At 39.2% G+C, this 130,243-nt stretch overlaps 6 protein-coding genes across 14 annotated transcripts; 5 read left to right on the forward strand and 1 right to left on the reverse strand.

Annotated features, from left to right (window-relative positions):
- Nucleotides 1-20,131: 20,131 nt before the first annotated feature.
- On the forward strand, nucleotides 20,132-40,327 carry fbxo32 (F-box protein 32). Of its 2 annotated transcripts, none has more exons than XM_088326536.1 (9): nucleotides 20,132-20,506; nucleotides 23,679-23,797; nucleotides 24,067-24,116; nucleotides 24,228-24,320; nucleotides 31,407-31,500; nucleotides 32,554-32,738; nucleotides 32,836-33,018; nucleotides 34,826-34,969; nucleotides 38,119-40,327. In XM_088326536.1, exons 1-9 carry the CDS (start codon nucleotides 20,400-20,402, stop codon nucleotides 38,206-38,208), a joined length of 1,065 nt encoding a protein of 354 aa, XP_088182662.1. In that variant the 5' UTR covers nucleotides 20,132-20,399; the 3' UTR covers nucleotides 38,209-40,327. The 2 variants fall into 2 exon arrangements, with proteins under 2 accessions (XP_088182662.1, XP_088182663.1); XM_088326537.1 differs by lacking the exon at nucleotides 20,132-20,506 and adding an exon at nucleotides 20,628-20,689.
- Nucleotides 40,328-41,819: 1,492 nt separating this feature from the next.
- On the reverse strand, nucleotides 41,820-59,784 carry prelid3a (PRELI domain containing 3A). Of its 2 annotated transcripts, XR_015849499.1 has the most exons (10): nucleotides 59,488-59,784; nucleotides 57,299-57,467; nucleotides 57,130-57,219; nucleotides 53,571-53,641; nucleotides 53,385-53,487; nucleotides 51,480-51,554; nucleotides 51,228-51,385; nucleotides 45,793-45,823; nucleotides 45,548-45,714; nucleotides 41,820-42,039 (listed from the first exon to the last, which is right to left on the reverse strand). XR_015849499.1 is itself a non-coding variant. In XM_088326539.1 (7 exons), exons 1-6 carry the CDS (start codon nucleotides 59,517-59,519, stop codon nucleotides 51,495-51,497), a joined length of 525 nt encoding a protein of 174 aa, XP_088182665.1. In that variant the 5' UTR covers nucleotides 59,520-59,784; the 3' UTR covers nucleotides 50,508-51,385; nucleotides 51,480-51,494. The 2 variants fall into 2 exon arrangements, 1 of the variants encoding a protein (XP_088182665.1); XM_088326539.1 differs by lacking the exons at nucleotides 41,820-42,039; nucleotides 45,548-45,714; nucleotides 45,793-45,823 and having other exon boundaries at nucleotides 50,508-51,385.
- A 1,491-nt stretch (nucleotides 59,785-61,275) lies between these two features.
- Nucleotides 61,276-77,991, forward strand: LOC148371920 (very long chain fatty acid elongase 4-like). Its single transcript, XM_088326538.1, has 8 exons — nucleotides 61,276-61,526; nucleotides 62,943-63,015; nucleotides 63,801-63,988; nucleotides 65,032-65,112; nucleotides 67,104-67,275; nucleotides 70,806-70,933; nucleotides 71,733-72,053; nucleotides 74,630-77,991. The coding sequence occupies exons 2-7, from the start codon at nucleotides 62,949-62,951 to the stop codon at nucleotides 72,051-72,053; spliced, it is 957 nt and encodes a 318-aa protein (XP_088182664.1). The 5' UTR covers nucleotides 61,276-61,526; nucleotides 62,943-62,948; the 3' UTR covers nucleotides 74,630-77,991.
- A 1,573-nt stretch (nucleotides 77,992-79,564) lies between these two features.
- Nucleotides 79,565-96,611, forward strand: mtcl3 (MTCL family member 3). 3 transcript variants are annotated; one of them, XM_088326547.1, is made up of 11 exons: nucleotides 79,565-79,633; nucleotides 82,529-83,259; nucleotides 84,550-84,774; nucleotides 84,855-85,013; nucleotides 86,655-86,723; nucleotides 87,992-88,311; nucleotides 90,330-90,489; nucleotides 91,727-91,796; nucleotides 93,783-94,329; nucleotides 95,366-95,495; nucleotides 96,469-96,611. In XM_088326547.1, exons 2-11 carry the CDS (start codon nucleotides 82,558-82,560, stop codon nucleotides 96,577-96,579), a joined length of 2,493 nt encoding a protein of 830 aa, XP_088182673.1. In that variant the 5' UTR covers nucleotides 79,565-79,633; nucleotides 82,529-82,557; the 3' UTR covers nucleotides 96,580-96,611. The 3 variants fall into 3 exon arrangements, 2 of the variants coding, with proteins under 2 accessions (XP_088182673.1, XP_088182672.1); XR_015849500.1 differs by lacking the exons at nucleotides 79,565-79,633; nucleotides 96,469-96,611 and having other exon boundaries at nucleotides 82,429-83,259; nucleotides 93,783-94,087; nucleotides 94,159-94,329; XM_088326546.1 differs by lacking the exon at nucleotides 79,565-79,633 and having other exon boundaries at nucleotides 82,429-83,259.
- On the forward strand, nucleotides 96,595-117,133 carry LOC148371922 (uncharacterized protein KIAA0408-like). 5 transcript variants are annotated; one of them, XM_088326542.1, is made up of 9 exons: nucleotides 96,595-96,782; nucleotides 98,614-98,649; nucleotides 101,006-101,173; nucleotides 109,039-109,353; nucleotides 111,045-111,548; nucleotides 112,124-112,200; nucleotides 112,394-113,979; nucleotides 114,102-114,147; nucleotides 116,071-117,133. In XM_088326542.1, the coding sequence occupies exons 2-9, from the start codon at nucleotides 98,617-98,619 to the stop codon at nucleotides 116,144-116,146; spliced, it is 2,805 nt and encodes a 934-aa protein (XP_088182668.1). In that variant the 5' UTR covers nucleotides 96,595-96,782; nucleotides 98,614-98,616; the 3' UTR covers nucleotides 116,147-117,133. The 5 variants fall into 5 exon arrangements, with proteins under 5 accessions (XP_088182668.1, XP_088182671.1, XP_088182670.1 ...); XM_088326544.1 differs by having other exon boundaries at nucleotides 96,596-96,782; nucleotides 112,394-112,610; nucleotides 113,805-114,147; XM_088326545.1 differs by lacking the exons at nucleotides 114,102-114,147; nucleotides 116,071-117,133 and having other exon boundaries at nucleotides 112,394-112,780; nucleotides 113,805-113,991.
- A 2,403-nt stretch (nucleotides 117,134-119,536) lies between these two features.
- Nucleotides 119,537-126,740, forward strand: echdc1 (enoyl CoA hydratase domain containing 1). Its single transcript, XM_088327955.1, has 7 exons — nucleotides 119,537-119,646; nucleotides 120,344-120,430; nucleotides 121,297-121,472; nucleotides 121,816-121,958; nucleotides 124,480-124,532; nucleotides 124,623-124,703; nucleotides 126,029-126,740. Exons 2-7 carry the CDS (start codon nucleotides 120,366-120,368, stop codon nucleotides 126,444-126,446), a joined length of 936 nt encoding a protein of 311 aa, XP_088184081.1. The 5' UTR covers nucleotides 119,537-119,646; nucleotides 120,344-120,365; the 3' UTR covers nucleotides 126,447-126,740.
- Nucleotides 126,741-130,243: the final 3,503 nt, after the last annotated feature.

Here is a 130,243-nt window from a genome sequence, read left to right on the forward strand (position 1 = left end):
GGCATTTTTGTAGTATTTCTATAGTACTGTAAACATTTGTAGCATTGCTGCAGTTGCATGACTGTAATTACATTGTTGTAATATTTCTGTCATAATATTTGTGTAGTAGCATTTTTGTATAATAGTAATCAATTCAAGTTGTTTATTTGTATAGCCTTTAATCACAAGAAGTTTCAAAGTGCTGCATACTGTATTTTTGTAGAAGTATTTCCATAGTAATATAATATCTCGGTAGTGTTTTTGTAGTTTTTAAATATTAGTATTTGTGTTGTATTTCTTATCTTTTTTGTAATATTACAGTAAATGTATTTGTGTAGTTTTTTGGAATATTTCTTTAGTAGTGTTTTTGTGTAATAGTATTGCTGTACTATTACCTTTTGTAGATTTCTTAAAGTATTTCTTTTAAGAATAGAAGAAAAATAATATTTTAGGTCTCTCTTTTAAATAACTCAATTTGATATTTAGTTCTGTCATAATTTTCTGGTAATTTTGTAGTATTTCTGTAGTAGTATTTTTATTGTACACACAAAGGGACTATGGAGACAAAGTTGGCACCAAAAGGTTTTTTTTATTAGGAGTACTTTATTTACTATTATATATCACAGCTCACAGATCCCTTAACGACCTGTCATCAGGCACCAATGAGGATGAAACTCTGGACAGTGTTTATGGTTCCTGACTTGTTCTTGGGTCGTGGCAAAGTTGGCACCAGTACAGTCTTTGATGTTGTCGGCCCAGTTCTTTTTCGGTTTTCCTCTCCTGCCCCGTTGCACTGTGCCCTGGAAAATAATTTTGTCCAGTCCTGATGATCTTGTGACGTGACATAACAACTGTAGTTTTCATCTGCGCACAACAGTTTTTCGTAGGGTCCAATTTGCCCTTTGATAGTGTTGCGCACTGTTTCGTTCGTCACATAGTCTATGTGTAACCGCGGTGTACTTGTCCCACCAAAGATCCACATTCACGCTGGACTGGATGATGAGGTTTTTATTACAGTTACTACAGATGAAATGAGTCACTTTAGCTTTTCTGCTGTCTTTGATCTCTTTGATCTCGTTAGCAGCTCTCTCTTTAGACTGCCCAACAAAGCATATCAAAAAGCTTTCGTTTCAATTTACTTAAAATACATTTTAGAATATCACAATAAATTTTTACATCCATTTTAACAAGATACTTTTAACAAGAGATCGTATAGGGGATTTTTAACGTTTACAATGAATTCAACATATTTTCCTTTAGTCTGAATTTTAACCAACATCGTCCTTTTTAATATATATGAGAAAATAGAAATAAGAACAATAATGAGTATAAAAACAGGTACAATTTACCTGCAGATGAAATGAGTCACAACATTAGCTTTTCTGCGGGCTTTGATCTCTTTGATCTCTACAAAGGAATTAACATTTTAGTAAAACAGAAACAAAACGAAAATGAATCCAAACAGCTTGACAACATCAATCACATGACTGTGCATGTTGAGAGATTTGTCAGCTGTGGTTATAATGTTTAAAATTAACTTCTTTTGTGGAGCACCAAAAGATGTGTCTTACCGTTAGCAGCTCTCTCTGTAGACTGCCAACAAACCCCGCCTCCCGGTCATATGTCAGAAGCCAAAACCAAACCCCACCCCATACCAGCAGGTGGCACTGTTGGACCCATCACTGCAGGACACTTACCAAAAACTATACACATATTTCAGCAGGAATTTCAATAAAACAAAAGTTATTATTACACCCGTTACATATGTACTGTAGCTGATTCGCTAGAAGTTTCCTGCAGCATCACATCTCAATTGCCTGAATTCTCATTTTGAGCTTTGCTGTGAGAGTCCATGTCTTGAAAGTGTAGAGGAAGATGGAGGTAACCAGGCTTGCATGAGTCTATTCTCTGATTCAATGTAATTTTCTTGTCCATACAGATGTTGAAGTCAGTTAAGTGCAGTTGTTACTTCAACGATCCTTGCCATAATTCCTGGTACTGACCCCTCTACAGCTTCAAGATATTTAAATTTGGTTACAGGTTTTAACTATATTGGTGGTCGATGGTTAAGTTTGTTGTGGTACTGTACTTTGGGGTTGTTGGTCATTACTTTCGTTTTTCTCTGTTGACTAACCCGGTCCTGGAGAGCCGCACGTCCTGCATGTTTTGGAGGTTTCTCTGCCCCGACACAGGTGACGCCGATTTTCAGCTTGTTAGCAGGCGTTGTGAGAGCTTGATAACAATCCAGGTGATTGGAATCGCCCTCATTGGAGCAGAGAAACCTCCAAAACATGCTGGACATGCGGCTCTTCAGGACCGGGTTAGCCACCCCTGGTCCAGATGATTGACCTCCCCGAGTCCCTGTTCTTCTGCTGCCAGTCCGGCAATATTATCAGCAAGAGGTTAGTGACGTTCATGGCCTTCATGTTGGTCCTGGGCTTCGGTCATGATCCTCTCCAGAAAGATATGGAATTAGTTGGAGGGATGATTCAGTCCTGTCTCACATCGACTAGGTTTGAAACAACATTCCAATGGCACCATTGATCAGTACTGCGCTGTAATTCTAACTACAGTACTGTACTCAAATCTAGATCTGCAAGACCTTTTACACATGTAACGGGTGTAATAATAACTTTTGTTTTATTGAAATTCCTGCTGAAATATGTGTATAGTTTTTGGTAAATGCCCTGCAATGATGAGTCCAACAGTGCCATCTGCTGGTATGGGGTGGGGTTTGGTTTTGGCTTCTAACATGTGACCAGGAGGCGGGGTTTGTTGTTAGTCTTACCAGAGAGAACTACAAAGGTAAGACATATCTTTTGGTGCTCCACAAAAGAAGTTAATTTTAAAAATTATAACCCCAGCTGACAAATCTCTCACCATGCATAGTAATGTGATTGATATTGTCAAGCTGTTTAGGTTTATTTTCGTTTTGTTTCTGTTTTACTAAATTATGAATTCCCCTTGTAGAGATCAAAGAGATCAAAGCCAGCAGAAAAAGCTAATGTTGTGACTCATCCATTTGCAGGTAAATTGTACCCATTTTTATACTCATTATTGTTTTATTCCTATTTTCTCATATACATTAAAAAAGGATGATGTTGGTTAAAATTCAGACTAAAGAAAAACATGTTGAATTCATTGTAAACGTTAAAAATCCACTATACGATCTCTCGTTAAAAGTATCTTGTTAAAATGTAAAGATGTAAAAATGTATTGTGATTTTCTAAAATGTATTTTCTGTAAAGTGAAAAGAAAGCTCTTTGATATGCTTTGTTGTTAGTCTTACCAGAGAGAACTACAAAGAGATCAAAGAGATCAAAGCCAGCAGAAAAAGCTAATGTTGTGACTCATCCATTTGCAGAAACTGTAATAATAAAAACCACATCATCCAGTCCAGTGTGAATGTGGATCTTTGGTGGGACACGTACACCGCGGTAACACACAGAATGTCCACAAGGACGTGCTAAATACTTAGAAATCCAAAGCGGCGTAGCAAACTAAGCAAATGCTGAATCATTATTTTTTTTCTCCAAGAAAAGGATTTACACACAAGAATGGGATACAGAATGAACGTACTTTTAAATAAAAATATTATTAATTCTGTTTGTATTGAAACATTTTTAGCAATTAAAACAGAATGAAATACGACAAAACCTTGGTTAGAGTGCAGCAACAAAGGGATTCAAGGGGGAGCTAAGTAAATTAATGAAGTTAAAGCACAAGTCTGTTAAGTGTAACAGAACTAATGGTTAAATTATGAAATAATTGCGGAACAATTTGCAAAAATCTCTTTTGAAAAAATGTTAATCTTATGTTATCCAGTTATGGTGGCATGTCGTCAGGTGATTTTTAATTTCATTTCCAACGCCGCGCCAGAGCACCCCTGTGCCCCAGTTCCTGCCTTTCCCTATATGGGCCCATCCTCAAAACTATAACAGAATAACCTGACCACCAAAGGACCACGGGAAAGGCTCCCGCACTCCTGTCCTGGTGGCGGCTTTTGGTTTTTATCTCGGCGGCGAGGAGAAGGCTCCTTTGCCACGCCCTAACGCCATCCCGTTCCCATTGCTGCAGCCTCCTCCTTTGTTGTTTTGGGACCATTTGGTAGCTGGCCCATGACTGGGCGGTTATTATAGGGTCTGATATGCCTCTTACTGCCCAGGGCCCCAACTGGGGTTTGAACTGGGCACAAGTGTGTCCAATTACCTGACACCTTCGCCCAATTATTCTGAACCCTTTATAAGGACGGTTTGAACATCACCTGTCATTTTCATTTTATTTCCATCGCTATACCAGAGCACTCCTTTGTCCCAGTTCCTGCTTTTCCCCATATGGGTCCATATTTAAAGCCATAACTAACTGATTCTCATTTGTAATACCGATCTGGGAGTTGACAGGACAGAAAAATTAAAAAATAAAGCATTATTGCATACATTAAGAAAACTGTGGAGTATTATTTTGTAAACCATATCACTGCGGCACTTTGGTTGAGTTAGCGTTTTCGCAGTACAGGTTTGAGGTCATGGGTTCAAATCCAGCCACCTGCTTTCCTGTGCAGAGTTTGCATGTTCTTCTTCTGCCAATGCAGGTTTCCTCCGGGCACTATGGCCTCCGCCCACTTTCAAAAAAACATGCATGGAAGGTGAATTGGTGACTAGGTATAAGTGAGCGTATGAATGGTTGTCTGTCTCTATGTGCCCTGCGACGGACTGGCAACCAGCCCACTGCCCAAAAATAGCTGGGATGGGCTCCAGCACCCCCAAATCATGCAGATAAGGTGCAGATAATGGGTGGATGGACATTATATCACATTAAAATTGTGAGTCAAAGTTTCAAGCCTCAAATCATTTTTATTATTATATTAAGACGGGTACCTGTGTCATGGTTGCCGTGGCGCCCAATTGGGCACGCCCGTGTGTGTCACAGTTGCCGTGGTACCTAATTGGCCCCGCCCGTGTGTGTCACGCTTGCCATGGTGCCCAATTGGCCCCGCCCCTGTGGTGCCAGATCCGGCTCGTTGAGAGATTGACTTTCTGTTTATATAAAGCTCAGCGCTCTCTTGCTTCAGGGTCAGCCCATCAAATGAACTTCTGCCCCACAAGACGTGGGTTCTGACTCGGTCCTGTTTTCCTGTGATACCTTCAGTCGAGTATTGTTCCCGTTTATTTTTGTCCTGTTTAATTTCGAGTTCCAGTTTTGTTTCCGTGTATTTTGGTCCTGTTTGTTATTTTCTATAGTTCCCATCTTGTTTCTCCTGGTCTTTATCGATATCCTGATTTGTTTTCAATCCTGTCTGTCCCTTCCTGTCCGGTAGCGACCCCATCTGTCTGATATCAACTCAGGATATGGAATCGGTCTCTTTGGTCTCTGGCTTCCTGTCCTTCCACGCCAGACCGGCTTCCTGACGTAAATGACTCCCCATTTCCCATCAAATAAAAGGCTTGTGTGAGAACGTCACGCGATTGGGTCCTGTATCTGTTTTGGTTCTGACAACCTGTTGTTTTAAAGGGTTCCATTTTCTTTACTGTTGCTTTGCCATGGCCAACATAAAAAATGCTCTCATTGAAAATAAAACGTTTAAATATAATTTAAAAAGATCCTGGCTAATTGTAATCATTAAATCCTGGCTAATTGTAATCATTAAATGTAGTATTTTAATTGACTTGTGTAGTCAAAGCTAGCTTGGAATGTTTTTTTACATCCCTCTGTCTTTATATTTTACTGGTGAAAACATGAACATAATCCAATTTAGAATAGAATAGAAACAAATAGAATCGTCTTTTTGCCATACATATCAACCTTGTGAAACATTGTGTGCAATGAGATTAGACATGGCGCTCCGGGTTGCACATGTAAAAAAGACTTTAAAGAGAAAAATAACGTAGAAGATTGTCGGAATAAATAGGCATAATAAAAGGTAGCGCTCAAAGACTGGCCCAAGTTATAGTGCAATGAATGAATAGTGCATCATAACAATACTGCAATGAATAGTAGTAGAATGAGATTATCAGCTACAAAAATTCCCAAATAAATCACAAGATATATATTTTCACAGTCTTGCGCGCTTACTTGAAGGGGGTGGTCCCCAAACCTCTTCGCCCTTCTTTTAAGGCAGTGGTCGGTAACCACATTGGGGCATGGACCATTACCGTTACCAGGCCGTAGCCTGTGTGCGCATTTTTTGCTTAGATGTTTGTGAATACTCACATTATTTTCATCCCAAAAAAATCCAAAGATTGGGTGCACGTTCTACCAAACGTTTTACGGTATTAAACAATGATTAATCAGTCAACAACTATTGGGAATCGAACCTGGATCTTGTCAGTGAGAGCGCAAAATCCTATTCGCATGCCACTGGGATTGTAAATGCCAAAGGAAAAGGATTCACATTTTTCTCATCATCACACTATTTTTACAGTGTCATGTTGTTCAATGTTGTAATGTAGCATCATGGGAAAGAGTTGAGTCAAAACAATGTGAGAAAACATGGTGTGATGATGCGATAAAATCTAATGCCTTTACCTATGGCATCTGTTTTGAGGGACCTTTAGCGCCTACCAGAGAGCAACAGGTCCAAGAAGTGGTGGCTGTGTGAGAAAGGTCCCTTATACCAACCCAGCAAATTCGTCTGGACTGGGCAGAGAGCAGCCAATGGTTTTCTGAGCTGTGTTGATTAATCTGTGTAATTTAGCAATGGTCATTGCCAACTCCCATGTCAATAAGACGCCTATCTCTCAGGTCACATGTGAGTTAGTGCCAGTGTGGCCAAACTGGCACTATATTTAGTGCAGGAATGTACACAGAGGCCTCATGGAAGGGGATCGTGACAACAAGCAGCATGTGGCACGCTCCTACTAACAGACCGCCCCTTTGGATCGGTCCCACAGCAGCAACACGACAGTCAAGCGGGAGAAAGTTCAAGAAAATATCACGGAGTCTGTTTTTCTGTTGAGGCTTGCTGCAAATTCATCGAAGCACGCTGCAGGAATATGATATAGGAGCAAAAAGGTAAGCCTTGTCATTGAATACATGCAATACTACCTTACAAGGGGTTTGGGAACAAGACACTATCACTACTGTGATACCTCGTTTTACGAGCCTAATTCGTTCCAGGAAAATTTACTGATATAAAATGATTCAAACCAATTGGTTAGTAAAAGAAAAAAAAACATCTACCTGATTCTTAAGAATGCAATAACAAATAGATGCCCCATAAAAATGTAATGATGACCATACGGTACAGTTCAGTATGTCAATTGGTCCCACAATTAAGGTGTTACATTCATATTTATTTAGATCATATTTTAAATTTTAGACCATTTACCACATGGCGGCGCAGTGGTTAGCGCGGGTGTGGCACAGTTCTGAGGTCATGAGATCAAACCTGTGTGGAGTTTGCATGTTCTCCCCGTGCTTGCGTGGGTTTCCTCCGGGGACTTCGGTCTCCTCCCACATTCCAAAAACATGCATGTCAGGTTAATTGGCCGGTCCAAATTGTCCCTAGGTGTGAGTTAGCGAGCAAGTTGTCTGTCCCTGTGTGCCCTGCGACTGGCTGGCAACCAGTTCATGGTGTCCCCTGCCCACTGCCTGAAGATAGCTGTGATGGGCTCTAGCACCCCCACGACCCTAATGAGGATGAGCGGTGCAGATAATTGATGGATGGATGGACCATTTACCATACCTATATTCTTGTTGGAAGCAGTTGTCCGAAAAAACTTCTTGAATTGAATAACAAAATGGAGTGTTTCAACAGTTTTGATGTCATACAATATTCAGACCCTTGTCTTACATGAATGTCTTCCCTGTCCCAGGATACATCAGGAGGTTGATTCCATTTGACACTAAGGCCAGCCAGCTTCTCAAGTGTGCCATTCAAAAAAAGGGAAAGATTCACCGTTCAGAAACTGCTCAATGACACCCTGTACATCACTGGCAGACAATACGTTAACTGCCATAACTTTATGGAAAACTCGGACAATTTTGAGTGCTATAACCCAAAGGCAGAAACTTGGACAGCCAAAGGGAGGCTACCATATAAACTGTTCGACCTTGGCTTACTTGCCCTGACTCAGAGTATTTCACCAAGCTGAGCAAGTAAATTATTACTGTTTTTTATTATTATTGTCCTTTTTTCCTTCTGTTTTGTCATTTATTTATAAAACTTGTTGATTTTGAATTCATTGTAACCTTGTATTTAACAATCAGTGGAAAAAATGTGTAGTAAATTGATTGTATGATTTGATTAATGTGAAAAGTGTTTGGACTGTCAAGAAGACCGGATCAAGATAAGCTCTGGCTTTTTTCCGTCATTCCTTTTTTACCTTCCGTTTTCCCAATTGTTTATCAAAGATATTGACAGGCTTGAGGCATCATGTCTGTCATGCACTTTCTGGACAAATTTAACCATATTACCCTTTATTTATTGTATTAATGTTCACTCTGTTTTGTGCATTCTTACCCAATGCTAAATGTATTGCACCCTAGTCATCCTGAAAGGGGGATTGCCACTTGTGAGGCTCCTTCTCAAGGTATCTTATTTTCCTCGTGCGGAGATTTTGAGTTTTTCCTTGCCCGCATGTCTGTTTAAGATCAGGGGATGGTGTAATTATAACCTGTGCAGTCCTTTGAGACATCTTTTAATTAAGGGCTATACAAATAAATGTGACTTGTGACTTGACTTGATTTTAAATTCGTCATAAACTTTTATTTGATGATTAGTAGAAAATAAATAAAAAACAGATATAACAGGATAACTCATATCATTCTGACTCTATATGCAGGGAAATTTTCAAACAATATTTTCAAAATGTTGCATACACTTCATAAAAAGTGGGAGGTGTAGTGGGAAGGGAGCAGTTTTTATTGTGTAATGTGGCCTATGGGCTGCTTGAAAATGATTGGGAAGCTGAAAATAGCCCCGGGATATAGTCTGGACACCCCTTATCTACATAGTGGCAAATTTGATACCATTAAATTCAACGTGAGTTGATTGAGTGATGCATGTTGAAACATGTCTGATGTTGTTCACAAGCCACATCCTTATTTAGACTGGACATGTTCTTGTAAAAATAAATGCATCCAATTATTTACTGCGGGAAATGTATAATTTTACAACACCAAATTATTTCCTGCAATAAACTTAATCCCTCAATGAAACTAGAGCTTGGGTTTGAGATAGCAAATTTATGTTGTTTTTTGTGCATATTCAAAAAGACATGGGATTTACCTGACTGGGAATTGAATTGAAAGAAAAAAACACAAGTAAGCAAATTTTTAAAGTAGAGGCCCGCTTTTTGATCTAACCATTAGGGGTGGGCAGGTTGATCCAAATATTGATTTTATTGATACCATGCAAGTACTTGGATTGAACTGATACTATGTCCTGGGATTAATACATAGCTACTCCACTAATTTCCTCAAAGCACCACTTCTCTATGCAGAGAGCTCAGCCCTTATCTTTTTTACCCAGCACCCTTTTCCACTCTCCAAGTTTCTGCTTGAGTGCGTGACTGACAGGCACATTTTTGGCAACCCTCCCTACCTGGCCTGCTGCTACATCCTGCCTGCCAGGCAGAAGAGAGGACCAAAACTACGTGACCACCCATATCAAAAGCTAAAAATGACAGAGACAAATATTAATTGCAGCGCAGTGTGGTTTTATCTACAAGTACAGTACAGCACAATGCCACTTGTCATTTGTGTGGTACTGTGGTCTACTACTGTGGCAACACAAAAAATGGACATACATGAAAGCTCACCCTGCAAAAAGCAAGGAGCTGCAATCAAAAATGTACACATTTACTGTTCCTGAACAAAAACGTGTACATCCGTGGTCACTATGCAGACATAGCCAGTGAGAGGCAACGTCCTTTTTTTGCACTGCTGACCTAATTTCAAAATATTTTGCAATGGACGGGACTTCAGTTGTTTTGTTGACTTTGATATACAATATTTGTATTTTTTGTTACATTGCTGCTTTTTCGGTTTGACTCTCTTGGCTTTTGTTCTCACACTTGTAATAGAAATATTTCTATTTTTTTTTATTTTTAAAGTTTGCAATGTAATTAATTAATAAGAATGAAATATTTTTTGTGCCTACAATCTTTATGCTTTGTATATCAAAATTATAAACTAACTCCAGTGGCAAGTGTTCAATTATTCAATGATCATGAAATTTCCAAGCTAAATGAATCAGCTCCTTGTCAAGTTGGTATGCTATTGATAGTACCGTGTATTTACTTTGATTGTATTGATACCAAAATTTCCAGTCTCACTCACCCTTTCTAATTATCACAGGACTTAAATTGACTTCCGACATCAAAATTAAAAATGTATAAATACACAAACGTACTTAGTTATTTTTGCAGAGTCAACGTAAGTGAATCAGATAACATTATAGAAAACAATGTTAGCTGTTCAGTGAATGCAATGTGACTAGCAGTAATTACGTTGGTGTGTAGTTCATTGAAAGTCATAGCGGCAGGTGGTGCATTTGAAGGCCGGTAAGAAATTAAGTGCAGGGGGCAGTGGGAGGAGAGAAAGTGTGTGGGTGCGTCAGGGTTGTCGGAAAACCAAGGTGCGTCGGGGCTATTTTGAGGCACAAACAAGAGGACAACTGTGACACCATGTGAGTCACGAGGGGCTGATGCATCTGAGGAGGGGGAAAACCAGCGTTTGAGGTTTCGCAACAAAGAATTTAAGAGAATGACGAAACTCATCCCAGAGCAGGTGGTGTTGCTTGTGAACAGGGATGGTCACCATGGAGCAGATGTCTCCTCAGCTCACAACATAAAAACAAAAACGAAAACGATAGAATGAATTGAATGAGGGGAGGTCAACTATTGAGCTATCCAAACATCTCGGGCAATCAGACACCTCCATCAACTTAGCACGTGTTTGTTACAGTTTGTGTTTCAGTGGTGTAACCTGCCTTGCTCCAAAATGACCAGATATTGGCTCAACTCAAATCCCAATACAGTATTTCACTTGTGGTTGCGTTCTTTAAAGGACACCCTATAGTCAAAATCCACATAGCAGAAACCTTTTTTAATTAATTAAATACTTTAGTGGGCAGCAGGGCGGCACAGTGGTTAGCGCGTGTGCGGCACTGTTCTGTGGTCATGAGATCTAACCTCCTGTGAGGAGTTTGCATGTTCTCTCCGTGTTTGCGGGGGTTTCCTTTGGGCACTCCGGTTTCCTCCCACATCCCAAAAACATGCATGTCAGGTTAATTGACCGGGTAAATTTGTCCCTAGGTGTGAATGAGCGAGCGAATTGTCTGTCTTTGTGTCCCCTGCCCACTGCCCGAAGATAGCTGGGATGGGCTCAAGCACCCCCGCGACCCTACTGAGGATAAGTGGAGCAGATAATGAATGGATGGATGTATGGCTAAATACTCTAGTACTGATTGAAACTAAGAAGAAACCCCATTTACAGGCTAAGCATTTGTTTAAGTTCACAGTTCATGGTAGCCATGTCTCCTAACCACTTGGGTTGTCGGGGCACTGCTTCTTTTGGTCTGTCTTGGGGAATCAGACAGCCTGGTGGCACCTGTTGATCTCCAGGTTGGGATTTTTTTGGGGTAGGGGTTTGCTGCCCAACATGTAACAGATAGTACTCTGGTTTCCATGGTTACTAGTAGCAGGAGAAGCCTCACAATCTGACTCAGAAACAGCACCCTACATAGAGCAACAAGATGCAACCAAAAAACATGTTCCATGTCGCGATTTGCGGTAAACTGAAGTGCCAGCAAGCAGGAAAAATGGCAAAGTGCTCAAAACTGTTGAAATCTAATCATAAAATCTTCAACAAAGTGACAAACAAATGGTCAAAAATAACAATAAAACTGTCTGAACCAGAAAACAAAAACCAAACCTCACAAAAAGTTCAGAATTATTAAGGACAGGTGTGTGGTGATTGGACACACCTGTCCAAATTCGGAACCCATTACGCACCCTCTAAGGATAGGTCCTTAATCATTCTTATCCATGAATAAAATTATGACTCACAACACGTGCTAAGCTTTCTCTCCTGGCTTTGATCTGTTTGATCTCCGGCAAAACTAACATAAAATGCGACAGAAACAAAATGAAAATAAATCCAAACAGCTTGCCAACATCATTTTTGCCGTTCCATGTATTCCGTTACTCCCCAAGCCTGCACAAAATTTTGTAATTTTATTCATATTTAGTTTCTTTTGTCTTTTATTAGCATATTTGGTATTGGAGTAATCCAAAAGTAATTGAAAGTAATCCAGTTAAAGTAACCCTACCCAACCCTGTTCTCATCAGATAGGAGGCAGACCAGACCCCAACATTACTGTTGCTGAACACATTTTTTGAAATACGTTTACACTGACAAGAGCGCCAAAAGGTCTTGTTCGTTGGAGCAGAGACAAAGGCTGGCAATATGAGACAATCGAGGGCGTAGGTTTGGTCTTAACATTGGTGAGGACGCAGCACATTTTTTTAAATGATCACAAAATATTGGTGGGAACAAAACAATGATTGAAGTTATTGGTGGGGACACGTCCCCTGTGTCCATGCAAAAACTATGCCCTTGGAGACAAAAGACAGTTTAAAATCATTACTGAATTTATTTTCAAAATATTTTGCAATGGAAGGTATTTTAGCTTAATTCTACTTACAAATGATTCAGACATGAAACCGAGTGTCCATCAGTGCCTCAGAGCCTCTTCGCATGGTAATCTGTGCCTTTCCATGATCCTTCATCACGATGTTTGTGTATTGCAGTCTTGCATCTTAGTTGAAGGGATGGGCTTTTGCTTTATCATATGTTTTTACAGCACTTCCATTTCATTATGTAAAAAATAATTTTCAAATAAACTTGATTTGTTTTTAAGTAATGTTGTTCAAACACTGCTATTTCTTTGTCACAATTGCCAAAAGTCAGTGCTCAATACTCAATAGATTTTAGTCTCTACATCGTTTTGAAGAAAATACAAAATAATAAAGCATGTTTGTGACCTTATGCCCACATAATTGCATCATTACCACAAATACTTAGCTTAGATGCAACAGTTCCCCCCCAAAAAGCATTTCAGAGAGTATCTAATCATCAATTGCCACATAATCATAATTTTCCGCAAGACATTGTTTTGGGGCCTGATTGCAGATCGGTAGAAAAAGCCAAGGCATCAAGCCCTTAGAAAGTTGCGACTACAAATTTGAGATGACCGTCTTCCAAGAAAAGTATTTTGCACAGCATGTTCTGCCTGTTGCCTGCTGGTCACGTGTATGTTTTGACAGATTGTATGGTGTTATAAATTATTAAGCTGTTGCAAATACCGTATATGAAATGTCAGACAACACTCTTGTGCCTTCTAGGACTTGAACTCACTCACACGATTCGTGTCTCTGTGTACCGGTATATGTGGCTTTGCCCTTATATCACTGATTTTCCCTTGCATATCATGCCTGTAATTAAGGAAGTGAAATTTACTTAGGCAGACGGACACATGCTTTCATTAATCATTTTGTGGACTAAGGTTCGAGGACCAACTGAGTACAGAATATTCCAAATGTAAAAATAAATGAACTTAATCTGCTGGTACTGCTTTGATGAATTAAAACAGAAACCGGACGGCCCCAAACTGCCTCCAAGATAAATAAACCCACACAATAAACACGGTGTAACTCAATATCCCATGCCCAATAAGACGAACAACTAATGTCTTTTTAAAATCAGGAGTGACTAAGGATCATGGGGCTACACTGCCATGCTTCTTCATGGACTTTTATATCTTATATTCAGAAAAACACAAATACATAGAATATGTAATTTCACAAATGTCATACCACAAATTACACTAAACTACCAAATATAATCAGGTGTAATCAAGTCTTTTTTCATGAATCACTTTGTACAATTTTAAAGAAATGGAATGTACAAGTCACACTAAAGACTACAATGGTTTGGTTTTAATGAAGCATCCTGGAGGAAAGGATCTCCTACCTTTTCTTGGACCGGTTTTATGTCTGACAATATTTTAACGGCCTGGCCGAAGGTTGCTTCTAAACATGGTTGTACTTTTTAAATAATGATAATGATAATTATAATGATTATTACAATGATAATGATAATGATGATGATAATCGTTATTATAACAATACAAATATTCCATGGCTGCTAGTTTGGATACTCATTTATAGGATTATTTTGTAACAGTTGACCATTTTTTCAGAAATTTGGTTTGGGTCATTCCTACTTGCATCTTCTACAGATGGAGATTCTCACTTCCAACAGAACACCTTCACTACGTGACAGACAAGAGACCCTGCCCTTGCGAATTATAAACTTAACTGTATGGGTCTTTGTGAAACTTGGTTACGCCCGGATGAGTATTTAGCGCTAAATTATGCTTCTCCCCCAGACTACGAGAGTAGCCATATAGCACGCACGTTGAAAAGGGGTGGTGGTGTTGCGCTAATTTCTGAAAAATCGCTCAAATTTAATAATAATAATAATTTCCTTGTATTGTCATTCTGTGTAACAATGTACACAGAACGAAATGTCGATTGCATCTGACCCGATGCAGCCGCAGCCAAGAGAGGGCGCCGCCGACCACTTTTTAAGTCTTAGGAATGACTCGGCCGGGGCGCGAACCCGAACCTCCCAGTCTCAAAGCGGGCGCCTTACCATCTAATTACAAGGCGTTTGAGGCTCTTGTGATGCGGCCCTCTCTATTGTCAATTTATGTAATAACTATCTATCGCGCACCTGGGCCATACACAACTTTCTTAGACGAATTTGCTGAACTTTTGTCTGAACTAGTAACCTATGCAGACAAAATTATAATTATGGGGGACTTTAACATTCATATGAACTCCCCACTCAGTTCACTTACTATTGCGTTTAAGTCTCTAATTGATGCATTTGGTTTTAATCAACTGGTTGATTTGCCAACCCATAAAGATGGGAACACGCTAGACTTGATTCTGACTCGAGGAGTTTTAACCTCAAACATTATGGTGTTACCGTGTAGTACCGTTATCTCGGATCATTATTTAGTTACATTTGAGGTGCTAGCTAAATGTAGTGTTAAAAAAGCTGAAGGATTTAGCGGACGCTATATAAGCACTGGCTCAGTTTCTGAGCTCTTTGAACTCCTTCCTGGAGCAGTTGCGTCCTTTCCTTCATACAATGGCTCGATTGACTCACTCATGAATGAGTTCAATACCACCCTGACTAGTGTCCTGGATTCAATAGCACCCATGAAGCTAAAATCACGTCCTAAAAGACACACGCCTTGGTTTACTGATGAAACTAGAACCCTTAAACAAGAATGCAGGAAATTGGAAAGAAAATGGCGCGCTACCAAGCTTGAGGTTTTCCATCAAACATGGTGTGACAGCTTGTTAAAGTATAAAGCGGCCCTTGCCTCTGCAAAATCGGCCTATCTTTCGAAGGTGATTGCGTCTCAAAAGAACAATCCCAAAGCCCTTTTTGACACTGTAGCATCGCTTACAAGGCAACAGACTACTGCAGATAGTTCGACGCACTCTGCTCATGACTTAATGGTCTTCTTTACTAAGAAGATTCAATGCATACAGGAAGAAATTGCTAAAGAAATTATTAATACCACACATACTAAAGGGCTGAAATCTACAGATGCACGACAGGGTGGCTGTCCTGGGAAATTGTCCGGTTTTAGTGAACTGTCACTTGATGATCTCAAACAGGTGGTGAATGCGGCCAAACCGACAACTTGCCAGTTCGACCCGCTCCCAGGTTCACTTATTAAAAGTCTTTTTGGCGTCCTTGGACCTTCAGTTCTAAATATTATGAACATATCACTCTCCTCAGGTGTAGTTCCAGCAGCTTTTAAGTCCGCCGTTATTAAACCCACACTGAAACGACCCAACCTTGATCCAGAAATCTTAAGTAATTATAGACCTGTGTCAAACCAACCTTTCCTCTCTAAAGTACTTGAAAAAGTAGTGGCACAGCAGCTAAATGTTTTCATATCCGAGAATAACCTTTTTGAATCCATGCAATCAGGATTCAGGGCTAACCACTCTACTGAGACAGCTCTGATCAAGGTAACAAATGATCTCCTACTGGCAATGGATTCTGGCGCTTCATCACTTTTGCTGCTGCTGGATCTTAGTGCTGCTTTTGACACAGTGCACCACAATTTCCTACTAGAACGGTTGGAAAAATGGATTGGTCTCTCAGGAACCGTCCTCTCGTGGTTCAGATCCTACCTCTCAGATAGGACGCACTGTGTTAAATATGGTGAAATGACATCTGAGCCCTTCAATGTTACCTGCGGTGTTCCGCAGGGTTCAGTGCTTGGCCCTCTTCTTTTCAGCATTTACATGCTTCCATTAGGTGATATTATTCGCAAGTACAATATCAGCTTCCACTGCTACGCAGACGACACTCAACTATATCTTCCGTTGGAGGAATCTCCCACACTAAACTGTGGAAATTTGGAGGCCTGCCTCATTGAGATAAAAGAGTGGATGTCACTCAATTTCTTGCGTCTTAACTCTGAAAAGACCGAAATGTTAGTCATTGGTCCATCTAAATGCCGTGATATATTCTCAAAAACTGCTGTGAACATTGACAAATGTCACATCACACAGAGTGACTCAGTTAAAAATTTAGGTGTCATATTTGACCCTGATCTATCCTTTGAAATGCATGTAAAGAAAATAACTAGAACCGCTTTCTTCCATCTTCGTAACATTGCTAAAATCCGTTCAATACTGTCTCAGTCTGATGCGGAAATTATAATTCATGCGTTTGTTACCTCCCGTCTCGATTACTGTAATGCACTACTCTCTGTTCTCCCGAAGTCTAGAATCAAGTCACTTCAGCTGGTACAAAATGCCGCAGCGAGGCTTTTAACTAGGACAAAAAAGTACGATCACATAACGGCGATTTTGGCTAACCTGCATTGGCTCCCAGTTAGCCATAGATGTGATTTCAAGGTTCTCTTAGTATTGTACAAAATCATACATGGACTTGCACCCTCTTATCTTTCAGATCTGATTTGCCCCTACGTCCCGGTCCGAAGCCTACGATCTGAGAGTGCCGGTCTTCTGGTGATCCCAAGAGCAAAGAAGTGTTCTGCTGGTTCGAGAGCGTTCTCCATCCGGGCACCGGTGCTGTGGAATGCTCTTCCCCCTGAGATCCGATCTGCAACCTCAGTGGAAATGTTTAAATCTAAACTTAAAACTCACTTCTACTCCATAGCATATGAATAACCTACTCTTCTCGTCGGCTGAAAAATAGTCCGTGTAATATAAGTGTAATAATCTGTGAAGCCCTTTGAGACTCTTCGTGATTTAGGGCTATACAAATAAAAATGACTTGACTTGACTTGACTTGACTTTAATTCATTTGCACCGTCTCAAACTCATGTTCGGTGTGGCTTTTACAGTACGTTGACAATGAAACAATAGTATGCAGAAAAAAAGGGAACTTATTTTTTCTTTCTGTGTGCCCCAGCAACAATTGACTCTTGGCTAGTGTTGGGACTAAAAGTGTTCCCTTTTTCTGGTAACAAGTACTGTAACATGTTATCAATAACATTTTGTGACTTAGCTGTTGTTAGTACTCTTTGCATTACTGCGTTACCTTATAAATGCTGATCATTAATCATGGTTTCGTCTCATTGTTAAGTTGTCATCAGTGTTGGGCGCGTTACTGAAAGAAAGTAATTAGTTACCGTTACTGGTTACTTCATTAACAAAGTAATTCTGTTATTCCCCAGTTTACTGACATCCAAAAGTAGCTGTTACCCTGAAAGTATCTAGCTAGTAACATATTACTGTGAATACTCGCATTGAAGCCATCCATCTAAAACAGCTTCAAAATAGCCACATAAAAAAAGAAATACAAGAAAACTTTTACACAAACCAATGGAAACGGTATAGCTTCCATATTTTTTATCTTGTATAATCTTGAGAGCTTACAAACGAACACTTAGCCAAGACACTCAATATCCATTTTGTCCATGGGCTTCAAACGGCTCGAAGATTTCCTTCTCCATTGTTGAGTACTGTTCAAGACGTTTTCTTTTTTTCTGGCATGTTGTGTTGCAAAAATTACTTTACACCAAAATTCTAAATACGTTTTCCATAAATAATGTGCTTATGTTTGCCCCATTGATTTCCCGTTGATGTCATGGTTGCCATGGCGCCCAATTGGCCGCACCCGTGTGTGTCACGGTTGCCGTGGTGCCCAATTGGCCCCGCCCGTGTGGTGCCAGCTGCAGCTCGTTGAGAGATTTACTTTCTGTTTGTATAAAGCTCAGCGCTCTCTTGCTTCAGGGTCACCCCGTCAAACGAACTTCTGCCCCACAAGACGTGGGTTCTGACTTGGTCCTGTTATCTTGTGATATCTCCAGTCCGGTATTCTTCCTGTTTATTGCTGTCCTGTTTAATTTCGGGTTCCAGTTTAGTTTCCGTCTGTTTTTGTCCTGTTTATTATTTTCTCCAGTTTTCGTTCCCATCTAGTTTCTACTGTTAATTTTCGATATCCTGATCCGTTATCTATCCTGTCTGTCACTTCATGTCCGGTATCGACCCCAATTGTCCGATATCAACTCGGGCAATTGGAATCGGTCTCGTCGGTCTCTGGCTTCCGGTCTTTCCACGCCAGACCGGCCACCTAACGTGCATGACTCCCCATTTCCTGTAAAAAAAGAGGTCACGCAATTGGGTCCTGTATCTGTTCTGGTTCTGACAGTTGATTTGTTGTTTTTGTATTAGTCACGCCCTCTCCCCATGCGCCGCCAACAACTTGCTACTGGCGACACACCGCCAAATTTGTGCATATAAGCTGAACCCCATATTTTATTATGTAATTTTATAGTTGTAAATACAACTTAGATGTCATGTATACATGAAAGGGAGAATATTAGTTGGGAGAAATTCTTGAACTCAGCTAGAGACGGATGGTGCCACCATAGCTGAGTTGTACTTTGTTGGGCCATATAAACCATCCACCTCCACTTTGATGATGAAAATAGCAGTGTGATACTGGTGAACTAAGGGTTAATTTAGCCATACTGAGCGAAGGGGTGACATTTACCAATTAGATAGCGTTGAAATACATGAACTTTTTTAGAATAAGCAGAGAAGTAACGCACCATGTTGTAACAATGTTTGAGTTACGACATTTTATTTATAACACGTTTCAGTACTTGTTACCGAGAAAAGTAATTGCGTTCCTGGGACACATTATTTTAAGATATGTTACTCCAAACTCTGGGTGTCACAAAGTAGGTTCAAATACAACTAGTACAGTTATGGTGGTGCCGTCTCAACAACAGAGTTGGAGAACGCTGAATCCTTCCTCATGTAGATATTCTCCCTACCATATATATTTACATCGAACACAAATTCACAACTATAAATAAAATACTAAAATCAGGGAGTCAACTTATATGCACATATTTGGTTGTGCGTCACCAGTAGCAAATGATAGGCAGCGTGTGGGGAGGGGGACATAGATTATAAAGGAACAACTAATTAATGAGAAATCAATGAGGCAAACTTGAGCACAGAATTCACGGCAAAGAGTGTGCTGAATTGTGGTATTTTTATTCGAAAAATTGTTTTTGCAATACTCAATGCTTGGAGGAAAAACATAACGTCTTGAGCAGTACCTAATAACGGAGAAAGATATTTACGAGTGGTTTGAAGCCCAGAGACAAAATGGATATGAGGTGTCTTGACAAAGTGTTCAATTGCAAGCTCTTAGGAATACACAAGACACATGTATAAAGGTTTAATTTCTTCTACATGTTGGTGTAAATGTTTTCTTCTTTTTCTTTTATTATGCGGCCATTTCGAGGTAGTTCAAGGGGGTCAGCTTTTATGCGATTATATGCAGTAATTTCTTTCTAGTTGGTTTCAGGGTAATATGCTAATTTGGGAGTTAATGTCATTATTTTTTAAATGAAGTCAGTAGTGACTGTAACTATTCTTTTCAGAAACGTTCCCAAACACAACCCGGTGATTGGGTATCCCTGCTTTAAGTTGAACAGTCAGTATTGTTCATCTCACGATCTGAGCGTGCCTAAGACTGTTACGTAAGGTTGTTCAAATCAGGGCTAGCAAAAGACAATCCAGTGTCTATCCATGTCGTGTCACCCGGCCCTGTGCAACGTTGTCTTGTCACGCGTGTTTCTTTTCCGCAATGTTTTGCAAGGCTGGAGAAGATAAACAAAGCCACGTGCTCCGGGGAAGTTTTTGAAGTGGGCGGGGCCATCATGCTTCCGGGAACATATAAGAAGCTGCGCAACGATAACACTGCAAGAGCAACAACACGTCGCGGAACAACGGATTCAGCTAAAGAGATATATTAACCCCTTTGGCGTTTCATTTGCTGTTTATTTGTTTTGTTTTTAGAATATTTACTAAATACCAAACAAGATAAGGATGCCTTTCCTCGGACAGGACTGGCGATCACCGGGACAATCTTGGGTTAAAACCGAGGAGGGATGGAAAAAGACAACAACAGAGGACAGAAATATCAACGTCGAGAGGTTTGTTCATCCAGCTGTATAAACAAAACGTCAGCGTGATTGTCAAACGTGACAGGAAAAAGGGGGACGTTTTGAAGATACTAAAAACGCGTTTGTTCGTTTTCTCTTTTCCTTTAGTCTTGTACCTATTCCAGTTTGTCACGCACATCGCTCACCGAGTAAAAACCTTACAAATCAAGCGCCGTAAGTTGTCTAAAGGAACGTTGTCTTTATTTTACCACGAACATTTGATCATCATAACAAAAGCCAGAATGCGATTCTGCCAATCCAATTGCTCTGCTTTTACAATTTCGTGTATACAACCTATGTTTGGTCTTGTAGTTGGCAGAGCGAACAGATATAAGATTCTTCTGTAGTTTTACTACGCCAGTTTTTGGCAATTTCACTCAAACATATGCAACCAGTTCAGGGTGTCCCCTGCCCACTGCCCGATGATTCCTGGGATGGCCTCCAGACCCCCGCAACCCCACTGAGGATAAGCGGTGCAGCTAATGAGATGAGATGAGATATGTTTTTCAGTGTTTAGCACTTTCTGTGTCTGCAACATGAACAATGAGTCAGGGGGCATATATTTTGCTCTCTTCTATTTCTTGGAAAACATTGATGGTTAGGCTTTTTATTACTGTAGTTTACAGATTATACGGCGCACCTAAAAACTCCAAATTGGCCAGAAATTTAAAAGTGTGTATTTTATATCCTGGAAAATGCTGTGGCTAAAATTAGAAATGCATGGTTACAATTAAATGATAATGCACATAGTAACTGTTCCGGCTTTGAGAAACATATGTAGTAGTCATAAAGTGCCCTCTTGTGGTTAACATGTTAACTATTGATAAAAGCAACAAAGAAAAGTCCAGATATTCAACGGCAGCTTAGACGCCAACTTTCGAACGTACATTGAAAATCCCCCTGTGTTGTTGCTTTGGACATTAATTGTCTGGAAGTGAAACATTTTAGAATTACTTGAATGAATATTTTGTTTGTAGTTATGTTCCCTACAAAATGGCCACTTATAAGTGTAAAGGTTGAGGCCATTGTCCGATAAACTGCAACTAAAGCAAGAAGTCTGGCTTTTTGGGACGTCGTTTACTAGCGTTCTAACTGGGAAAAAAAAGGGATATTTCAGAGCTTGGACAGCACAGTAACCATTTACGAAGGAATTGATTAATTTTAGTGGTAAAACCAAGGTCATAATGTTAATTGAAGTTCTATGAAATAAATTATTTCAATATAAATTTATTTATTTTCATGCAACCCTAGCTCTTACTGTAGTTTTGATTCCATGCGCCTAATAGTCCAGAGCGCCTAACATAAGAAAATCATATCTCAAAATTTTTGGGGGTGCATAGACTTAAAAGTGAAATGCAGCAATCTCTTGATTTTCCCGGTGGTTGTGTTCCCAAAAAGTCTGGAGATAGACAAAACCCATGAAGTTGAAAAATGTATTTATTCATTTATTTGATGTCAGTAACATAAAATATATACGACTATAACAAAATAACACCCATAGATCGACAGTTAAAACCACAGAATTGCAGTAAAATGAATGGTTATTGTCATCATACAATAGTAAAACATATTTCAGTGTAAGAAAGCGATGTAGAGAGCGGCTGGCTAGCATTTGGGATCCCCGGGTTCAGCCAGGTCTCCGTGATCATTATACGACAACAGCCAAGAATGTAGCCGTTTCCCACGAGTTGTAGCTCGAGGTCGTCCGTTTTATGGGTAATGAATCTGGCGTTTGGGAGACACAGGCTTGGAATAGGGTGCTTCTACAAGTTGTTACGTGGACTCGCCTTAACAGTAGGCCAGGCCTGCGGCACCGCTATTGCTTTCTCTCCTGACACTGCCTCAGTCTCTTCCCAGACCCAATAACAATCCATGGAACACCCAGTGGTGATTAGCCTTTCTTTGCACTCTTCTGACTTTTCTTAGAGTCTGATCATAATTGATGAATTCATTTAATAGCTGTTGTCGGGCTTCGCAGTATGTTTTGGTGGACACAATGACTTGTGTGACCGCCCCACTGTACACCAGCTTTCAACAGTCTTACACACACACAGAAAGCCCTCCCCCCAAATTCCCCCAGTGATAGCATTTTCTGTGCGCTGTCTGCTGCAGAACACAATGGATGATAAAATGATAAGGATGGAATTCAAAATCAGCAAAGTATCGAAACCGTAAAAAGTAAACTGTGATACAGCGAGGGATTACTGTAACTCTCTAGACCAGGGGTCGGGAACCTATGGCTCGCGAGCCATATATGGCTCTTTCTATGAGTACCTGTGGCTCGGAGACAAATTTGATTGCATGCTAATTTTCTCCATCTCGTCCAAAACGTAAGCTACTAATCCTGTTCAGGTACACACAAAGCCACACCAAAGCTAATTTTGGAGTAGTGCTTGGCAGAATATATAGGGCACGTTTTTCACTACAATTTACAGTCAAGGTGTCACACGAAAAAAAAAAAAAAAAAAACTCGTTCTGGCTGTACATCGCTAAAGAATCCGTTATATAAAACCTCACTATATTATCTGTCTTCAGTGTTCAGATACCTTATGATGAATCCACAGAACACACTGTAAATACGCCAAAACACCGGAAGAGAATTTAAAGTTTTTTGATCGGGTGAGTGGAAGGGATGGGTGGAGCTATGCAAAAAGTGCAAGCACTCCCTCCCATCTCTCGCCCTACGCCGTCTGCACCATAGATAAGCACATCAGGCTCCCTTTTTGCAGAATGTTGTGACGTTTTTACAAAATAACTGCTTACATCTGGTTTTGAAACCAATATGTATGAAAAAAAAGGGTCAAAGTGAGTTTAACCGATCTTCAGTAATTGCAAGAAAGACACAAGTTTAAATTGGTATGTTTGTTGATTTTGGGACACGGGCTCTGGCATTATTCTCTTTTTATAATTTTTATCAAATCATCAAAAATAAATGTGCTGAAGACTAAGTTTTTGTCTGGGGCGCGTGTTTAGCATTATAGTAAATTTGTCTCATAATATATGTCTCTTTCCCAAAATAAAATTAATATATTTTGCTTTTATGGCTCTTTGAGTCAAAAAGGTTCCCGACCCCTGCTCTAGACCAAACCATATCATCATGACAACTTGGGTTGTATTTGGTGTTCATCAGGTGTGTAATTAATAAACATGCACTTTTTTGTAGCTTCACCAAAGCCCAACAGGATTGTTTCAACCAGGAGAACCTGCTGCTTTCTCTCAGCTATGACATGGCTGCCAAGAAGAGGAAAAAAGACCTCATAAATAACAATACCAAGGTCCCATGTGAGTCAGTAGAGTCTCTCCGTCTTGTTTGTGTCACGGTGTAGTGTCTGTTATATTGGATTTTGGATTTACTGTATTAACAATGACATCGAGTACCCCAAGGTAGATCAAAGTGGGAGATTGGTATTTGGTCTATCAAATGTTTGGAAAATGTATTGATGATGATGTTTATTGCAAAATGATTAGAAATAAAAAATAAACCAGAAAAAACTACTAAAGAATTGGCCTTCATAGGCTGTTGATACAAACATTGTTTTGTCCCCCCACAGATTTCCACAAAGAAAAATGGATTTATGTTCATAAAGGAAGCACCAAGGAGGTAATGCATAATAAGCTTAGCTACCAAAATATATTGTCATTGCCCAATTGTCAACATTTTGAAAACTCGTTCCGCAGTGCTTTGTGAAAATTGTTATTTAATTTCTCACAGCGTCATGGATATTGTACGCTGGGCGAAGCCTTCAACCGCTTGGATTTCTGCAGCGCCATCAAGGACTCCAGGAGGTTCAACTATGTCGTCAGAGTGAGTCTGTAGCTTATCTCCCAGTCTTCTTATTATGAGTTGACGCGATTGGATTAGCTAAACTGAACGGGCTCAAGCTTTAGGGTTGTGTCAGGGTTATCAATGCTAGGCAGACAGTGCTGATGATTTTGACCAATACAGTGCATGTTTGTCTGTGTGAGTCATTGCAGTTCATAAAAATGTAAAGTAGGGGGCGGTGTTAAAATATTACATTTTCAAAACTTGATAAATTGCAGTGTTTCCCATTGACTATTGTGAGACCCTGGTGGGTGGACAGTTTTTGGGAGTTTGTGGGCCTGAAGAAAATGTAGATACTAGATTCAAACACTTTGATCAGATGCATTTTTATAGCAAAATAGAGAAGGTAGATCTATCATGAATGTGTGTCCTTTTAAACTATTGAATCATAAATACACTAGTTATTGAAGGCAATGACACAGCAAACAAGTCATGCCTACAAATCATGATAAACGAGACAGGAGTTAAATGCAAAAAATTCTGCTCATCTTCTAAATAGACTAAAAATAACTGGTGATTTTCTGACGGCGCACTAATTTAAGGTATTGTATCAACAAGTTAACAGACCAAATCACTGATATGAGTTTAAAATTTAATTAAATGTAATACTCATATCATTGATTTGGAAAATTACAGTATTAAATATCAGTACCGCTGCTTTTGTGATATTTTGCTTGGACAGTATGCCAGTTCCTCTTTCGTGGTTTACGCTTTACAGGAGGTTATTTTACCACGCAAGAGCCGTAGTATAAATGTTTCCTATTTGGCTCTTCAGATTTGTTTTCTTATTGTATACTATCAATAATATTGTAACATTATGAACCAAATTAATTCATAACTAATTTTGAAAAATGTACTATGCTACAATAGCCTTTGTTTCAATCTACAGAAAACCTTTACCCAATTAAAATTGTTAAGTTGTTTGTACTAAGCAAAACAGAACCGCTAAAAAACATATGACACAACAAAGTGTAAAAAAAAAATCAATTTTCAGAGTTCTAACAACTGAAGTATGAAATACAAAAATGAATAAGCTTTTATCTTCTTCTGCCACTGTTTGACAATGCACTCTGATTTGGAGCCATCAATATCATTAAACTAAATCCAGATTTGGCTCATTTATCTGCTTTTATTCCTTTTTTTACAGCTGATTTATTTATTTAGCCCTTCTGTCTGTTTGACATTGACACCCTTAGCTTGTAACATTACTTCATTTTTATGTAATAAATACCCTTATTAAAAGCTTAAGTTCGAACTACTGCCTTACGTATACTTCATTTCCCCATCAGTTTTTAATTATGTGAACCACAAACTGCTAACTGTATGCAATGGCTCGTAAGAGTAATACATTCTTAAAACCTAAATCACAAAAATAACAAAGATATACCCAAATTAAATAATTGTAATGTATGGCTGACTCTCCTTACGACTGTGAAACTTTTCCACATGTGAAGGCATGTGAGCTGCACGTGGTCTGATGTGGGAAGGTTTAACCCTTCTAAAAAAGGCTGATTATGAATGTCTCTTAAAACACATGCAACTAGTGAAAACAGCATGCGCTTAATTTGACTTATATATATAAATTTCTGTTTAAAACCATGTCATGCTTCATAACTACTTCCTGTTTGATTTGGATTCAGAATGGAATGACTCTTTAGAGTAGCCTAGCAGCTAATGTTTTTTTAGCAAATCACAACAGTACCTCTGTGTAACACGATCCTCTTGTCTGGACACAGCATTCTGGTTTGCTGCTTACCTTAGTCTACGTCTGGTTACTGCATTCTATGAGAGGCAGTTTGAGAAAATCATACTTGCTCTCACATTGAGCACCATACTCCCACACATGCACTACTATACTCTCATGCAGACACAGTTATACCTATATAAACACGTTACTAGACTCTCTCAAGCGCACTACTATACTTCCTCACTCTTGCTTTTTTACTCTTATACACACACTACTCCACTCTCACACTTACTACTATATTTTCACACACATAGTAGCAAACACCCACATACACACTATTATAGACTCTCACACACGCCATTCTCCTTCCACAAACCATTAAAAAAAATCATTATAGGGTTTTTTTCACACCTAGTGTAACTATCACCTCACCTCTTAGTTTTTACTTTGTGTACTTTTGATAACCAAGGCACTGCACAGTGATCTGTGTGTATAGTTGTACAGTTTGACGTAAAATTGGGGTTGCTCCCGGTATAGTATTATGTGTAAGAGCATATAGTAGTATATGTAAGAGAATAGTAGTATGTGTGTGACAGCATAGTAGTGTGTGAATGAAAGTATGTGTGAGAGTATCGTAGTATGTGTAAAAGAGAACAGTCGTGTGTATTAGAGTATAGTAGTATGTGTGAGGGTATAGTAGTGTTTGTGCATGGATATGACTGTATTCGTATGAGAGTTTAGTTGTCCATGTGTGTGAGAGAGTATACGAGTGTGTTAAGAGAGTATAGGAATATGTGTAAAAGAGTATAGTAGTGTGTGTATGAGGGTATAGTAATATGTGTATGAGAGTATTGTAATCTGCGTCTCAGAGTATAGTCGTGTGTGTATATGAAAGAATTTGTGAGAGAGTATTGTGTTTGTCCATGGGTATGGGTGTATCTGTATGAAACTATAGTGGTGCATGTGTGTGAGTATAGTAATATATGTGACAGAGTATAGTAGTGAGTGTATGAGTATAATAATGGGGTTTGCGAGAGTATAGTAGTGTGTGTGTATAACATATAGTAAAATGTGTATGAGATTATACCAATCTGTGTCTGAGTATAGTACAGGGGTGGTGAACAAGTTCGAAACAAAGAGCCGAAGTTTTTAACTGTGAGAGTCAAAGAGCCACACCAAGCACTGACCTGCCATGACAGACAGACACAAAAACACACACAATTAAAAACACAATATTTCCCATAACACACTCCTTTCCGTACAATACAACAAGTATTGTTCTTGTGCTGATTTCAAGTTAAATGTCCACCCTCAATACACACAAAAAAACTAAATATGAAACAAGGCAAAGAGCCACAGTATATAGAAAATATGATGAGGCAAAGAGCCGCATTCTTATTGGCCAAGAGCCGCGTGTTTGCCACCCCTGGTATAGTAGTAGGTGTGAGAGAGTAGTGGTGTGTATTAGAGTACAGTAGTATGTATGAGGGGGCATAGTAGAGTTTGTTTATTAGTATGACTGTCTGACCGAGATCATAGTTGTGCATGTTTGGGGGTATGATGTTAATTGTGAGAGCAAGTATGATTTACTTCTCAAACGGCCTCTCATATCACTTTGACTCACTTTCGCAAATCAAATTATTTGTTGAGGGTCTTTCAAAAGGTCGATAAATACATTATGCTCTATATCCTGTCATGACTACGTAGTAGTAAGCAGCCTTTCTTACACAATCTTCTGTCGGTTAGTGGAAAAATGTGAGAGGAGTGACGGGCTGCGAAGTGCTAAAAGTAGATTCGGAAACACGCATTGTTGGGTGTTCTGGACGGCTGCTGTTCAAAAGGCAGTGCACTTGATGAGCTGCTAAAGGACGAAGGTCATAGGATTAGGCTGAAGGAATTCAGCAGGAAGGAATGGGAACATTAATAAGGTACAAGGCAAGCTCATGAGTGGGCAAAAGGATTGATCTCAACTAACTTCAACTCAATTTTAGAAATGAAAAACAAGTAACAACCACTACAAATCACTCATGCTAAAACTAATAAAACAAGAACAGAATTATCTAATATACATATATATATATATATACCCAGGGTTGGGTAGGGTTACTTTAACTGGATTACTTTCAATTCCTTTTGGATTACTCCAATACTAAATATGCTAATAAAAGACAAAAGAAACTAAATATGAATAAAATTACTAAATTTTGTGCCGGCTTGGGGAGTAACGGAATACATGGAACGGCAAAAATGATGTTGGCAAGCTGTTTGGATTTATTTTCATTTTGTTTCTGTTGCATTTTATGTTAGTTTTGCCGGAGATCAAATAGATCAAAGCCAGGAGAGGAAGCTTACCACGTGTTGTGAGTCATCATTTTATTCATATTTAGTTTTTTTTGTCTTTTATTAGTATATTTGGTATTGGAGTAATCCAAAAGTAATTGAAAATAATCCAGTTAAAGTAACCCTACCCAACCCTGTATACCAGCTCAGTAGCCTAGATGGTAAGGCGCCCGCTTTGAGACTGGGAGGTTCGGGTTCGCGCCCCGGCCGAGTCATTCCTAAGACTTAAAAAGTGGTCGGCGGCGCCCTCTGTTGGCTGCGGCTGCATCGGCTCGCTACAACGGGTCAGGTGCAATCGACATTTCGTTCTGTGTACATTGTTACACAGAATGACAATACAAGGAAATTATTATTATTATTATTATTATATACCGTATTTTCACGACCATAGGTAGCACAGAGCTGGTTCTATTCTGGATTTGACATATACAAATTGTGACATATGAAGTGAAAAGACTATCTATAAGAATGCACTTTGCAAATCTTTACCAATGTATGTTGGAGAATAGTGGAAACAAAAAGCCTTTTAACAAAATGCTACACAAGCTCTTTTGCGCATGCATACATATTAAACCGATAGGTTAGTGACAAACAGGTTAGGAATCGGAGGGACTGTTTAACTCGGAATGCACTATGCAAATGAGTGCTGTTGCACCGTGAGTAAAAATAGTCTGATGTCATGAGTCATTTGTACCACTGATAATGTGTTGGCGCTTTTATTGTCACTACTGTTCCTGTTGCATTCAATCTTTTTTGACGCAGACGTTGATTTGACAAATTATTGCTCAACTACGGTATTACCGTAAAACCTAGTATGCTAAGACTTACCAATAATTATTAACTACTGTATGCATTTTCAATCTTGTCTGCTGTATTCTGCAGTATACAAGGCGCTCTGGTTTATAAGGTGCACTTTTTCAAATTTGAGGCCAAATTGGGGTTTTTAGGTGCGCCCTATATTCTGGAAAATACGGTACATGCTGTGCAAATACATGTGACTTGACTTATCTCTTATTTAAAAAAAAAAAAAGAACTAAAAAAGTTAGACACAGTAAAACATTATTTGTTTCTCCAGCAGATAACTTTCCTCATTTTCAGTCGTTTTTGTTATTCTTCAAAAAAAATACACAAAACATGAAAAATCCTGAATGACAGCAAAACTGTTAAGCAAAATGATTAACCTTTACTACCTCCTAGGCAAGGTGACGACAATATTTTTATACGGTCAATTGAATTAACATGATAACTTAAAGGGACATGGTGTATTCTTGGTTAAAAAAAAAAAAAAAACTTCATCCTTAAAAAAAGTTACAATTAGAATGATAAGCAAAAATACACAAATTTGTATATAAAAATGCATTTTTAAAAATACCCATAGAGCAATAAATTTGAATTCATTTTGCATAACATAAGGCTTACCTGAAGGGTGCTGACTCAAAAGTCTGCCATCATATTTCATAGTAATAAATATTAGGGAATCTTGTTTCACAACTAAAATGAATCAATACTTCATATGTAGTTACTGTATGATGAAGCATTTGTTATAATCATGCCTTGCCAAATTTATTTACCCTATTTTGGGGTATATAAAGGTGCACTGGATAATAAAGCATACTTTAAATATTTTCTCAAATTTGGGGGTTTTAAGTGTGCCCTACAGACCGAAAACTATGGTATTTAATTTGTCTTGTTAACGTAGTATTTTTTTTTTTTTTACATTGCTGCTTTTAGGTTTGACTCTCTTGTATTTTGTTCTGAAACCGTTGTTGACACTTCTGTGTTTTAATTTTTATTCTGCTAAAGATTTTAACATCATAAGCGGTACGGCTGATGAGATGAGATTGTTTACATTTTTAGCTCTTTGACTTAATTTTCAAAATATTGTACAGGTGTTATATTTTTCACGTTATTATATTTGTTTTTCGTTACATTACTGTGACGGTTGCCATGGTGCCCAATTGGCCACGCCTGTGTGGCGCCAGCTGCGGCTCGTTGGCAGATTGGCATCCCTTCTATTTAAGCTTAGTGCTTTCACTCTCCCTTTGTCAGTCCGTCAACGAACCTCTGCCCCGCAAGACGTGGGTTTTGACTACCTGCGTTTCCCGTCCGGTATCGTTCGTATGTTTTATCCTGTTTATTATCATCTCCAGTTATCGTTCCCATCTATTTTTGTCCTGTTTAATTTCGATATCCTGTTTTGATATCTGTCCCGTCCTGTCCGATATCTACCCCATCTGTCCGATATCTGATCGGGCAATTGGTATCAATCTTGCCGGCCTCTGGCTTCCTAACGTGCATGACTCCCCATTTCCTGTAAAATAAAAGGCTTGTGTGAGAAACGTCACATATTTGGGTCCTGATCCTGTTCCTGTTCATGACAAATACTGCTTTTATTAGTTTGACTCTCTTGACTTGTTATATAGATTCTTATATTTATACTTTTCAAACTGTTATGGTTTGGATTGTTCTCATCTCATCTCATTAGCCGTACCGCTTATCCTCATTAGGGTCGCGGGGGGGCTGGAGCCCATCCCAGCCATCTCCGGGCAGTGGGCAGGGGACACCCTGAACTGGTTGCCAGCCAATCGCAGGGCACACAGGGACAGACAACTCATTCGCTCATTCACACCTATGGACAATTTGGACCGGCCAATTCACCTGAAATGCATGTTTTTGGATTGTGGGAGGAAACCGGAGTGCCCGGAGGAAACCCACGCAAGCACGGGGAGAACATACAAACTCCGCACAGGAAGTCTGGAGCTGGATTTGAACCCACGACAGGTTCCCATGACATGAACTGTGCCGCACAAGCGCTAACCACTGCGCCGCCGTGCTGCGGTTTGGATTGTTGTTATTTAATAAAAAAATAGAAGATTTTAAAGCCGTTTTTTATCGTAATTATAAACTAACAACAGGGGGAAGGTTTCAATATTCAATGATCATACGATTTCCAAGCAAAAAGTATCAGATCGAAATCAATCGATACTACCCTGTATTTACTTGGATTGGGTTGAATCTCTCCCTTTCTTTTTGTCTTTAAGCTGCTGGAGCTTATCGCCAAGTCGCAGCTCCCCTCACTCAGCGGCGTTGCCCAGAAAAACTACATGAACATTCTAGAGAGAGTGGTTCAGAAAGGTAACTCTACACTACATAAAGAACAATAACTGAGAAATTAATTTAGATTAAGGAGGAAGTTGGATGGAAATGAAGACACGAATCTCCGGTGGCCCCTTTCTTTGTATTAAATCTCCTAAGAAGATCCGCCCTAAAGGGTGTATTTATCAAAGAACAGCAACATGATTGGCCGATAGTGACAATGATGTAAACCAGTAGTCTGCAACCACTGGGCTGTGGACCCGTACCAGGAGTCGTTTGGTACCGGGTAGCACAGAAAGATATAAATATTTGCCCTAGTTTTTGTCAATACTGTATTTACTCATGTTTACACAAAAACAAATTGAACCAAAATAAACTCAAAGTTTGGGTGCGCGTTACCTCACGGCTTTACGGTAGTATATCAACATAATTGAGTAATGATTCATGAGACTATTCATATTGCTGACCTTATTTTCTCAGCATTGGATGCAATGAAAATCTGACCCAGACCGTGAGAGCGCCGAATCCTAGCAACAGGCCCACGAGGATGGTTGTTGACATTTAATTTTCTTACCATCACACTATTTTTACTCTTGGTGCCACTTTGTACAATGCTGCATTAGAGCCTTATGGGAAGGAGTTCAGCTAAAACAACGTTGTACAATGTGGTACCGTGGCTAAAAATAGTTTGATGACATAGAAAATCCAATTCCTTATCCTTTTAACATCCAGATTTCTTGCAGTCTAGTAATTACACAGTGGATTTAGGCTTCTTCTTCCTGTTCTTGTTCTCCTTCTTACATATGTTTATTGGACCGGTCTGCTAGAATAAAGGCTATTTTAAACCAGTTCAAGGTACAGAAAAGGTTGCTGACCACTGATGTAGACAGTTTTTATGACAAAATAACAAACTGGCATTCTATGCAATCTTTTTTTGCAGGTGTTCAATCTAAAAAACAGAAAAATTTAATCAGGAGCCAAAACAAAATTAATAGTCAGCTCTGTCAAGTGGTACTTTAGCAACAAGTCTTTGCTTATGGTATGGTAATTTGCTGTATTCAATATTTATAATAGCTCTTATTCTTGCCGCAGTGCTTGACGACCAGCAGAACGTGCGCTCCATCAAGGAACTGCTCCAAACGCTGTATATCTCGCTGTGCAGTCTGGTTCAGGACATGGGCAAGTCTGTGCTGGTGGGAAACATAAACATGTGGGTGCACCGCATGGACAACATCCTGCAGTGGCAGCAGCAGCTGAACAACATCCAGATCAATAGGGTGAGGCAAAAAACAAAGCAGAGGGTAAAAATCACGGTACTGCTTATGCAAGTCACCAAAGAATGAGGCACTAATATTTTCTTTGTGGCCCCTTCAGCCAACTTCAACAGGCCTGACGCTAACTGAGCTGCCTGCCAGCCTCCAGCTCAACATAATGCGCCGTCTGTCGGATGGCAGGGACTTGGTCTGCCTGGGCCAAGTTTGTCCAAAGCTAGGAGGTCTTGCTGAGGACCGCTTGCTGTGGAAGAAACTTTGCCATTATCACTTTACGGACAGACAGGCACGTGGCCGTTCCGCACATATGTAAAACATCCATCCATCCATTTTCTGCTCATCCACACTAGGATCGGGGGGGCGGGGATGCCGGAGCCCATCCCAGCTGTCTTCGGCCATTGGACAGGGGACACTCTCAATTGGTTGATCTGTAAACATAAACATGCATAATATAATATGCACATATGGGTGTGTTTACCTTAGTTTATTTTTCATTTCGTAGAGAATTTGTACATTTCATTGCATGTTCAATTTTACATGTCTGAGGGAAATGGCCTTTCTTCTCCATGAGTCAGTCATCTACTTCCGTGTTGAGATCTTTTATGACAATAAAACAAATACAAGAAATAAAACAAAAAAGACAGACTATATTCTGGACTAGTTCAGGAGTGCATGTCCACCCAAAAAAAGCATCGGGAAACACGTGGGCGGGTACTTTATAAGACATGGGTGAGGTTTAAAAGAACAGTCTCTGAGTGCAGTGGAATTTTACAAAATGACTTTGAATTAAACTATGGGCAAGATAAGCTGATTCATTGAATTTTGAGTGGGTTCTAGGAAGGGTCCATACACAAACTATAGGCAAAAGCTTCAGGCAATTACATAGATAATAATGATTGTTAATTACAACCAAAGGAATATGATGATTAAAATATTTAAAAGGAAAACTCGTATAATTGTCCACTCATATTGTTATGATTATATGCAGTGACATTTTACAGTATTGTAACTATTTTAAAAATACAAATGCAAAATACAGGCATAGTTTTAAAGTTTTGATATATTAATGTATTTATTTGTATTACTACATCTGTACACTTGGGTCAAAATGAGACAAGTCCACTACTTAGGTCAATTTAACCCAATAATCTGAATTGTTTTGCAAAAGCAAGCATCCCGAAAAGTATTTTTGGGAGTAATAACTTTAAAACAATTTTTTTTTCAGGTCAAAAAATACGATGATTTTTAACTTTTAATAACCCAAACCCTAATAACTTGTGGAAATAGGTCAATCCGTCTAAATTGGGTCTTTTTCGTCATTTTGTTGAAGGGATATCGTGTCTTATTTAGCGCCTCTTAGGGGTGAAAAAAAACTTTATTCATTACAAAAAACAATATTGCTTTCAATAATAGTCAAAATAACATGAACTGTCTTAGAAATGTGCATTTTTTCAAACGCTTGTAGGTCGATAAACATGTATTTATTTTACATGATATCAGCTAAAGGTAGGACTGTGAGTTAGCGGCTCCGCAGTGAGCATGAGATAAGACACTGAGGCACCTCCTAAATTGGTTCACTGTGTTTTTTCGAAAAGTATAAATCTCATCTCATCTCATCTCATTAGCTGCACCGCTTATCCTCAGTAGAGTCGCGGGGGTGCTGGAGCCCATCCCAGCAATCATCCGGCAGTGGGCAGGGGACACCCTGAACTGGTTGCCAGCCAATCGCAGGGCACACACGGGGACAGACTACTCACTCGCTCATTCACACCTCGGGACAATTTGGACCGGCCAATTCACCTGAAATGCATGTTTTTGGAATGTGGGAGGAAACCGGAGTGCCCGGAGGAAACCCACGCAAGCACGGGGAGAACATACAAACTCCGCACAGCAACTCTGGAGCTGGATTTGAACCCACGCAAGAGGTTCCCATGACTTGAACTGTGCCGCACATGCGCTAACCACTGCGCTGCTGTGCTGCCAAAAGTATAAATCAAAACAACTTTTTGATCGGGGCAAAATAACAAAACTAAAGTGCCGCTTTTATGTTTAAAAAAAAATCTAATCTTCAAAAACTCTTGTTTTTCTCTTAGATCCGAAAGCGTCTAATAACGTCAGACAAAGGCAACTTGGAATGGAAGAAGATGTACTTTAAACTGTGCCGCTGTTATCCTCGCCGAGAGCAGTACAGTGACACTCTTCACTTCTGCTCACACTGTCAAATTCTTTTCTGGAAGGTACGTAGCTTTATTTGCGGTTGTATTATACCAGTGTTGGGCGCATTACTGAGAAACCGTAATTAGTTTCTAGTTACTTCATTTAAAAAGTAATTCTACCCCCTATATTACTGACACCGACACTGCATTCTAATTAGCTAAAGGATCGCCTGCCCCTTCTCTGCCTGTGTCTGCCTTCTAATTGTCACAGTGACATCGCGTTCTGAGCTGTACACGTACGTAAAACAGCTTGACGAACTTACATTATGTATGCACAAATCTTTTTCTATTTCAAGTTCCTCTAAAAGCCATCAAGGGAGAGGATTATACTTTCAATCGCTAACAAAGTTGGACTTCTCGACTTGATAAACTTGCTCTGGAGCCGCATGTTGGTGTTTGCCGCTCCATAGTGGCTCCCTGGCCCTTTTCAAAATGGTTTGATAATGGAAAAATATATGGTTTTTGTGGGACAAACAGGACACATTCTTAACATTTTCCAAAGAATATAGATGGATACAGATGTGTTTCTTTTCATATAAGGCTTTTGATTTCTTGCTGCCCCAAGGGGTGTTTTTCGTGGTCGATAATGGCTCTTTCAACATTTTGGGTTGCCGACCCCTGCCTCAAGCATTAGGAATGTGAAAGCAGTTTTCCATAACATTGGCATGATAGCAACAAAGTATTATGGGAAGTAACAAAGTAGTGTCTCAGAATAATCTGTGTTATCGTTATTATAATTTGACAGGACGGAAGTTTTTTGTTGAAAAAAGTTTTTAAAGTACAGTGTTTTTATTTGTTAAATGTTCGAGCCAGTAATTGTCATGATTCGTTGGTTTTAATGAATAATTGAGTATTTCATAGATAAATAAACCTCTCTACTATGTGGGTTTTGATTATCGCGGTACATTGTTGGAATGCAACCCGTGCGAAAAACGAAGGATTGTTGTATCTAGTTAAAAATTACCGTGCATATTCTCGTAAAGCCGACTACCTAAAAACTGCAATAAAATAGCCACACAATAGAATAATCATAAGAAAATGCACACCAACCATTTATTTATATAGCCCTTAATCACAAAAATGTCTCAAAGGACTGCACAGGATTACAATTACACCATCCCTTGATCTTAAACCAACATGCGGGCAAGGAAAAACTCAAAACTTCAGCGTGAGAAATAAAGAAACCTTGAGAAGGGGCCTCACAAGTGGTAATTCCCCTTCCAGAATGACCAGAAGCGGTGAACCCTTCATATTTCTTGGCTTGTGCAAGCTTGAGAGTTTGCAAACAAACACTTAGCAGAGACAATCTATATCCATTTTTTCTCTGGGCTTCAAACCACTCAAAAATCTTTGCCATTTCTGAGTACTGTTCAAGACCTGTCTTTTTTTTCCCCCAGGCATTGTGTATTGCAAAAATAAGTTTACAAATAAAAACACCCAAATTCATCTCACCTTTACTGTAACGTTTGACTTGTTGTTTTCCTGATGGTTTGTTGGTCCTGTATAAGCCACGACCGCTCCTCCTAGCGCTTCCTACCATTTGCTATTGGCGACACACAACGAAGTATGGGAATATAAGCTGACCCCCTGATTTCAGTATTTTATTTTATAGATAAATGCGAGTGTACGCGGTAGGGAGAATATCTCCACGAGGAGAATTTCAGAGCCCTTGTACTCTGTGCTTGAGATGGCGCCACCATAATGTATTTAGGTGCATTTTGTAGCTAATTATAAACACGCTCACATTTTAAGACACATTGCTAAATTGAGGGTTGTATGACAAGGTGAACGATCTAGGAGCGTCCAGCAGTCAGAGAATATTAGAATTTGTGATATGCATATAATGAGTAGCGAAATAATGCAATCGTGCACCATGTAAGAACAGTAGCGTCACTTAATTTTCTCCATAACGCGTTACAGTACTTGTTAACGTGAAAAGTACTATATTTTCAGCTGTATAAGGCTCGCTGGATTTTAAGGCACAGCCCCCGAAAAACCATAATATATTATTCATACATAAGGACTATAATGAATTTTAGACTACTGTAAGAGCTACCGTGTTTATTCGTGTATAACCATTGAGCCTTTTATACTTAATAATTGTCACTTATTAGAAAAGAAAACATCATTTTAGAACGGGGATAGAACACGGGTCACGACGGTGAGGCCCTTAACATTTTACCATTAGGCCAGCTGTGATACAGATGACATATGAAAAGGCATTAGACCTTGCTTCATTTTCACAGTATTTTTACTCACGGTGCCACAAACACTGATTTGCATAGTGCATTTTGTTCTGAATTCTGATAGCTTAAACACACTCTCACTTCTTAACCTGCACATCAATAACGTTGCGGTTTAATATGTACAGTATACGTACGTAAAAGAGCTTGTATAGTATTTTGTTAAAAGACTCCTCCATTCTCTTAACATTTGTTGGTAAAGGAGTGTAGAGTCTGTTCAATCTTCTAGAACGCACGATGCAAAACAGTGTTTCAGGCACAGTGAGTAAGTAGTTTGATAATTAGAAAACCTGTAATGCCATTTCATATGTCATCTGAACCATTGGTAGAATAGAATAGAATAGAATATACCTTTATTGTCATTGTTACAAAATGGGTTAACATATTGTGACAACGAAATTGGGCGGTGGTCTAGTGTGTAAGTTTCGGGGACCTCACTGCCTCGGGTTTGAATTAAAAGTATGCTACCATCTCTATCAGTGTGGATGAACCTCCCTAAGGTCCCTTTCCTCACAGTGCCTTCTAATAATTGTTTTGATTTAATCATGTTGCTTCTATTATTAAAGTGCCGAGCAAAAGTATTAGCGCCCCAAGAACTTTTCGTCATATTGCCACGACCCAGGTTTCAATCCCATTGCATACAATGTATTGCGATTTGAGCCCGCGATGACTATAGTTGCTCAAATACGATAATATACTGTAAACATTTGTGTAGCAATGCTAATTTCCAATCGTATCCACCATATTTTGTGGTATATAAGGCGCACTTTCAAATTTCCGGCCCATTTGGAGTTTTAGGGTGCGCCTTATAGTCCAGAATATACGGCAATTGCGTCCCTTTGTATTGCAATAGTCCCAACATTTTATATTGCATCAAAAATGTGAATATCTTGGAGAACATTTCAAATATTGTTTTTTTGCCACCAGGACACAAATCATCCGTGTACTGCCAACAATCCAGAAAGCTGCACCATGGCCCTGTCCCCTCAAGACTTCATCGACCTTTTTAATTTCTGAAGGTTCCTTGAAAAACACATGACCAGAGAGTACATACTGTACATAAACATATTTTATGTCATGTGTTTATTAACATGTATATTTCATTTCACAAATGGATGACTCGGTGGTTATTGAGTAGTGGGACAAAAATGCAATTCACATTTTGATTGTTTACTTTATAAAGGTATGAGAATGGCACTGATAAAGGGACAATGTGTATTATTTAGCGTCTACTAGTGGTAAAAAAACGGAGTTTCAACATGTTAAAACAAGTCACATTTGTTTACATTGATCAAGTTTTTTTAATTTTGTTTTACTACATTATAACTTGTTTTTAAACTTTTTTTTCAGTAAAATAAAACTTAAAAGGAGCTAACTTATCTAAAAATAAATCAAATGTTGCAATTTGGTCAGTTTGGGTCTTCGTAGTTTGTAATTTCCTTGGAATTTTTATTACTTGCGGTGTTTCCAAAAGAGTTTTGTGAGACCCTTGTGGCTGTACAGTCTAGGGCGTTCTGGGGGCATACTCCCCATGTGGGAAAATTGTAATTTTAGAGGAAAATCAAGAAGCTACTAGATCTATGAAGAATATCTGCCCGTTATAAACTACTGAATCATAAATAAACTAGTTAGACAATGACATTATAAAGCATGGTAGACAAGACAACGGTTGGATTAAAAATATCTGCCAGTCATCTAATTAGACTAAACATAACTATGTTGTTCCAATTCAGATGCCGTCCTATTTCAAGGTATTTAATCAGCGAGTAAACCGACCAAATCGCCAATATGATTTTTAAGTTTAATTAAACGTATTATTCATGTAAGCAATTTAGTAAATTGCAGTATTAAATAACAGTACTACTGCTTTGGGTATTGCTGTTATGACAGGATGCTGGTTTTTTAATCGTTTACAGAAGGTTATTGCATACTTATCAACTTCAGGCAATTGCTCCCCTTATTAATGATTGTAATTCCCCCTTATTAGGCGATAATAAACCTTACAAACACAACGCGGCACCTATTTACCCACAGCAAGACACACTAAATAATTGTGTAAAGTTTTAAAGTAACAGCGTGGATTTTTCATTCATAAACAGCAAGATTGATTTATGGGGCAGTGGTTAACGCGTGTGCGGCGCAGTTCTGAGGTCATGAGATCAAACCTCCTGTGTGGAGTTTGCATGTTCTTTCCGTGCTTGCATGGGTTTCCCCCAGGCACTCCGGTTCCCTCCCACATTCTAAAAACATGCATGTCAGGTTAATTGGCTGGTCCAAATTGTCCCTAGGTAAGAGTGGGCATGTGAGTTGTATGTCCATGCGCCCTGCAACCAGTTCAGGGTGTCCCCTGACCACTCCCTAAAGATAGCTGGGATGGGCTCCAGCACCCTCGCGACCCTACTGAGGATAAGCGGTGCAGATAACGGATGGATGGATATTGATTTTAGATAATAGGCAAAAATAGATTAAATACATAAACATGCATTTTAAAAGAACTCGTTGGTAGAGAAATTATTTTACATAACAAATTCACCTGAAGGGAGCTGGCATATTTGTTGGCCATCTTGCTGCTACGGGAACTGAAAGCCATAAAAAAGGCTGGGTAAAAATTGAGATTAAAAATGTTGAGGTTTGGTCACTTTGAGTTGCCATAGCTTAAAATTTCCTTGTATTTTTTAACACTTGTTTTTGGTTGAAATGCACAATACAGCGACATTTGCTGGTCAAATATTACACACTGTCCCTTAAGTGTGAAAAGGACATCCAATCCATGCTGGTTCAGGAGTAGTAAAGTGAAGAAATGCAAAAGTTGGGATTAGTCCATTTCAAAATATACATTTGTTTTTTTTTTGTTTTTTTTCTGTGAATTTGTAAAATTCCATGTTTGTGATTGCTGACCACATTGAGGCTAATTTATTCAAAACACTTTGTATTTGGTTTGGTACTTGACTTGAGATTTTGGTACTGAAACAAAAGTCAGTTGTAAGCAACCTGGTGTCATTGCATCGTTGTGTGTGTGTGTTATTTAGTTTTTTACTTTTTCACTTTTATAAGAATTTGATACCTTTTGAATGTATTGTTTCTTTTGATGTGGCTGTTATTGCATTTGAGTGCCTTATTACAAAGCTTAAAACTGTTCGTCTCGAAAGTGATTTTTTTTCCAGACTGTGAAGCTGATTTGACACCACATACAGTATGGGTTTTTTAGAGAGTGTTTGCAGTAATTTTTTTTTCTAAAGCATCCTGGATGATTAAAAACAACAAGAAAAACATACTGTTTATTAAAAGTGTGCAGACCAGCCTGTTTAAACAAAGCGTAGAAAAATATCCAATGGTGTCCATACTGCAGTCTATAAATGCTCTGTGGTGTAAATAAAGGTTATTGAACTATCAGAAGCACGTTCTTATTCAGCAGGAAAACGGTTAACATGTACTGTAGTACTTCTCAACGGAGGGTCTTTGGTACACTACTTTACCGTGAGTAGAACACTGTATGGCAGAGGTCTCCAATGTGGTGCCTGCGGACACCAGGGGGCCCCCTATGAACACTTAAGTAGCCTGCTGACTGGTTCTGAAAGTTGCTCACCAATGCTGGGTCATTTCAATTTTCTAGGAAAATTATTTATCTAATATTGATTCTATTTAACCCTACCTCCTTTAAGAAACCTGGTAATAACATAAGGTCAAAAAGTCCCTCTCACGGCCCTTCTGGACATATACAACTCCTGCCTTACTCGCAAAGCCTCCAGGATTGCGGATGACCCCACCCGCCCATCTCACAGCTTCTTCAACCTGCTGCCGTCAGGGAAAAGACTGCAGAGTGTCAGAGCTAGAACCAGCAAGCTCAAGGACAGTTTCTTCCATCAGGCAGTCAGGACTCTGAACTCTCTCCCTGCCCTACCCCATAGCACCCCACTGCCATCTTCCAAATTAATGCAAAACTATTCAATTTAGATTCCTACTATACTTTGCACATTTCTTATTCTAAACCATTGTCCTTGCTACTATTTGTTATTTGTATTGTGTCTTATTTATTGCATGCGGGGAAGAGGAAGTAGTTGTGAATATTTGACAAACTTGAAAGTTCAAATAACATAGTAGAATATGATATTGTTATTTTAGAAATACATAGCGATCTGGTAGCCGTCTGCGTTAATTAAGTAACAAAAAGTACCTCTCTGCTTCAAAAAGGTTGGAGACCCTTGCTGTATGGTGTTCTACTAGAAATTGCAGTTACCTACAATCAGTGTTGGGCATGTTACTGGAAAAAAATGAATTAGTTACCATATATTGGTAAGAAATAAAGTGTGTGAGAATGTCAAGATCTTTAATAATAATAATAATACATCATATTTCGATGCGCCTTTCAGGACACCCAAGGTTGCAGCACATATAGTAGGACACAACAATAAAACAAGAGTAAAACAATTACAAATAAATAGCAAATAAAACACATTACAGTTAAAAGGGGCGGTATGTAAGGCAGATGGTCAAGAAAAGGCAAGTCTGAAGAGGTGAGATTTAAGTCCGCATTTGAAGGTGGACAGGGTCGCAGAATTTTCGGAAGTCAGGCGGCAATGAGTTCCAGAGCGAGGGGCAGAGCAGCTGAGAGCTCTGCTCCCCATGGAGCTGACGCGGGCGGGGGTTATAATGAAATGGAGGGGGGAAGATCATCTGAGGGTGCGGGATGGCGTGGCATTGTGAAGTAGGTCGGAGAGGTAGGGAAGGGAAAAGTTCTGAATGGCCATGTAGGTGTAGAGCAGGATTTTCTATGGTAGATTGGCAGCCAGTGGAGTTGCTGAAGGACACAGGTGATGCGATAGCGAGAGGGGTCTTTGGTGATGATGCCTGCAGCAGAGTTATGGAGGGACTTTTGAGGTAAACCGTAGAGGGAATTGCAGTAATCGAGGCATGAGGTGACAAGGCTATGGACGAGGATGGCTGTTGTGTGCGGGGTGAGCGAGGGGCGGGTGAAAGTAGGCTGACCAAGTGATGTTATGAGAGTTAAAGGATAGTGTGCTGTCTTTCAATTTGAACTTTTTCTTTGAGGTTCACCAACCTTTTACAGACTCTTTAGCCACAACTATATCATCGACCCACACCAACAAGATAACGCCCTCGTTATTGGACAGTTTGCTGTGATTACATTGGTCAGCCTGACTTAGTACAAACTTGTTTTCAATCAAAATGATCATGAAGCATCATATTCCAATTCCTGCCTGATTGTTTAAGATTGATTGATTTAATTTAATACACAAGTTGTTCGCCACTCTTTATTTTGACTTGAAAACCCATGTAAATTTCGTAGTCGATATGCGCATGCAAATACACTGACTTAACATCCATCTGAAGTAGTATTAAGTAACTGCATCAATGTGCCTAAAGAGGTCAAGTTCGCAGTCGGAAAAAAAAGAATCGAGTCCCTTTACCTTACTGTAACCCTTTGCTACATACCTTGCCTTTTATGTCTCATGCCCTTTTCCGTCCTCTTTTACAGGAAAGACCCACCTTCCCCCTACTGTCTGTCTAGCCTCCGGTAACTGTACTAAGGTGTTATTCTCTTTAAGTGAATTGATTTTGCCTTTCATAGCATGGTGATGCCATCGCCTCCTCATAGGTCTGTGGCAGCCCAACTATAACCATGTGTGTAATAGCCCGTTTTAGGAGTGCTCAAGCACCTCCAAATTCAACCCAAGCACCCCCAAAATTTGCAGTATTTTTAAAACTTTTGTTTTTTAAAGGGAAAAAAGACAAAAATGTTAACAACGCAGCGTCGGAAATACTTCTATGCCTTGAAATGGTTCAGTCCAATGTATTCTTGGCACCACATGATGGTATTCCTGCAATTGTATTTTTGTAGCATTTATGTAGTCAAATTTTTAAATATATCTGTAGTATTATTGTTGTTGTATCGTTGTAGTATTTTTGCAACTGTATTTTTGTGGTACTTCCTTAGTAGAATCTTTGTTGTATATCCGTAGTATTTTTGTAGATATACTTTTGCTGAATTTTTATGGTCTTTAGTATTTTTATGGTATTACTGTAATTTTATCTTGAAGTATTTTGTAGTATTTCTACAGTGGTATTTCTGTAGTATTTTCCATTCTACAATTTTAGTAGTATATTTGTAGGATTTATGTAGTATAACTGCAGGCCGTAAATTTATTTTTGTAGCATTTCTGTCGGCAGTAGCTCTGGAGGTAGAGCGATCGTTTTAGGATTAAGGGATCCCAGTTCGAATCCCGGCTTGTCCGTGTTACTTGTCGAAGTGTCCTTGGGTAAGACACTGAACCCCCAATTACTCCCAATAAGCAGGTTAGCGCCTTACATGGCTGCACAGATCACGGCCGCTATTGGGAAATGTGAAGCACAATGTAAAGCACTTTGGGAAGTCATTGACTTGAAAAGCGCTATATAAATGCAGATCATTTCATTTCAGATCATTTCATTTCATTTCATAACATTTCTGTAAAAGTAATTTTGTAATACTATCGAATGTCAGGGGGCAGAGCATTCCACAGCACCGGGGCCCGAATGGAGAACGCTCTTGAACCTGCGGATCTCTTCTTGGCTCTTGGGATCACGAGTAGACCAGCATTTTGAAAGCGAAGGCTCCGTACCAAAACGTAGGTGAAATTACATCTGAAAGGTATGAGGAAGCAAGTCCATGCATGATTTTGTATACTACCAACAGAACCTTGCTGTCTTGCACCCTGTTGTGAAAGGATAGTGGGATGTTTGGACGCGTTCTAAGGGATGGGCAGGGCACCCGTATGATGCGGCAGGGGTAAACCAGTGAAAGCTGTCGGGCCCTGCTGTTGAACAGAAGAGTGTGTTGTGTCACCCAGACCCGAGTGACATGGTCGCTTTCTTGTGTCCTGTTTCATCTGGAGGGACGAAAGCATGACCAACTTGGATGCCGAGTTGCTTAACTTGTTTGGGTGTTGAAATGAAATGAAATGATCTGCATTTATATAGCGCTTTTCAAGTCAATGAAGACTTCCCAAAGCGCTTTACAATGTGCTTCACATTTACCCATTCAAACACACACATTCACACCAATAGCGACCGTGCAGCCATGCAAGGCGCCAACCTGCTTATTGGAGGCATTAGGGGTTCAGTGTCTTACCCGAGGACACTTCGACTTGTAACACGGAGGAACCAGGATTCGAACTGCGATCTCTTGATCCCAAGAAGAGTGCTCTACCTCGGTCCAAAAATTTTTGTGTGTATTTTTTTGGGCTACTTTTTCCCTTTTTATCTTTCTATTTTTTTTATTTTATTTTATTTTATTTATTTTTGTATGTGTTGTCTTGCTGTTGGTCACCCCTCTCAAGGGATATGACCAAGGTAGATAGATAGAACCAACAGAACCGTGAAATCACATCTTAAGATAACAGGGAGCCAACGCAGGTTAGCTAGGGGTGATGTGATCAAACTTTCTTGTCTTAGTTAAAAGCCTTGCTGGAGCATTTTGTGCCAGCTGACGGCTCTTGATTTTGGACTTCGGGAGACCAGAGAGGAGTGCATTACGGTAATCGAGACGGAAGGTAACAAACGCACGAATTATAATCTACGCATCCGACTGAGACAGCATAGGGCGAATTTTAGCAATGTTCCAAAGATGGGAAAAAAGCTGTTCTATTCATTTTTGAGTCCTTTCAGCACCATTGCCACTAATAATGCAGCACTGAGAGCTTCCTTCGCTATTTTCTCAATGCGGCCACTATCTTTTCAACATGTGCTCAGTTGTCCACGTGCTGCTCCCATCATCCATTTGCACATTAGTCAACTATGTGTACATTGCAACAATTCGCAGCTTCTCTTGACTCAAAATTTTGACTTAAAATTGGACTTTTCTGTTTATTTATTTGTTTTCTACAAGGATTAACATTAGCATTTTGTCATCCAAACAGCCACACTGTTTGTTTCTCCGACTGATCAGCCATCCCTCACAACTTATTTCCAAGGATGGCCTTTTTTAGTAGGCCAGAAACATTGCTTCCCAGATATGGATGTGGAAATCTTTGTCCATGCATCTCCAAAATGAAAATTGACCTGGGCTCATAACTTGGTCTTTCTTCAGCGACGCTAGTTCCCTCTCTCAAGGGATCCATATCGTAAGACCTTTTCTCTAGACACGTGTTTTACTTGCAAAATGAAAACAAACGGCCCCACAACGCTTATGATCACCAGCTCATGTTGTCACTGACTGTTTTCTGGGGAGGTCCTGTTTTTTGTCCTTTATCAATAGAAACTCCGCCCAAATGTTACAGTGTGTTTTACACTACGTTCTTGTGCATTGTCCGTTATCCGTTGTGTGTTGTGCTACGTGATAGCAAGACATAGCAGTTACCTGCTTTGGCGAGTCGGTCCTATCAGTCAAATAAGCACATACTGCCAGAAAGAGAGATGCTTGGGCGTCTTATACAGAAGTAGGCAGCTTCCAAGCCAGCTAACTCTCTCATTTGCCTCTCTGGGGATTGAATAGGCATTCAGCAGTACCAAGATGCATATCCAACCCTGCACAGATACACAATACATCACTGCATCATTGTTGTGTCTTCAGCTCCATGTGAACGTTTTTTCCCCAATATTCACCTGCATTCTTTCTCCTCTCAGAAGAACAATGCTGCATTCACAAAAGAGAGGTTTAGTTATTTTGGCTCATGAGAAAGAAACTACAAGGAATCTTGACATGAATAGGTTTGTGACAGAATCCGCAAAGAGCAGCAGTAGATTTGTCCTGTGGATGGTGTCGGGAAGAACCAGGATATACCTTTAACCTAACCTGTACCTTATTACCCGCACATCTTATTGTGTTCTAAGTTAACCTTTTTCACTTCTAAGTCAACTGACAATTTAGCTGGTGATAGGAATGAGTGGAGAGGTGTTGTGAAGGGATAGTGGGATGTTGAACGTGTTCTAAGGGATGGGCAGGGCACCTGTATGATGCAGCAGGGGTAAAGCAGTGAATGCCCACCCACACCTCGCAACCTGATAACAACATTGCGAACAAAACTGGAGCCGCAAATGACTATTTTGACAAATGATTTTAGGACTCAACAGTTCTTATGATAATCGGGTTTCAAGTACAGTACACAAGCAAAGGCAAACAGCGCTTCCTACTGGCTAACAAGAGAACTGAGAACTCAGATAACCCCCAGTTTATCTCTCAAATCTGTTGACTTTGAATTTACTGTATTTTACAAATAGAAGGGAAAAATTAACAAATAAAAATGGTCAGTGTTAAATCTTACTAAGAGCTCCCGTTTAGTATGTCAGCATTACATTTTCCTTTGACGAAAAAAAATTATTAAAAAGACATTAAATGGTAAACAGACTGCATTTACATAGAGCTTTTCAAGTCATTGAAGAAGAAAGCGCTTTTCACTGTATTCCACACTTACCCATTTACACACACTCACATACCAGTAGGGAGCTAGCCACGCAAGGCGCCTACCTTCAAAAATACTTTTTCATAATACTATCATAATACCATCACTACCAGAAAAATATTACTGCAGGAATACTACTACAGAAATACTGCAAAAATACAACTAGGAATAAACTAGAAAAATTCTACTATGGAAATACAACAAAAATAAAACTACAGTAATACTTGACTGCAGAAATAGCACAAAAAATTCTGCAAAAAAAACACCTACAAAATAGAACAGAAATGGTACCAAAAACCCCCCCAAAATAATGAGTATTCCTACAAAAACACCAAAATCATCAAAGTACTGTAGTACTACAAAAATACTACAGATGTTCAAGAAAAAAAAATCTACTTACGTAATACAACAAAAACACTACAGAAATACTAAGAATGTACTACTATGAAATAACTACCAAGAGAACTACTGCAGAAATAGTACAAAAATAAAACTACAGTAATACTAGAAGATCAACTACTGAACTTCAACAAAAATCTGACTATAGAAATACTAAAAAAATACTTTTGTCAGAACCAGAACGGATGGTAGACTCAAACGCGTAATGTTTCACAACAAACTTTATTGCGGAAGCGGAGAAGTCAGGTATGGGAAAGCAAGCGCCAGCAATCTGGCGATCGCTGGGCAGGAGGAGCAGGAAGCTCACGGGATCGGAGCGCAGTCGGAAGGCGGGAACGAGTAGAGTAGCCGCAACAGGCGATCGCAGCGTGGTCGATGGGCAGAAACGAGATGAGTAGCCGGGACGGGCGATCGGAGCGTGGTCGTTGGGCAGAAATAGGTCAGGGAGCTGGAGACCATCGGGAAGCCCGGGCCAGACGAGCAGGATACAGGTAATGGCGGGACAGACGGGAGCTAGAGTCAAATAGTGTTTGCCTTGCGTGTGCGGAGGTTGGCTGATTGACTGACAAGGAGTGAATGGAGTACTGAGTTTAAATAGGAGAGGAACCAATCAGGCAACAGCTGGCGCCAAACAAGCAGGCAAAGGTGAGGGCAATGGGTAATCGTGACAACTTTAAAAAAAGTACAACTACTGTAACGCTTGAAAAATATATATCAAATTAATTGCTTAAAATAGGCACCTTGTATATCATTATCCTTTAATTGTGATCGTTTCAAAACCAATATGATACTAATTTTGTTGAAAAGAACAATACTGTGTAAATGTGAGCATGTATATTTATTCACAAATAAAAAAATTGCAATTAAAAAGGTGAATTGCATCGACCATCTGATGTTCAGGGTTAGTGAGCGCATCCCCGGAGTGTCTTTCGGCAACTACCACCTGACTGACCTGGAGTATGCTGACGACACCATCATGCTCAGCACTTCCTACAGCCAGCTGAGAGACGCTCTGGGCATTTACAGCGAAGAGGCAGCGCGGCTTGGCCTCCAAGTGAGTTGGACGAAAACCAAGTTCATGTATGTCGGTGATGGACCAGATCCACCTCCAATCCAAATTGGTAGCGACATCGTAGAGCCTGTCAAGAGCTTTGTGTATCTGGGGTCCATGGTGACACACAATGGGGACCTAAAACCAGAGATTCTCCGCAGAAGAGCCCTGGCAGCATCTGCTCTGCAGTCTCTCTGGAAACCACTCTGGCGGCACCAGACCATCGCACGCAAGACGAAGCTCCGCATTTACAACCTCGCCGTATTCTCTATCCTGCTTTATGGCTCAGAAACATGGCCCCTGAACGACACCCTGGCCACAAGAATCGACGGTTTTGATAGCAGGGCTCTCAGAACCATCGAGAACATCAGGTGGCCCCAGCGAGTCTCCAATAAAGAGCTCAGAGCCCGCACGTGCCAGCCCCGAGCATCTTCCTTGGTCGCACAACGCCGCACCCGCTGGTTTGGCCATGTCCTTCGTCTACCACCAGACCATCCGACACGAGCCATTCTCCAGTTTGACCCAAAGGCAGCAGGCTGGAGACGACCACGAGGGAAACCCCGCACTCGATGGCTCGACGTCGTTGCGGGCGACCTCCAACAACACGGAGTTGCTGTAGAGGATGCAGAACAGCTGGCACAAGACCGCCAGCATTGGAAAAACCTTGTTCATCTGGTCGGCTCAACGCACAGGGACGGGACCCCCCGACCTTCGCTGGAGCAATAATCAATCAATCAATCAAAAAAATTGCATTGTCTTTCCAAGATCGACCCATTGGCTCAAAATTTTGGAACCAATGTGGCTCCCGACTCCCAAAAGTTGCCTGTCCCCGGATTAGAAAATTTAATGAGTTATAGTAGGTTGGAAACTATCAAGTAATAATGGGCCCCAAATCTAATTTTGCTTAGGTCCCCATAAAGGCTCAGGCCACCTGATCGGTGGCATTAAAAGATTAAACAATGACTGCTATAGAAAACTGATGTCAACTGTTCTTGCGATAAAGATGGCAAATGCTATACTAAACACTTTGCTTATTTATTTTCATCCATACATACAAATTCAACTTATAACCACATACATGCATAATTCATTGCTTCTACTCATCAAAATCTCCAAGTATTATTACAAGGCATGTTTAATTCTATAGACTGTAACACTGTGTCTTATGTTCCCAACAATTATTTTGTTGTGCAACTGTGTAAATCTTTGTACCTACAAAGGCAAATAATAATTGGTGCAGTGGGCATACTCAGGCATCATTATGAGGCCAAATTATTTTCAAAACACTCCGTCCCCATCACAGATAATTACTTAGCCAAAATCTGAGTTGCTAACAGTTTGAGATCATGCATGACAAATTGTTTGGCTTCTGTTGCAAACAAAATCGTCTTAGGACACAAAGCAGAAACAAAAGCCTAGTTAATGTACTACTTATGATCTTTTCTTATAGTTTCAAAGTAGTACAAAAAATTGACTCAACTGATGTCGCACTTTCGGCACCATTTGCTGCTGTTCATGCATAAGTCAAAAACACTTTTTGAATGAGTTGGAATGAAAAGAATTGTTACCATAGTTCATGATTGGATCTACACATCTGTATATCTTAACCGTTCAAGTTTGGGGTTGCTTAGAAATGTCCTTCTTTTTGAAAGAAAAATACTGTTTTTCTCAATAAAAATAACATTTAACTAATCAAAAATATACCCCATGCATTGTTAACATGGTAAAAGACTATTTTAACTGCAAATGTTGGGTTTTAAGTTACATAGGTGTAAAGAGGCCCATTTTCAGCAATCAGCACTCCAGTGTATTAATACTACATTGTATTTTGTAGTTGCTTTAAAAGGCTAATGGATGGTTAGAAAAACCCTTATGCAATTATGGCAGCACAACTGAAAGCTCAGGGTTCGGAAACCTATGACTCACGAGCCATATATGGATCTTTTCATGAGTACGTTTGGCTCAGGGATAAAAAGCACACATTTTTATCAAATTGCTACACATGGGGCCAATCATGTCACGTGCAATCTCTGATTGGGTTCGGTTCAGTGTATATATAGGGCCCAGTCTTGACTACTATTTACAGTCAAAGTGTGAAGACCACAGACCCTGTTTTGGCTGGAAATCGCTAAATAATCCTTTATAGAGAACCTCATTAAACAATCTACATAATGAGTTGAGACACTTTATGTTGAAAAGCCACAAAACCAAGTGTAAACACCCAGAAGCCTGAACAAAGCGCCCAGGGCAATATGATATGATGAGTGGTAGGAAAAGGCAGAGCTATACATGCAGCGAGCACATTCCTTTTCCTTTCCCAGCTCCATCTGCACGGAAGATAATTACATTAATATCCTCGTTTGCAGTATTTTGTGACATTTTTACAAAATAACTTTGCTTGCACTATATTTTTTAAATCGTTATTTAGAAAAAAAAGACAGAGGAAATAATCCTCTACACTCTCTAACTGCGGGAGGGAGACAAATGTTTAGTGGTATATTTATATTGATATGGGATACAGGCTCTGGTATTATTATTTCATACAGTTCATCAAATTATCAAACGTCACACAGTTAAATACAATGTGCTGAAGAAAGAGCTTTTGTCTGAAGAGCGTTTGGCGGTTTTGTGGAGTATATGGTATGCATCGCTGAGAAACAAATCCAAATATATTTGCTTTTATGGCTCATTGGGTCAAAAAGGTTTCCGACCCCTGGTTTAGCTGGTTAGAGAAGCTATAAACTTTCGGAATGGCCAGAAAATAGTGAACTTTCTTTCGAAACTCAACAGTCTATTCTAATTCTAAGAAATAAAGGCCATTTGAGAAATTGCTAAGAAACTGAGGATCTCCTACAACGGTGTGTAATACTTCTTTTAGATAACAGTCCAAACAGTGTAGAAAAAGAAGTGGCAGGCACAAGTACATCTTCATTATATAGTACCCAGAAATCATCAGTGTAAAAATCTTCAGTGAAAAGGCGACTAAAAGATGCTTGCATTCAGGGCAAAGAAAATGCCATATCTGAGAATGGGCAACTGAAAAAAGCGATTCATATGGGTAAAAGACCACAAACATTAAACAACTTATTTGATAAATGAAAGATTAGCTTTTGAATGGTAATGTCCTAAACTTTAAAAAGCACCCTAAAGAATGGTGAAAATCTCAATTGCGCTGTTCCATCACATACATGTCTTTTCCGTTGGAGAGAAAGTTGCTCGTTGCAGTTTTTCCATTTGTGACCACAATACTTGTGTCACACAGAAAATCCAAATGCGCACTGTGACATGCACAAAGATTCCTCCTGGAATTCATCTGAAGCACTACTTCAAGTCATGGTAGAGTGTCCTGCAAGTGGTAAGTTTTGAGAATGAGGTGAGCAACCACAAAATACAACTATTGAAACCATTTATCAAAAAATATGGAAGTTGCTCAAGGTTACCATGGGTAGTAAATGTCAAAGAGTAATATTTTCTCTTTCAGAGTTCTGAATAATCCACTCGATAGCATCCCAACCCTAAAGTGTCAAAAAGAGAAAAGGAAAATTAAAGCATCTGATGAGGGAAAGCTGAAAGCAAATTACATTTGATAGAACCTAACAAAATAATTTGCTACAGCGGTAAGATCGGGCCTAAAAAAATCGAACACGACCCAGTTAGCACCCGACCAATTAACGTGATTTGCAGGACTTAGTCTGAAGCAAACCTGAAATTCAAAATTTTATTTGTAAGGAGTCGGGAGGATGAGAGGTGATTTATGATAAGAAATTAAAGCCTGTCTTTTGTAATGAAATCTAGGTTAAAAAAAGACTGTATAAACATTAAGTGTACATAGTTTATACTTCTGTATCTGCAGAGGTTACATTTACCTACAATTTTCCATTATTGATTTTTTTTTTTTAAGATAAAGGGAAAATTTTAAGGCTGTCCGTCATTTTGACAGGTTGAAAATTGGACCATAAACCACAGCAGCAGTCTGTCCTTAATAATCTAGCACTACATTTTAAGAGTGAGGCAGAGGGACACAGAAGAACAATGACAGGTGGATATATTTTTTTAATCAGCGAAAGAGAAATAGGCCGACCCCAACGTTTTTTTTGGCCCAACCCAGGCCGAAATTCTGGTCAGGTGAGGCTCAGGCTTAAGATCTTACTTCTGATTTTTTTCTATGTAGTCATGAATGTGTGCAGTTGCAGTTTTAGGCGCGGGCGAGGCGGGCAGCCGCTTGGGGATGTCATGGTTGCCATGGCGCCCAATTGGCCCCGCCCGTGTGGAGCCAGCTGCAGCTCGTTGACAGATTGGCTTTCCTTTTATTCAAGCTCAGTGCTCTCACGCACCCTTAGTCAGTCCGTCAACTAACCTCTGCACCCGCAAGACGTGGGTTTTGACTCTGTCCAGTTTCCTGTCCGGTATTGTTCCCGTCTATTTTACCCTGTTTAATATCGATTTTCAGTTTCGTTCCCGTCTAGTTGGTCCTGTTTAATTTCGATATCCAGTTTTGATATCAATCCTGTCTGTCCCGATCTGTTGGGTATTGACCCCCATCTGTCCGATATCTTCTCGTGCAATTGGTATCGATCTCGTCGGCCTCTGGCTTCGTGTCATTCTACGCCAGACTGCTGCCTAACGTCTTCTGCCCAACGATCGCCGAATCACTGGCGTTTGGGTTAAGGTGCATGACTGCGCCCATTTCCCGTAAAATAAAAGCTTGTGTGAGAAATCTCATGCATTTGGGTTCCCCTTCTGTTCCGGTTCTTGACAGGGGAGGCATTTTTACCACGACACATGGACACGAGAACTTCCCCAAAAATAAAAAGATTAAATGTGCGCCGCAGAGTGGTTTTGTATTATCTAACACTTTGAAAATGGACGCTCCTTCATTGCAGCTTTGATGCCCTTGCTTGCTGCAAAGGTGTGTAGAAATACTGATAGGCTGTACTGGATGAGGACAATTGTAGGTGGGAGGCGGCCCGGGGGACAGTTCACCTCGGACTGCGAGAGGAAGGATTCCCTGTCTTACTATACATAAAATAATTAGTTGGCGCCTCTTGTCTTCCAAATAATGCACATTATTCATAACTTTAAAAATACAGGCTGCGCACTTTTCTTTTATGTATATAGTGTATTTGCATTTATTATCTGAGGATTTTTTTTAATATATATATATATTTGCTATTTTTATGTATATTGAATCAACATTATTTTTTATTAAAGCATTCGTCCAATTGACAATTAAGGTATCTCCCCCTCTTTATTTGTGTTTAATATGTGTCTTGGCAATTCTTTGGTGAGGATTGGCCGCTTGGAGGGAATAATTTAGTGTAGAACTGCCACCGGATGTGTGTTACCTTTCTAGCATTAGCCGTCATTCTCCTAGCCATCATGCCTTCCAGATAGCTACTCAAGCTCACTCCCTTCACTGTAATGATGGCCTCTTGTGTCAGGATGGTGCTGTGGACAACAAGAAATATAGAGCGAAACATAAAATGAGAGCGCCAAGTACCAAAAGATGGCTTTGGAAATAATGAACGTACACCTCAGGGTTGTCCGGGTGAGGTGTGTAAAGTAACCTCTCATCCACTGAAATAAGGTTGGTAAGAGTAATCTGTCGGACAAAGCAACACACACAAATTTAGGGGGAAAAGATCATTTAGAATGTCACTGTTGGTGTCAGGCTTGGTGCCTTGTCGAGTTGAGTAAGTAAGAGCAGGTAACAAACACAGGTGAGATTCTCTTAGTAAAGGTAATACAGTTATTGTTTTTAATATAAGGCAATTGCAGAGGAGACTGCATAGAATGCCAGATCGTTACTTTGACCATTATTGCGCCCCTGTTGTATGTGTTTTGACTATTATGAACCGTTTATGTCATTGTCATTTTTGGCCAATCATGTTGCTGTTTTTTGATTCCACACCATCTAGGGCGGATCTGCTTCTGTATTCTAAGGTCATTTAAGGAAAAGAAAAAGCTTCATAAGAGGCCTTTAGAAAAGGTTGGAATTTCTTATCTAAGGTTATGGCTCTCTCACCTGTTCTCCTTGCAAGTTCAAAATCAATTGATAGATTTCATCCTTATTTTGAGTGTCTACTAAACTACAAATTTATCAACAGGTGGAGTACTGAATACAGTAAGACGCAATTTTGCTGTTTGGACAGACGGGAAAAAAGCAGCTCCATAAATTCCAAATAACATTGTCAAAGATAGCAGTTTCTTTCGTTGCTCTATGTGGGGGAAGCAATTAACACTTTTACAAAACAGCTCCAGACTTAAAGAATTTAGACTTTTTCTCAACAAATTTGAGTTGGATTAGCTTTAAGAATTTAAGTGAAATTCAGAATAGCAATAATTTGGGTTGGAGCCCTTAAGGTTCAGGGGAAATGTGTTCTTGTACTATTGTGTTTTTAGCGTTTTCAGCTCAAGGGAAGTTCATTTTTGAGTTTTGGCGTCCGGATTACACTTTTGCAAAAGAGCTCAAAACTAAACACTTTATTTAACATCTTCCTGGAGAGGATCATAATGGAAGCCCTGTACCAATATGAAGGTATGGTCTTCATTGGGGGCGAATCTCTGTTTTTATGATGATATTGGTGGACTGGCAGAAGAAGAACAAGAACTCAGGGATCTGGTCAATCGCCTGGACAAAGCATCAACCCAATATGTAATGACCAGGAACCCAAAAGTATCACCACAAACATAAGCATTAACTGCCAAGAGCTAGAACATTTCACAAAACATGTATTTTGGAGCTGTCATTTCAGAAGAAGAGGGGATCAGGACCATAAATCATTGCCAGAATAGTTAAAACCACAACTGCACTTGCCAGACTAAAACCCATCTAGAGAGACAAGTATGTTGAAGTAAAATGAGAAATAAGACTCACACAAGCGTTGGTTTCCTCAATTTTCCTCTACACTTGAAATTCATGCACTCTCACAGCAGATCTGGAAAGGAAAATCCAGGCTATACAGAAATAGTCTAGGCATCAGCTACAAAGCCCATCAGACCAATGAAACAGTGTGCAACACCATCAGCGGGCACAGTAGACCCTACAAAGAACAGATCACATTTGAAGAGAGCAGCAGGAGAAGAAGACAGAAAAAGAACTTGGCCGACAACTTAAAGGAATGGACTTCGCCACGACCCAAACTCAGGCCAGGAACCTTTTGCAGTGGAGAGAACTGTCCAGAGTTGCGTCCTCAGTGGTGTCCTGACAACCCAGTTAGTTAAGGGAACAGTGTATCTTAATCAACACTAGAGCAGAAAGGCGCACAAACAAAATCATTAGCGTAAAAAAGAAGGAAGTAGCTTTCATTAGGGCTTAATACCAAACAAAATAAGGTCCCTAATGGAAAACAGTGACAGTGTTATCTGCATATTGTATTTTTACTAAACAAAGGAGCGCTTGTTGAAAAAAAATAAACGATTTGGATAAAACCGAGAAGGCGCTGTATGCTAATTGCTATTTAGCTACATATCAGGAGCAGGCGGCGCAGCACAGAGTGACACATTGTGCAGTGATGAAGACACTGCGGACCGTGTCTGCAGCAGTCAATATTAAATTGGCATTAAAATATAAACAGGAATGGGACAAAAACGTTCTCAAAAAGAAACTCAAAGCACTGTACCGACTCAAACTCAGAAGCCCGTACAATCACAACACATGGTGAGCCATGAGATTGATCTTAAGCTCTCCCACCCCATGCGCACATGAAACAATGATAGAGAGATCTGGTATTTTTACAACTACGTAAAAAAATCATTATAGCTGCCGACACTAGTCACTTACTAAGTAAGGGTACCTGATAATTAACGGGCTGACAGTTATCAGACTGATAGTAATTTGACGACACTGTTTAGGCCCGATAGTAAAAATATACCCAATAGTCACTTGCTGCCACACTAAAATATCAATTCAGTCAACACTACTTGTTTGAAAGATGCTAAGCACTTATGTATGATTCTTTTTCTATGTAGTAGTAGCAATATTTGGTATCCTCTCTATTTTGGTCTACTAGTGATCCCAAGAGCCAAAAAGAGAACCGCAGGTTTGAGAGCGTTCTCCATTCGAGCCCCGGTGTTGTGGAATGCTCTGCCCACTGAGATTTGATCTGCAACCTCAGTGGAAATGTGTAAATCTAAGTTTAAAATAAACTTCTATTCTATAGAATATTAATAACCTATTTTTTATGTTGACAATATCTGTTTATTATTTGTTATTGCGACAGCCATTGCACCCTGGTCATCCTGGAAGGGGGATTACCTCATGTGCATTTCATTTTGCTCATGTTGAGGTATTTGAGTTTTTCCTTGCCCTCATGTAGGTTTTAGATCAGGGGATGGTAAAAAAATAGTCTGTGGTCTGTGCAGCCCTTTGAGACTCTTAGTGATTAAGGGCTATACAAATAAACATGACTTGACTCTATCAGTTTGTCCTATGCACAAGGAATGGGAAAGCTTAAAATCAGTCTCCTGTGTACAGGCTGTTGTAATTGTACAGCCCTCTGAATTGCACTCAGTACAGTACAACAATTTTGTTTGGAAAATGTTTTTGGTAGCACTCCTGAGTATATGTTAATGGCTTGTTAATTCATATTGCACTAGTTGATTAAGATTGACCTCGCAGACACAGTGCGCAAACATGTCTTAATCATGGCACAATGTGTTACTTTTCTGCACTAGACATTTCCCAGTGGATTTTTTTTTTTCAAAACATAAGGAAAGGACAGTAAATCAGTTTATTTGAATGGTTGTTAAAGCCTGCGTCTTTACAATTTGGTGCGGCATGTACACAAACAAAGTTTAGTTTCTTCCTTAAATTTGCTCACCAGAGCTTTTAATCAGGTGCACTTTGTAGCCGAGGATTTACGGTACTTCTTTTCAATTATGAGTTTTGAATGAGCTTCACTCATTGTACCTAGTATTTTCACGAGATATAAGGGGTGCACTGGTTGGAGTGTAAGTATGAGCTGGAATTTTCACAGATGGGTGATTGGAGCGTAACACCCGCTGTTCTGTGTTCGTAGTGAGAAAATTATTTTCTTAAATGGCCAAAAACGTCAAGATCTTCATTCAACGAATTCTGTCTCATCTTACATTTGTCGAGCAAAGCTCCATCTTTTTTTCCTCGGGGTCCACTATGGAGTGCTCTTTTACGTATGTTTGCAGGTGGCTGGTTCCCAGGATCTGAAATAGCAATGACAAAAAAACAGCGATAGGCACATGTCTCTAAACATCGGTACTAGAGGTAACAGAGAGCACTGACCGCTCGCACAATTGCAGGCAAGCCCCATTCCGTGCTGAGTAACCGGTGGCTGTGCAGACGTCCTTCTGCATCCATTTGGCGATCCAAAACGTCCACGCCAACTACGTGGGGATTCATGGGGTTAGGGTATTTCCTCATGGCGGCTTTGATCACTGTCTCCCATGGGTAACTTCACAAAAACAAGTAAGCAAAAACACCCAGGCTCATCAATAGACGATGGATACACATGATCTATGGAATGATTAAGATTCAAGTCAAGTCATGTTTATTTGTGACGCCCTGAATCACAAGGAGTCTCAAAGAGCTGCCGGATCACAGACTATTGTAAACTACAGACTATTATTACACCTTCCCCTGATCCAAAACCTACATGAGGGCAAGGAAGAACTCAAAAACCTTAACATGGGAAAAACAAATCCTTAAAAAGGGACCACACATGAGGTATTCCCACTAACTAAGTAAGGGTACCGGATAATGGAAAATGAGAAAAACAAATCCTTAAAAAGGGACCACACATGAGGTATTCCCCCTTCCATGATGACAATGGATGTTGCAATTACAATTAATACACAGATATTGTCAACGTGAAATATAGGTCATTCATAATCTATGGGATAGAAGTGTTTTAAGCCTAGATTTAAACAGTTCCACCGAGGTTGCATATCGAAGCTCAGGGGGAAGATCAGGGGTGGGCAAACTTTTGGAGTAACGGGCCACATTGGGTCAAAAAATTTGGCCAAGGGGCCGATCTTGGAGACCTAGCCAATTTTTCGTTTTAAGAAATATACATGCAGACATGTACATGTTTTATTTCTTTTCATAATTGTTTTTAACAAGATTATTCTCTTCTAATTAGTTTTGAAACACTCAGAATTAAAGCAAAATAATATATCCCGTATCAAGTTTTAAGCGCTTCATTTGATATTTAGCTTTGTAGTACAGTATTTCTGTAGCATTTCTGTAGTATTTTTGTGGTATTAACGGTAGCTGTATTTCTGCACTATTTTTGTAGTATTTCCATAATAATATTTTAGTATTTCTGTAGTTTTACTTAAATTTTGTTGTTTAATTGCTTTAGATCTATTTCTGTATATGTTCACTGATTTCCACACCCCCTAAACTTCTTTCATAACCTAGATTATTTAATAAAAAGAAAGGGCTCAGAGGAGGGCTTTTAGAACAGGTTGGAATTTCTTATCTGAGGTTTGTGTTCTCTCCTGTTCTTCTTGCAATTTATAAATTGATGGATGTCTTCTCACCCTGTTTTGAGTGTTTGCAACACTTTAAACCTATGAGATAGGTAAATCAGTTATCCAGTTTTTACTATTTAACACCTGCAAAAAAAGTTTGAACAGGACGCCAGGCTTGTCAGTTATTATAACCATTATTATTGTGCTCAGTTGTTTGTTGTTTTCGCTGTTATTTCACACTGTAATTGTTATTTTACTAGTATGCATACCTGTCAACCTGTACGTTTTTGCTGTACAAAGTACGTTTATTATGCATTTTAAGACGTGTACGACGTACAAGAAAATATGTATGGAAAAACGCAAATTTGTCAATTATGGGTACCATCCTGTATATACCGACTATCACGAAACGGCAAATCAATCAAGTCTAACGAGTTCGCCGCGGTAGCCTCTATCTCTGTATCGTTTTTTTTTGTTGCAAACGAAGCGAGCGGTTTGATGCTACTGTGCGCATGCGTCTGCCGCCTGGGGATTTCCAATCATGCATCATTCCGCAAAAAATATGGTGTAAGATTATTTAGTATTTTGTAAGGGAAAATACGACAGTTTGTAAGGGCATGGAGTCGTGGAGGTTGAAAGGTATGAGTATGCGCTGTTTACATCATTGTCACCACGTTGATGTTCTTTGAATCTTACATCCCTAAGCGCTGATCTGCTTTTTGGGACTGATACATTAATTTATTTTTAATACCGAAAGTTCATTACTTTGACTATAAAACCTCTGTATTACTCGAATACCTCCCTGTTGTTAGTTTTTTGGACTATTATGCACTGTTTACATCGTTGTCATTGTCAGTCAATCAACACGATTGACCAATAACGGTAAGGGTTATGATTTAGAAACACTGAATGTTTTTACCCTTGAACGTTATCAACTATCAAAGGTCTTATCAGTGAGATTTCTGTTTTATGTGGAATTGCTTATAATAATCGAAGTACCTGAAAGAATGCTCTGTGCTCCAAATCTTCATTTTTAAACGAGAGTAGTGACCTTTTATCTCGAGAATCCCCCTCAATGGCCTGGCGTGTTTCAGCAGACCAGAACCCGCAAAATGGGCCTTGAGTACCCCACCATGAGTTCACTTTGTTGAGATCCACGTTTGCCTCCAAACATTATGGGAGAAAGAGAAACACAAGCGAAAAAAACATCTGGTTATTCGAGGAATCAGGAGGTAGAGAACGGGTTTCAAAAAGTAGGAGCGAACCAGGCGCAAACCGGCGACCCGGTTTATCGTATACTTTGTGAAGCCACTTGGGGTAGATAGCCGAGTCCCTTATAGATTTTCAAAATAAGATGAATCCCTTAAATTTGATCACGATAAACTAAGGATAATATAATCTATGTAAATCTAATTGTAGAAAAAAAAACATCTTTAGATTCAAAAGTATAGGCACACGTAAACCCCAGGAGAGTTTTAACTAGCTAGCATGGCTGCAAAATACCAGTTTGTCATCAATTACATTGCAATCAAAATCTGTCTTAAGTAGTACTCCGTTAAAAAGAACATATTCCATGTCATGCACATAGTGATGGGAATTTTGGCTCATTAGAGAGAACCGGCTTTTTCAGCTCAGCTCACTAAAATGAGCCACCAAATGGCTCTTCAGATTTTTTGTTGCTTTAAAATAACCAACTATTTAATACTATTATTCTCAAAATTACTTTAAAGGGGAGGGGTTTGGGTAGAAACAAAGAAAAAAGAAAAAGGGCAAACATGAAAAAGGAAACAAATGAAGAAAAAGGGAGAAAGAACATGAAAACGCAAGAAAAACGACAAAAAGTAGGAAAAACGACACACAAAAAGAAAAAACGAAGAGAAAAAGAAAAAACAAGAGCGAGAAAAAAGCAAGAGAAAAAAAGAAATAAATGCTAGGAAAAAAAGAAAAAGAAGAAAAAAGACAAGAAAACAAGGGGGGGAAAGAAAATAAGGGAGAAAGCAAGAAAAAAGGCTATGAAAAAAACAGGAACATCAGCAATATTAATGTAACATGCACATAATGAAGTAATCATTTTTCAAAATAAAAATTTCCACCAAAAATTACAATAGCATTTATTTTAACCCATTTCCAGTTAAGCAACTAAAATGCCCTTTAAAATAATTTACTAGTCAGTCCAACAACAAATAAACTATGAAATACAAGAATTATCTTTATATAATTGATGTAAAAAACATCTCTTTGAAAATAAACAGGAAGGAAACAAATTAAAATACATCCCCAACAAAGTTAAAGTAAACAACACGGAACAATTAAAAAACATATGCATATTGACTAATCACAAGAGAATAAGAGTCCCCGAAGGGACACGGCTCTTGATTGATGGGGAGCAGGCTAATAGAGTTGTTTCGTTTGCGAACAACAAATCACTAAGGCACTATACACTTACATTGTATTCCCAAAATATCATTTTATTGGAGATTATGCAGTCTATTATGGATACATTTATACTTTTATTTTGGTAGTACACTCGTTGTACATCCCGCTGTAGCTCGCGTGCTTGATGATGTCACTGGGACACTTGTACTGCATCCTACTCTGTGTGCGCATGCTCAAAGCATCCCTCTACCATCCTCGCACCCAGCACGAGAAAAATAAACGGAAACGGAAAATCAGGTGAGATTTGCAAAAATAAAACCAGACGTTTAAAGATATATAACCAACATCGTTTTCCATTCGGAACACATTTTATTTTGAAATATGCGAGTGTAGGCAGCAACGTGTATTGCCTGTATAGAGGTAACCTGACGGAATTAATGTGATGCCTCAGAAGAATTGTTAGGAAAAGCAACGACCGAGGGAGATTTCTGAACGCCACGTTCAAGAAATTGCCATAGATTCCACCAAGAAAATTGATGTAAAAAAGGAGAAAGGGAGAAATACCTACTCCAGCTGATTTAGAGGAATATTTACGAGCGACTTGACCTTGCATTGAATGTCACCATTAACGGATTAAATATAAAAAAGCAAACATCTGCACGGTGAGTTATGCTTTCTAATTAGTGTGGAATGCGAAATACATTTTTGATATGAGGAATGCCTCGTGCTTATGCTAACGAAGACACCCTCTTAGAATTTTTAGCCGGGAATATGTTAAAGGATGAAACATCCCTTCATTACTCTAAGGTGAAGGCCTGGGTGCGTGCTGCAGAATGCATGCTACTGAATGACACTACCTCTGCGGCTTATCAAACATCAAAGCCTCACGATGCGTTTTTTAATCGTTTTTTTTTTTATCGTTTTTTTTCGTGATTGGAAGACTATAGTTATTGAGGGTATTTAAAGCTATATATTGTATGTGGGCAATGGCGTAAGATGGAGCGGGCTTGGGTGAATTGGGTGTGCGCGATGGCCGGGTTAGATGTTTCCCCCCTTTTATTTAAAGATCATAAAATGAAGCACAGTTTAGATGTAATGATAATTATTTTTCCTCTCTTTATCTAGTATTCATTTTTTTCCCTTTTCCTTGCCCCCGATGCTTCAGATCTGTTCTGACCGAATAAAATGTTCTGACACATGCGCTGTCCCGAACACATTTCCTGCCTTTCTACGCTACTAAGCCTATGGACAAGAAATTTAGACCATAGAACATCCGTCGTGGTTGGCCCATAACGTGCTTGTGGCTAGATCCACTCACTCTAATACATTAACAAACAGTGTTGGGCGTGTTTCTGTGAAAAAAGAAAAAGTAATTAGTAACCGTTTCTAGTTACTTCATTTATAAAGTAATTCCTCTACTCAACTATACCCCCGCCACCCGATTATTGACACCCCCAAATTAGCACCATCCATCCATTATCTGCACCGCTCATCCTCAGTAGGGTCGCGGGAGTGCTGGAGCCCATCCCAGCTATCTCCGGGCATCTTGGTTGCCAGCCAGTTGCAGGGCACACAGGGACAGACAATTCGCCCGCTCATTCACACCTAGGGACAATTTGGACTGGCCAATTAACCTGACATGCATGATTTTGAAATGGGGGAGGAAACCAGAGTTCCCGGAGGAAACCCACGCAAGCACGGGCAGAACATGCAAACTCCACACAGGAGGTTCGATCTCATGACCTCAGAAATGTGCCGCAGACGCGCTAACCACTTATCCACTGTGCCGTCCACTGAATCAATAGATACAAAAAAAATAAAATAGATATTTTTTGCCTTGCCCCTTTTGCCAAATTTTTGAACCCAATGCAACCCAATGCAGATCATAGCATCCATTCTGGTTAGCCCATAGCATGCTTGTGGCTATATCCACTCACCAATTTACTACATTAACAAGCAGACACATGACTTATAAAGCATTTGTAATTTTCCAGACTAATGTCTATCCCATCATGACAAATAGGTTTCATATTGATTGTTTGAATGTCCATTCAAAACTGTTTTTCTGTTCATTTTAGGTCATCATGGAGATTGTCTCTCATCTAATAAATGAGTCTATAGAATTCTACAAATGGACCTTAACTATAGCAGGTAATCAAAATGGATTTTTTTTCATACAGTCACTCAGTAATCCTCAAACAGGAGTATCTTCTAAATATAAAGAACCCACCAACGCATTATTTATTAAATCAAACATTTTTAAGCTTTATGACCAAAAAATAGTACAGGTAATGTATAGGGCATAAAATCACCTGTATTGCAACAGCATCCATTGGTTCTTCAAGATCAGAGACTTACGGTTATACGTTAAAGGGACAGTGTATGATACAGTGCAACTGAAAATGTGTGCCTCAAAGCACAATTTTAAAGATATCTCAGGAACAATATGCAATTTGGTGAAAGGCAGTATGGTCACACATAGATGATAGGGACAGAAATATCCAAATATCACCATACAATATTATCACAATATGAACCTTACGATGGAAGGCTACCAATAAAAAAATGTCACATTAGCCATGATAACTTCATCAAATACACACTTATGTAAAATGAAAATAGGCTGTATTTTTAAAATAACATAAAGTTTAGATTTAATGGAGTTTGGATAACGTCAACACACTCAAAAAGACATTGATGCGAAGGAAAATTATTATTTTTAGTGGTTGACTGAGTGTATCTCACCCTACTTTAAATATTTAATTCGCTAATAACATAGTAACAACATAGTAATTACTTCATATGTTTTATTTGGTTCGGTCGGTCTTTTTGAATAAGGGTTGGAGAACGTACACACACCAATATGAATGGTCTCAGAAAAGATATCAACTCCGTGTGTACCACATTTAATGTTCTCAATTTTTTTTTTCTTCCAGACAAGCGCGTGGAGAAATGGCCCCTAATGGACAACCCCTTGCCCACGTTAGCCATAAGTGCATCTTACCTGCTGTTCCTCTGGCTGGGGCCCAAATACATGAAGAACAGGGAGCCCTTCCAGCTTCGCAAAACACTCATAGTCTACAACTTCAGTATGGTCTTCCTTAACTTCTTCATCTTCAAAGAGGTACAGGATTGAAGTACGGTTTCATATTGTGTTTTTTGTCAGCCACTTCCATCCCAATGAAGTTTTCCTGCATAGCAAGGTTGTCAAATACAGAGCCGCGGGCCGGATCAGGTTCACAGATGAATTTAATCCTGCCCGTTAGACAATGCTAAGAGAAGCACAAGAGAAAAATAAGCCACGTGACTGCAGTCTAATAATGTTTACTTTGTATCACCAAAGCCAGGTGCCACTTCAAAACTACATCAACCAGTGTAAATATGTTTGCTGACTACCATTTATCAACCAGAGAACATTTGAGGACCAGCCATCCCAACGTTAATTTACTTAAATTAGAAGTCACAGATTCCCTGCTTAAGTCAATACAATTACACACACGTGTGGTGCGTGGATGTCTCTCTTAACCCAGTATTTTCTACTAAACTAAGCTTTTTAACCCCTGTGACTGGGAATGATCGGTTAGTACCTGTATTAGAAAATACAAATTTAAAAATATACCACATGGTTGTCTTTGCAGAAGTTCAAGCTCTTTTCTATGATAAATATGAAATCTAACAGCAGAAAGACTTTGAAATCATCAAACCATTTGCTTTTAAGTTAATGTTTGTGTGCTATTTTTGTCACTTTATGAGTTTACATGAGTTGAATAAACAAGGTAGAAAATAGCTCTATTGTTTTTTTTTTGTTTCTTTTTACAAATTCACCATTGATAAGCACTAAAAGATTAAATCTTAAGGAAGGAACAAATACTGAGGGGAACAAATCCTCACTAATTGTTTTATAATTTGAATCTTTATCCTAATTTAATTGTGAGCCTCTAAAAGATCCCCAGCCATGCAACTAAGGCACACGTTATATTCCATGAATTGACTGGTACTGCCTCCATGAGAGTGGATTTCCTACCGTGTGGCCCCCTGGGCTGAAATGAGTTTGACACCCCCACTGCAGAGTAAATTTCATCTGTTTTTGAATGGGTCTTTCAGATTGACCATTTTTCAGTTTTATCCCCACACTCAGACGAATGATTTCTAATTTTGATTCTCTAGCTGTTTATGGCAGCCAGGGCAGCGAGCTACAGCTACATTTGTCAACGAGTGGACTACTCAGATGATCCCTCCGAAGTCAGGGTGAGTCCCAGGCACCAACATATAGGATAATGCAACTACTACTATACAGTGGTACCTCTTTATATGAGCACCTCAAAACACGGAAATTTCGATATTCCAAGTACAAACTAAAATCTAGGTCACGAGCATGTCTAGAGGCTACTACTAGAGATAGCTTGAGACCGCTCATGCTTGTGACCGCTAATGCTTGTGACCGCCAGCATCCGCTTGTTCCAGTTTGCACATGCAAACTACAACGGGCAAACACAAATTCGGCTTAAAAGATGTTGTGTGTATACGTTCATTTAAAGTTACAGTAACTTTAATTTTAAGTGCTTACTTATCATCAACAGTCTCTTGATCTCATACCTGTTAACCTCAGGCAGTTGCTCCCAGTATCATTGGTTGCAACGATCCTTATTTCTCAAGAACCGGAACAGGAAGGACGCAGATGCGTGACGTTTCTCACACAAGCTTTATTTTGCGGGAAATGGGGCAGTCATGCACGGTGACCCAAACGGCAGTGATTTGGCGATCGTTGGGCGTAAGATGTAAGGCAGCAGTCTGGTGTGGGATGACAGGAAGCCAGAGGCCGACGAGATCGATACCAATTGAACGAGCAGAAATCGGTCAGATGAGGTCAAAACTGGACAGGACGGGACAGACAGGATTGATATCAGGCACTGGAGACTGGAGTCCGATAACAATCAGAACAAAATAGCCGGGAAACGAAACGGGGGATTGATATTAAACAGGACAAAACAGACGGGAACGATACCGGACAGAGTCAAAACCCATGTCTTGCGGGTGCAGAGGTTCGTTGACGGATTTACAAAGGGTGAGTGAGAACACTGAGCTTAAATAGGAGGGAAGACAATCAGTCAACGAGCCGCAGCTGGGGCCAAACAGGCGGGGGCAATTGGGCGCCATGGGCAACCGTGACATTATTAAGCAATAATAAACCTTACAAACACAATCCGACACATTTTTACCCGCAGAAAGACGGACAATAGAATACTGTGACAATATTAGCAATCTTTGATTGTGTTGTTGTCTGTTACCAGTGACCGAGACAATCTGGATTAGAGCTGAAATGGGCAAAAAAGAAATCAGTCCTTTTACACACACACACACACACACACACAAAAAAGAAATTTACAATTCAAAATTGTTATACACAGTACACAATTGAAAAAGATCAAAAACGTATAAAATACGTGAGAAACTTAGTTGACAGGTATGCAATCTTCGTTATTCCTCCTTGAATGAGTTTTTAGTGATCAAGATGTGTTTTATACAGTAGATACTTAAGGTTTACTTGGATGCTTTTGGAAAACAGGAATGGACCAATATATTTTAAAGTATTTCATGTATAAGAAAAAAAAGGGAAAATGTGCTCGTTACAAGCTCAATTCTAGCTTCAAGTACGATCCTTGGACAAATTAAGGTCGTATGAAAAGGTACCACTGTACAATAATTTGTATTTTCATTGAACATTATTTAATGGGGGGCAGCACGGCGGCGCAGTGGTTAGCGCTTGTGCGGCACAGTTCATGTCATGGGAACCTGTCGTGGGTTCAAATCCAGCTCCAGACTTTCTGTGCGGAGTTTGTATGTTCTCCCCGTGCTTGCGTGGGTTTCCTCCGGGCACTCCGGTTTCCTCCCACATTCCAAAAACATGCATTTCAGGTGAATTGGCCGGTCCAGATTGTCCCTAGGTGTGAATGAGCGAATGAGTTGTCTGTCCCCGTGTGCCCTGTGATTGGCTGGCAACCAGTTCAGGGTGTCCCCTGCCCACTGCCCGAAGATGGCTGGGATGGGCTCCAGCCCCCCCGCGACCCTAATGAGAATAAGCGGTACGGCTAATGAGATGAGATGAGATGAGATTATTTAATGGTTCTTCAAACCTACTTTAAAGTCATACCTCTGGAACTGCTTCATGGGGCCAGTGCGAGCTAGATTTTATCAGTTTCTAATTATGCATTTTTTGGTCTCCAATGCACCCCACTCAGGTGGCAGGAGCATTGTGGTGGTATTTCATTTCCAAAGGCATCGAATACCTGGACACTGTCTTCTTCATCCTGAGGAAAAAGTTCAGCCAGGTCACCTTTTTGCACGTCTACCACCACTGCACCATGTTCACGCTCTGGTGGATCGGCATTAAATGGGTCGCGGGAGGACAGTGTAAGTGGCTCATGTTACAACAACAGATGGCATGCTTTTTGCTCTATGTCACTTACTGCTATAGTCTTGATTAATCCATTAAGGACGAACGTGGCTAGTGCTATTAACAAAAAAACTAATTTGTTTTTACTTACTTGTCCTAAGACTTAAAAAGTGGTCGGCGGCGCCCTCTGTTGGCTGCGGCTGCATCGGCTCGCTGCAACGGGTCAGGTGCAATCGACATTTCGTTCTGTGTACATTGTTACACAGAATGACAATACAAGGAAATTATTATTATTATTATTATTATTGATTTAAAATGTAATTGAGTTAACCCCCAGATTACCGACATCCAAAAATAGCTCGTTACTCTGAAAGTAACTCTCTAGTTGTCAGGACCAGAAGAGTAAACAGGACCCACTTGTATAATGTTACTAACAGTTTTATTAGGAAGAAGGGAAAGGGTAGAATATAGGATCCGTAGAACATTGATCGTAGGGAGCAGGTTACTCAGACGCGGGAGTGGTATTTCGTGGCGAGCGAAGGCAGTGTCGAGAGCGGGGAAAAACAGGTCGATGACTGGGACAGGGGAGCAATAACGTAATAAAGTTCAGAATTGGGGTCGTAGCCGGGAATCAAACAGGAATCAGGACAGGAGAAAGTCAGGGTCGAAGAGGCTTGCCTAGCGTGCGCTGAGGTTCGCAGACGGACTGACAACGGGCGACAGGAAGACCGGGGTTTGAAAAGAGATAAGCAGCCAGTCAGCGTCCGAGGCAGTTGGCGCCAAAGGAGCAGACTCAGGTGCCTCGCATCAGTAATCATGACACTAGTAACAAATTACCGTATATACTCACATTGTTAGAGTCTGTTACCCCTCCTTCCACCAGAGGGCACTAACCGAGTTTGGAACTTGGCACAGGTGTGTCCAATCACCACACACCTGTTCCAAATTCTCTTGACCTTTTATAATGACATTTTGGACCGCATACGTCATCTGGTCATTTTCATTTCCAATGTCATTTGTTTTTGTTTTTATTTGATATTTATGGTTTGTACATTTTGTTAGTTATTTTGTGCCCACTTGTATTTTAGTTTGTTACTTTGTTCCTTTTATCTCCATTTCCAGGCTTGGTCTTTATTTTTGGTTTGGAAGTTGACAGGTTCTGTATTTTTGTTGTTTTTTGACCACTTGTTTGTTGGATACCTGTTTCTTGGTTTTGATACTAAATACCATCCTTTTTTAAACAGTTCCTGCTTCCCTTAACTTGGGTCCGCCCACAAAATGTAACAAACCACCTAAAATACTTAATAGCCACGTAATAAAACATATAGAAGAAAACGTGAACACCAACCTTCGGAAACTGTGATATTTTTTGGCTTGTGCAATCTTTAGAGCTTGCAAACTAACACAGGTGAGACACTTCATATCCAATCTGCCTTTTGTCTTCAAAGCACTTCAATATTTAATTTTCCATTTGTGGGTACTGTCAAAGTTTTTTTTTAATTTTTCTTCAAACATGGTGTATTGCTAAAATAAGTTTACAAATAAAAAGACCAGAATTCAGCACTCATTTGTGCTGTTTGCCCCATTGATTTTGTTGTTTCTGTATATCCCACACCCCTAGTCATCAACTTTAGAAAAGATTAGTCGAATAGTCAGATAATTATATTTTTTTCTTAAATTGAGCATAGCTTTGATTTAACTCTGTGACAAATGGTGATAAATGCAAGAAAAATGGGTACTGCAGATTTGTATAAAAGTTAAATAAAAGTGCACAATATAAAACCAATTAGGATCAATGCTGGGTCAGTAAAGACATACATTCATAAATAAACCTCTAGCCATTTTTTAGGGACAGGAAAATAAATAGTTAATTAAAATCAAGTAAACATTTTTATCCCTGTAAACAAAAACAGGCCAGTTAGCAGCAGTAGAACAGTAAATACAATTGTCACGACCGGTATGAGCAGTGGACTCAAATGCGTAACGTATATCACAATGCTTTATTAAGGGAACAGGGAAGTCAGGGCTAGAGGAAAAAACAACAGCAATCCAGTGCTCGCTGGGCAGGAGGAGTAAGAAGCCCTCGTGAACAAGCGTGGTCGGGGATCGGAAGCAAGTCAGGCAGCCGGGACGGGAGAACGGAGCATGATCGGAGGTCGGAAGCAAGAGACGGTCAGGAAGCCAGGGACAAACGAGCAGGATACAGGACAGGACGGGACAGACGGCAGCCAGGGTTAAAATACTTGCCTTGCATGAGCAGAGGTTCGCTGACAGACTGACAAGGAGTGAATGAGAATGACTTGTTGAAATAGGAGAACTAATTAGGGAACGACTGGCAGCTGGGGCTAAACGAGTGAGCGCAGGTGAGAGCAACTGGCAAATCATGACAAAAACAAATATGTGCATTTTGTTAAGCAGATTCAGTGGTCAATTGCAAAGTCTGTAACAAAGATCCCACTCGTTTGTAATCAAACGTTTTTAACAGCTGACATTTGTCGTTTTTAACACTTTAAAAACTGACGTTTGCTCTTTGGTCTGCATGCAATATATTTCTAATAGGTTTGTCAGGCACAGTCTGGCATAATGCTCAAGCCAGATTGAAACACAGATGACGAAAGTTTTCGTTTTTGTTGTCATTGGTGGCTGCCACAGTTACAGACCAAATTGCATTTGTTTGTCGTTCCAAGTGGTTTAAAGAAAACTCCAGCGACTTGACAATCACTAAGATGATACGGAAAGAGAAGTTAAATGAATAATGTTGGCAAAATCATCCACTCTAGAAGGGAGTCATAAATGTTTTCAGACGTCGCTGCTGTGTTTTTTATTTAGAGCGCATGCCTCCTAGAAAAGAGCAGCTTGCTATTTTCCCTCCTTTACATTCTGAAATATTATTTTCAAAGTTTGGCAGCTCTGTAGTTGTCCTCAAGGCTGTTATAAAGCCATCAATGTTTGACATCTTTGTTGTATAAAACATACATGCTGACAAAAAAATAAGTACTGTGAATGACCGAGTAAGTTGTATGTCTCTGTGTGCCCTGCAACTGGCTGGCAACCAGTTCAGAGTGTCCCCTGCCCACTGCCCTAAGATAGCTGGGATGGGCTCCAGCATCCCCACGACCCTACTGAAGATAAGCGGTGCTGATAATGGATGGACGGATGGTTCCACCCCTTTAAAAGTCTGCAAATTAAATTTTGTTTTATTATTGTCATAACTCACGCGAATCTCTAGCCAAAAAAAGCAAAAGACATTGGGGAAATTTGACGAGAACTTCAACACCGTCACATTATTATTCTGATGCTTGTCATTGGCAAAGATTGGCCAAGAGACAAAAGACTCGTTCTCATTTTTAATGGTAGAAATGTGCGACAACTGGCCAAGTCTTGGTGGTAAAAAAGGGCCAATCTGCTTCTGTCCATAATGGGTTTAAACACACAAAAACAAAGCTGTATAGCACAATATATATTTTGTACTGACAAATTAGTAAACAAACTATTTGGATTACACAAGCAATATCTTATAAATTGTCTTAACTTTTGTCTTTTTCAGCTTTTTTCGGTGCACACATGAATGCTGCAATACATGTGTTGATGTACCTCTACTATGGCCTGGCTTCCTGTGGTCCTAAGATCCAGAAGTACCTGTGGTGGAAAAAGTATCTCACCATTATCCAGATGGTAACATGCTACATTGCTATAATACACAGATTTTTTTTGTTTTAACTAGTTTATTAAGTCTTTTTTGATATATTTTTGGACTTGTGCACACATATTTTGGACATTGGGTGAAGAAAGGGGTGGTGCTGTCAACTGCTCACCACCTTGTGGTGAGTTGGCTCCTATGGTAGGGGAAGATGTCTGTCCGACTTTGCAGACCCAAGTGAGTTGTGAGGGTCCTTTGCGAATGTCTGGCAGAAGCCCCATAAGAAAGAGCTTCAATTTCCAACTCGGAAACAATTAGTCTATGTCCTGGGAGAGTTAGGGGACATTGTTTTCAAGTGTTTCATTCCTTTATTGCCTCAGCGGCCGATCTTAAGCTTTGGCTGTAAGCTGGTTTGTAACTGTCGTTGTGGTTGCTCCCGATCCCCCTGGTGGCAGTAAAGGATGTTTTCAGGCTGAAGAATAAATCCTACCAGGCTTTGATGGCCTGTCGGATGCTCGAAGGAGCTGCTAGCGAAGCAAAATGCAGCTTTGGTGGTCACCGAGGCTATAACTCAGGCTTGGGAAGGAGTTCCAGACAGCTTCGAGGTGCTAAATAATACAAAAAGTCCCTTTATGTTTCTCGCTATTTGTCATTTAAACAGATGTTCGTTAGTGGGGATCAATAAACAGTATGTCTTGACAATTTGCATACCTCTCCAGGATACATACTAGCTTTCTCGTTTTTAATGTTGATATTTTGTTTATTATACATTGATTATTTTTTTAGCGAACCTGCAAAATTTGAATGCGAACTGAAGTTCTTCTTGTGCCTCAGATCCAGTTCCACGTAACCATCGGCCACACAGCTTTGTCTCTCTATGTCAACTGCGACTTTCCCCATTGGATGCACTACTCCCTCATCTGCTACGCCATCACTTTCATCGTCTTGTTCGGAAACTTCTACTATCAGACCTACCGCCGCCAGCAGCCCAAGCGTGATCTTTCCTCCTCCAAAGAGAACAAAGCCATCTCAAATGGGGCCCTGAATGGACTCAAGAAAGCCACAAACAGTGCAGCGATGCCAGGGGCCAAAGATGAAAAACCTCAAGAAAACACTAGCAGGAGGAAGAGAAAAGGAAGAGCTAAAAGAGATTAGGTAAGCAATAAAGGTAAAAATGGATCTGCTTTGAGTTTGGTAGAATTACCTTAAAGAAGACCTAATTCAAGGATGAAAGAATGGATGAGGTAAACGCGTGATTTATTTAATGATCGATCCACACGGTGAGCCTGGCTGGTGCCAAGCAACGTTTTGCTTGAAACAGATGCTGACACACAGAAGTCACAAATGGACCCAAATACTTGTGTGTCAGATGTTTTTCTTCCGTTAGTCACCGGACAGGGCTTTGCAGCCTGTTGAAAAATCAACATTGTCACAAACAATGATCCATTTATTTATTTAAAAGTATACAGTACAAATACCTATGTCTGTTTAAATAGTAAATACACCGTTATTTCACATGTATAAAGCTCAATTTTCTCAAGTTTTTGATTAGTCTGTCACTTTTTGTTAGGCTATATCACTGATTTGGCACAACTTTTATCATTTTGAAAAAATAATTGCAATAATTGCTGATTTGAAGACTCACCATTCCACCCTAATGAAGAAAAAGAATCCACTTCTCAAATTTATCGAATGAAAGGATTGTGCATTTCACAGCAGAAAAAGTAGGAAAGTGTAACTGTTAAAAAGTGTTGTTGTCACTATTTTTAACTTTTCCTTCCCTTTATCCCTCTCTCGGCACCCATTATTATGGGCATAAAAATGAAATAAAACAAGCAAAATCCTAATAAAAAGAGACCGAACGGGAACAAGAGATCGAGCAGGGCATTATCGCCATTGACGGTGTAGTTGACCCTAGCATTATTTGCCAGAGCCAAGGCCCGTGACCCATTCAAAACGGGTCCGCGACCCACTAGTTGAGAAACATTGGACTAAATCACATGTATGAAACATGTGAGTTCCACAAAAGATAGTCAAAACCCTCAATTAGAAACATGTATTTATTTATTTATTTATTTATTTATTCATGTATATTTATTTATTTATGTATTTATTTATTTATTTATTTATTTATTTATTACTCTAGAACAAACCCAATTCATAGGCCCTAGTATTTGTTGAAAAAAATTCTGTACTTTATGAATTTTTTTAAACAAAAAACTTATGTACAGTCAATTCATAATTTAAAAAAAACTTCTCTTTTATGTTTGGATCAAGAACACCTTACTTTACATCAGGGCTTGCCAACCTTTTTAAATCTGAGAGATACTTTTTGTTACTGATAAGCGCAAAGGAAACCTAATTTGTTATGCCTTTAAAAAAAAAAAAAAAACTTATCATGTTAGTACTATGTTATTACCAGGTAAATATTTGGAAGTAAAGTTAGTCAGTCTACCACTAAAAAATTAATTTTACCAGAAAATCATAATGACCCAAGACTGGTGAGATATTTTTGGAACAGGTCCGTGGGCACCTCGGCTGTCCTTAGGGGTCACTCTGGTACCCGTGGGCCCAACGTTGGAGACCCCATAATGCTATATATGACCCCATAATGCTATATATGATACTTTGCCGCTATCATGGGCACATTGTGGAAAGCTGCATTTAACTTCTGGGTCTATCCTACAGAAACCATATATTTTTCCATTATCAATTATTCTTGTTAAAGCGGCAGGGAGCCATTAGGAAGCGTTAAAGACCCACATGTGGTTCTAGTGCAAGTTTAGAGGGTCGAGAGTCACAACTTTGTTGGCGATAGAAATCATTTTCTTCTGCTTAGCCAATCAGAATGCAAAACACAATGCATCTTGGAAATCTGCAAAGTAAGTCACAAAGTACACCGCGATACAGCAAGGATTTACTGTAATTCGTTCCCGACCTACCAAACGCATTCAAGTCAACCTTTCCTGATTACTAAAATCATTCAAACAAAAATTGAACACAAAAATACAGCGATACGATAAATTACATGATAATAAAATGACTTTGGTGGTAACGTCTGGAAATTTGCGAAAAGTTTTTGCTTGAAAGTCATCTCGTATCTTGAATTTATCGGAGCCCGAGTAGCCGATATGTAGACGTATCACTTTATTTAATTTATAACATATTATACTCTGCCATGTGACTGGCTGGCAACCAGTTCAGGGTGCCCCCTGCCCACTGCCCAAAGATGGCTGGGATGAGCTCCGGCACCCCCGCAAACCTACTGAGGATAGCGGTGCAGATAATGGATGGATGGATGGAACATATTATACTGTAGTTGTAGTGACATTTTTTTTCAATACAACTAGAATGTTTGTTACATATTACCTTTAGAGTTACTTTACATGAAGGAGTAGTTACTTTTATTTTAAAAATCAATTACTATACAGTACCTTTAGGTATATTTATGCGTTATATCAGGCCCTTTGAGGAAAACCATTACGCTGATGTGGCCCTTGGGAAAAATGGGTTTGACACCACTGGACTAAATACTGACAATAAAATATCATGAGGCACTTTTCAAAATAGGACATTGCAGGATGACAAATTTTAGTGGTACAGTGAATTACAAAAGTAGTGGCCACCCAATACATTTTTGAAATATTGCCATAATTCAGGCTTCAAACTTATGTATAAAACAAAATATCAAGAGACACAATCGTTAAAAGAAAACACATTTCTTTTCACAGTGCTGGTGCTGTTAAACTGAGACTTGATGACACACAGGTACATTTGTCATTGAATGTCATTTTGGTCAACATTTGATCATTCAGACGTCATAAGGGAACTTCTGGGGTCAGTGGGCTGAGCTGAAAGAACAGGGGGGGCAGTTATTTTTAGTGTAAATATGATATAACGTATTTACGCTAAAAATTTGGTTCCACTTCACGATTGTGTCCCATATGTTGTTGATTCTTGGAAATTACTTTCGCTAGGCAGTGAACATAACAAGAGCAAAGAACCATGTCCAATTGTCCATCCATCTGGGTTTTGAAGCCTGTCCCAACCGTCATATTTTTTGTGATTTTGCTATCACTTATGGAAGTGTCCACTGCAGATCTCAAAGTAATAGAAGTGTAAAATATTTTGTTTATCTGAACATTGCCTGTTTAGTATGTGTTGCCAATTGTTGTCATGTATCAAAGTGGACCTTAACTATTATACATCCAGGCAGATGTTGCTTTTTAGGGTGTTTACCTATGTCTTTCTTTTGTCTTATCATTGTGTCTCACGGACTGTTCAATGTTTTAAACTAGGCATGTCAAACATACAGTCCATGGGCAGGGCCTGGCCCGTGGAGGATTCAATCAGGCTGGTCATAAACTTCTGTGTATTTCAAAGAAAGACGCCACTTGCTAAATCATTTCTATCAAAAGTGTGTACAAGAGCTGAAGTTCTGCACTGCAAAAACCTTTACTTTGTGTTTGTTTTTTATTTATTTTAAACCAATACGACAATTAAGGCAAACGTTACAAACTTGAGTTCTTAGAACGTGTTGAGTTGGTTCAGGTGTGAGACTGAATTCACTCAACTGTTAAAAGAGACCACTTAACACATTCAATGCCAAAAATAATATTGTTTTATCCCTCTGTTCACGAATAATTGTGTTGTGCTTAGACAAGCTCCGTAGTCATCCATAATTATAATGAGAAGGGTAGGATACTACTGTAATCCGAATGATAAAGCATAGTATTGAAAAACAAAGCTCCATATTTGAAACTTTTATCCTTTTTTTACTGCTCTAGCCGACCTAAGAACAAAAAGTCTGGATCCAGCTTGAGACAAACTGAGTTTGACATTCTGGTTTTAAACAAAAGGGTGTTATTCTTTTAAGTGGACACTAATGGTGAATATCCTTACTTCATTTCATCAAATTATATTAATTACACTTACAGACTCAGTCCATGTCTGCAACTGGATTGAATGTAACAAAAACATCTTTAAAGGGACATTGTGTGTTATTTAGTGCCTAGAGCATTCTCTCTTAAGTACAGTATGTATTAACAAATCCCAACTGAGTTCAAAGGACCATAAAAATTGTAATTAATTTTCTGCTTTTAATCGTACTAGGTGGGAAGAGGCGATTGATTCCCCTACTGCAATCATGACTTTGAGCCACGTGATGGCGACAGAGAGGAGTAAAATTGTAAATTGCGCACACCTTTAAATACTTGGAGGTCAATAATTTTTTTAATTAATTTCACATAACATGAGGCTCACCTTTATGGAACTGACATGATTGACCACCATCTTGCTATTCTGATTAGCCCCAAAAAACAAAAACCTGGCCAGAATAATGAGAAAATTGGTGTTGTTTTGATCAGTTTGTGTCCATGTAGTTTGTGTTCTTCCTCGTGCTTTATACCACTCGTTTTCAATTGCATTACACAATGCAGTGATATCTGGTGGGCTAATAATACACAGTGTCCCTTTAAACAAAAAAATAAAATAAAAAGACAATAGCAAAATAACTAATTTGCAAAACAGAAAATTGGTGACAATGGTTGTGAAGCACTAATAGAGAATAACTGCTGTGCCTATCATATTATACAGTGTAAACTAGCATAATTTAATTCCATTAATCGAGACATTTCACTTTCTTAATATTTTTACAGTTTTTCTGTATAGACCAATACTTTTTTCTATTACTGTATCTTGCTGAGAATGCTTGTCGTGCATATTACATTGTGATCTTTTGTACTCTCAGTTTGTTGGCATGGACATTTAGCCATTTGTTTTTGTGTCTATGTTGTATATTTTTGCTGCTGCTTCTTTAATTTGAATTCATAAATTAAACTTGATGCTGATCAAAGAAAACAAAACAAGATTTGTATTACATTGTGTTGAAAATGGAATACAGATTGAATGGAGGACCGAGTGTTGGGGTTTTGTAAGACTCCTTCCACCAGAGGGCCCCAACCGGTTTGGAACTGGGCCCAGAGGTTTCCAATTTCCATACAACTGTGCCTAATCATCCTAGCCCTTTATATAGTTTATATACGGTTTGAACACCATACTTTGTTGGGTCATTGTCATTTTCATGTCATTTTTATTTCCACCTCCATGTCAGGTTACTCTTTGTTTGTTTCTGGTTTCTTTGTTACTTTACTCCTTGTATGTTCCAGTTCCAGGTTTGTTTTTGTTCCTTGTTTGGGCGTTTTGTCAGTTGCTTTGTGACCACTTGTTTGTTTTGTACTTTGGTCTTGGTTTTGAAAATAAACATCGCCTTTGCTTTGCACACCCCAGTTTCCAGTTCCTGCCTCCCCCACATCGGTTCATCATCTTCTAATAACTTAACAGAATGAGCCAACAATCAAAGGACCCATTGGGAGGCTCCCATGCCCCTGTCTGGGCGGCGGCAAGGAGAATGCCCCTCTGCAATGCCTAGTTCCTGTCTCTGTTACAAGAAGAAAGCCCCTTGGCCACGCCTGGTTCCTGTTTCTGCAGCGAGGAGAAAGCGCCTTTGCCGCACCAAAGTTGTGACGGTGGCGCGGGGCCTGGACCTTCAGCCATCCCTTTGCTGCCACCTTTGTTGTTGTGTTGGCCTTCTGGTATCCGACCCTTGAGGGAGAGGATATGTTGGAGTTTACTAAGCCTCCCTCCACCAAAGGGCCCCAACCAGTTTTGGAACTGGGCACATTTGTGTCCAATCTCCATCATCCCAGGCTATCCTAGCCCTTTATATACGGCTGTTTGTACACCATACTTTGTGGGGTCATTGTCATGTCATTTTCATTTCCATCTCCATGTCAGGTTAGTCTCTTGCTGTTTCTTTACCTTACTCCTTGCATTTTCCAGTCACTCACTCGCCCTGGGTCAGTCTGTCAGCTAACCTCTGTTCACACAATGCAAGCATTTTTACTCTGACTCCCGTCTGTCCCATTTTGTCACCCGTATCCCACTCGTCTGTTCCTGATTTCCCGTTTGTCTCCGGCTAAGACCCGTTTTTGATCCCCGACCACGATCTGATGTCCCGTCCTGGCTAACGACCCGTTTTTGACCACTGACCGCGTTCTGATCTCCTGTCTTGGCTATCGACACGTTTTTTTCCCCGTTTGACCATGCTATGATCTCCCACATTCCACATTCCGAGCACGCTCCGATCCCGTGAGCGGCTTGCTTCCCTCGTCCAGCGAGCGCCGGATCGCTGGCGTGTGTTTTTTCCTCTATATCTCAATAAACTTGTGAGAAACGCTATGCGATTGGGTCTGCCATTTGTTCTTTGTTCTATTTTTTAAAAATCACTAACATTTTTATTATTAATTAAATTCTAATTTAAGAACTTTTTTATCAATTGAATGTTTGATTTTAGGCTATTTCAATCAGTTGAATGTTTGTTCTGTTAATTGAATTCCTGGAGGTAGGTGCAGGATAACTGTCATCAGCTGGCAAAGAAGGAACATCATTGCTTTCGGTGTTTTTTAGGCACTAAAGTAAGAAACTTCAGCAATGATCCTAAAAGAAAAGTATATAGAAGGAAAATACGCTATGAATAGTGTAGACTATAATTGTTTCATCCATTTCATGGGTTTAATATATCTGCATTTTGTAACAATTCTTGAAAATGACAGTTCAATGTTTATTGTAGACTAAACCACTTATAACGTTTACACAGGCTCAGGTTGACCATTTATGAACAGATGCACAGCTTAAAATGCAGTTGCAACTGTAAAATAATAAATACAGACTAGTGGCCTCACTGTCACAGATTTGCTGATGTCACCACCTAGTGGGAGCTCCAAGCAACTGCCTGGTGAAAAAAAAATCGCTTGTCAGCAACCCACTTTTGGGTTTTGAACCAGCAGTTGAAAAACACTATTTTAAACGCATTTACCACTAGTGTCTGCAGCACTTTTCTACCTATAGATAGATAGATAGATACTTTATTCATCATTCATTAAGACTGGTAAGATGAAATGCACTTTTGATGTTTTCCTTGTTCCTTAGCCAATGAGATGCATCACAATATACAATTGAGTGTTACGTCTGCCCTCTACCGTTTCCTGGATATTTTTCCATTTGTATAGTTTGCACAAGTAATACAAAAATTCAAAGATGTTGAAGATTTGCATCTAAAAATTGAATTGATTTCCAGGGTCAAACCTGTGACCATGTCACATAGCTGAAGGTAAATACATCCGTACCCATCTCATTTGCAGTATTTTGTGATATTTTTATGAAAGAACTCTGCTCACACCTTGTTTTAAAACGATTATTTTCGACAAAAATGACGGTCAACAATGAACCTAAACGATCTAAAGTAGCAGTGGGAGACAAATGTTAAGTGGGATATTTGTTGATATCAGACACAGGCCATTATTTCATATATTTCATGAAACCACGAAACGTCCCACAGTGAAATAAAATACACTGAAGAATTCACTTTTGACATAAGATCAAGTTTATTCTTTGTCATTTGATTTTTTTCCCCTCCTTAAATTTATGATTAGTCCCTCACTGAGAAACATCGTAATATTTTTCTTTTGTGGCACTTTGAATCTAAAAGGTTCCCGACCCCTGGTCTTCTTGGGTTAAACAGTATTTCTTGTATCGTCGAAGTCAACCAATGAGAGCTCTGCCACCTCCCAAAGATGACGTAATGTTATAAATATTAAAATCAATTAGCTGCTGGTTGGGAGGCTCGGGAGTTCTATCCTCTCTGCCTTTATCTCCACAGAGCATCGGAATATAAGGTAGGAAAATAAAAATACGTGTTTTTTATACTTTATAATAAAATAAATGGCATATTTAGCCCTACCATGATGGCTTATTGTTACTTTTCGCAGTTGCTACTCCTAAATACATTGTAAGAAAAAAAAACTGGATGCTTTGCTAGCATGGAGAGTCAAATTTAATTGAATTCATAAACAATAGTATTTTTACTTGATGGTTATAAAAATATAACGTTGATAACGTAAACGGGCGCTTGGAACACTTAGGAAGCTGATCCCAAAGCGCTTTCACTAACAGTGAGTCATCGTATACGGTGGAAAAGATGACATGACCGCTGCCAGAAAATGGATGTATTAGACGATAATTTCGGATTTTAATTTTTTATACAGTGCTAAATGAATCTTGATTCGTCCTTTGTTTTAAACAAGCTGTTGAGTTTATCTTTATTATTTGTATTATCTCTTATGCGACCCCCACCCATCTGGCGAGATACACGGATGGTCTAATTGGCTGACTTGCAGCTGAGTCCACGACTAATGGGGATTTCGGCTCAATTTTTAGAGAACCGGCTCCTAAGGCTCGACTCCTAAACGGCTCTTCAGACGGTTTTGTTTTTATTAATGATATATTACCGTTCATGATGACACATCATGCACACAATTATGTCATAACTTAATTAATGTTTTTTTTTAAAGTACTATGCAACTATATTATAATACACTTTATTTTTTTTAATCTGCTGTGAACTTTTACGTAATTGTATATTTCCAAGTTCTTTCTACCAAGGAAATTTAAAGCAAAGCATCACAGAATCACTTAAAAACACGATACAACTAAGTGTAAAGTAAAAATATTTTGTTTTACTGCAACTACCCCTGCCTGTAAGATACGGCAGGGGTAAACCATTGAAAGCTGTCGGGCCCTGCTGTTGAACAGAAGTGTTGCGCCATGGTCAATTTTTTTGTGTTTTTGCTACTTTTTTCTTTTCTTTGTTTTTGTTTATGTGTTTGTCTAGCTGCCGGTCACCCCTCTCCAGGGATTTGACCAGGGTAAATGGATGGATGGATAGCAACTACCAATTGAGTATAAAATTCCAGAATAAACATATATCCTTTTTTTTTTTAAACACAATAGACTCAAAGTGTAATGTAGGATCCGTGAAAAACACACAATATATAGATAATTATAAATATAAATATATAGAGATCTACAAAAATAAACTGTAAAATACTAAACAAATTTAGCTTTTACACACTAAATACATATAAAGTCAAACAAATACATATAACTTAAAATATGAACTCTGCGTTGCTATGAATGAACTAAAAGTGCATTTTAAAAGCTGTTTACAATTTAATTATAACCAATGTATTGAATTGTATTGTCATTGACAACGTAGTAAAACATTGTATGCAACAAGATTAGACATGGCACCTTCTGGGTGGACATGTAACACTTTAAAGAGAGAAAACAGAAACAACTGACAGGATAAATAGGCAAAATATATTTGCAACGTAGTTCTTAGAGACTGGCTTAAATTATAATAATAGTACAATGTTTAAAAAAAATGAAAATCAATAGTGCATTGTAACAATAGTGCAATAAAAAAGTGCAATAACATCAAGCAGCAAAAAAGATCCCTAAAATAAGTCATAAGGTATATTTAATAAGTCTTGCGCAATAACATTTAGCTGCAACAACAAAGGAAACAAAAAAACAAATAGGTAGTAAGATGTTTTCATAGTTTTGTGTGCTCATTGAGGCTGTTGATGGCTCTGGGAAAGAAGCCTTTCATGAGCCTGTTGTCCTTCTTTTCAAGGACTTACAGTGCCTGCCAAAGGGTTGCCAGGGTGGGAAGTGTCTTTGATAATATTGATGGCTCTGCTGCAGTATTGAAAGGCAGGAGTGTCCTTCAGACTGGGCAGCGAGCAGTCAATGATTTTCTGGGCTGTGTTGATTATATTAATTGTATATTTTTCCTGTCCGCTGCCGTGCTCCCAGCATACCAAACGGTGATGCCGTATGCCCGAATGCTCTCCACCTTGTTGAAGGGCGCCAGCAGCTTCTGTTCAATTTAGACACAGATCCTCTGAAAAACTTGCAATAAATATGAATTAAAATGTCTAAAACTAAAAGGAAAAGTTCAGCAGTCTACTAAAGATTGGCATTTGGAAATTGCCTTAGTTTGAGGGACTGATTTTGTTTCTCTTTCCACTGGACAATGCACTCTTCAACACGTTTAATAAGAATCCAAATTTGGCTCATTGTCCCGCTTGCGGCACAGTTCTGAGGTCATGAGATCGAACCTCTTGTGTGGAGTTTGCATGTTCTCCCTGTGCTTGTGTAGGTTTCCTCCGGGCACTCTGGTCTCCTCCCACATTCCAAAAACATGCCTGTCAAGTTAAATGGCCGGCTCAAATTGTCCCTAGGTGGAGCAAATTGTCTGTCCCTGTGTGCCCTGCGACTTGCTGGCAACCAGTTCAGGGTGTCCCCTGCCCACTGCCCGAAGATAGCTGGGATGCGTTCCAGCACCCGCGCAACCCTACTGAGTATAAGCGGTGCAGATAATGGATGGATGGATGGATGGATGGATGGATGTCCCGCTTGGCTAATGCTTTGGATACAGTACTTTCTTCATTTCAGTTTCACTTATTAAGCTCCAAGCTGTCGACAAACCCCTACCCGCTCAATCCCCCCCACCCGCTTTGCTCAAAGCAGGCAGAGACAGAGCATCTCATAGAGCCGTTTCGTTCACAAACAACCCATCACTACCGCGTACACATCATCAAACTGAGACCTTGATGGGCGTCATCTAACCAGCTCCATTTCTCTGCGTGTGCCGCAGTTTCAGTCAAAAATAGAGGTTACTACTAAATTGTCTGAAATTTGATTTTTTTTAAATTTTTGAATTGCAGGATGGCCAATCCGAACCATTGACACAGTGATGCAGTCATCATCCGCCGAGTCACCCCGGCAGGCAGACAATAGCAGCCGGAAGCTGCCGCGCTCCTCCTCCCCCGCCGGCCTCAAAGATGCTGCACCCAAAGCGACTCAAAAAGGGAGCAACCCCTCAAAGCAAATTACCTCAAAGCAAGCGGCGGGTGCAGGCGGAGGAGGGAGAAGCAGCCGAGGTCATTCTCCCGTTTCATCCGGGAAGGAACGGCAAGTTGGGGCTGCTCCCGCATCCAAAGGCGCGGCCTCTTCTCAGGTTACCGGTCCTGAAAGCCCGACCATGAACCGGGAGGCCCCGAACAACCAGATATCAGAAGATTCCGCGCAACCGGGCCCTGAAGCCTCCTCCCCTGCCAGAGTTGTGTCGGATCAACCCTGCGCATCCAAATCCCCCAAAACCAAGAGTAAAAACCTGAAAGGAGGGGACGCCTCTGCAGCAACTAAGAAGAGCTCCAAAAACACAATCGGCTGCGGACCTGGTTTCTGGAAGGAGGGGTGCTTGCAATCTGAACTCATTCAGTTTCATCTTAATAAAAGCTTAGGGAAGAAAGGAACAAAGATCCATGCCAAAGCAGCATCCCCCCCTGCCTCGGAGCTGTCCCCTGAGCCCGAACCCCCACGAGTGCCCCCTCAAAGTGACGAGACATTACTCGAGGAGGTGGAGCGTCTTGAGGATGAAAATGACGATCTCAAGGTAATTCTTACACCAACATTAAACCAGGGTTGGGTACATTACTGAAACATAAAATTAGTTACAGTTACTAGTTACTTGATTTAAAAAGTAATTGTATTACCCTGCCCCCCACAAGATTACTGACACCCAAAATTAGTGTGTTACTCTCAAAGTAATCACATACTTACAAATTACTGTTTATACTCATACTGTACTCATACTCGACCCCCTTAAACTACTTAAAAAATAGCCACGTGATAAAAGAAATATGAGAAAACGAGCACACCTATCTGTGGAAGCAGTTAAACATATTTCTTAGCTAATACACAATCTTGGGAGCTTCCAAACGAACACAGACGAGACATTCCATATCCGTTTTGTCTTTTGTCTCCAAACCAATTGAAGATTTCTTTCTTTATTTCTGGGTTTTCTTTTTTCCAGGCATAGTCTATTGCAAAAATGATTTTACAAATTCACAGTTCACATTCAGGGATCCCTTAACCACCTGGGTCTTACTGTGGAGAATTACTAAGCAACTAAAGACCTTAAACATGAAGACAATGCAATTTCATTCAATAAATATTAGAAATTAAATTACACTGTGATCCTGTATAACAGTTGTCTCCAAAGGTCTAGCCTATGTAACAAACTATGGGTCATTGTTATTTTCCAAGAAATTTGAATTTTAACTGTCATAATGTTTAGTGGTTGACTGAGCCTCTTTTGACCTCTAATAATTGCAACCTAGTAATAATATAGTAATAACATAGTAACAAGAATTAATTTTAGAAATGCATATTAAACTAATAGCCCTCCGCGCTAATCAGTAACAAAAGGTTGGCAACGTCTTCTGTCCATTAATCCCTGGCTATAACGCGGTTTACTTTTCACAGTTTCGGTATTTCACTGATTTGTGTCCTGCATTCTGATTGAAAAATCAGTTACCCCGATTATTAGCATTATTTGATAGCACAGAAGTTATTTGTAAAAAAAATAAAAAAAAAAAATCTTGTTATTTGGTTTTAGTGTATGATTTTTGTCATTTTTGTATGATTTTTTTTTTTTGTATTATAACTGTTAAAAAAATAAATGTTCTACCTTACGGAGTTCGCCTATCACAGGTTCTATCTTTGGACCTCTGCTACAAATGCGGGATTACTGTATTTCTAATTATGTTTAGAAACTATAGCAGAAAAGGCTGTAATTTGTAACCACTGTAATTAACAAATCGGTAATGGAAGAATATGATTTGAGTCTATTCGATTATACTATGATTATACTGCAAGTGCTATTTCTTCCACGGTTCGCCAGACTGAAATTGAGGAGATGCGGGCAGAGATGGATGAGATGCGGGACACATTCTATGAGGAAGACGCCTGCCAACTGCATGACATGCGTAGAGAGTTGGAGAGGGCCAACAAGAATTGCCGAATACTCCAATATCGCCTGAAGAAAGCAGAGAGAAAAAGGATCCGCTTCACAGAGAGCGGACATGTCGATGGGGAAACGCTCAGGAGTCTCGAGCAAGACCTGAAGGTGACGTTGACAGGCACGGATTCGGTTGTCAGTCATTTACGGTCCAAGTGTGCTTAATTGTATGCTCTCCCTTTGACCAGGTGGCAAAAGACGTGTCTGTACGTTTGCACCATGAATTGGAGAATGTAGAGGAGAAGAGAACAAGGACTGAAGAAGAGAATGAGAACTTAAGGCAGAAGTTGATAGAGGTGGAAGTCACCAAACAAGCGCTTCAGAACGAGGTTGATAAAGCCAAAGAGGTGAGTGATAAGTTTATTCTAACACTTGAAAAGGAGATTTCACAGGATGCATGTTCGTTATTTTGACTATTACATTCTTGTTGCTATCTTGTTGCTGTTCTTGGATTTCACACCCTTTAGGGTGGTTCGGGGAGGGCCTTTGAACAGTCTGGGCTTCCTTATCTAAAGGCTTATCTCCATGACCTCCTTGCTAGTTCAAAATCCATTGATGTTTGCGCTCCTTATTTTGACTGCCTGATGATGTTTAAAAATTTTCCATGAGATAGCCAATACATTTAGATAAATACAAATGTGAGGTTTATAACAGGTATCAAACTCGATTTACTCGGATGCCCCTGGAGCCAAAATCGGGTTTTCCATAAAAACAATTTAATGTTCTTAAATATACATTTTTTTATTCCCTACACAAAATAAGATTTTAAAATGGAACATTAACAACAATATTAAAATAAATGAATTAATCGGAAATAATTGAATCCATAATCCGTCGAGACAGTGGTTGTATTCTGTGCCTCCTAGTGGTAGAAAAATGTAATTCATTGTAAAATGAAATTGATTTAATATAGCAGAAATATATAAACCATTATATAAATGTCCATTTTTTAAACTCGTACTTAGAAAAATATCCAATTATTTTACCTAACATGAGCCACACCCAGAGGGCAATTACATTAATGTCTGCTGGTTTACTGCTACGGGTACTTGAAAACACAAAAACCTTGTCAAAAAAATAGAAGACAAATGGTATTTTCTGGTCTCAGTAGTTTTTATTTTTACTTGTGATTTTTAGCACTCATTTTCTATTGTCCGGCCGAATGCAGCAAGATTTTAGTGGTCAAATGATGGACAGTCCCTTTAACATTTATAGTAAGGCAGAGCCAACAAACTATCATCTTGAGGGCTGTAATTGCCCTGAACTGGTTGCCAGCCAATCGCAGAAATTATAATAACTATAGTGCATAAATTTGTTTTTTTTGTTCTGAACCCAGCCATAATAATCACCCAATATAGGCTTGGTTATTTAATAATGTTTTAAGTGAATATACACATATAGAAAGTTTTTTTTGTTGATTTTAAATTTTAGCGTCAAGCTCTCCTTAATTATATGCGGTGTTCGGCGCGTTTCTGGGAAAAAAAAGGGAACTTGTTACAGTTACTTCATTTGAAAAATTAACTTGTCAACCACCAAACCACCCCACAGTTTACTCAAAGGAATACATTGTGCCTTACTCGAGAAGTAACTAGTAACAAATTACCTTGACCCCCTAAAACTACTTTCAAATAGCCACAAAACAAAAGAAATAGGAGAAAACATGTACACCAACCTGTGAGAGCAGTGAAGCGTTCATATTTCTTGGCTTGTGCAATTTTGAGAGCTTGCGAACGAACACTTCGCCAAGACACTCCATATCCATTTTGTCTCTAGGCTTCATCCCCTCGAAAATCTCCTTCTCCATTTCTGGGTGCTGTGCAGGCCACTTTCTGTTTTTCTCCAGGCACGAAGTATTGCAAAAATAATTTTAAAAATAAAAAGACCAAAATTCAGCACATTTTTAGCGTAATTTTTGTGCTCTCTTTTGCCCCATTTATTTCCCCTTTTTTTTCTTTGTAACACTGACTTCACATGTTGTTTCCTTTCAGCTCTCGTTGAAAAGAAAAGGAAGTAAGGATCCACAAAAAGAGAGAAAGGCACAGCAAACCCCAACTGAGGTGAGATGGTCAAATATCCTGGTGTGTTATATTAGCATGCACATATTTACATTAAATGAACACAAATATATTGTAATAAAATGTGACAATAGGAAAGACTGAATTGAAAAAATATTAATAAAATAATTCAAATGATTTTTATGGCAATGGCAATCTGACTATCGTTGACTTTATGCCAGAAATTTCGGTGAAAAATTAGGATATACAGTATATGCAAACCTAAACCTTACCTATCTGTAAATCTGGGAACTTAGTCAAATGAGTGGTCAGCAGACATAAACAAGACATTGTGCTCAACAAGAAAATAGCAGACGAGAATTTCTGCATTTGTAATTTTGTGAGATGCGACTAGATTGGTCAATATTGGGAATCTACAATGACGTTCTGATCTGCCACTATGGCGTAAGACTGCTGTCAAGAAAAATACACAAAAAGACTATTTGTACCCGGAAAATGGATTCTTACTCAAAAAATGTTCCTTGTGTGTGAATCCAAAATATTTATGTTGAAAAGTAGGAATACAAAACAAAAATCTACCGGTAAAAATCCTATGTGTTGAAAATCTAGAACCTAGAAATATGAAAAACAGATTAGCATACCACTGTGTTGCTTACTAGTAAATCTGCTTGTGGCTTTTTGTTTCGTACCTTAAATCTAAATTGTCTTCGTAGTATTTCGACACAGGATATTTTTTGCCTTTAGGTTTCTGTTTTGTATTTGTAGTTATTTACACGTATATTTGCGATTCACACACAAGGAACATTTCTTCGGGTACGGATCAATTTTTACTTTTAGTACTGTTATCCAATGCTAAATGTATTGCACCCTGGTCATCCTGAAAGGGGGATTAACAGTTGCGAGGCCCATTCTCAAGGTATCCTTTTTCCTCACGCTGAGGTTTTGAGTTTTTCCTTGCCCGCATGTTGTTTTAACATCAAGGGATGGTGTAATTGCAATCCTGTGCAGTCCTTTGAGATATCTTGTGATTAAGGGCTATACAAATAAATATGTCTTGACTTGACTTGTCTTTATGGGTCGGTCACAAAAAAAAAGTTTTTTGTTTCCCTATACAAAAATTGTTATACGGCAAATACAATTTAAGTCAAGTTATGTTTATTTGTATAGCCCTTAATCACAATGAGTCTCAAAGGGCTGCACTGACCACAGAATATTCCAAACCACAGACTATTATTACACCAATTTAAAATGATAAAAAACAAATAAGGGGAAATATAGTGTTGATTGGTATGTCTCTCTGTCAACTCCAGGAAGAAAATGACGATCTAAAGTGCCAACTGGCCTTCATCAAAGAGGAGGCTGTGTTAATGAGGAAAAAAATGGCAAAAATCGACAAGGAGAAAGACCGCCTGGAGCGAGAGTTGCAGAAGTATCGCTCATTTTATGGGGACGTCGATAGCCCGTTGCCCAAAGGTGAAGCTGGGGGTCCGCCCACCACACGGGAATCTGAGCTGAAGCTTCGCCTGCGTCTGGTTGAAGAGGAAGCCAACATTCTGGGCAGAAAGATTGTCGAATTAGAAGTGGAAAACAGGGGACTGAAAGCTGAGTTGGATGACATGAGAGAGGACAGGTGAAGAATTCTTATAAAATTGTTACCTTTTCTACAACCTGAATTGGCAAAAAAATAAGCTCATAAGCCAAATTTGACAAGGGCCATGCCCCGTATCATTGTAATATTTAAGAAATACATTTCCATTAATTCAAATAATACATACACTACCGTTCAAAAGTATGGAGTCTCTTAGAAATGTCCTTATTTTTCAAGAAAAAGCATTGTTTTTTTGTATTCAATGAAGACAACATGAAACTAATCAGAAATACACCCCATACATTGTTTTGTTATAAATGTCAGTTTTTAATGAAATATCTACATAGGTGTACGGAGGCCCATTGACAGTAATCTACTGTTCTTATAGAAGATGATTATGAACTATTCTTCAACAGTGTCACAGACCAGAACAGACACAGGACTCAATAGCGTACGTTTCTCAGTTTTTATTTGAAAAGAGAGGGAGAGTAAGGCTTGCTTGCTTGATCCGAGGACTGACGGAAAACAGGAGCGAGCGAGGCGGGAGTGACACTTCCGTGTCGGAGGGAGACAGGCGGGAATAGTGAGTCGTTGGCCGGGGCTGGAGATCTAAGGTGATGTCGTGTTCGTAAGCAAGGTCGCAGGCAGGACGAAGGCCGGTAACGGGACAAAACGGGTCAGGTAACAGGAAGCAGGCAGAATGGGCGTAGTCAGGTCCATAAACAGGTCAATAACGAAGATCAGGCAGGAAAAAGGCTCAGCACAAACGGAGTCGGACGGGAATGCTCACTGAGCGGAATGCAACAGTTCGCAACGATCTGACAATCACTGAGAGGAAGCCGGGGGTTTAAGAAGGGAGTGTCCACCAATCAGCTGTCCAAGCTGTTGGCGCCAAACAAGCTGCCGCAGGTGCTCCAAATTGGCAATCACGACAAACAGCTGAAAACAGTTAAGCTGGTCGAGAAGCCAGAAAAGCTATAAAACTGACCTCCCTTTGAGCTACTCAAGTATTTGGAGCATCACATTTCTGGGTGTGGTTAAACTTTCAGAATAACCAGAAAAAGAGCGCTTTCTTGAGAAACTCGACAGTCTAATCTGTTCTAAGAAATTAAGGCTATTCGATGCAAGAGTGTGCCCAAAAACAGAAGATCTCCTACAACCGTGTGTACTACTGCCTTCAAAGAACAGCACAACACGGCGTTATCCCAGAAGTGGGCAACCCAGTCCTCAAGGGGCCCATGTCCCGCATGTTTTTTGAGGTTACTCTGCTTCAACACAGATGAATACAGAAGCTTGTTAATGATCTTGGTGATTGGAATTACTTGAGTTGAATAAGGTTAATCTCCAAATACATGCAAGACAGACGCTTTACAGGCCCTTAACTTTCATAATGGCCAGAAAAGTAGATTTTTTTTTATGGGAAACCAGAAAGTCTATTCTTGTTCTAAGAGATGATGGCAATTCTCGGCTGTGAAATGGCCAAGAAAGTAAAAATCTCCCACAACAGTGTGTACTACTCCCTTAAGGGGAACTGCATAAACAGACTCTACCCAGGTTAGAATGAGAAATGGACAGTGCACAATCAAGCTAGACGACAAGTACATTAGTGTCTCTAGTTTGAGAAATAGACATCTTACAGGTCCTCATCTTGCAGATGTGGTAAATGGTAGCCACAGAACTGCAGGGTCAACATCTACAGTGAAGAAAAAACTCCGAGATGCTTGCCCTCAAAACAGATTGGCAAAGAAAAAGCCATATCTGAGACAGGCCAACAAAAGTAAGTTTAATATGGAACAAGAACACAGACATTGGACTACTCATTTGATAAATAAAGGTGTGACTTTTTCCAGGAAGAACCCCAAATTGTCTAGGTGACCCCAAACCTTTGAACGGTCGTATACATATGAAGTAAATATGCAAGGATGTAAGTTGTAGTATGGCCAGTTCCGAGATGAGTGTTGTTATGTCAAAATGGAAATAATCTTTCAGAATCCTGGTATAATTCTCGGTTAGAACTGCTGTGTTGTTGACACATGCTGATGCTCATTCTCCTTTCCTAGTCTGGCGTCTGCAGGAGTAGATGGAAACGGCCGTGAAGGGCAGCAGTGCAGAGAGCAGGGTGAGGCCCTTTCTGAGTTGAGGCAGCAACTGCAGCTGGTTGAAGACGAAGCAGAACTTCTGCGCAGGAATTTAGCAGATGTGGAAGAGGAAAAAGAAAAGGTCAGTGGATATCAACACTTGGAAATGTTCAGAAATAAATCTACCGTAAAATCCGGACTATAGAGCGCACCTGATTATAAGCCGCAAATCATAATTCACTACAAAGCCAATAGGCTGAGACACTTGCTCCTAGCCAAGAAGCTGAGTCAAGGTTCAAGCCTCCTAGCCTCCTACCGACACAATCCATAATAGTACACAATCCTAGAACCACAGTCGGCATCATGAATGGAAAATAATACCCGTAATTAACTTATGATGCAGACTTGTAAAGTCCGGGTCCCGTTGAAAGTAATCCAAGGAAACAAAATATATATATCCACTATTATCAGCTGCGACAACAGACAGATCTACCGGTAACTCAGCTTTATCCCACTTCCCATCAGCCTGCGTTTGCTCCGCCCCTTCTTTTTGATTCGCCCGTAGAACACATAACAGAATAAATCTCTAAAATAAATAATTATAAAAATATACAGTTGCAAATACATATTATACATGGTTACACATATTTACGAAAAAAGACGGTACACCCCGAGAGAGTTTTCAAAGCTTTAATAATAATAATAATATAACTTTCATCCCAAACCGTGCCTTTGAAAGGTACCAACACGCTAGTAGGATCACGCTCGCAATGCATCAAACGTGCCTGTCAAAAAAAAAGCATCCTGTAATTGTGAAATTCATGGTAGATCGTCCTCAACTTTCTCCTTATAACTATCGCCATCAAGGGCGTCTTCTTTATTATCGGAACGTACCTTTACTTAACAGACAATGTATGCATAAACTAAGAGGTTGCATTCTTCGTTGGCGCAATAAGGCGCAGGGCTGAACATTTGGGAAAAAAGTAGCGGCTTATAGTCCGGAATTTACAGTAAATGGTCCAAAACATTGTGAAAGGCTGGGCAAATAAATGAGAATAAAAATGGTAGGGTCTGGTCACTTCAAGTCTACGTAGTTTGTATTCTTCCTTGTGCTTTGTACCACTCGTTGTACTACACAATACAGTGACACCTAGTGGTCAAATATTACATAGTGTCCCTTTAATCAAGGAGCAGGCTGAGTCAATATCTCATCAATGTCTCATCATAAAACATGTACAAAAATAACTCTCAGAACTGCAATGAATCGATTTTAGCCTGCAGGTTTGAATTACTAGTAAATCAATATCACCAATTTAATTTAATTCTGATAAAATTGTGCTGTGTGGTGCATTTTGTAACATGTTTTGTTTGTTTTTTAGGTGACAAATGAGCTAAACAAACTGAAGTACAAAGCTGGCTCCCATGAAGCTGGCTCAAGACACGGAGGAGGTTTGTTTTGGCTATTGCAGTGTCCTTCAATATTTACAATGTTCAATGGTACCTCTACTTACAAATGTAATTAGTTATGGGAGAGGCTTCGTAACCGGAAAACTTTGTAAGAAGAGATGCATTTTAAATGTAAATGAGCTAATCTGTTCCAAGCCCCGCAAAAGTGGAGTGTGATATTTTTTGATAAATCATAAAAGAGCATCAGAACATCAAACAAGTACATGTGAAAATTAGATTACACATTAACATTAAACGAGAGGCACATGACCAAAAAAAAAGAAAATAATAGAAAATATTCATTTACCTTTTTGCCTCACGTTCCTTGAAAAACTGATCCAATGACATCTACTTTTGCCAGCTTTTGACAATCTGTCGGATATGCGCGAAGCAGACATAGCGATAGCTCGACTTGTCAACATTTTTTTCTGGATGATTTCTTTCCATAAATTCCGAGGCTTAGTGGAATTTTCCTAAAATGTCTTTAATTTGGGCTAATGGAATGATGGCTGCATCTTCTTTACGACTATCTTGCCGTAAAGCTTCTTCCTCCTCGTCTCTGAACTCTGAAATGTGACGGTGATATAAAGAGCATGCTGGGATCATGCATGGCACTGGGTTGCCAGGCAGATTTTAAATCATAACCAGTTTGTTTATGTTCGGGAAATTCTGGGATCAGCAAAAAGCGGCCGTACTGTACTATAACGCATCCTGACTAGAGGCAATATTTTCCTGCTCAGGTACCTCGTAACCTGAAATATATAGAGACATTTTAAGTAGAGGTACAACAGCACTCACAATATTTTAACTTTTTCGTTCACAAATTAAGTCCTCAACTCATACATCTGACTTTAACAACAGTGGAAGTTATCTGTCCAAAACACTACACTTCTTTTTCCGTACTACGGATGTAATTGTTAGGTCACTGGAGTTTCCTTTAATCCTCGAGGAACGATGACAAGCGAATGCAGTTTGCTCCATTGTCATGGCAACTACCAATGGAAAAAGCACAAAACCATGTTTGGGTTGCAATCTGGCACTATTATTCACATCATGGTTGCCTTGGTGCTGTCGTCTTGAATATGTGCTTACATTTGATGCAAACTAGCCCTTATTCATGTAGTAAATATATGCTAGTCTCCAGCATCTTGAGGAGTCCCAGTAACCAAAAACACGTGATATTAACCACTCAGAGCAGAACTAAAATCCAAGCTGAAAACTGCGTGAGGTGTGCAGGGACCCGTTGTCGTTGGCGTCTTGCAGCCAAATGTGTCGATGCCAAATTCTCAATGCGGTTGGCGCCAGGTGTGTGCCGGGCTTAACATGTAAGAAATTAATGTGAATTGGTTCATTTTTATGTTCGTTTAAAGGAGCTGCACTGAATTTAGAACTTTTTTAACTTGCTGCTGCCATCTCTTGGCTTTTGTCATCATTGCAACTTCATTCAGCTTGTTCATGATGCACGTGCAAGTACATGCATCTCTTAGATGTGCTCAATGAACTTTTTTCATCTTTGTTGGAGTTTGGACTTTACTTGAAGCAGGCCTCTTATTTTTACTATTTTCATGCTATATTAACAATTTAAAACAAAACTGGCAGGTAAGAACATGACGCCAATCTCCAGGACCCCCAACACCCCCATTCCTTCTACCTAAAGTGCTATGCCCCTGACAGTTTTGCTGAAAATTATATAAAAGTAGATAGGTGCAGTGGTTAATAAAGCATAAGGGCTCTTTGAACTCAGTTGGGAATTATTAACATGTTCAAGCAGTGTATCCCAACTTTAAGCCTCCGGCCTAAAATCCGATGCGGCTTATACAAAGACAAATTTGAGTTTCATTCTTAAATTTGAGCATGAGGCTTTTAAACATTTGCGCTCTGTTGTCTGCTACTTACGGTACTCTTTCATAAGGCTTCTAGGTTAAGCAAATTAATATCTTATTCGCGAGTTGTGCCACTTATCAACCTATCCTTGTTTTGGCATTCCAGGAGGAACTGACCCTGTTAAAATGGAGGCCTTGCAGGAGGAGCTTAAGGTGGCCCGCCAGCAAATCAATGAACTGAGCGGCAAAGTCATGCAGCTGCAGTATGAGAATCGCGTGCTGCTTTCTAACATGCAGCGCTATGACCTGGCCTCACACCTGGGCATACGAAGCAGCCCATTGGATAGTGACGCAGAAAGCGATGGAGGGCGGGACGATGATACCCCCTCAACCTCGGCCCCTTCACCTCGCCTCCTACCGCCCCACCGAAAACGTGAGGGCCCTATTGGAGGCGAGAGTGACTCGGACGAGGTGAGGAACATCCGCTGCCTTACCCCCACGCGCTCTCTCTACTCACCTGTGGAGAGCCGTTTTTTATCCAGAAGCCTGAAGGACCGGCAGCAGATGATAGACATCCGAATCGAGGCCGAAAGGCTCGGCCGTACAATCGACAGGCTCATTGCTGACACCAGCACTATTATTTCTGAAGCTCGGGTATTTGTCACCAATGGTGAGCTCTTTTCTAGGCTTGATGATGAAGACCAAGGTGGTAGGTAGGTACTTCATGTGATGTACACTACCGTTCAAAGTTTAGGGTACCCAGACATTTTGATGTTAGTCTTAGATATGGCTTTGTAGGCCAGCATCTAGGAATTTGTGTCTTCACTGTTTAACCAAGCTGCTAGTTCTCAAATTAGACAACTCTAATGCACCGGTTTTCAACAGGTTGGCATCAGGACCCACTGTATCACCCTAATGACATGCTGCAACCTAAATCAATAAAAGATTTCCACTTATTAAATGTACTGATTGAAAAGCCGACATAGTTATCAACCATTTTGCTGCTACAGATTTTTTCTTCCTGATTTATTTTCTCTTTTCTCCCTTCTCTATTTTCTTTTCTTATTTTCTTTTTCCTGTTTCCTTTCTTGTTCACTTTTTTTTTCTTATCGTCTCTTCTTTTTTTTACTGTTTTTTTCCTTTTTTTTTACTCTTTTTTTATTTTTAGTGATCATTTTATTATCATTCTTACTTTTTTTCTTTTTCCTCATTTTTTTCTTCCTTGGCTAAAAAAATGAAAGAGAAATTATGCTTTCAATCACTTTTGTGTCTCTGTTGTTAGTATTATTCCTTGTGCCTGTGTTTCACTCTGCAATACAGTGGTCAAATAATTCACACATACATATTAATCAAAACCAAACATTTCACTTCTGTAGCTTTATCCCCAATATAATAAAATCTGTATCTCATATATATATATATATTCTGCTGTATCTGCGTTTTCCCATGCTTAATATGTGCAAACAAACTACTACTTACCAATAATTTTCTGAAGTGGTGTCAGCTGGCATTTGCAGAGCATTATCGCCATCTCCTAATAAAGAGTGTCATTGACCCTCAGTTATTTTTTTCTTATTAATATTTTTGCCAAGACAAAGGTCTGCGACACACTGAAAAAGCATCCGCAGTGCTTTTCTTTCAAAAATAGGGGAATTTCTAAACAACCCCAAACTTATAAACGGTAGTGTACAAGGTCATATTCAGGTGATATTGTGTGGCGATTTTAACTAACCCGCACTTGTTTTGCAGGATCCGTGAACATGAGCTGCTTTATCGTATTAACTCGCAGATGAAAGCCTTCAGAAAAGAGCTGCAGGGCTTCATTGACCGATTGGATATCCCTAAACAAGAAGACAAACAACAGGAGGAACCTTTATCTGTAAGATTTATTCACAACACCAGTGATCAACAACCACTAGTGTTGGGCGCATTACTAATTAATTAGTTAATTTAAAAAGTAATTCAGTTACCCCCAGATTTCTGAATCCAAAAAGTAGTGTGTTACTCTGAAAGTAACTATCTAGTTACAAATTACCGTAAATACTCACATAGAAGCCGTGCTAAAACTGCTTTTAAATAGCCACATAAGAAAAGAAATAAAAAAAAACATGTACACCGACTTGTGGATTCAAGGCAAGCCTGCATATTTCTTGGCTTGTGCCATCAAGAGAACTTGCAAAGGAACAACTAGCCAAGACACTACATATCAATTTGGTCTCTGGGCTTCAAACTACTCAAAGATCTTCTCCATTTCTGGGTACTGTCCAAGACGTTTCCTTTTTTCCACAGTACAGTTTTACTGTAAATGTTGTGCTTATGCTTACCCAATTGATTTCCTGTTGGTTTGTTGGCTCCTTATAAGACATGGCTCTTTCCCACGCGCTGCCTCCCGTTTGCTATTGGTGACACACAAACAAATATGCGCATATTAGCTGATCCTCTGATTTCAGTATTTTATTTTGTGGTTGTATATTCGGCTTGGATGTAAGAACATACCAGAGGGAGAATATCTCCATGAGGAGAATTTCGGAGTCCTCGTACTCAAACCATGCCGCCATAACCGTATTCAGTTGTACTGCTTTTAAAAAGTAGCAGTATAATGCAGTAACTCAGAATATAGTAATTACAGCAGGTTTGCAAAGTTTTATTAATAACGCGTTACAATACTCAGAGTATTTGCGTTCAAGGAATGTGTCCTAACACTGCTAACCGCTATGTGGAACAATTTTTCATTGTTCCATATTCTGGCATTTCTCACAAAACTTAAATATACTGTTAGTTGTCTCATTCCAAAATGTTTTTTGCTGACAATCTGTCAATGTTCTGTTTCTCCTCATTTTATTTCACTCAAGATGTTTCAGCCTATTATTTTGCTGATTCTCATTCTTGTTTTGTTTTCATCGCTCTCTTACGCAACCATTTTTAAACTTGTCTTTCTTTTGACTCTTTTCTTTGTTCTGTAGGCCTCACAATTGATTAATGCACATTTGTATGTCTTTTTATTTTTTTTTTCATGTAGTGCTTCATTTCTGTTATGTTTGATCATAAAGTTACTCATGACACAGGACATTATCATTTTATATGCAAGACCCGAGCCATTCATCAGGACAGATGCTTTCGAATTCCATGGAAGACTATACAGCTTGGCTACACAATAGAGAAATAAGTGAGTATGCAACACATGTTCTATGCATATTTTCAGTTTAAGTCATGTTGTTGAGGCAAACAACCTTTCACATAGTGAACGAAAGCCAAAAATCTCTAAGTCCGACATAATTTATGTTTCCATATATCTTTGCAAAGAAAAAACGTAAAAACATAAATACACCTTCTTAAATATTTCCACACGGTCTACAAAATTGACAATCATGATAAATGCTGGGTTGACCTCATTTTCATTACCGAATTGCATCATTACAATTATTATTATGATTGGAATAATAGGCCTAATGATTGGAGTAGTCGGTTTTCCACGATTTTTTGACTATCATTTCCTAAATCTGTCCACCCACTTCTGGTCACACTTCTGACTGACATGAGTTTTCTCCTCTTACATTCCTAAACAAGCCTAGTAGGTTGATCAGTGATTCAAAGTTGTCTATAGATAGGAGTCATATACTGGTGTGAAAGGTTGTCTGCCTCTATGTGCCCTGGAATTGTCTGTCAACCATTTTAAGCGTACTACTGTCCGACCCACACACCTGCACCCCTTGTGACGATAAGCAGTTGGAAAATAGATGGATGAATGATAGGTTTATAGTTTAGTAGACACTCAAAATAAGGAGAGAATACATCAATGTATTTGAGACAGGAACAGGAGAGGACCAACCCCTCAGACGGGAAATTCCAACCTGTTCTTAAAAGCCCTTCCATGAGTACTTGTTTTTATTCTTCTAGGTTACAAATCAGATCCGCTTTTATTGGTGCGAATAACAAAGAACAGCAAAATTATTCTGCCAATAGTGATAATGATGCAAAAAGTGCATACAATTCAAAACAACTAACACGAGTGAAGTATTTTAACTGGCATCCAATGAGATCTCCTTTTCAGGTGTCCAATATTAAACAGAGAATAAACTGATCAATGGTCAATCTGCTGAAAAGAACAACCTCACAAGCTATTGTAGTGTACTGTGATGCATGGCTAAAGTGGGTCAGTTGCCCTCCAGAAGGAAATCGGACCCAGTCGCCAGAGATGAATGAGGCTTTTTGACTCAGCTCAGTTAAGTTGGGAGTAGATTTTATTCCTAGTCAAATTGATGCCAGAGCCAACGGACGATCGTCTCTCAGAGTAGTGGCGCACGCAAGTTTTCATGGAATATATAGATAACTCTTGCCCATTTTTGTGGGCCGTCCCCTAAAACAAAGCAAACCATCTTCAAGTTCCAAGGTACTTTCCCCCTTGAGTAATTTGATTTATTATTTTCCACACTGGAGTCAGAAAACAAGCCAACACTTCTTAGTAGGGGGTTCCAAGATTCCCATATAGCCCATTTGACACTGAACTTTGAGAGTGGGGAAGGTATGCTTCCTCACAGCTATATTATGTTTTTCTCTTAGTCTCAAACCTCACATTTGGATCTGTACTATAGCTGGCGCACATAAAAATATACCTCTATTTCCAAATTTGATTTGTTCATATAAAGCATCAGAACATGAATCTAATACATGTTAAAATTAGATTATAGAACAATAAACATAAAACGAGTAGCACATAATGGAAAAAACTTGGCTCACTTTTATTGAAAAACTGATCCAATGACGTTTGCTTTTGCTAGCTTTCAACAATCCGTCGGAAATGCGCATGGCAGATGTAGGAATAGCCCAACTTGTCAACACTTTCTCCGGGTTATTCCTTTCCACAAATTCAGAGACTTTGTGGAATTTTGCTAAAATGTCTTTATTTGGGCTGATGGCTGTATCTTTCTCCCCACTATCTTGCCGGAAACCCTCCTCCTCCTTGTCTGTAAACCCTGAACTGTGACGGTGACACAAAGACCATGCAGGAAGCACGCATGCACACTGGTTGCCAGGTAGATTGATGTCTTCTCTCCCTATTTTGAGTGTCTACTAAACCAAAAAAACTTAGCGTCAAGTTTGTACTTAATCAGCATGCTTTAAACTATAATTACCAAATAAACTTGTGCAGTACTTTTTTTAATGCACCCAAAAAGGGTTTTGATTTAAAGCAGAGAGAAAGTGAGAGAAAGAAAGTAAGATCATGTATTTATTTTAAAAACTGCATTTTTTTTAACCTAACCTCACACTATTTTACGAAACTACTCCAGCTGAAATTTGGACTTTTTCAGAGACAAGTATCCACCCCGTACTATCATACTGTGTCACATAAGGCGGCCGCTTTGGAGCATGTGTTTGTGTTGCATTTGCTCGGACAACTATTTTATTTCTGTAGAGTGAAGTTAGCTGTCCAGTTGTGTGTAAATTGGTTGGTTGCGATGGAAACAGTATCAGGTGGCAAACATTGGCTGTGATTGATGGCGAGAGTCTACTTCATAGGAACTGTCTGGCGTTGGGAACGTTAACTCATGGATACATGGGATAAAAATACTCCCGTTCTTTCCATACTTACACGAGTGGGCTCCATGGTATTTTTGGCACTGTAGTGGGGGAGTTGTACCAGCCCTTCCCGTTCCTTTATTCTTGACAAAACAGAAAGGGATCACAAAGAACTCAATCTTCTGTCTGCTGAGACATGAGGGGGATCATGAAATTTTGCACGAGGACTGCTGCACGGGCTGCTGCCTGGCTCCCAGGATTGGCCGGGTTTGGATAAGCGGGGTGTTTTTACTACACATTGGAGTGGTTGTAAATACATGTTTGCCTGTCAAAGACTTTTTTCAGCACAGTTGTGTGCATTTTTGTTCAGATTTTTAGGGTTTTTGGATGTCGGGATTAGCTTACTATAACTTTGAAGCGGCAGCGACATGTGGAGCGCGCTTCTAAATGGGTCTGGGCTGCACAGTCGGGACGGTGCAACTGGAGGCAACGTCACATCGCAAGGATGGGAGTTTGTACCTGGTACCAGAATGGATAGGACTGAAACTGGAAAAGGAAAAAAGCTTAGCGCCCTGCGGAGGATCTCCTCTCCACCAACAGTCTTCAGTCAATTTCACCAACTCCCCTGCAACGCTTTGCCCGGAGGAGGTGAAGCTGGCGCAGAGACAAAGCTTGACTTCCTCAAAGGACAAAAATCGTCTGAGTTTGAAGCCCAGCAGCAGCATCATACACGGCTTAAAAGAAAATTTGATGATTTGAAAAAACAGCATGTGCAGGATAAAGAGGAATGGATGCGGGATAAGGAGAGGCTACTGAGAGAAGTGGCTGACATACAAGTAACTACTCAAGTACCTTGAAAATATTTGTTGTTAATTAATGTTAAATGTTGGATGTTGTGTCTCATTGGTGTCCATTCGAATAGTTGCAATCTTAGACTCTAAATTAAGGGTCTCAAACTGGCGTCCTGCAGGCCATTTGTTCGCCACTGGTCAATGGTTTGTTTAAAAATACATAACTAGATAGTAAATACAGTACTACACACATTTATCATAGTGTTTTCCTTGTGAGCTGGACCTGCACCTGTTAATTAGTTAGGTAGAGCTCGAAATTGGGACCAAGTCACCTGCCAATGCGGTCACAATTGCAGTGCATGCAGGTCAAAATAATAGCCTGCAAAAAGCTAATCCTGTCTGCAGTGTTATAAACGCATCAAGAAAGAGAGTGTGAAAGACTGAGAGAGAGAAAGAGAGAGGGGGATGGAGTGACGATAAGAGAGTGACACTTAGAGACTGAAATAGAGAGACCCTGAAAGTTATTGAACAAGAGAGAGAGAGAGAGAGAGAGTGAGCAACTGAGAGACTCTGAAATAGAGAGGGCCTAGAGGCACGATCAGGCCTAAAAAAAATCCAGCCCGATCCTTGAGTATTAAAGCCAGACTCAGCCTGAGCCAGAACAATTACCGGTAACTTGATTTGAGGGATTGATAACCAAGAAAACACAAATATTTATATTTTACTTGTGAGGGCCAGGCTGGGATTTTCTTTCTCAGATTTGTTTTAAAAACATTATCCACCGATCATTGTTCTTTGTTTCTTTTTCTATGTGTCGCTTTTATTTCAGGCCCTCTCTTGCTCAGGGCTGCGAGCGGCAGAGCACTTTAAACATTTAATTGGTTTGCACTGTTATGATCAAGTTAAAATTAAAGTAGCTTGGTTTTGCATCGTACTTTGTCAGTTTGCAAAACAGCATTTTTTTCTAAATTTCCCACACATCATTTGTTTCTTTTTCTTTGTTTCAGGCAGTGGAGGATCCCTTCTTACGCAGCGCCGCAACGCATGCTGAGTTATCATTGTTGCTAATGTTTGTGTGCAGGGGGGAGAGAACCGAAGACTTATGCTGGACCTGAAAACAGTTTTGGAAGAAGTGCAGGTTGAGGTGAAGCGTGAGGAAGAGATAAGAAGTGAACTGCAGCTGCAGTACACTAAAGACAGATGTGCTTGGGAGCTGGAGAGGGCAGAGCTCAAGTGCCGGCTTGATCAGGTACGATATGACCTTGACACAAATTAAAATATGATCTGCTTACTGTGTAGATGGTGAAAATATTTCCGGCTATATTTGCCACTCATAGTAACAAGTGATAAGTCACAGCTGTTGCCCTCCGCCTTGAGTTTAGTGTTGGGTGTGTTACTGAAAAAAACTGAATTTGTTACTCGTTACTTCAATTAAAAAGACATTGTGTTACCTCCCAGATTACAGACATCCAAAAGGAGCGCATTATTCTGAAAGTCGCTTTCTAGTAAATGATTACTGTATGCTGTATACTCACATTGAAGCCGACACTTAAAACTACTTAAAAATAGCCAGATAGACATAGAAGAATACGATTATACAAACCTGTGTAAGCGGTAAAGTCATTTTATTTCTTGTCTTGTGTAATCTTGATTGCTTGCAAGCAAACATTTTGCTGAGACACTCCATATCCATTTTGTCTGGGTGTTTCAAAACACTTGAATATTTTATCCTCTATTGCTGAGGGCTGTCCATGGCGTTTTCTTTGTTTTCCAGGCATGGTGAATTGCAAAAATAATGTTACAAATAAGACCAAAATTCAGAACATGTCTAATGTAAGTTCTATGCTTACCTTTGCCCAATTGATTTCCCGCTGGTTTGTTGTACCTGTATAGGGCACAACCCTTCCCCATGCGCTGCTGACCATTCGCTACAGGTGTCACAAAACCAAATATGTGGATATAAGCTGACTTTCATCCAAGCTGTATTTACAATACTAAAATCAGGAAGTATATATTATAAGTATATAGTTATTTATAATTGTAATGCATAAGTAGGGAGAAATGACTGTGCTCTAAGTCTGAGACAGTGCCACCGTTACTGTATTTATTGGTACTGTTTAGGGCCATATAAACATGCCAAACCCGCTTTACAACATTATTACTGGTGCTGGTGAATGAAAAGTTATTCAATATGTTCTGACCGAGGGGGGAACATTTATTGATTAGGAGGCATAGAAATTCAAGAACATTTTTTAAAAATTAGTGGAGTAACGCACCATGTTGTAACATACAAATTCTTATTAATAATGCGATACAGCACTTGTTACGGAGAAAAGTAATTGCGTTTCATGTAAGCAAATGACTTTTTACTATGTATTACTGGGAGTTGCGCTAAAAGACACATACTGTAAGAGTTTAATTTTTATTCACAGTTGCTTCCAAGGTGTGAGAAGTTTTGTATGGATTACGTCAATCTCCACTTGTTACTGGTGTCGATGAACTTTATCCGCGCTTCCACATTTATGACTGTTCAACGTGTTGACTGAAGACTGCAGAAAAGCCTTTAGAACAGGGCTCTTATATTAAATTTACATGAAGCTTGCCAGGGTTTGGAATTCAAGCGAGATTGGCAAAATTAGGTTTTCCACAAGAAAAACTTCTAATGAAAATGTTCCACTGTTCTCAAATTTATTTAAGAAAATGCTACAGAAAACAAGATCTACAATTAGATATAAAAACTCAAAAATTCATATAAAAGTAAATTTATAATTTGCTTGGGCTGTTCTTACATTAAAAAGATGGTGTGTATTGGGGCCGTCACAGTCTCAAGGTATTTTTTGCTTGCCTAAAAATATCTTAATTATGTGATGTAAATTATATTTTGTCCATCAATACTTATTAAATAACTCGAGCATTTAACCAACAACATTTCAGCCATTACTTGTTTCTAGGCTCTTAAATCTACCCAAAGGCCTTCATAATAAATCCTGAAGGTGGTGTACCCTAATATCAGTTTGCAAGAAAGCTGTTGGTTTAGAGTCTAAACTTTAGACAATCAGACCCGAAGTGTTTTCTAAGCACCTGCTAGTGGGCGTTGGGCAATGTCACCGGTTTCACAGTCTATGATTGGCTTAGGGGCCAATAGCTGTTATACTTAAAGTGACTGTGATGCACAAGGAAACATATTGCATGTTGATTGAATAGTGAAATGTTGGATAACTCACAAGAGTGCAAGCCTTTCTCAAGCCGGAAAAGGTTTTGTCTGCCACTTTCAGCCTACAGACGTTTTAACCACTAGGAGGCACTATATAGTACACACTGTCTCTTTAACACCAAAATAATTTCCCACTCTTACATGCAACACTTGGGTTACTAGGTCATGATGTATTGTCATACAAGTGAAAATCTAGTAAATTTGCTTTGGGCCTCAACATCGACTTTCTTGTGGCTCTGAGAGTGCGCGTGATACGATAACTGAACACATGTTTTAGTAATTGCCTTTCATTTCAAGATCTACATGCCCCAAATTGTTGTCCTTTATTGACCCCAAGAGCGTCTCTACAGAGCAGAAGGCGCTGATCCGCTTCAACCACCAGAGGGAGTACAACATTACATATTCAGACAAGCTTAATTCGTTCCAGGATTGTGCACATAGCTCAAATTGCTCCTGTAACAAGCTAATTTTCCCGATATGAAATAATGAAAAAAAAAATTTTTATTTTGTCTGCCTGCGTCCTCCTAAAACCATCCAAGTGAAACATAAATAATTAAAACAAGTCTTTCTGAACACAAAATACACATCCAAATAGTAATTAAACATTAAAAATACAGTAGGAGGGTAAATAAGATAAAATTAACAATATGAAATGCAAATTTAATACGAGCGCTGTAATGAATGTGTGCCTGTGGTGATGAGGAAGGGGTTGGGGTTGCAAGGAGGAGTGACGAAAGCGTATACCCGTCAACTTATATGTTTTCCTTGCATTTTATACAATTTGTTGATCATTTCAAATTATGTACACCATATAACAATTTTTATACAGGATAAAACAAATTAAAAAACCCACCAATATCATCCTGCCCGTTTCGGCTTTAATCTGCATTGTCTCAGTCACTGGTATCAGACGACGATGTTATTGTACATTGCTATTTTTTTTTGCGGAATTCTCCAAAGTCTCTCTTACTGTGGTAAATAGTTGCCGCGTTATGTTTGTAGGATTTAATATAACTTCATTAATAAGGAGAGCAATTGGCGGAGGTTCACAGGTATGAGATCAAGGGACAGTTGATGATATGTAGGCACACTTAAACTTGAAGTTACTGTAACTTTAAATGAACATGCATGCTATAGTAGTTTGCTTGTGCAAACCTGACAAGTCGATGCTGGCAGTGAGCAGTCACGAGCGGTAAGGGGTCTCTAGGGTAGCGTCTGGGACTGCTCGTTAACTGGACTTCGTATTGCGAGCAAGATTGTTCTTCCCAAAAATTATTATGTTCCGAAATTCTTGTGTTTTTATGTGCTTTTTTAAAGAGGTAGCCCTGTATGTTAATTTTACAAACAAAAATACAAATTGCTCCATCTTAGCCCAGCACCAGTCTTTCCAGTATTCCAGCTTTCTTTTCAAAACTGTGTCCAAATCATTTCATGAGAAAGTCACTGTATACTGTTGATTTACAAAGGCAGCTTGGCTATGTTTTACAAGCCAGCCCAGCACTCCGCCTTTAAGTAGTTTCCCAACAGCTACTAAAATGTTATTTTAGTGTCCACTATATATAGAGGGTCCTCATAGCAAGTGGCCACAGCTATGTATTCTCTGCCATACAGACATAATGGCCGAGCAGTATAGTCTAGGGAAGACCAGGGGTTTTAAAACTTGATTTTCTTGGGGGCCGCCAGAGCTAAGGTCTCAGTAAGGTTGGTTTGCATCTGGTTATCCATGTGATAGCCATGATTAAAAAATACCACTGTTATTAAGTATATTTTCAAAAAAGAGGTTCTAAAATTTAAAAAAATATGATTGGATAGCTGGTTGGATCCCTTAACCACTAGGTTGTATGGTCACCAATTTCTGTAGTGTGTCTTGGGCAAGTACAGCCTGGTGGTGCCCATCCCTCTCCAGGCCTGTTTCAACCCAGTCTCGAATTAGGGACCACTCGTTAGGCGAATGCGTTAACCACAAAAATATATTGAGAATAAATTGGCCCCCGAGCCAAATGTGATAGACGCCTGCCCTAGACTGCCTACTCATTGGGGTCTCACCAAATTATATACAAAAATCTATTCATAGTGATTAAGTGCTCACAAAGGACAAAATTAGGACAGAAAGAAAAAAGAAAAGTGCATTTTCTTTTAAAATCAAAAATCACATCGAACTTATAACACTGGTCTGAAAAACTGCAATTGTTTTTTTTTTCTCCAAATTCCTGCATCCCTAGTTGATACCACCTATCATGTTTTGTAATTCACGCTAAATTTTCAAAGTGCCTCAAGCCAATAAAAAAGTCAAGGCTTGTTTTGTAAAAAGATCTTCAGCCGACCGTATGTCATAGCACGATGACAGAAGCATGTGTGTAAGTTTTGTGACTCAATGCAGAAATAGAATGCTTAGAATTGCTTGTATATTCTAGGGGTTTGTGATAGTAGGAATTTTGTGTCGTTCCTATCCAAATAAATACATCGTCGTAACGATCGATATCGATACTTTTTGCTTGAAAATGTCATGATCATCGAATTGAACCCTTCCCTCTTGAGTTAGTTTATGATTATGATCAACGCAGCACAAATATTTTCTGCACTAAAAATATTTCATTTTTGGTTGAATAACTACAATAAAAAGATAAATATAAAAAATAGCAAAAAAATTCCTCTGTTTCAGGACGGTATCCAAGAGAGTCAAACAAACAAAAAAAGCACAGATGTGACCAAAATACAAATGCGGTATTACAATGTTAACGAGACCACTAAAATACTTTCCATTTCAAATATTTAGAAAATAAAAACAATTATGAAAATAGGGTGTCAGTTGTCTCTCATTGACTGTTGCCATAGTGAACACGGATCTACACGTTTTTGTTCAGGAACAGTTACATGTTTACATTTTTGGTTGTAGCTTGTTGCTCTCTGCAGAGTAAGCTTTTTTCACGTGTTTATGTAAATGTGTGGTATTGCCACTGTTGCAAACCACTTCACCACACAAATTACACCTGGTATTGTTCTTTTCTTTAGTTGAAAAAAGGTCAACATTGCGCTAAGCTTTCCGTGTGCCTCTGTCATTTTCTGTTTCTGGTATGGGGGTACACATATTATTGGCCCTCTCTTCTGCCTGGCAAGGAGGATGCAGCATCAGGTCAAGTAGAAAAACAACAACAATCCCACAACGTTTTAGACCTTATCACATTAAAAATCGCATCGCATGACCTCTGTAGTTGTACAGTATAATGGTTTGGTTAGCAATTCTAAATAAATGGTAAGATGGGGGGGGTGTACCCGTAGCAGCAAGATGGCTGACAATCATATTGGCTTCCTCAAGGTGACACTCGTGTTATAACAAATAAGGGCGAGTGGATTGATCCAAATATCGAGAATTATCGTTACTGAAAAAGGACTTGGATCGGATCTAAAATATTGTCCTGGGATCGATACTGTCTTTCCATTTTACTTGCACTATATTAGCATTGTGATTGGGTTTTAATATTATACATACATTAAAACTTTCAAATTGGATCCAATTTGTTTACACTTTATTTGGACTACTGATATCATTTCCAAAATAGTGGGTAATGGAAAGTATTTTAATCGTTTTGTTGACATTGTTAAACAGTATTTGTATTTTTGTTTTATTGCTGCTTTTTGGGGGATTTGACTTTCGGGATTTTTGGGGGGGAATCAGTTGTTTAATTAGTAGAAGTATTTATTTTTTTACAGTGTTAAAGATTTTATTGTTTACACTATTTGAATGGGGCAGCACGGCGGCGCAGTGGTTAGCGCGTGTGTGGCACAGTTCTGAGGTCGTGGGAACCTCCTGCGTGGGTTCAAATCCAGCTACCGGCCTTACTGTGCGGAGTTTGTATGTTCTCCCCATGCTTGCGTGGGTTTCCTCCGTGCACTCCGGTTTCCTCCCACATTCCAAAGACATGCATTTCAGGTGAATTGGTCGGTCCAAATTGTCCCTAGGTGTGACTGAGCGAGTGGGTTGTCTGTCCCCGTGTGCCCTGCGATTGGCTGGTATGGGCTCCAGCCCCCCAGCGACCCTAATAAGGATAAGCGGTACAGCTAATGAGATGAGACTATTTGAACTTTTTAAGATGTGCAACGGAAGGTGTCATTTTTGTCACGTTTACATTGTTGTACGGTGGAACCTCGGTTCTCGACCATAATACGTTCCAGAACCCTGTTTGAAAACCGATTTGGTCGATCACCGAAAATCGTTTTTGCCATTAAAAGTAATGTAAAATCGTTTTAATCCGTTCCAACACCCTGAACGCTTACCATGAACGTAAACATGAAGCTAACCCAGGCTAATCGTACATTCGCGTTAGCGTAATCTTCCGTACGAAAGATTACGCTAACATGAACGTGTACAACTAAAAAAATCAGGTTGTTTACACGTCATTTAGCACCCGGGTCTCCACAAAAAGTGGTGAGCGGTTAAAGGATAAAGAAAAGAATTATGAATAGGATTTCTTACCTTTGTGGTGCTCAGCAGAAGCCATGCTGTATGTATAGCAAGATCGGAAACTCGCACACCTTCTTCATATTTTGCTATTATTTCTTTCTTAAATGCAATAGTTGTACGCACTACTCTTCTTTTTTCACCTGTAGCAACTTTGCTGCTTGCGCCGACCTTCTTCGGAGGCATAATTAGGGGCTAAAACACTCCGTTCACCGATATCTAAAGCGAAAGCAAAAAGAAGTGCGCGCGCACGTCATAACAGTTCTTCACGAGGGGTGGGGGCAATCTACACCCGTACGCCGCTCAGCATCGTACCCTAGCGTACCGGCGTTCGAAATTCGATTTTTTGAACGAAAAGCGAAGCTAGAATTTCTCGGAATTTTTAGTCGAGAACCGATTTGTTCGGACTGAGAGGCGTTCGAAAACCGAGGTTCCACTGTATTTGTATTTTGGTTACATTGCTGTTTTTTTGGTTTGACTTTTTTTCTGAAACAGTAGCCACAGATTTTTTTTAATACTGTTATCGTTTCTATTAGTTATTTAATGAAAGATCAAACATGTTTAGTGCTTAAGCATCTGCTTCCGACTACCCCTTTTCGAACATGTTATGTAACATTATTTTGCTGTTGACTCATTGTTTTTGTCCTGTTTTTATTTTAATGTTCGAAATAAAGTTTTCAAAAAATAAATAAAAAATAAACCCTTTCTGCTGTGTTTATCGTAGGTGTAACTAACACAGGGGAGGTTAATGATTCAATTATCTTGTCTTTTCGTAGCAAAAAGTATTGGATCGGTATCAATTGATGCTACCCTGCATTTACTTGGATAGGATTGTTACCACAATTCTGTGTATTGTCCGCCCATTAATGAAATATTTTTTTAAATTTCTCGATCCCTGAGTAATTTTGAAAAATGCACGATTACATTCTTGTTCACGTATTTTGGCTTATTGTTCAAATCAAGACATTCTTTTTAAGTTTTTTGTTTTCACTACGAAGCACTCAAAAATACAGACTGTCTCTTCAATGTCATTTTATAGACAGACTTGTCACATTGACTGCGATCATGTGTTTCTGAACTGTACACTGTGTAGGGGAAATTCCGTAGACAAGAGGTGTGGCCTCTGAACCCACTAATCACATGTGCGAGTTTTCACAGGATATTTTCAAAATTCTATTTTTCCTCTTCCCTCCACTGAACCCACTGAAATTCATCCTAGGGTGTATTACATCTCCACTTATTCTACCTTCCCTTCATGCCACTTCTTCATTGTCATCATTCCTTTTTTTTATAAACAATTCCTGTCCCCCATCTGGCACTCGTTCTTCTCTTCTTTCAATCCATTCCAAACAACTGACCGCTTTCAACACTGTCATTCCATCTCTGTCCCTTTGCATTCCTATGTCTGCTTCACTCGACAATATGTGTGGTTTCCTTTCAGCTGGAAACCAAAGGCGGTTCCAAAGGCAGTTCCGGATCAGAGAGTGGAAGTGTCCAGTGTGTAGCTGGATCTAACTCAGTGACGGAAAAAGCCAGTTGTGAAAAGGACAGTGGAACGTCAACGCTTCTTTGGGACAAAGAAGAACAACGAAGACTTCTGGCTGACACTTTCTCAACCACCATGGAAATGCGATGTCGCATGGAGCGCAACGAGAAGAATTGGTTGAAGGAGAAAGCACAGATACTCGAGAGATTTGACATTGAAAGGAGTGAATGGGAGAGCCAACTCAAAGATATGCAAAGGAAAATAGAAGAGGTATGTTGATTGCAAGTCCTGTAAATGTAATAATTTCTTCTTAGCTGAATTTTATTTATATCCAGTCTTGGGCACGTTACTGAAAAAAGGTAATAAGTTGCAGTTACTAAATGCTTTATTAAAAAAAGTAGTTCAGTAACCCCTCAGATTCACAGTTTACTAAACCCCTGGCCCGTTGGAACACTAGTGCTGACGCGAGTCTGGAAAGCGCTTTTCACTGCTGGCGGTTCCTGGCCTTTTTTTATGGTCGTGGCAAAGTTGCCCCCAGTCCATTCCTTGGTGTTGTCGACCCAGATTACTGACACTAGAACATATCGTTACTTTGAAAGCTACAAATTACTGTATATGATCGCATAGAAGCCAACCCATAGAACCGTTTCTAAATAGCAACATAATTAATCTTATGGAAGTAGTTACGCCTTCATGTTACTCGTCTTGTGCAATATTGAGAGCTTGGAAACCACTCAAAGATCTCATTTTTGAGCATCTACAGACAAAATATTTTTACAAATGAAAAGAGTAAAATTCAGCACACCTTTACTATAAATTCTGTCCCACGCGTCCTATTAAATTTGTCATTGTCATTTGACCTTTTACATTTCAATGACACAACCATGTAAACTGGGAGGAGCCCACAGGTTGTTAGAAAACCTTACAATAGATTATTTTGTACTTAAAAAAAAAAAAAAGGAAATTCTGTAAAAAATATCGCATAGAATTAAAGGCTGCTTGGCATCAGAAGTCAGATCTTAAGCCCTAGTCTGAGCCCAACCCCGAATTTCGTTCTAGGTCGGCCCTCAGATGTCAATCATTACGTTCGGGTTTGGCCGGGCTTCTCTCTTGCGTTTTTGTGTGTGTTTGTTTGTTTGTTTTTTTTAATACATTTTTCATAAAAATGTCTCTACAACATGTAATGTACTAAACTCTTGCCTTGTCAATTCAAATGAATCCTTCATGTCTATGTCTATCATCCACCTGTCATTGTTCTTTGCTTCTCTAGCTCTCTCTCTTTTAAAGGGCTGTGCTAGATTTTTAAGGATGTACTGCTGCTGTGAATTCTGGCCTAATTTTCAACCCATCAAAATGACAGACGGCCTTAAAATGTTTTGTTAACCATTTAAAAAAATCCGTCAATGATATTAAATTGTCAGTTAATGTGACCTCTGTTGATACAGAAATATTAGATATGTAAATGTTTATGCAGTCTTGCTTAACTTACATTTCTTTACAAAAGGCAATCTTTAATTGGTTATCATAAATCACATCTCCTACCCCTGAGTTCTCACAAATAAAATATGACATTTCGCGTTTGTTTCGGGCTCAGTCCTGCTAGTCAAGTGATTGGTTGGGCCGGGATGGTTTTGGCTTTACTACCTACAAGCATGGGTCAGTTCGTACTGGATTATTTAGGTCTGATCTTCCGACTACTTTGCACACAGACATTGCCAGATAGGCAGTCAATGTCAAGTAAGTTAGCATGAGGTACAGAATATGAATTGATAGTTGACCATTGTGATCATGTAGGAGCCGTTCTTTTATATTTTTCTACAATTGTTAAACTAACCTTTTAAATGTTTGCCATTATTAAGCTCCTTGGCTTTGTGATGGCGTGTTTTGATTTAACTATTTGGATGTATTTTCATAATCATATTGCAGTATTTGAAATTGTTCTTTATTTTTACTATTTCTAGTTGTACTGCGAGATGAGGGCCAAGCGAGAGGGCGATTGTGGTCATCGAAATGAAGAAGAACTGCATCGGCTTAGTGTGCGCTCACTCAGCTCTGGTTCCAGTGTGCTCAGTGACATTTCACAGACGCATAGAAGCTTCAGTCACCCTGAACCCCTACCTACCTTAGACAGCTACAATATCATCAGTGGTGGGGACTATGAGACTCATTCAACCACACCTTATCGACAAAAAAGACATTGTGAAAACAATTCAGATGGTAAATGTATCCGGAATCAGCTTGCATTTCCTGGATTTAGGAATAAAGACCCTACCCTTGATAGGAAAGATGCTGTGAAAACTACTAAGTGTGAAACAATTTTCTGTGAACCTGTGGGACAAGAACAGGCAGCAAACCATGGTTCCATTGGGAATGAAATAAATCAATATGGTTTTCAAGACAACCCACTTTTCGCAGAGCTGAGTGATACCGGTGAAAAGGAAAAAAACACGACAGCTCTCAATGCTGTGAGTAACCTGAAGTTACTTTTCTTTGATCAATTTTCGATCATTGTGCGTTATATGGACAATAGTGTTGTGACACCTGGTAGTTACACTTAGTAAGAAATGGGAAAACATTACATTTTTTAATTGTTTTCATTATTTGGGGGATGGCTATCATTTATAAAAGTGGTTTCAAGAGTAGCTCTGTCTCTTTTTTTGGATGGGGTTGAGGTCAGCTCTCTCACATTCTTGCATAGTACAATCACCACAACCATGCGTTTATGAAGTTTGATTTGTGCCACAACCATGCATTTATGTAGTTTGATTTGTGCCCTGTGGCATAGTTTTGCCTAAAACGCAAAAGTGACTTTGCCCAAAAGGGTCTTATAAACATTGAAAATACTTTTAAATGTCTCGATAAAATAAAGATTTCCGGTTAACTAGGAGATAACTGGTGTCTCAATACTGTTGTCCATGTCTTGAGTAGATCAAACTTATACAGTTTGTATATACCGGTATGTTTTGGTCTTTGGTGAATTGAAAATCTTGTCTTTCTTTCTCTCCCTACTCTTTTGTTCTTCTTTTTTGCATTGTTCCAGGCTCTGAAAGAGATCGCTTGTGCAAGTGAAGAACTCTGTAGATACCAGGATGAGATCAGAAAGAGTCAGGATATAAGGTAGCAAAGTCTTGAAGTCATGTTGTATCGACATTTACCAAATCTGAGTTGAACAGTTGAAAATTGGTCAAAGAAATTTCAGCATACGTATTTTCCAATTAATTTAATCTTACGTATTTTGTCCAGCATTAGATATTCAATGTACTAAATATTAAAAACAATGGAGTAATTACTTTGCTCAATTTTGTTTCAGACATATATCTGAACCATTATACCTCTCAGAAGAGAAGGACATCCCTACAAACATGGATAAAACAAATGCAGCAACGTATGACCTCAGCCAAATATATAATCAACTTGAGGAATTGGAGAAGGAAAACTGGATCTCCTTATCACCAAATTACACCTCACAGGCCAAAGGAGAGTCAGAGAATTACTGGGAGAAGAATTCTCCTAACAGCTGCAAAGATGTAAACACACTCCCCTTAGCACACTTTGCTATAGATACAGCAGCCCCATCTGTTCCTCCACGTAGTTTCTCCCGGAATTTGAGCTCTCCCTCCCAGACAGATACAGAACTCCACATACCCGAGTCCCCCATAACAACAATGGGAAAGTGCCACAACCCAGTGGACCGAAGGTATATTAGTCCATCCATTGTTAGAAAGTTTGAAGCAATGTTGCAAGAAAACGAAGGAAAAGTTTTCATTGATGGTGTAGTAGCCTCCTATTCCACTCCTAAAAATTTAAAATGTAACACTGACTGCTGCCATAACCGCTGGTCTTGTGATGCAACTAAGTTCACTAACAGTAAGTTCTCTAGATGTGGGACATTCCACAAGAGTTTCTCTGAAGCCAGTATATTGACTTCAACAAAAGATTGCTTGCCTAACAACCCTGGTAGAGGGAATTTGCAAAACCATCATATTAAAGGGTCTCCTGTTGTTAAAGAACCTGTAGATTTAATATTGTCATCCCTGAAAACATCACCAACTAGTCCCAGCCTGCAGAGCTCCAGGAAGAACATCATTTTAGAAAGAAAAACTGCGGAGTTCAACAGAACTTTGTTTCAAGCAGGAATGGGCCATGGATTAGAGGAGGAAGAATGTGTTATAGAAGATGCTCACTCTGTGGGTTGCCAACCAGCCTCAATTACAGATTGTGTGTTAGATGAGCTTTTACTTTCCAGAAATTACCCTGATGTCACCACTAGTGGTAATGATGTAAATCGTGAAGTTTCATCATTTACCTTAACTTCATGTAATCCAATTCAATACACAGGAGTCCAACTGAACCAAAATAGTTCTGAAGTTAGAGAGACCAGAATAAAGAATGACACACTGTCCTTTAATGAAGTTGAACAATCAAATCCTTTAGTCCTGGAGGTTAAACCAATAAAACTTCAGAGACTCTCTGGGGTTGAACAAAACTTTCTAACAGCAAGTGGACCTCCCAAAGAAAGACAAAACTTAGACATTCACCTTTCTGAGCCTGTATTGTCTACAAATATCCATCTTGATCAGAATATGGATGACATCATTAAGACCAATATTCCTTCGGGAGCTAAAATTCAGACAGCCGAAGTTGACATTGCACTTCAAGAGTCTTCAGGACAGAGCAAACAGAGACAAATTACACATCCAAACCTTTTTTCTCTGCCTCAGACCCAGATGCACTTCTCTGGACCTGCAACTCAAAAGTTGAAAGACCATCCCTGGAAGCCCCTCACTCTTGCAGCATACCCTCGTTCTGAAGGTTCACGGTCCAACTATGGGGCTCTAGAAAAAATCCTGAAGCACTATGAGAATGCAGCTCAGCCACAACCACAAAATGAAACAGGTCCGGGTCCTATCAGCCTTCAATCAGATAGGGGCACTGGATTGAACGTGCGGGACACGCACCTTCAGCCTGTAGTTCCTCCTCTGCAAGAGCGCTCACTAATCATTAACCATTGCACTCAGGATTCACAGTGACGGCAAAGTGGGGCAGATACAACAGTCTGTGCAGGTGAGAGAAGTTTAACCAATGCACAATCAACTCATGATTGATCTCTAAACATTTCCTTTGTATAAATCAGTCGGTGGTTGGTTTTGACAAAAATGTGTTCACATTTCCTGCATAATGCTTCATAATGATGAATGTTAAGTTATGTGTACCAAACGAGGTGACTTACAGTTCCTGATCTAAGGATAAAACTGTTCTAACTAGCGTTGAGGTCCTTTGGTGAAAATCACTTGTAAATAACTAGTGCTCAGTGTCCACTAAGTCATAAATAAACTATTAAAGTACATGCCTATGACATTTCTCTCTAGTGTTTAGCTTATCACAACCGATTATCTCTGGATTTACTGTAGCCTAGATGGTAGGGCGCCCGCTCTGAGACTGGGAGGTCGCTGGGTCAACCCTCGGCCGAGACTTACAACATTGGTACTCATTGCCTCCTTGCTTGGCACTCAGCATTAAGGGTTGGAATTGGGGGGTTTGGTCACCTAATGACTAAAATGGCTGCGCCCTGTTTGGCTGCGGCTGCATCGGCTCGCTACAGTTTAACTGTACTGGTCAGGTGTAACGACATTTCGTTCTCTGTGCATTGTTACAAAGAATGACAATAAAAGTAAATTCTATTCTATTCTTCTAAAACCTTGGGCGTTAAGAACTCAAATCCTGCAAATAGAACCTTGTTACCAAACAAAAGTACCACATAAGGTTCTATCTGATTTCACGTATTTTTTTACAAGGCAGTAGCAGAAAGAAATGTTATGAAACAAACCAGATTTACTTGTAATGATTGTGAAAATTCACTTTGTGATGGTTTCATCTGACTTAGAGAATAAACAAAATACACAAAAATGGCAATTCGTAGCTTTGGAAATTCAACAACTTCCATGTTACATATCAGATACGAAATGTTGCGTTGGAGTACTCTCTGCCAACTAGGGTTATTAATTTCATAATTTTGCTACACTCATCTGCAGGCATTTAATTGCAAAAAAAATTAAGACAAATTAAGGCAAGAATAAAAATGTTCCATTTCTGTATGTTCCAACTAAGATTACTCACTGTTGGACCCGTGATTATTTTAGTTTGGGACAAAAACTTCAGAGGCTTACCTTTTTAAAAGAGACCAAAACCGTCCATGTTCTCCAAATGTTTCAAGAACAGCATTCATTTTTGGATTGGGATTTTATGCACATTTTAGAGGAACGTATAGGGGTCAAAGGATAAATACTGTCCCACAAATCATTTGTGCTTACTAGAGGTATAACGTTAGCTATATGGAGGATGTCTGGCAGTAAATCTGCGGGATTAAAGATTGTTGTGAAGTTTTCAAGTTTAATTAAAGAAGCACACAGCACCCCGTGTCGTTATTATACAAGCTCCTTCAGTATCATGAGGTTATATCTCTGGATGGGTGCCTATGCTGAAGGCTAAATGTGCTGATGTTCTTTAAAAACTGTTTACCACAAGTCTGTGACAAATTTTAAGATGGAAAATGCATGTAATGTTTATCAGGACCAAATTTGATGGTGGATAGAATGGGTTGCTCTTCAATCATAATTTATATTTCCTCACTGATAAGTTTATTCTGTTTTTAACATTGGACACCTGCAAAGATTGCATAGGATGCCAGTTCTTCATTTTGGCTATGATTACTCACTGCTGTATGTTACTTTTATTATCAAGCACTGTTTATATCATTATCACTATCGGCCAATAATGTTCCTGTTCTTTGTTTTACTCACCAATTCGGGCGGCCATGCTTTTTATAATCCAGCAGATTTAAAAGAAATAGATCAGGGGAGGGCTTTTAGAGCCAGATTTGGAATTTCTTATCTGAGGGTTTGGTTCTCTCCTGTTCTCATTGCTATTTCAAAACCCAACCTCCCCTTATATTGAGTGTCTATTAAACTATAAACTTATTGCCCACAGAATGAAGTTGAGCCAAGTTTTTACTCCAGCAAAATGTCTTCTTGAAACCTACACGTCAAGCTCATTGCCTTCCTGATAGGCAAACCTCTCCTGAGCGCTCCTCTCGCTGTTAAGCCTTCCTCTAAAATACTGTTTGACTGCCTCGACTCCCCTTCTTGCTTGATTGATTGCTATATTTTCCCATTAAGAAATGTTTTAAGCCTTATTTCGTGGTCACAGCAACAGGAGTTTTATAAGATTGACTCTAAACTTATCTTGTATTTTCAGCGCTGTTTTTTGTTTTGTAGTGACTCTGATCTCTTCTGTCACTTAGTTTAAAAGCTTAGTTGTGACGTTGCTTCCAAACAAAGCCACTGCAAGAAAGCTGACCAAATTAAATATGCTCCAAAAAGTGTCAGTTGTGCTGTAACATGTAAAGTAACTCCATATTCTTCTAAGTGCTTTGAAAACATTGAGATTTACTTTACTCAGGTCTGTATAGTTGCCTTGACTGTAGAAGCCTTGTGCTCTATTAACCAAATATCACTAATTACTTTTATCCTGTAACCTGTATTTACAACAAAAATTAATGCAATCTGGAATTGTACAATGTTTATTATTTGTGGGTTTTCGGCATAAAGATAGATTCCATGTGATGACTGGTTAAAACGGGGGGGAATTTCAGATAACATTGTCATTTTTCTGCTTTGAATAGCATTACATTCATCTAGTTACTGTACTTTGTATGTGACTTATTCTTCAACTTCAAAACTGACCTACATTGTATCTTGAATGTGCATTTGGTTTTCATGGAACTTTTGGTGTTTGATTTTTTTTTCTTCCCTAATTTAGTTTGAATGGTGGTATAGTTGGCATTATGATTGTTATTTGATTGCTTTACTTTTATGTAATGTGACTTTTGATGTGCTTAATTCACTCTGCGAAATGCTTAAGAAACAAGGACAAGGCCATTTTGCTACCTTTACTAATGAATGGTTACAAATGGACACTGCTCAGTAAAATATTTCTAAGTCATGCCTTTGTTGCTTATTTTGTCTAATAAAAGAATTACTTGAGACAGTAATATTTTTCTCATCATATCCATTTTGGAGTGTCTAAAACAGACCTATCACCTTGTCACTAGTCTTGTGAATTTTCCAAATTCTGCACTTAAAAATAATCAGTATTATTTCAAGGTTAGAACAAGTAGCACATGTTAGGCAGAGGGAAAAAAAAGCTACTGGACTAATTCTAAGTTTGATGATTGGTAAGACCAATAGAGGAAACATGAGAGTCAAAATCAATTAAGACAAAAGCTGGCAATTTAAAAAAAACATTGGAAACCACAATAGGAAATATTAAGCCGCCTCAAACCTGTCACCTGCTATTTTGCAATGATGTGTGTGCTAAATTACTTACATAGAATACATTTAGTGCATTTTAAGTTAAAGAACGGATAACTTTTCAGCAAACACACGATGTTGAGTTTTTGGAGTTTTTCCTTGCCCTCATGTAGGGGAATGGTGTAATAATAGTCTAGTTTGCAATCATCTGTGGTCTGTTGCAGCCCTTTGAGACTCCTTGTGATTAAGGGTGTCACAAATAAACATGACTTGACTTGACTGATGTACACTCGTCTCATATACTAATACAGGAATAAGTCAAATCCTAAAATATTTTTGCTGATAGATAAAAGTTGGGGTTCGCGACCCAAGAGAAGATTATGATGGATTTCAGTTGAGAGAGTATATATATGTATGTACAGTATATAGATAGATAGATAGATAGATGGATGGATACTTTATTCATCCCTGTAGGGAAATTCACACTTCCAGCAGTATCCTTGTATATACAGTGGGACCTCGCTACTTTGCGCTTCGACATTCGCGGATTCAGAGCTTCGCGGGCCTAAAAAAATAATAATTATACAATAAAATATATATATATATATATATTTTTTTTTTAAGCATTTTTGAAGGGGCGTCGCTACTTCGTGGTTCCCTGTTCGCGGGTTCAGAACTTTGCAGGTCTAAAAAATGATAATAATAAAATAAAATAATGAAAAAAAAAGAATAATAATATATATATATATATATATATATATATATATATATATATATATATATATATATATATATTTTTTTTTTTTTTTTTAAAGCATTTTTTGAAGGGGCGTTGCTACTTCGCAGATTTTCACTTTTCGCGGGTGGTTTTGGTCCCCATTAACCGCGATAACCGAGGTCCCACTGTATATCCTAACTTAAATGCAGTACAGTTAAACTATAGCGTTACTAAGTGTCACAAATTACTGTAAAAAAGAGAGGCAATCATAACCCTGAATGGGAACCGTATTAAAAGTGTTTCGGCTTTTTATTTTTTTTAATGAAAACGTTCACCTAGGGCAGCACGGCGGCGCAGTGGTTAGCGCTTGTGCGGCACAGTTCATGTCATGGGAACCTGTTGTGGGTTCAAATCCAGCTCCAGACATTCAGTGCGGAGTTTGTATGTTCTCCCCGTGCTTGCGTGGGTTTCCTCCGGGCACTCCGGTTTCCTCCCACGTTCCAAAAACATGCATTTCAGGTGAATTGGCCGGTCCAAATTGTCCCTAGGTGTGAATGAGCGAATGAGTTGTCTGTCCCTGTGTGCCCTGCGATTGGCTGGCAACCAGTTCAGGGTGTCCCCTGCCCAGTGCCCGGAGATGGCTGGGATGGGCTCCAGACCCCCCGCGACCCTAATGAGGATAAGCGGTACGGCTGATGAGATGAGATGAGACGTTCACCTAAATATAGGAACTTCTCTGTTAGATTTTATATCTATTATAAGCTTCTTTAATCTTCTGCAAAGACACCTGAGTTCTATTTTCTAAATTTTGTGTGTTTCGTATTGCCTTTAATAGTGCGTCTGTGACTTTTATTTTAAGAAAAATAACACAAGGTGCTTAAGGTTCTCTGGTTGATAACTAGATTCCAACAAATACAATTTTGGTAGTGGCACTTAGCTTTGTCGATAAAAATATTTAAAGCTGCAAGTCCTTTTGGGATCCTGATTTTTCTATAGAGCAACTGAGCAGAGCCTTCCTCACACCAGTAATTTCAAGGGGTGTCTTTACAGAATACATTTTAGTTTATTCTGCAGTCAATCTTTATAGTCTAACGATAGTGTTGGGTGCGTTCCTGGAAAATAAAAGTAGTTATTTAAGGTTTCCAGTTACTTCACTGAAAAATCATTTATAATACCCGATTCCCCTTAATAGAGGACAGGATAGGCTTAAATATAATTGTTAAGAAGTTCGATTTTTTATAAAAACAAAAAAGGGGAAAAGGGGGCTGTTAAAAGAAGGAGTAAAATAATTGTCACTAAAAGGATTGCTGGACTCAGAAAATAAGTCTGCCTAAAGGTTGTTTAAATCAAAGCACATCAATTTTTGAGGAGAGCGGCACTTTTTTTTAATAGAATTTGAGAAGTGGAACGGCGACGAAGATCTGTGATGATAGGGGGCAGTAATGGTCCTAAATGAAAATGCCAACCTCCGTTGAACACAAAGAAGAAGAACACTCCGGTTCAGTTTATGTTTCGGAAAAATTAACGACGCTCAAGGTTGGTATTCCTAACATACACTGCAAAAGTTAAACTATTTGACAGAATTAAAAATATATTAATTACGTTTCGTTATTGCAGGTAACGAAAAAGACATAAAAACGTTACGTGGTTTTCTGTGTACACCAAAGAATGTACCTATCTTTGGACAAATAACAAGGCTTCTTCCATCTTTGCCCGTTTGGTTCTATTTCTCTGCTACTACATTGGCAAGAAACGAGGTTAATATTTTAGGTTTAAATGAACAAAAAAAACCCATCATGAATAGTTTTTCTTTTATAACCATTTTTTTAAAGAGAACTGTCCATACATCTGACAAATTGGCGTGCACATTCTTATATTCGACACTAAGTGGCGCAACAATATCGAGGACCGATCATGCCATATGTGGAAATGTACACAGTATAAGTTGGTATTTTAAAAATACATGTAAAACCGGGTGCCCCTTGCGCTAATTAGTAAAAAAAGGAACTTACAGTTTGAAAAGGGTTGGAGAGCATTGATTTAGATCATTCCTAAAACCCCATTTTAGTCGGGATTATAAATGTACTGCAATCAAAAGCAGAACCTCAAATGTTTTCATTCGTGTAAAATGTGAACCATCAATGTTTGTTTCCAAAAGATGATTGTTTTGGTGCTAACTGTCGTTTTGCTATTGGTATACATGATAATAATCTCACTGTGAATGTTTTTTTAGTTTGGGCTCATCCTTTAGAATCATGGCCATCCAGGCAGTGAGGCACCACTTCCTGAAGATGAACCATCTGTGTGGCAGCTGTGTCAGGTATCGCAATTTTTTTCCTAATACCACACTGACTGGACATTAGTGAAACCTCACGGTTAATTCAATACTATAGTTATGTTCAGAATTATTCAACCACTCTAAAACATGATTGGTTTGGCACGTTTGACCTTTGTTTTTGACCCACTGGCCCAAAACCTTCCAGTTTGGTCTCCCCAGTCTAAAAACAGTACAGTATCCAGAAACTTTCTTGGTTGGTCTTCTTGTGCTTTGGAGTCAGCTGCAGGGGGTGCACCTGGAAATACAGTTATAGACACAGTAACTTCTTTCTACCATTCCCAGGTAGCGTTTCCACAGTGCCTTTGCCTTTAAACTTTAAGTTCCTAATTGTGTTTGTTGAAATGTTATTTTTTTTCCTATCCATATCCCTGCTTATGAGGTTAAAGGACCTCCTCTATAAAATCTTATTCTTTACACGTTACAGTCATCGTTACAGAGAAAAGTGATTGTGTTCCAGGAATGCAATCCATTATAACCAGCACTGATTGCAAACAAGATGAAAAAAAAAGTCAGACGCGCAAAAACATGTGTTTGCTTTGGGGGTTGAACAATTAGAAACACAACTGTATACTACATCTTTGATGGAGACAATGATGCTCAGTTTGATGCTGTTATATGGTAACACAGAGGTGTGAAGTTAATTTTAGCCCAGAGGTAAAATGCAGGAAAAACACTAGCATGAGGGTCGGATTAGTAAGTTATGTCATAAAAACCTATACTTATGAGTACTTCAGGTTGCTGTGTTTCCATCACATTCGGAAGGAAACCCCTAAATAAACAAGTGCATTCTTTAAAAATGGTAAATAGACTTAATTTATTTGTCGCGTGTTATATTTTCTATTTTCAAGGATGTGGCAGAGACAGATGAGTGATCGAATTTACAATGCTGAGGACTTTGACCAGGAAGAAATAAAGGCCAAGCTGCTGGCCTTTCCCGGGGGGTCTGTTGATCTTTCAAAAAATGAAGAGTCCGGCATTGCTGTCCTTACAATCAACAACCCTTCCCACATGAATGCCTTCACTGGTAAGGTTTCAGAACAACTACTCTGGGAATATGTAAAGTTTATAAGTTAACTTTAGTAGACACTCAAATAAGAAGAAAATACATCAATGGATTTTGACCTTGCAAGGAGAAACAGGGAAAGGAGCCTTCAGATAAGAGAGTTCCTTCTCCATTCTCTATAACCCCCCAACCCCCGCTCCTATGAAATCCTTTTTATGTTCGTCCAATAATATAAACAGAATAAACTTATCAGAATTACAATAGGTGTTGTGGTCCATTAGCAAGGCATGAAGTGATCGATACATGGGAAAGTAACCTCTTTTGTTTAATTGATCCAACAATGATTAATCAAAAATATTCCCAGGTGGCATGATGGTGCAGCTGGAGGAAAATGTGAGCCAACTAGAACAGTGGGCGAACGGAAAAGGCCTCGTACTGCATGGTGTTGCGGGAACTTTCTGTTCTGGATCAGACCTTAATGCTGTCAAAGTATTATCCAAACCCCAGGTATGAAAGTAAAATAATTGCACCGTGTAAAGCTACATCCTAAACACACACTGACAGGGGTCAAAATTACATGCCGGTTACCTCAGGTCTATTAGTTACATCCAGTTTCAGGGAGGAGGCCTGGGATTTTTGTGCGTGTCGTGCATTTTGTTTTAAAACACTTCATTAAAAAATTAACGTTGCTATGTTTTTAGGCGGTGTCCTATAAAACAAAAAGGTCTGCATGTGTGACCGGCTTTACAAACATTAGATAAATGTATTTAAGTAGTGTGCATGCCAAAGGAAATTGTTGAAAAATGTCCTTACTACATAGCTGTTCAGCTATTGCGGATAAGCTCTCGCAATGTAGCATTTTTATTTGTGATCTATTTCTTTCATGTGTTTTTTTCAGTTTAAGTTAAGCCATTTCAATCATAGAAATTTAAAGATGTATTACGAGCGAATCCTTGTAAGGTCTTTAAATGCAATTAAAAAATTATTCTAAATATAAAGCCTTGATTAGTGTTACACTGTATTGAATCCAATTTTCGAAAGTCTTAAAAATGTGAACACATTAATAAGATTTCTATTTCTTTGAACTAAAAATATTAAGTAACATTTAATAATATTCCGTTTTAATAACTTAATGTTTTACTTTCGTGGCAACATCTCAGGACCACAATAATGGAAACTTTAAAATGGGAATTTGGTTTCAGTCGGGCTTTTCAGAGCAGACCCTCGCTAAGGTCTACCCACAATACACATTGCAAATTTGGACCATGGAAAAGTGTAAATTTTTCGCCATGGCTAAAAACTGTGCCAGGTAATGTGTGCGAGGCACGATGTATTGTGTGCAAGAAATATTTGTTTTCTTTGTTTTGATTGTTTCAATTGTTTTTTTTTGTTGTTGTTGTTGTTTTTGGTCATAAATTATATTTCAAAAGACATTAAAAAGTCCTAAAATGTCTCGAATTCAACTTGCCTTAAGTTGTAAGAACTCTTTCTATAGATATGCTCCATTTTACAAGTCTAAGAAATGACTTTTGTGTTTACAATCGTGTGTTAATATTGGATTATTTACGGTCCATCACCAGCAAACAAAAGGTAACAGTGTACATGTAAACTGAATCATTACAGAAACAAACGCTCACACATGCACTGAAAAACACACTACAGTATTATGATTAGAAGGGTGACTTTTAAAATGTATATAAATAGTTTAAAATGTATTATTAGTACTTATTTACTACTAATAAAAACAAAAAAACAATAAGTTACATTTAAATGTGAAAAACACAATTAGGATTTTTTTGGAGCATTTTGGCTCAATTAATGTTGAGCATAGAGCGGGCACAGGGCATATTCTATCAAAAGACAACTGTTAGGTCTATAGTTCATTTCACACTCAAAATAAAGAGAGAAGACATCAACGGATTTTGAACCTGCAAGGAGAACAGGACAGAACTGTACAAATACGCCCAAGATGCAAAGATTCCAATCTGCTGTAAAGGTTCCCCTTCCCCTTAGCCCCTTTTTCTGCGGCGCCCTCTGTTGGCTGCGGCTGCATCGGCTCGCTACAACGGGTCAGGTGCAATCGACATTTCGTTCTGTGTACATTGTTACACAGAATGACAATACAAGGAAATTATTATTATTATTATTATTGTTAAATCTCCTAGATTACAAAAAACAGATAGCCCCTAAAGGTTGTTTAAATCAAAGCACAGCAACACTCAAAATAAGGAGTGTTTGCCAATAGTCACAATGATGCAAACACTGCACAATAATCTAAATAACAAACAACAGTGAGCAATAATACTAAAAGTAACAAACAATCCTGGTATGCCATATATTTTTCCTTGCAGGTATCTAATAGTAAAACAGAACTTCATTCTTTATTGTAAGCAAGCGGAATAAACTTTGCAGTAACACTTTTATTTAAAATGTGCTAAATTTAATGAATAATCATCAGTTTCCCATATTAAACATCATTGCTAATTATTTTTTGCATGATCTGATTGCATAATTATCTACTCAACAGTTACTACAAGTAAACCATTTCCGTATTTTTTTTGTCAGGTGTTAAGAGTTAGTTTCGAACTTATGCTGCAAAAATAAACAAAGTGTTACTCTGGCAAATATAATCCATTTATCCAAGTTTAACATTTTTCATCTTGGGATACATTCCTTGTCTTTAATTTTTGAACGTACAAAAAGAAAATGTTAATAAATGCATAATACTATCATATAATTATACTATATAATAATAAGTAATATTATAAAACAATATTGTAAAAATGTAATGAATGTAATAGTTAATAAATTTGATATGGGCAGTTATTTATTGAAATTATTTTTTACGTAACATCCTATTACCGTGGGAGAGTCACTGACGATGTGTCCAGGTTGCACTACAAGGTGTATTGTGAAACAATTGAAAAAAAAAAGTGTGTTTTGCCAGAAAAAAGGGTTAAAAGCACTGCACTGGATAATAGGGGAAACAAATCGCTTGCAGAAAACAATATTTGCTTTTGTTTTGTAGGATGGGATGAAAATGTGTATGTTTATGCAGGATGTTACTACAAGGTTATTCAGGTAAGACACCTCGTTTGTACCGAATGATGATATGCAGTTTTTCTATTTGACCCGAGCGCAAGAGTCCTTGTGATCCTATTTCTTGTGCAGGCTGCCTCTGATCTCTGTTGCTCTTGTGGAAGGAAGAGCTCTGGGCGGAGGTGCAGAGCTCACTACAGCCTGTGATTTCAGGTATATATACACACACATACATTTTTTGAATTTATAACACTACGACATGCATTTCCTTGCCCTAATGTATATGTGCAATTTTTCTATAATACTGCCTCTGTGAAGGCTCTTGCTTGCAAAAGTAACTCGCATATATTTGTTTTACTGTGTATTATTAATATAGCTTTCGATACCTTTATTCGTACACATTTTAAACTTTTTACTTTCGTCTTACTTTGCACAGAAAGGACAAGTCCTCAGCCTCGTTGTACTTTTGTGTAAAGCAGTGGTGGGCCGTCAGGGCCTGCTAGGCTTCTGCTGGCCATAAACTATCTGAATCATATGATTTTAATTTAATTTGGTTCATCTATACTTGTTAAATCATTTCAAATTGTCCATCAGCCTCCTTTCATTGCTTTTCCCCTGGTTGCTCTGTTTCCAGATGTGTGATTTCATATTAAAAATTTTTACCAATCACATTCCAGCCAATGCTTGTTGCCAGGTTCAGAAATTTACATGGAGACCTTCACAATCAGTTCTACAGGGCTTTTGGCATAACATGAATGTTGACAAAGCTGTTGCTTTAACCAATCAGATTTTGAGTTGGTGAGACCATGGCCGTGTAGCAGCCAACTGTGGGGCGGTATTGGAGCTGTCGAACGGACATTTTCTGACCAAAATCAAAAACTTATGTCAGAAATACAACAGGATGGACTGGACTTTCATCATTAGCTTCAATAAGAACTTTTTGATGAAACTGAAACTCAGGGATAATCTGTACAAGTAATTGAAATCTTCTTGAGGAAAGATTCATTTTGTGCACAAATAGAAAGTATTAGAACGTGGCTATATTCCTAAATAGTATATCAATTTTATGAGGTCATTACTCATGCTCCTTATATGTGTAGTAGCTGTAGTAAAGATTGTATTGCCATAGGTTATTGAGGGTTGGATTGAATCAGACCACGCAATATTGAAGGCCTAAGTATGAAATGCACGGCCCGCTACTGGTATAATGACAATAAAAGCCATTCATTTATTCAATAGCAAAATAAATTGGACCAAATCCAAGCTGTCTGTTTACAGTAGTGTAACAAGGTCCTATACATTGTCTGTAAAACCTAGACTTACAGTACGTGACGAGTATCATTTCCTGCTGCTTTAATCACACATCCAAGCTTGTTGGTATCTCACAACATCCTGGCTTTTTGGTAATTGGCGTTACCATTAATGTCCCCGGCCAGCTCCTAACACAGCCACATTGGTTCCGTCTATTGGGCCCTATAAAATGTTCACTTTACTGTTATTTTCATATATCTGTTTATTTTATTTATTTATTTTTTTAGATTAATGGCACCCGGCAGCATAATCCAGTTTGTCCACAAACACATGGGTGTTGTCCCAGGTTGGGGTGGAGCTGCACGACTCGTTCGCCTTGTTGGAAGCCAAAATTGCCTTCAGTTGCTTTCTGGTGCCTTAAAAGTTGATCCTGAATTTGGCCTCGACATTCATTTAGCAGATGGAGCTCTTCGAGAGACCGGGATCGAGGAAGGTGAGGGGACGGCACTACAACAGGCTGAAAAGTGGCTCAGTCGCTACACTGGAGGGCCGCCGTCAGTGATCCAGGCCATTAAAAAAGTTGCCTTGGCGGGGAGAGAGCTCCCTCTAGCAGAGGCTCTAAGGACTGAGAAGGAAATCTTTGGTACTGTATGGGGTGGTCCAGCAAACCTGAGGGCACTAAACAGAAAGTCAAAATACAAATGAGGACATGATATTGATTTGCAAGATCTTTAACAGTTTGATCAAGTCTTGCATTCAACCCAATAATGGGAAATTGTACAGGTTAAACTTGGACCATGAAACCAGAGTGTAATTTAAAGCAGCTGTACGAAATTTGGAACCTTTATACTCACAGCCGCCATCTCCTGGCTTGTATAACATTGCAGCCTCGTCAGCTCGTTTATTATATGCGTATAGGTATGTGCATTTCATAGATGCGCTCCAATAAAGCCTTCCCTTTTCCTCTTTCTTGGGGTTTTGGTTGGTGTTTGGACTGTACTTGGAGAGGGCCTCATTACTTTTGCCACTTATTCCTACACTAACAAACAGGAACAAAAAAAACAACCTGCTGGGACGAGCATGACATCACTATCCGGCACTCCCCCCATTCCTCTTACCTAATGTGTTCCACCCCCGGACAGCTTTGCAAAAAGTAAGATCAAATCAGATAACTGCATTTGAGGAAAAAACACAAGGGCTCTTTGAACTCAGTTTGGCATTGTTAACATACTTAATAGAGAAAATATTAAGCTTTTAACTTCTCAAGGATACCTCAAACGACGCACCCCACTTTTGGGGCTTGATTGTTTCTTGCATTCAACATAACAATAGGAAATTGTACGGGTTATACTTGAACTATAAAACCTTGCTGCAGTGTATTTGAACAACAGGCCTTACCTCAATTCAAAGCAGGAATGTCGTGGTTAAAAATTGACTTCTTTTTAATTAAATCACACGTGTCCACTATTTACAGAAAGTGTTTATAGATCATATGCCATTTGTTTCCTGACCCGAATCTTCTGTTTTCTGCAGGACATGTATTGCATGTCAACTTAATTGGTATCATTTTGGTTTTTATATTAAAGGGACAGTGTGTATTATTTGACCACTAGATGTCACTGTATTATGTAGTGCAACCAAAACGAGCTAAAAATCACAAGGAAGATAAACTACAGAGTGAGCGACTAAAAGGGACCATTTTTCTTAAAATGTTTTTCCAAGGCCTTTGCAAGATTATTTTCTTCAGTTAACCGTAGCATAAAGATGGAAAAACATGTCAGTTCCCTCTAGGTGAGGCTAGTGTGAAGTAAATACAAATTTCTTGTCCTACATAACTTTTTTTAAACGCACGTTCAACGTTTTAAGTTTATGTATTTTTGCCATTTATTTAAATCATTGTTTGTTTTTTTAAATACGTTTTTTAAAAGTTCACTGTTCAATAACATTAGGTTTAGAAGCCAAGTCTCATACAATAATCACCATCCCATACTTAGTGAAATAACTATTGTAGAAAGGGAAATGTTGTGTCTTGGTTTCTTTCTAAGTGAACATTGAAGCAATTAGGGCATTAAAATGTTAAAAATCTGAAAATTATTTGAATCCATTCTGAAATATGATTTTCAATGTTTGGCAACTCCGCAACAGCATGAAGTTAAAATGTTTTTGTTTATAAAAAGTATGAAAACACAAAATCCAATTACATGTGTCTTTTTCCCTACAATTACACTATTATACAGCTTCAGTTAACACTTGAATCAACAGTTCATACTTCGCCAATGACTATATTATATAAGATATTGTGGTGAGCACCATTTTAATGACATAGTGCAGAAATTATTATATGAATTTGGTGTGTTTAATATGCGAGTATGATACTTTTGGGGTATTCTATATTTAACAGATAATGGAGTGAAAATGTCCCTTCTAAATATTAGACAATTGCTGTATTACTTAAGCGCACACATGCCTTGGCTAAAAAAAAATGTAATTTACAAATGCTGATACAGTATCAGTGCACCAATTAGTGATTATGGCTATGAAGGTCTCTCAGCAGCGCACGCAAAGCTAGTTCAGGGCAGCGAAGACTTGTACTGATCAACAAGCAGTTTCCGCTGATTGAATTGTATAGTGTGGCTCCAAGTAACCAAGTATTTTGGGCTATTAGGCCGATATTGACATATTTTTCATACATATATTTCAGCCCGGTGATCATTGTGCAACCCTTCTTTTAAGGCCTCTTGTCCTTTGAACAAAGCACAGCCACACTTACCATATGGTCGGGCTGCCTGACCCAAAACCACGGGAATTACAGCCCAGCCCAGAAAATTAACTTGATTTGAGGAACCGAGCCTAAAGCGAAACCAAATTTTCATATTTGTGAGGAGGGAGGAGGAAGAAAGTGTAATTTTGGCCGACTCTGCCCCCTGCTACTCTGTACGATAGTGCCGGCACATGAACACACCGACGAGTGAGTATCCTTTTCTTGGTGTTGTAAAAGAAAATTAGCAAGGGAGAAGCCTGGCCTGAGCCCGATTAAATGATTGACATTTAAGGCCCAACCGAAATTTCGGGACCGGGCCTCAGATTTTACCTTTACCAGACTTAAAATCATCTGGAGGGACAAGTACATAGCAGTGAAATCAAATATCAGACTTATGTAAGCGCATCTTCCTCTACGCTTGCAAGACATGGACTCGCACATAAAACTGGAAAGGGAAATCCAGGTCATGGAGATGTGATGCTACAGGAAACTTCCAGGCATCAGCTACTTAGCCCATGTGACAAAGGAAACGGTGCGTTACACCTTCAGAGGACACATTGGGTCCTACGAAGAACTGTTGTCAACTGTGCGCAGATGATGGTATGGTCACGTCACAAGATCATCAGGACTGGCTTAAAATTATTCTTCATGGCAAATCCAAAGGGGCAGGAGGAGAGGAAGACAGGAAAATAACTGGGCCTAAAACATTAAAGTCACAGCGTGTAATATTTGACCACTAGATGGCACACTGTTTTTCAGCGTGACTGAGGGCCAGTGCCACTGTGCACAGCGTGGCAGCTGGATGGCAGAACAACATGGCGTAGACCTGAGTGTAGCTTCCACTGTATAAAAGAAATAAACTTTTTTTTTCCCATTGGTATGATAGTTCCAAGGTTTTCTGCCAGTATTCAAAACAATGTTTTTGTACTGATTTAAAGATTTTTGTACAACTAGGAGGCACTAAATATTGCAATTCATATTTGTTTAGCCCTTTATCACAAGGAGTCTCAAAGGGCTGCACAGACCAAAGATTATTGCAAACTACAGACTATTATTACACCATCTGATCTAAAACCTACAAGGAAAAACTCAAAAAACCTCAACAGGAGGAAAATGAAGAAACTTTGAGAAGGGACCGCATATGAGGTAAACCCCCTTCCAGGTTGACCAGGCGGCAATGGATGTTGCATTAACAAATAATAAAACAGAATAAAAAGGAAGACCAAGTATGCAATGGATGTAACATTAACAAATAATACACAGACATCGTCAACATGAAATACAGGTCATTCATAAGCTAGGGAATCCAAGTGTTTTAAGCCTATACTTCCACTGAGGTTGCAGATCGAATATCATAGGGCAGAGCATTCCACAGCACTGGGGTCCGAATGGCGAACCCTTTCCAACCTGCGGATCTCTTCTTGGCTCTTGTGATCATTGTCCCTTTCAGGAATGGACTGATGCCAACCTTGCCATGACTCAAAATCAAAGCCAGGAACCATAAACAGTGGAGAAAGCTTTCTGGGGTTGTATCCTCAGAGGTGCCCCCGACAACCAATGCAGTTAGGGATCCGTGAACAGAACTATTAACAGTAAAACATAACTTAGGCCACTCTTAGCACTAATTTGTAAATATATTTTCTCTTTAAAGCCCGTATTATGAGTTTACATATCTGTCAAGTTATTTTTTTCCTCCCGGTAGTATTAGTTCTTAGTTGAGCTCAGTTTGCCCATTTCGGCT

The sequence above is a fragment of the Urocampus carinirostris genome, chromosome 2, assembly GCF_059441175.1.
Source record: "Urocampus carinirostris isolate Australia breed hairy pipefish chromosome 2, RoL_Ucar_1.0, whole genome shotgun sequence".
NCBI lineage: Eukaryota > Metazoa > Chordata > Actinopteri > Syngnathiformes > Syngnathidae > Urocampus > Urocampus carinirostris.

Excerpts from the sequence above, each read along its gene's own strand:
- LOC148371920 (XM_088326538.1), top strand. The coding sequence starts at position 62,949 with ATGGAGATTGTCTCTCATCTAATAAATGAGTCTATAGAATTCTACAAA. Across the intron at positions 63,989-65,031 it reads ACTTCTTCATCTTCAAAGAG|CTGTTTATGGCAGCCAGGGC; the intron begins GTACAGGATTGA and ends TTGATTCTCTAG. Across the intron at positions 70,934-71,732 it reads ATCTCACCATTATCCAGATG|ATCCAGTTCCACGTAACCAT; the intron begins GTAACATGCTAC and ends CTTGTGCCTCAG.
- mtcl3 (XM_088326547.1), top strand. The coding sequence starts at position 82,558 with ATGCAGTCATCATCCGCCGAGTCACCCCGGCAGGCAGACAATAGCAGC. Across the intron at positions 83,260-84,549 it reads ATGAAAATGACGATCTCAAG|ACTGAAATTGAGGAGATGCG; the intron begins GTAATTCTTACA and ends ACGGTTCGCCAG. Across the intron at positions 86,724-87,991 it reads CACAGCAAACCCCAACTGAG|GAAGAAAATGACGATCTAAA; the intron begins GTGAGATGGTCA and ends TGTCAACTCCAG.
- fbxo32 (XM_088326536.1), top strand. The coding sequence starts at position 20,400 with ATGCCTTTCCTCGGACAGGACTGGCGATCACCGGGACAATCTTGGGTT. Across the intron at positions 23,798-24,066 it reads TAACAATACCAAGGTCCCAT|ATTTCCACAAAGAAAAATGG; the intron begins GTGAGTCAGTAG and ends GTCCCCCCACAG. Across the intron at positions 32,739-32,835 it reads ACAACATCCAGATCAATAGG|CCAACTTCAACAGGCCTGAC; the intron begins GTGAGGCAAAAA and ends TGGCCCCTTCAG.
- echdc1 (XM_088327955.1), top strand. The coding sequence starts at position 120,366 with ATGGCCATCCAGGCAGTGAGGCACCACTTCCTGAAGATGAACCATCTG. Across the intron at positions 124,533-124,622 it reads GTTACTACAAGGTTATTCAG|GCTGCCTCTGATCTCTGTTG; the intron begins GTAAGACACCTC and ends TTTCTTGTGCAG. Across the intron at positions 124,704-126,028 it reads ACTACAGCCTGTGATTTCAG|ATTAATGGCACCCGGCAGCA; the intron begins GTATATATACAC and ends TTATTTTTTTAG.
- LOC148371922 (XM_088326541.1), top strand. The coding sequence starts at position 98,617 with ATGCAGGAAGCACGCATGCACACTGGTTGCCAG. Across the intron at positions 101,174-109,038 it reads TCAAGTGCCGGCTTGATCAG|CTGGAAACCAAAGGCGGTTC; the intron begins GTACGATATGAC and ends GTTTCCTTTCAG. Across the intron at positions 112,201-112,393 it reads AGAAAGAGTCAGGATATAAG|ACATATATCTGAACCATTAT; the intron begins GTAGCAAAGTCT and ends ATTTTGTTTCAG.
- prelid3a (XM_088326539.1), bottom strand. The coding sequence starts at position 59,519 with ATGAAGATTTGGAGCACAGAGCATTCTTTCAG. Across the intron at positions 57,220-57,298 it reads TGCCTGCAATTGTGCGAGCG|ATCCTGGGAACCAGCCACCT; the intron begins GTCAGTGCTCTC and ends TTGCTATTTCAG. Across the intron at positions 53,488-53,570 it reads CACCCGGACAACCCTGAGGT|CACCATCCTGACACAAGAGG; the intron begins GTACGTTCATTA and ends TGTTGTCCACAG.